General features: G+C 32.7%; 2 protein-coding genes across 2 annotated transcripts; one reads left to right on the forward strand and one right to left on the reverse strand.

Annotated features, from left to right (window-relative positions):
• Nucleotides 1-1,359: 1,359 nt before the first annotated feature.
• Itgb3bp (integrin subunit beta 3 binding protein) lies at nt 1,360-50,335 on the reverse strand. Its single transcript, XM_026408737.2, has 10 exons — nt 50,259-50,335; nt 37,695-37,737; nt 29,493-29,628; nt 27,567-27,636; nt 14,296-14,374; nt 13,773-13,866; nt 12,984-13,040; nt 5,965-6,015; nt 4,968-5,033; nt 1,360-2,228 (listed from the first exon to the last, which is right to left on the reverse strand). Exons 1-9 carry the CDS (start codon nt 50,261-50,263, stop codon nt 5,005-5,007), a joined length of 564 nt encoding a protein of 187 aa, XP_026264522.2. The 5' UTR covers nt 50,264-50,335; the 3' UTR covers nt 1,360-2,228; nt 4,968-5,004.
• A 323-nt stretch (nt 50,336-50,658) lies between these two features.
• On the forward strand, nt 50,659-94,710 carry Efcab7 (EF-hand calcium binding domain 7). The gene is made up of 15 exons (XM_026408733.2): nt 50,659-50,745; nt 51,189-51,377; nt 52,841-53,031; nt 57,032-57,243; nt 57,840-57,926; nt 59,033-59,228; nt 59,670-59,788; nt 70,211-70,352; nt 74,458-74,567; nt 76,865-77,022; nt 78,234-78,367; nt 85,666-85,814; nt 90,687-90,896; nt 92,843-92,950; nt 94,563-94,710. Exons 3-15 carry the CDS (start codon nt 52,845-52,847, stop codon nt 94,632-94,634), a joined length of 1,884 nt encoding a protein of 627 aa, XP_026264518.2. The 5' UTR covers nt 50,659-50,745; nt 51,189-51,377; nt 52,841-52,844; the 3' UTR covers nt 94,635-94,710.
• Nucleotides 94,711-109,474: the final 14,764 nt, after the last annotated feature.

A 109,474-nucleotide genomic window follows, 5' to 3' on the forward strand; every position in this document is an offset into this window, starting at 1 on the left:
ATGAGCACTTCTCTGTTATTTCCAAGTACATTTTAGACGGAAGAAGCATTTCTAAGTACAGTTTCCCCCATTGCCAATAGACCTAGGTTTGCTTCTGAAAGCAAGGAAGAGAATAGGGAGGAATAGGGAGAAATGTTATGTATCACATATGAAGCAAACAGAAGTCATTTTTCCCTTGAGGCTTTAGGGAGGGGGAAAAAATCCCAATGTAGCATTCTGTCCAAATGATAAAACACAAATAAGTGAGTGAAACATTTACAAAAGTCAAGGCAGCCAAAGTAGCCTCTCTGTTCAATAGATAAGACTAAGAGATGGATAGGTTGTAACTAAATAACGGTTAGAGTAACACAATGGTTTCAAGTCTCAATTGGTCTCTCTTCTGTTATTTTCATTGGAAGATCAGGGCCAAGTATATCCCCCTTTCCCCTCCCCCCATATAAACATTAGTTTTGTGTGTGGATTTTTCTGCTTTGTCCTTCATGCAGCCTCTAAGGGTGATAAAGCGAGAGTCATCTGATCTACAATGAAGAGAACTGGGAAATGATTCTTAGCAGCCCAGCTGTTCTGAAAGGCAAAAGCTTAGTATATCAAGAGGTCAAACATACAGTAACTGGTTTAAGAGCATTAAGCACATACCTACATAACTTGGATTATATATGAAACCAATCTACTTCTTAACCCTTTGTTTCCTAACTAATGTAGGTTACTTTACAAAATGTTTTGACTTATATCCTGAGGTTTTGTTTATTTTAAAGTATTCTTAATATTTAGCAGACGATTATCTTAAGACATTTAAATAGTACCAAGAAAATCACTAATGAAGACAATTAGGTTTAATAGTTAACTGGATTACTATTTAGCGCCTATATTTATATTAATAGTTTAAAAAAAAAAGACATGAATCTGAATTTAAGCGGAAAATGGGTTATTTTCCACCTTGTTAAATGGTTTTAAAAATACTATGGTATTTTTATTTTCATGACATCAAATGATACACAAATTCTGAGAATAACATTTGCCCCCTCTAGAAATGGTCAAGAAAAGTATAGACTTTTTAAAAAAATGTATGTTATCAAGCTATGATATATTCAGGGATGGGAAGTGTAGCTCAGTAGTAGAGTGTTTGCCCAGCATATGTCAGGCCCAGGGAGCCATCTCTAATAACACACACATGCATACACAAAGACATATTTTGTGATTTTTCTAAGTGCTTGCAGGATATAAAAGATGATTATGTCATCATTATGAATTAATTTCCAAATCAACGTATTTCTCATGCATCAATTAAATGATTTTAATATCCATTTGCCATGTAATTTAGTACCTAGTTTAGATACTGATTCATTTTGTGAGCAACAATACAAATAAATGGTAATAAAAACAATACAGAATAAAGAATTTAAATAATTTGGAAAGGATTACATACTGTCTCATAATAAAGGTCTTTTTAATTTATTGGAGGCTGTTTAATTGAGCTAAAAACCAACTTCATATTTAAGTGTATGTACTAAAAAATACATTATAATATTTTACAAAATGTATGGAATTTAAAACTTTGAAAATACAAGCATAGAAAAAACAAGCGTATTATAATAATAAAAACTCATCCCTGAGGTAGTGGTTACACAATAAGCTTCTAAATGAGAGAGAGAGATTTTTTATTACTTATTTCTTTATTTGTATGTGATGCTGAGGATGGAACCCAGGCCGCACGCATGCCAGGCGAGCGTGCTATCACTTGAGCCACATCTCCAGTCCCTAAATAAGTTTTTAAACATCTAAAAAAACCTATAAATTAATAAGTACCTGAGGCTTTAAGTGGGAAAAGTGGTCCCCAGTTCAACTCGCCATTAGATTTAATCTGAGTTCCAGGAAAATATATAGCTCTAGCAGATGTATAGCCATTTTCAAACATACTTTAGTAACTATCCACAAATGCTAACAGTACACAAAAACATCCATGATACACAATGTAAATCAAGATCCTCCTCTACATGCTGGCTTACATTAAAGGGTCAAGAAAAAATGTAATATTTACATTAAGATTATCTATTGGTGTGTGTAGAAAGTTTAAATTAGCTGCAAGAAATTTTATCTAGACTTGCACCTGCCTAGTGCTATGAGCTGGTATTTACTGGGCAGATTAATTACAAATATTTCTTCTGTTCCTTTAAATATGATCAGGCAGATGCAGTTGTACTCATAGTGAGAACATTTCTTCTAAATGCCTGCAAGATATAAAAGGTGATTATTACATCTTCAAGAGTTTCTAAATGAACATAATCTCATGCATCACTTAAGAAATAATTTAAACACTCATATATTATGTAATTCAATACTTCGTTTAGATACTGGTAACTTCTCCTATGTTTATTTTTGAGACATCTAAGCAAGATTCATCTTCATAAATACTTTTGTGACTACTATGACACAGGCCTTTTCAGTTTATGTGAAGATACTTACATGAGATACTTTCAGGAGAATTTTAAAACTCCACATGACCTACTGAAAACACCAAATTTACATGCCTTTGACTATAAGCCTTAAGGGACTATCAGCAGGTGTTTCCCCCAACAGCTGCCAAAGCAGGGGAAAGTGTTTACTGTAATACATTCCTATTCAGAGTGTGTCCCTCTGGGGACTCCTAGTGGTGGTAGAGGTTCTTGTCTTATTTGGCCTTGGGAGAAGAAAGCGCCATTGGCAAATGATGGCATATACTCCCATTAGGCATGTGGCTCTTTTTTTTCTTTGCTTACGTTAGCATCTATGAAGAAGTACTACACAGTGGGCCCTTACATTTCCCTATTCGCTAAAGTCCACATATATTCTATTCCCTGTCTTATGGGATGCCAACTTGACAACTTATTTTTGCCAAATCTTTGTTTCATAGTCTGGTCTGCATTTCAGTAGAAGATTTTAAGCACTCTAGGGTTCACTTAAAATCTTTATAGAATACTGATACAATTGTTAGAGCTAATGATAATACTATATGGCAAAGGGAGGCCATCATTTATTAGTTACTATGCTAGAGGTATTAAGCTAATTATTTTGTACACTTTCACAAGGCAAATATTAGTCCCATTTTATAATCAACACTTAGAGGAACGAACTGCATCATTCAGGTCACAGAGCTAAGTATGTAGTAGAATTGGTGTTGGACACCTAATCAAATCTTGGTTTTCTTTAAAAACAACAACAAAAACAGAGCCAGACCCTGCAAAGATGTTTCATCAATGGATCATGGCTGCTGGAAGAACTGTTAAGATTTTAAGGATAAATCTAGGATCCAGCAAAATGAAATACTTTGATCAATGTGACATATGTCATAGCACATTAAGGAGTGGTAGCATTCATCCTTCAGAGCAACTACGTTAACATTATTCTTTCTAAAATGTTTCTGATCATTACTTTCATCATAATCTTTACTGGCTCACCTCTGTCAAAATAAATAAAACCCAAACATATTAGCTTGGTGACCGTACCGGTCAATGATGGGTCTGAATCTACCTTTACATCATCATGCTTCTCTGCCCTTTTTGTTCACGTTGTTATCACTACATTCTCTCAGTCCAATGGGCTTTTGTACTTCCTATTATCACGTGGTAAGGACACCATCTCATTCTATCACACCTACTAACAATCATGCATTTAAGGCAGGTCTATGTTCTTCATGGCCTTAGAGGCATGTGGACTTGTGGCCTATTTCAAGATTGAGCTTTCCTCTCAGTTTCTTCGAGCACACAGAATTTAAGGTTTTTAGATTAAGTATGGGAGAGGAGATTCCATTTCTGCTTTAAGGCATAATCCACTTCAGCTACCTCAAGCTTCTGCCAGAGGTCTTTCCATGTTGGAGGTTTATCAATTCCTCCACTAATTAGGTTGATACTTTCATCCTTATGGGACTCACAATCTTTATCTGTACTTGCTATTGGCCAGACCTCTTAGAAAGAAGAGTCTAGACTTAAAATTCTCTCTCTGTGACTTCCCAACGGCTACCAGATTATATAACCTCTGAACATAGTTTACGCTCTTAAACCTATGGAATGATGCATAACTGCTAGAAAGGTAGAAGAACATTTTTGAAGGGTAAGTGATGAAATCAGTACGGTAGCTAAGATTATAGGGTTATAGCTCAGTAGGGGAGGTCATAAATAGATTTGGAAATCTTTATTTTCACTAAGATGAATGACTTGAGATCATGAACAAAGTTCCCGAAGTAAGAAGGAAACAGTCAAAAGAAGAAACCAAGGAAATGCCTTGAAGATAAAATCTTTGTATTTAACTGTCATTTTTCTCTTTGACTTCTCAAAGGGGAGTTGCCTGGTAGTTCAAACTTATTTCTTTCTAATTTCTTTAAAGTATTACTCAAGCTGGGCACAGTGGTGCACATCTATAATCCCAGTGGCTTGGGAGGCTGAGGCAGGAGGATTGCGAATTCAAAGCCAGCCTCAGCAACGGGGAGGTGTTTAGCAACTCAGTGAGACCCTGTCTCTAAGTAAAATACAAAATAGGGCTGGGGATGTGGCTCAGTGGTTGAGTGCCCCTGAGTTCAATCCCTGCTTACTCAAATCAAAGATTTTTAAACAAGTAATAAAAATAAAAAACCTACCTCTAAAATATGATGACCTCTATTAGCATCCCTGAACACAAAGTTATAAACAGTACTCCAGTTTCCCATAGTTTATTAATGAGACTATCATATAAATGAGTATGTTCATTTGCTAAATATTTGGCTGTGAATATGTGTTAATGAATACCATCTAACATAATAGTTCTCTGTTGGAATTTTCATGGGTCAGAAATATTAATTAATAAAAATATTTAACATTATGATGAATAAATTATATGTGTGTTTGAGTGTATTATTCTTAACAGAATACAAAATCCTTGACTAGTAGTGAAACCTGACATTTGTAGATTATTACTAAGTAGTGGTTAAGTGGAACCAGATAACTCAGTTTACTGACCTGGCTTTCTGTCTTTGGTGCTTCTGGGAGAAAATACTTAACTTCTTTGTGCTTCAGTTTCCTCACCTATAAATAAAGATAATAACTGTATCTACCTCGAAAGTTATTGTGAAGATTAAAAAGATATGTATACAGTGCTTATAATAGTGCTTGGCACAAAAAAATATACTCAATAAATGTTAGCCATTATTATAAACAATTATTTATTGTATTAACAACATTTTGATAAATAAAAGTGACATAATTTTCTATGTAAGATGGCTTGCAATTATTTTAAAAACAACTTGTTTGTTAGGCTAAAATTAATCGCTTGAGATATTTCCAAAGAAATGAATTTTCTTAGGGAAAAAAATAAGAAAGAATTATATTCTAAGAAATAGCAGGCAACATCTGGTTAGCTTCTAAAAATCTTTTAATATTGATGCCAGTGGGATAATACCAATTCCTAATGAGAACCTTGAGTTAACAGGTACACTAAATGCTAATGTCATATCATGACTTATATTGCTTCTAGCTTATTACTTACAATAAGATATGATAAACTATCATATGTATTGCTGAATCAATAGGAATTGTATGAAGAAAAGATACAATTAGTATAAAATTATTTACTTAATTGGAAATTATTAGCACATTTCCAAATTTAATAGGCTGGCTATATATTCTTCAGTCAGATGTGTCCTATGAAAACTACAATCTATTTGTCAATATCTATTTAGATATTTATACCAAAGGTGCTCAATTAAGGATCCTCTTATAGTTAAAAATGTGCCCTCTTTTATATTGTGCTTTTTCAATCAGCATTTAACTCACAGATCTTGTCAGACTGCTCTTCTGTTGTTTATAAGAATAAATTTCAACTAAAGCTCCAAAGCTCATGTATCTTTTCATATAGAAAGACAGTATCATATCTGATAATGCAAATAAAATGTTTCCACTTGAACAACACAGGAAAAATCCAACAAAGTTAAGCTGAATTAGAAAAGTAAAGTAGTACCTCTTTTTAAAATGGCTTTAAGGAATTCGTAGCTGTTAAGATGACATAATTCTATATGAAAGAAGAAAGATTTTTTCAGAAAACAGTTCAAAGTAACTTGTAACTCTATATTATGCAGAATAAATATTGAATCAAAATTAAAATTAAAAATAACCTAAAGTTTTATTTTACATGATAAATAGCTGTGGGGCTATAAATTTTCATGTCAATACCTGATTAGCCTGATTTTATTTTGGAATATACATTTAAAATTTATTATAATATATGCTTACCACCACTGTTAGTATACTCTTTATGCTTTATTATGATTACTTGTATGTGGAGGATTCTATACTCCTGAGGGCAGGACAGTGTCTGTCTTGTTTGTCAGTGTATCCCTAAAGCTAGAACATTACCTAGTTCATAATAGGTATTCAATCAGCATTAAATTAATGAGGCATGCAAACAGTAATTTTCAAGTATTTGAAAATAATTAGATAATTCTTTAAAAAATTCTAAGAATGGCCATTCATACTCATTACACTGCGATCTGATCTTCTCTCCAGATTCCATACTGAGGTCTGGGGCTACAATAGAGATTAAGACTTTGCTAAAGAGGAGCCCAGGGAGAGCCCTGTAACTAGAGAATTACAATGCATTCCAACAAGATACATTTAGAAATATTCACACAAATATTGTGGGAGCCTAGAAGATGAAGCAATTTGGCTTTAACTAGGAGAGCTGGGGAGAGAGAGCTTCACAGAGAATGGGACATCTGAGGCTGACCTTAAAGGATAAGCCTGAGTTTGCTAGACAAGAAAAAGCAATGAAGGAGAGGAAGAAGCAGCAGGGAGGCCTGGAATACTGAAATAGACTGCAGCAGGCTGAAGCATATGGTATGAAGTATGAATAAAAACGACCATTCTCCTCCTTCCTGAGGTCTGAGCTGCAGGGAAAAAAATCACCTAATATTTACTTTTTATACAAGTCCTGCTTTTAGCTATACAATTAGTTATATAATACTATAAATATCTAGTTTATTATATATGTATTTAAAATATATAAACCACTTAGATAATTTATCTAACTCTTAAAGGGAGTACTTTTTAAACTAGAGTTAAAATTGGAAAAAAATGTTCACCTGTCAGATGACAGAAAACCAATTTCTATAAATGTGCCCGAATAATTTTTCTGCACCTCAAGAACAGTTAGTCTTCAGTCTATTCATTACTGTCTTTTTATAGTATTTTTATTTAATAAAACCTATTAAGACTACCATACAAATCTCTTTACTTATGCTTTTATCTTTTAACTGATCAATTTTTATATTGCTGACATCCCTTCTTCACCATTTGCTCATTTAAAAATTCATAGTATGTGAGATCTGTCTCCAGAGAAAATGTCTATAAAATTTGTTACAGCTGGCAAATGTGTATGAGTCAGTGATAGCACATGACTAAATGCTTCACAGAAAATAAAATTTGTTTCTGTAGTAAGCAGAACTGTTTAAATGTTATTTATTTTTATGTTTCAAAGAAAATATATTGTGAAGTGCTGCATTGATTTAATACGCAACAATGTCTGTGTACACGCTGTAGAAGGAAAATTTATGAAACCTTTGCACAACTCCTTTAATTGAATTTTCCAAATCTCTCACCACACACAAATAATCAATATCTTCTGCAGAGAAAACCAGTCAGAATTATTACAGTCTTTCTTTTCAATTTTGTTGTCATCAGCACATACACAGCACCTGGATATTTGTAGTGTCTGCTAGCAAGTTATTTACACCTCTTAAACACATAATTGCTATTAAGTGAGTCCAAATCTATAGTTTAAACATTTTTTACTGATTATATTCAAAAGAAAAATTATCATACTTCTAGTAAAAGTATAAGGAATTAAGTCATGGGAGAAATTATTAAAAAGACTTTGTGAAGTAATAAACCAGTTTGCTTTTCCTGAAATCCTAGACAAATCTCAAGTAAGCATTTTCAGCAGCTGTACTGTACCCCCCCAAATAATGATGAATAGTGTAAAACAAGAGCATTAACATTACTGATAGGAAATGTATGACCCACATACAGCATATATGACAGCTGAATCCTTATACAGAGCTAAGGTCTATAGTGTACATTAATGTATATTTGTGCTACCAAAATTAATACCTCCATTGTTTTTATCTCCAGATAAATCCAGAATCTTAAAGCATAAGGGGAAATTTTTGTTGTTTCTCCTAAAATTCATCATGTCTAAACTTCAAACCTCAGTGCTTTAAAAATGGAAGTATCTGTTTGAAAAAAGATATTGTTTAATGTCAAGATATAATAGAAAAAAAACAAAAGGGTAGAAGTCTTCTGGGAGTAAAATGATTTGGCTGATATGATGAATACTTTTTCAAGACTGAGTGGGAAAAGGACAACATATTTTTATGTTTAAAAAATACTTCAGTGGGTGGTAAGAATGAAAAGACAATATCAAACTATTTTATAGTCTTAGAACTAGAATTTAAAATTTATCCTGTAGATTAAGAATCTGATAAACTTAAATCCTATAACCAAGATTGAATTTTACAATGCAAGAACACAGTAAATTAACTAAAGAAGACAGGAACATTAGATTTATGCTGTTTTTTTTTTTTTAAAAAAACAAAACACCAGAGTTAAAAATTCTGAAATATTTTCTATTACAAACAGCTGAAACAATCAACTTTTTTAAACAATGCAAAGTTCAGATGATTATGTTTCATTTAAAATATGCATACTACAACCTACACAATTATTCTCAAAACAGATAAAATGTGTTTTGGACTGAAGCTAAGTGTTTGGATTTCATATCTTGGCAACTGCTCTACAATTTGCTTACATTCTTTTCAAAAACATTTTGTTTATTGGAAGTACTGGACACAGACAAACAATGATGGCATTTTCTACTATCTTCAGAAAAAAACTAGAATACTAAATACTACAGAATGCCATCTATTGACTTAAGAAATATCTCTATCAAGTTGTTTTAAGTAGAGGTTGATTATTTAAAGCAAATAAATTTCATGCCTTACCATGTGATGATAATGTGACATTCTATCTGTATCAACCCACTGAATGGTCATATGTTTTAAATCTTCAGCATAACAAATTTACAATAATTATGAAAATTCACATCCAAATGTAAAAGAAAAAGGACCTTTCATTTCATTATTTTCCTAATAGTCATAAAGCCAATATTATTAGGAAAAGTGAAGTCAGGCTTACTTCTAAGTAACTAAAAAAAAAAGAAGCTTTTCTTTGTTTAAGAAACTTGTCTTCAGCAGAGATCCTTTCTTATTCATATACTTTAGGAAGGCATTCCCTCATTTATAGGATCCAGTTCTTCTGAAAACCACAAAAATTTCAGTGTACAGTTTCAAGTTATGGTGTGTGTTTTAAATTTCTCTTGAATAAGTTATATAAAGCCTTAGGAACATGTCTATTTATTTAAAACACTAGAGTATTGTAATTATACTCTTCTTCCTGTAATAATGAAAAAACAAGTAGAAGTAAAAGACCCATTTGAAGAGGGAATGATAACAAAATTGTTGTAATTCTCCTGGTATTGTATGTTTTAATTATTCTAGGAGAATTTTATAAGAATCTGAAGGACTGCCCCACCAAAAAAAAAAAAAAAAAGAGAGAAAAAGAAGAATCTGAGTGACCTGCTTTTGATAGTAGAACATTAATTGGCTTATTCTCATTTTCATGATTATCTAAATGAAGCAAATCCAGTACTTACTAGAAGGGCTGATTTTTATTTTATATAATTTATAATGTTATGAAGATTCTCGATCATTTTAAAATTTGAAGAATTCTTGGTAATTACATAGTAAAATAAACAAAGTAGACATTTTTATAAAAGCTGAAAGACAAATCTCAAAATAAGGAACATATAAAGCAAGCACGTTTAAGACGTAAAAAAAAAACTTTAAATTTTAAGTTCTCTTAAAATGAATTTATGAACAGGAAGGGGTGAAAGTTGTTAGCTTAGTAAAAAAATTATGTATATGTGTGCCTATGCTTGTGTTTATGTATATATATCATCTTTAACAACAGCAGCAACAACAAAACCCCCCAAACTAAAAATATACATGATAGAAACCAGAAAAAGAGGTGGGAAAAGCACTCAGTAAACCTATATGGCTCAAATTCAAATTACAAAGAAAATAAACTTATCTGTTTTTCAGGCAGCAATAGTTTTTCAACATTAGTCAAAAAGGTAGTGAAGTTTTAAATACCTCAGGAAATAACAGAGCTAATGTAGCTCTTGCTAAGAAATACAAATGGAAGGTGATAAATAATATATATATATACATATAAATAAATACCTATTAATATGTATTATGTAATTTAAAAAATTCAGTTTTTATTGAAGCTCCAAGTAATCAACACTTATTAGAAATTCAAAAACATCGATTAATAATATAATTTCCTTTATGAATGAATAAAACTCATCCCTTTGGGGAAAACCTAATAATGGACAAGTGAGTCTTAATGTCTAAATAACAGAAAACAGTTAAAGCTGATCTTCCATAAATACACCAAGAACTGAGGTATAATGAATAAAAAGATTGCAAAAGTACCTATCCCCTGGAAGGAAAAATGTTTGAATGACAGATGAATAAATTTTGAAAAAATTTCTTTACATTCACTTTTTTTCTAGTATTTTCCCTTCCTTATTTCTCAAAACTGTTGGTAATGCCAACTATATGGAGTCTAATTCTAGTGAGTTCTAGGGAATTACAGATTTTAAAAACCATACTATTGGGATAGAATTTACAGAGAAAGGTTTCTTTCAGTTGGGAAATAACTATAAATTTTACATTATGATTCTCTAAAACTTGTCAAGTTAGGAAAGACTGAAACAGTTATACATTCTAATCGAGAAGAGAGATTCCAAGCATATTCTTAGAAAGCTACCCTAAATATTCTTAAATTTTGGGGATCACAGTATAAATTAGATGCCTTTAATGAAAGGGCTCACAAAGCCTGCTTCACTCACTTTCCACAAGAGCTTTGGAGGGTCTGTCATGGCCTTTGGATCTGACTGGAATCCTGGGCACATTCTAATGCATATTGGTTTGGTTGAACCAGTTTTAGTTATGAAGTTTATATCTAGAAGCTGAGATGACTGGGTGATTTCATTTGTTTCAGGAAGAAACATGAAATAATGAAAAGACCATAGTTTCTGAGGTCATACTGATCCTTAGTTGGAATTCCTGCTCTGTAACATAAGTAGCAGTGTCTTTGGGCAAGTTACTTAATATTTTTGGTGTTTGTTTCTTGTCTATAATGATAAAATGAAAAAAGCTATCTTGCAGTGTTGCTATAAAGAAATACTGATCCTAGTGTTGGAAACTGGTACTCAATCAATGGTAGTAACTGATAATTAAAAATGGCAGACTACAACATGGTGAATCAAGGCCTAACTCCACTTGCAGAGATTACGGAATAGCATCCATGTCAGTAATATTAAAATGATCACTCTTTTTAAAGAGTTGGTCTAAAGGTTTTAATATTTTATAGTCCATGATTATTTCCTTCCTGAGGTACAGATATATATTTCTTATGGGAACTTAAAAACTTGTAATTGAAAGAGAAATGCAAAATAACACTATACTGAGATTTCATCTCACTTCAGTCAGAATGGCAATTATCAAGAATTTAAGTAACAATGTTGGCAAGGATGTGGGAAAAAGGTCCACTCATTCATTGCTGATGGGACTGCAAATCGGTGCAACCACCCTGGAAAGCGGGATTGAGATTCCTCAGAAAACCTGAAATGGAACCACCATTTGACCCAGTTGTCCCACTCCTTGGCATATATCCAAAAGACTTAAAATCAGCATACTATAGTGATGCAGCCACATCAATGTTTATAGCAGCCCAATTCATAATAGCTAAGCTATGGAACCAATCTACGTGCCCTTCAACAGATGAATGGATACAAAAAATGTGGTACTTACACACAATGGAATATTACTCAGCCATAAAGAAGAATGAAATTATGGCATTTGTAGGTAAATGGACAGAACCTGAGACTATCATGCTAAGTAAATAAGCCAATCCTAAACACCAAAGGCTGAATGTTCTCTGATATGTGGATGCTAACTGACAATAAACAGGGGTGGAGTGGGGGTGGGTTTAGAAGTGGGGGTGCTTCACCAGATTACCAAATTAGACAATGGGGAATGAAGGAAAGATGAGGGGACAGGAATAGCAAAGACAGCTGAATGGGTCAGACGTGATTTTCCTATATTCTTATATGAATATATGACCAGTGTCGTATATTGTACATCATGTACAACCACAAAAATGAGAAGTATTCCAGGTACGTATGATGTCAAAATACATTCTACTGTCATGTATAGCTAAAAAGAACAAACAAACAAATAAACAAACAAAAACAAACTTCTAATTGAGTTTCCCATACTGTGAAATGCTCAGAGACATAATAGTTCAAATGTCACAATGTCATTAATGATTTAAAAGTGTCCAGGACACTGCTTAAAAAGTAACTTTTAATGCTTATATGTCTTTCTAATTCACCATTAAAAACACTGGTATGTTAACTCATTAAGTCCTAAGTTGTCAATTCTACAAACATAATAGATATTTAAATATTATTTGAAAGTTACCATAAGTGGTATATTTGTTGCTCATTTAAAGTTTTTATAGGTGCTTCACATCTGGGACGATGGGATGAAATGGGCTAATTAATGCATTGTTGTCCCAATTGTCTGGGTTCTGAAAAAGAAATTTTAATAAAAGGACAAAATTTAAAACTGTTATTTCAGAATATTTAAAAATTGAATCATCAGGGAAGATGATCTTATTGGACTTGTCTTCTGCTAAATGAAATATAAGGCTTTTCAGATGAGATTCGTAGTCTTAAGAATACACTAAAAGGGACTCACAATGATTGGTTTTATTTGATGAAATGAGATGAAAGCATCTCTTTATGCAATAAAATAAAACCATCTCTTTATGCAATAAAACACAGCCCTTTACCTTTGTGAGGAAGTACTGAATTCTTTTCACATAGCTTTTGTTTTCTTATTTTGGTCACTAAAAGAAAAAAAAATCATGTTAAGAATTAAAATGGATGCCTATAATCACAGCGGCTAAGGAGGCTGAGGCAGAAGGTTTGCAAGTTCAATGCCAGCCTCAGCAATGGTGAGGAGCTAAGCAATTCAGTGAGACCCTCTCTAAACAAAATACAAAATAGGGCTGGGGATGTGGCTTAGTGTTCAAGTGCCTTGAGTTCAATTCCCAGTAACTGGCACCCCCCACCCCTGCAAAAGAATTAAAATGGAATGTGAAGAATTTCTCATTACTTGGAAGAAAAGATTTCATGAGAAAAAAGAATTCAAAACAATACCTATCTAATAGGTATCAAGTACAAAATGCAATACCTTATTAAATATCTCCTTTTAAAAATGAGCTCCACATAAAAGAAGTCTACTTGCAATTTCCAAGGTAACAATCTTTTCCTTCACATTAAAGAGTAGTCCCCAAAATAAAAGAAAAATGGAGTCTTATATATAAAAGAAATAGTATTTCTTTCACATGGCCATAGTGGTGCATATATAAAGAAGTCTATCAAATTTAAATTTGAGAAAAATTAAGAGATTTATCTTATTATTACTGAAAACTCATAAATTTTTCTTACCTTTAGTGTCAACATATTTCATGTACAACCAGAGATATGAAAAACTGCTGTGTACGTGTAATAAGAATTGTAATGCATTCCGCTGTCATTTATTTTTTAAAAAAAATAAAAAAATTTTTTTTTCTTACCTAGTTCTTTGGTTTTCTCCACTTCTCTTTTTAAGAAACATGATGAACGGGAGATACTAATGAGATTTTCAAGCTCTCTATTGCCCTCTAAAGCCTAAAAGCAAGTTATTTTAAATAAGTTAAAAAAAATTCTCTATAAGTGAATTTTCTATGGTAAGTGACATGGAAAATATAATATAGTTTCCTTCATTAGAAAAATTTAAACTCTGTGTGAGGAAATTTAACATTTTATAGTTGTTCAACTATTGTAAGCCTTATAATATATGAACAAAACTACATTAATTAAGATTAAACCATCTGTAAATTTACTATTAAATGTGAGAAAGCAAGTAATTACTAAAATATTATAGTTAAGTCATTTTAAATAAGCAGAGAAGTTCCCTTGAAAAGCAAATTAAACATATCCTTTGCAAATTCTTTACTGGATGGGATTCTGTAGTCTGGGGATTCTTTCCTATTATCTTCTTCAAATGGGGTAGTAGAAGTGTGAAAAATTCTATGCAAAAAAAAAAAAAGGGCAAACCTTTATATTATTTAAATTTTTCATTATTTCCATGATTTCTTCTGATGATGTCTCAACTTTAGATAGCAACACCATGAATCTATTGAGTGAAAAAAATTATTTAGCAAGAATAAGTATTTAAATGCAGTACATTATTTTCAGAGCTTTAATTCTATTTAAAGAAACTTAAGATTCAGTTTTCTAATTTGTTCTTTATAGCTTTCAAAGTGGTAAAAGAAGTAAATGTTCCTCTTTCATTCTTCATTCTTTTACAAACACAATATACATTATCAACTATCCCTTTGGAGTTTCACTCTCCTCATTGAACCATGGAAGAGAAGACAGGCTTGTTCCTTTTCCCATAATAACTTGTGAACACTAACACATTGGGTTCACTTATTTACCTTGATCTGAGTTTATGAAGCAGTGTTATCCAGTGACTTATAACAAATTAGGTTTTATAGCTTATATCTTTCAGTGTGAAAAATATATGAAGGCAATTTTTAAATTTGAAAATAAAGGAAAAAAGAAAAAAATCCTCCTATAATCCTACCTTCTGAACATATTTCTAGTTTGTATTTTGGAAAAATTCTTCTAGATTAAAAATTTTTTTTGTAAATTTAAATTGTGCTTTCCTTCTTTTTCTGGGTACCATTCCCTTATCATGGGGGTTGAACTCAGGGGCACTCAACCACTAAGCCACATCCCCAGCCCTATTTTGTATTTTATTTAGAGACAGGGTCTCACTGAGTTGCTTAGCATCTCGCTTTTGCTGAGGTTTGCTTTGAACTTGCAATTCTCCTGCCTCAACCTCCTGAGCCGCTGGAATTATGGCATGCCTGGCATAAATTGTGCTTTGATAGAACATCACACATATTTTTTCTTCCACATAGTCCAAATGTCTGTAATTTTAAAGGCTATATAATAGTCTATCTAGTAAACACACTAAAGATGATTCAACCATTCCCTTATCATGGCAATTTTAGAATCTTTTCCAATTTTAAAATCCCAGAGCTGTATATGATAGTCTATATCAACATAGTATAATAGAAATACAATGCAAGCCATATATGTAATTTAGAATTTTAGTAGCCACATTAAAAGGAATTAAAATAGGTGAATTTAATTTTAGTATTTTCTGTAATTCCTACTTCAACATGTGTTCAATATAAAAAATAGACATTTTGTATTTTTTGTCTATTTTATATTCATAGTACATCTCATTTGAGACTTGCCATATTTAAAGAACTCATTAGCCATTTGGCTAGTGACTCCTGTTTCACAGAGCACAAATCGTACTACTGCTTTTATGAGAAACCGAGCACTTTATTTAAATACTTATCAAGATTACATAAGTGTTTTCCATTAAAATTTTTGTTATTCAAGACAAACAGTATAGGTTAAAATTGTCATACACATTGGGTACGTTCATAATCTATATATTCAAGTAAGGAATAGAGATAAGACAATATTGCAGAAGCAGAAGATTATGAGAGGGTAGTAGAATTATGTGTGATTTTTTTACCTTTAAAAAATATGTGGAAAAAATCTATGGATTTCAATTAAAAATAATTAGTCTGAGGATCCAATTGCTAAATACTGGAAGCTTAGTTTGAGAGAAGGATCACAATGGGATTCCTGCCTTTTCTAAGGAGCAAGTGGAATTATATGACTCCCACTCAGACTGGATACCTCCAGGTACTCCTATAGGATGTCAAAACCTACTACGTGCCCTGGAGTGCAAAGCAGAAGTAAGTAAGCTACTTTGCTACAGGAAGGAATCCTTGTATCTCATATTCCTTTCCTGGGAAAACTGGAGCGGCAAAACTCTTCCACACAGTCCTTCCACATAGACCATATCTTAACAGGTGGTACTCCTTGTTGACCTTTAGGGAACTGTGTAGGAAGAGTTGGATCCTGTTGGACTTGTGCAATGTAGCATCCCCAAAAGGATCTCCTAACACTATACCAAATTAAGACAATCACTGAGGAGCCAGGCTAAGCAAACTGTTTTGACAACCTTGAACTGCATGGACTGAGTTTCAATGATCTAGAGGAGTACTTTTCAAGACATACTTGACATGTCTAAACTGCTTTTTCAGGGACAAGTTTCTCCACTGCAGGATCAAGTGGCCTAGTAGATCTCTTTATTTTAATTTCCTTTCCTCTCCTCTTATTCCCTTTGCTTCTTCCTAGAGGAAGTCAACTCTTTCTACATCAATGGCAACCAAATTCCTGGAATGGTTTTATAACTGTCATTCATCTGTTAAATCTGAGAAATGCAGTATGTATGTTCTTTTCCCCGTCTTCTAAGTAGAAAAGCCTTCATAAACTTTGGAGATAAACTGCTTGCTGAGCAAATTTGGGGGGGAAGTAAGGTTGACTACTTCTTCACCCTAGACAAAATGGTGTTCTTATAATCATAGTTATTACCACTTGTGATAACCAGATAGTCACTGCTTACTGATAATTTTTTTTTTATATTTTCAAAGCATGATTCAATTCTAATTCACTGTACTGTGACAGCATTACTGTTTGCTTAAGAGTCACTCTTCAGTATCATCTCAATGATCTTCAAACATTTATTTATTTTTGAAAACTAACAATCTTTTACTTTTTTCCAACTGCCTACAGAACCTATTTATTGTAGTATAACATTTCAAAGTTACTGTTGCTCTCCCTTTCAAGTTGGAGAATAATAGTATCATCAGGGGGTGTCATTCTTGCAGAACACTATTCCATTCTTAAATAGGTTTGCCTCTGGCTGAACTGGATCAAATTATTCATCTTAAAATGATACTTTAAACTGTTCAGATATTGATAGGATTGCATCGTCCAGATAGTTAGTGACTGCTGCCAGCTTTATGACACCTTATATTTTAATAAACAATTATAACATGACTTGAGAAAACAGAACTACTGGTCCTCCTTGAATTAACCTCTTCTTTGTTCATCAATAAAGATCCCAAAGTATTCATTTTTAGCATTTCATAATTCAAGAGTCTGGATTGGTCCTTATGATACTTTAAAAAGAAATTATGGTCACATATGGTGGCACATGCATGTAATCCCAATATTACATGCCTATAATCCTCCTGGGGAGGCTGAGGCAAGAGAATTGCATGTTCAAAGCCAGCCTCAGCAACTTAGCGAGGCCGTAATTCAATGAGACCCTGTTGCTAAATAAGATATAAAAAGGGGCCAGGGATGTGGCTCAGTGTAAAAGTGCTCCTAGGGTTCAATCCCTGGCTAAGAAAAGAAAAAGAAAAAAGAAAAAAAAAGAAAGAAAAGAAACTTATGATCCAATTGGTTTGGTACACTAAAAAGTTGTCTTAAAACTTGACATATTTGTCAGACTGCCTTAGCTCAGGGTAGATTCTTATGGTATGTCAACTGTGAATATCTTCTTTTCTCCTGAGAAAGCCATATGTCAAAAATTAAAATCCAGAATTCTGTCATTTTCTTCAGAGAAAGTTCTTATTATTAAGTGCACTGAAATTAGATTCTTCAGCCAAATAAAAGCCAGAGAGGCACTGGATGTAACCATTATTTATGCTTTTAGTTCTTTATTAAATTTCTGAAGAAATTCTCAAGTCATGTGTAACTTGACTTTTTCTTTCTTTTTTGGTGATACTGTGTATGGAACTCAGGCCTTCATTCATACTAGGCAAGCACTCTACTTTTGAGCCCTATCCCTTTTAAAATTTCTGGAAGACAGGATCTCACTAAGTTGCCCAGGGGTAGCCTTTAACTTCCGATCCTTCCTCCTCAGCTTCCCAAGAAGTTGGGTTACAAGCATAAGCCACAATGCCAGCCTATAACTTGATTTTTAAAACTACCATTCTATTTCAGTTCTGTTTTCCCTATCTTGACCATTTTCAATTATTTTACATTCTAAGCTTTAAATTGTTTCATCATTGTGTTAGCTTTGTATCACCATGACCAAACACCTGACAAGAACAACTTAAAGGAGGAAAAGTTTGTTTTGGCTCACAGCTTCAAAATATTCTGTTTCTGGTCAGCCAGCTCAACTAGTCTCGGCTTGAGGAGAGGCAGAACATCATGGTGGAAAGGTGTGGTAGAAGAAAGCAATTCAGCTCAGGGCAGTCAGGGAAAGCAGAGAGAGGAAGGGGTGGCAGACAAACCCTTTCAGGGCATGACCCCAGTGACCTACTTCCTCCAACTAGGTCCCACCCCCCCAGTAGTCCACTGAGCTATCAATGGATTAATCAGTGTGAAAGCTCTCATGATCCATCCAATCATTGCTCTCCTCTGAACCTTGAGGTATTGGAGACTATATTGGTAAAAACCACATGAGCTTTTAGGGACATTCCAGGTCCAAAATAAAACAGTTAATCTCCTTTTTAAAATTCCTAAGATGTATTTGGAGCTAACATTTTTTTTTTTTTTTTAGTGCTTTCTGAGTTCAAGGCACTCACTTAAAAAAACTCTGTAACCATTAAGCAGTAACTCCCTTTGCCCATCCCAACCAGCCTCTCTTAATTTATAGTATACTTCCTGTCTCTGAATTTGTCTAGTCTAAATATTACATATAATTGGAAACTTACAAAATTTGTCCTTATGTCTCTGCACATTTGCAAAATTCACCCATGTTGTAGCATGTTTCAGGAGTTCAATCCTTTTAATGATGAACAATATTTCATTGCATGTACATATCATATTTTGTCTATCCATTCATCCAGTGATAAACATTTGGATTGTTTTTACCTATTGGGTACTGTGAAAAATGCCTAAATGAACAAATATCTGTCTGAATCATAGTTTTCTGTTTTGGTGGATGAGGCATATACCAAAGAATTAAAACTGATTTTGGTACTGGGGATTGAATCCAGGGATGCTTAACCACTGAGCTACATCTGCAGCCTTTTTATTTTTACTTTTTAAATTTTGAGACAGAGTCTCAGTAAGTTGCTTACGGCATAAGTTGTTGGGGCTGGCATTGACCTTGTGCTCCTCCTGCCTCAGCTTCCTGAACCACTGGGATAATAGGCATGTGCCACCACATCCAACCTATTTAATTTTTTGAGGATCTGTGAGACTATTTTCTAATTTCTCCACACCCTTGCCACATTTATTATTTTCCATTGTTTGTTTGTGTCAACAGCCATCAGAGTATGTATAAAGTGGCATCTCACTGTGATTTCAATTTGCATTCTTTTAATGATTAATGATGTATAACATCTTTTCATGTGCTTATTGGTCATTTTATATAAAGAAAATGTGGTATATATACACAATGGAATATTACTCAGCCTTAAAGAAGAATGAAATTATGGCATTTATAGAAAAATGGATGGAGATAGAGGATAAGATGCTAAGTAAAATAAACCAATCCCCCAAACCCAAATGTTTTCTCTGATTTGTGGATGCTGATCCATAAAAACTGAGGAAATCTGAGTAAGATTAGTGTATCATATCAACGCCAATTTCCTGGTTGTGATAATGTATTAAGAGTTTTGTAAAATGTATGACAGGAAACTGGGAAAAGGAAACACATGATCTCTGTTTTACTTCTCACAATGGCTTGTGAATCCATAATTATCTATTATGGATCAGCATCCACATATATCTATCCATATTATCTATAATTTTCAGTGTACAAGTTTTTTAACCTAGATATTTTTTCCTTTCAGATGATACTGTAAATGGAAGTGCTTCCTAATTTCCTTTTCAAATTGTTCATTACAGTGTATAGAAATTTTTCTGTGTTGTTCTTTTATCTTGAAATTTTGCTGATATAGTTTGTTAGCTAGTAAGTATCTTCTTGTGCATTCTTCATGCTTTCCTACATATTGGATCATGTCATTTGCAAAGAGAAATAATTTTAATTATTCCTTCCCAATTTATATGCCCTTCCTTCCTCCTTTCTTTACTTCCCCCCTTTATTCCTCATCTCCTACCTGTCTAAATGCTCTGGCTAGAATTTCCAGTATAATATTGAATACCAGTGTCCAAAGTGGGTGTCCTTGTTTTGTTTCTGATCCTTTTTTATTAAACTTATTTTTTTAGGTGTAGTTGGACACAATACCTTTATTTTATTTATTTTTATGTGGTGCTGAGGATCGAACCCAGGGCCTCGCATGTGCTAGATGAGCGCTCTACCACTGAGCTACAACCCCAGCCCTTGTTTCTGATCTTAGGCCTTTAAGTCCTCCATGTCAAAAATTTTAAACAGTTGAAAACAAGTCTTTTTTAAACATTGGTTGCCTCTTAGCCTTTGCTTACCTAAGAATTCAGGCATAACTATGTTTTTATCCTAAGTTTTGATAACATTCTCAACTAACTTATTCCTTAAGACCCTCATTTATGCAGAAAGTGATCTACAAGTCAATATTCCTGTTGAATGATTAAATACTTAAAATTCAGTGAAGAGAAACTCAGAATACCGACCAGTGATTACTTGTCACAATTAAGCTGACTACATAAAAAATAGGTATAACAGCTGGGCGCGGCAGAAACACTTGTAATCCCAGAGGCTTGGGAGGCTGAGGCAGGAGGATTGAAAGTTCAAAGCTAGCCTCAGTAAAAAGCGAGGCACAACAAATGTCTTCTTTGATATAAGGAGAGCAACTAAGAACAGAATAGAGAGGAAGAACATGAGAAGATCACCACTAAACAGGGATGAGAGGGGGGAGGGAAAGAGAGAGAGAAGGGAAATTGCATGGTAAAGGAAGGAGACCCTCATTGTTACACAAAATTACATATAAGAGGAAGTGAGGGGAAAGGGGGAAAAAACAAGAGAGAGAAATGAATTACAGTAGATGGGGTAGGGAGAGAAGACGGGAAGGGAGGGGATGGGAGGGGAGGGAAGGGGAGGGGAGGGGGGATAGTAGAGGTTAGGAAAGGCAGCAGAATACAACATACACTAGTATGGCAGTAGGTAAAAAATTGGATGTGTAACCGATGTGAATCTGCATTATGTATATAGGGTAAAAATGGGAGTTCATAATCCGCTTGAATCAAATGTATGAAATATGATATGTCAAGAACTTTGTAATGTTTTGAACAACTAATAAAAAAAAAAGCGAGGCACTAAGCAACTCAGTGAGACCCTGTCTCCTAAATAAAATACAAAATAGGGCTGGGGATGTGGCTCAGTGGGCGAGTTTCCAAGTTCAATCCCTAGGACCCTCCCCCAAAGAAGCAACACTAACCAAAAATCAGTACTGGCATAACTCCTTACTATTTTAATGGTTTTATTTGGATTAGCACAAATAAAAAAAATACACCTAAAAAAGATATTCTTCTGCTTACAAGTGAATAAAACAGAGATTAAAAGTAAGTCCTGAAAAACAGGAGGGATTCTTGTGGTACTAGAACTGTTCTGTATCTTGATTGTGATGGTGGATACAATAACCGACATGTTATAAAACTGTACAGAACTAAATACACACACAAATGAGTTTATGTAAAACTGAGGCAATCTGAGTAAGACTAGTGTATCATGTCAATGCCAATTTCCTGATTGTGATATGTACTAGAGTTTTATAAGATGTTATGTCAGGAAACTGGGAAAAGGAAACATATTATCTCTGTTTTACTTCTCACAATGGCTTGTGAATCTATAATTATCTGAAAATAAAGTTTAATGAAAATAAACCTTACAGAAGGATAGTCATCATTATTATGTTTTCACAGCAGTGCCAGCAACAGCAGCAAATTGGCAAGGAAAAGACAAACCAATGGCAGTAAATTATATATTTTCCTTGCAAAACATAAAGACTATAGAAGTTCACATAAAATATTAATGTGTAGGTGTTTGTTTACAAATGGGCTGTATTGACATGCCACTAACTGCTTGTTTCTAAAAAAAAAATAATAAAAAATCTAGAACACACAACTGTGTTTTCCTTTTGGGAGACTTCTTACATTTAAAATTCTCCAAGTTAATACAGAGCCACATCCCCAGCCTTGCAAGCAATTTTTGAATGAAGTGATTTGACTATATATCGCTAATTTAAAATCAAAAAAGCCCACAAACAGGGGCTGGGGTTGTGGATCAGCAGTAGAGCACTCACCTTGTATGTGCGAGGCCGTGGGTTTGATCCTTAGCACCACACAAAGATAAATAAATAAAATAAAGGTATTGTGTCCAAGTACAACTAAAAAATAAAATTTTAAAAAGCCCACAAATAAATGTCGAATGCTTAGAAAGTTTGGTTTTGGCAGTGCCACAAATATAGGAGTTCTGTAACTATTTTGTGTGTTGTAGGGTTAAGCAAATGTGCAAATATTTTGCTGTTCTTAGAAGACACATTTGTTTGAGAATAGATAGAAATATGAAAAGGGGAAAAGTAACAACAACAACAAAAAACCTGCATCACTATGAACCCATGAATCTAAGGCCAATTAGCGAAAGGCCAACTAATAAATGTAGGAATGATGGAGTTTGAAAATCACCACTGTGCAACCACTGTGCAATAACTGGAATTCTTCAAATAATTTTAATTTTATTGTAAGACAATACTCTTATACAGAAGTACTATGAATAATTATTAGCCTTCAAAAATAAATTTACTTAGAAACTTATTTTGATGTCATTTTTCTTTACTTTCATCAGAACCATTTACTTAGTTCTCCCATCAGAAAATAGATGATTCTATTCTGATTGACTAAGAATGTATTTTAGAAGCACCCTAACTGGGCTGGGGTATGGCTCAGTGGTAGAGTGCTCACCTAGCATGCACGAGGCACTGGGTTTGATCCTCAGCACCACATAAATGTAAATTAAAGATACTGTGTCCACCTAAAACTTAAGAATAAATATTTTAAAAAAGCACCCTAACTTTCTAAATTATAGTTCAAAAATCTGGTTTTATTGAAGAACTAGCTAGATATATCTAAAAGTCTTGCTGGCCATCATAACACCACATGTTATTCTAATAATTTATTTATGTGTATACTTTCCATTCTAGAAAATAAGCTCCTCAAGGAACAAAACAGATTTTATTAATCTGTGTAGCCCTAGCACCTGGCACAATATTTGGCATCAATATACAATATATATTTGTTGAATAAAAGTATAAAGCATCATTTAATTTGTTTTCTCAAAATTTGATCATTACTAATCTGGAGATCATAAACTGATACCTAATCTTTCCTGTACTGTACGTATCAAAGACCTAGGAAAAAACCAAGCATCAGAAGTAACCAAGCCTAAGAGACATTTATACATGTTTTGTTGATAGTATCAAGTAATAGTTTAAATAATCCACTTTTCCCCACACTTTTAATTCCATGGGCTACTCAAAATTCTGTGAAAAGGGGTGGGGAGACGGGATTTGAACAGTCATTAAATATGTTTGGGAAAATGCTGAAAATCACAAGTTGAATAGGACTCAAGAATTTAAGTAACCCAATGATCTTCAACAGGGGATTATGTGGCTCTCTAGGGAACATCTGGCAATGTCTAGAGACACTTTAATTATGACAAATACTGATGAGAGGGATGCTCGTGCACATCCCATAATGCATAGGACAGCCTCTACCACAAAGAATTACCCAACCCAAATGTCAATAGTGTTTAGGTTGAGAAACCCTGAAGTAATCTAATGTATTAAACTTCTTTTGGCAGTAAAAGACTCAATATAGACCTATTTAACTTTAAGGCAAAAAAAGGGATTTATGGGAGGAATACTAGTGTATCTCCCAAATAATAAAATTCACCAAGGCTTCAGGATAACTAGAAGAAATGAAAAGACAAATGGAACTCTCTCACTTCTCTTGTCTCCGGTTATGGCTTCTTTCTGACACACTCCTGCAAACCTGTTTCTTCTATGTGGTGAAGAACATGGCTCCCACTAACAGCTTTGCTTGAAGATCATTATCTGAGAAACAGTCACACTCTTCCTTTTTACAACTCTATAAATCCTGCAGAATAACTAATTGACTGGGTTTTGTGAGTGGGTATAGGCCAGATGCCCATCCCTGGATAAAATCAACAGTTCAGGGAGTGAAGTCATGTTGAAATTTTGTAGTCTGGCAATAAAGGGCCACATTACTAGAATGGGATGAAGAGTAATTTTAAAATTACCAGTGAGTTTCTTTTTATGAAAAGAAGTTTAAAATAGTGCAATTTATCAATTTTCCCATGAAAAGCTGTCTTACATTTTCCTCTAAAATTTTTACTCTTTGTACCTTTCATATTCATACCTACAATGCATCCAGAATTGATTTTTATGTGTAGTATGAGGTGAGAGTCCAGATCCAATTTCCCCCACATTATTAGTCAATTGACTAATGGTATCTTTTATGGGAGATATCAGATATTTAGGCAAAAAACAAACAAACAAACAAAAACCTCTTGTAGAGAAAGGAACATATATAGAGTAACCCATCTAAATAACATTATTATTTAAAACATCTTACTTCCTTAATTTTCATCTAATGTTATGGAACATCCTTAAAGGACCTCTTTTTATCTGAACAGACTGACTTTGAGAGGAAGATATGGTATCGAATGTTGTACCAAAGAAGTTCTCATAATAAAATGGCATTCCTATTATACATGGGTTTCTCCTGAGATTGATTTAGCACTGGTTAATCTTTTATGCCTCAGTTTCTAAATATGTACACTGAGGACCAAATACCATATCAATAATGATTCAAAGGCACTGAAGCCTCATGAACATCTAGAAATAGGTACCTTGCTTCTTTTTTTTCCATTTTTCTTGCTTACATGATATTTTGCAGAGGAAAAAAATATGAATAGGAATACTACAAAAACAAAACACAAAATGTTATGATCATTTAAAACTATCTCATAAATTTAGTTTAATTTCAGATTTTTTTTAAAAATTCAGGTCTTGGCTGAGCATGGTGGTACATGCCTGTAATCCCAGAGGCTTGGGAGGCTAAGGTAGGAGGATCACAAATTCAAAGCCTAAGGTGCAAAGCAATAAGGTCGGACCCTATCTCTAAATAAAATACAAAAAAAAAGGTTGGGGATATGTGAGTGCTCCTGAGTTCAATCCCCAATACCTCCCCTTCAAATCAAGCCTTTAGAGAGGTTTTTAAAAATAATAATAATAAAAAATTCAGAACAGTAGGAAAAGAACCCATTGCTAAAATTAACTCCTTGACAAGGTCTCAATAATATTATTTAAAAAATGAAAAAAATTAAAATGTATTTTATATATTTAAGAAAATCTGATTATATTTAAATTCACTAATTCTAATACCAAATCACAGAATTATCAATATACATAAGTAATGGGGATTTTTGAAACAAATACTGAAATAAAAAAATAAAATAAATAGAAATTGCTAAGTGATCCATAACCAAGGTTCTTCCCTTGGTATCTGAAAGCACACTTCCATTAAAACTATTAAAAAAAATTCAAGTTCTAGGCAAATTGATGAGTTCAGAAGAAGAAAGAAATGGAAGCAAACTATAAAAAGCTGGAACAGTTTAAGTAGAGCGATTCAGGAAGGAATTCAGCAGGCAGGTTTAGCTTGCTTACATGGTATAATCACTTTTGTCCAGAGACACTTCCTCTTTCACTGCATTCTTTTACTTCTAAGTTCTTTATATTTTATATAATTGTATCAGAAATCCATTTGGTTTGCCAGGCAACAGTTTTCAAATACAATATTATCCCTTGTTCATAACTGCTACTTGCTTTCACTGTATATCCTTTTGTACAACTTTTTGTTATGTACATATGTTGCCTACTTTTCAAAAAAAATAAATAATTTAAATAAAAAACAAAGCTTTCCTCTTAATAGCTAGTGGAGATCAGTTTCACTGAGGAAATGAGAACTTTTGAGTTAGGGAAGACGAGTGGTAATTTATAACAAAAATATTTGTGGGGTATGGAAGATGGGAAGATGAAAATAGTTGGAGCCGGTGAGAACATGGCTAGGAAAACAATTTCTAAAAGCAAAAGAGGTATAAAGAGGTATCATGATAGATGTAGTAGATTCCAAACAATGAAACTTCTCTGAAGAGACTCTTTCCTTCATCCATATAATAGTTTAATTGGCATTCAGTATTCATGTCTTTTAATCTAGACTTCTACTGATTAATACTATAGTTCAATTACATTATAAAGTAAATAGACTTGTGATCTTACCTGGGGTTATAACTACAAATTATAATACTCTTCATGGAAAATGCATCTGAGTCCCACACAAATGACTGAGAAAACATTTTTAAACATAATGAATTTATAAGTTGAGGAAGGCTTATTAACTTACATTATAAGACCAGGAGCTCCTAGTTAGAAAAACTTTATTTTCCCCATCTTCACCCTACTGTCTCCATCATAAGGAATGGCATTGAAATGGTAAATGAGTTGAACATATGAACTACTTTGACATTTTAATCTCCTGTTCTGCTTACTTCAATCTTTCCAGGAAAATATAAATATAATTTCCAGGGTACACAGGCAACAGTCTTCTGCAGCCTTCATTCAAAGGTACCACTGGCAGGCCAATATTAAAATAGTTGGTTGCTGGCATGTAAAGGTTCTGAATTCCTCTAGATCCTCACTCTACCAGCTTCACTGTATTCCTAGCTCCATCTTGAACCAGCTATGTGTTTAGCATTCTGTTCCCAAACAATTTATTACTTCTCTGTACACGTAAATTTGAAATGGGCGTTTTCCTTAGTTTTACCCTAAACTGGTGTATTATACATCAGTTGGCAGAATGGGGCTTGATAAGTATTAAAATTAAGGCATTATATATCACTATTCTATGAGCACCTCAAAACATATCACAAGTTTTTTTTTTTTTAAGGAAGAATACTTCATGAACATTGCATAATTTGGTAGATTTCATTCCTCATGCCCTCTCGTCCTTCACTCTTGATCTCACTCCTTTACTCTATTGGTTTCCCTTCTATTTTTGTGAGATTCCCTTTTTTTTAATTCCTCTCCCATTTGGAGAAATGAAATTTACCAAATTATGCAATGTCCATGTACAAATATACCACAATGAATCTCATATATAATTATAATGCACAAATCAATATATTAGTAATAGAAGGGAGATCAGTAGTGCACAGCAAGTAGATCAGGGGCAGGGAGGAGAGAAGGAAAAGACAAAGTACTGGGAAATGAGAGTGATCAAATTAAATTCTGTGTGTATATGAATTTGGCATAATAAATCCCACTATTATATATGATTATAATATAACCAATAAAAATTACCAAGACATTTATTACTATAAAAAAGAAAGAATCCTTCAGCTCAGGTATAAACTATTAATTTCTATAAATAAATGATTGCTCTTAAATTGTATGAAACCTCAAAAACAACAAACTTACGTATCATTGTCTTTTACTGTAGATTCCTTTCTTTCAGTTAAACTGAGGTGATTCAATTTTTTTCTCTTTCCTATATATATGAAATAAAGAAAAGAACAAAGTTGAGAGAGAAACTATCAATTTTTAAATAGAGTTTAGATTGCCAAATTTTAAGTAGAAAATAAAATTGTGGACAAATAAAAGGGAGATGAGAGCAGAAAGTGTCTTATTTTGGTTTTTCCATTTCCTATTCTCATAATTTTTTGTACATGATAACATTGTATTGGAAAAATAATCTTTTGAATAGAATTTCCATTGAGGTTTGATATATTAATAAGAAAACTATGTATATCCAATTTGATAATATAATTAGGTTAAAACAATACACTTTACTAAATAATGGATAAGTATTAATTAATACTAATAATTATTAGTATTATTAGTAGCTTAATACTAATAATTATTAGTATTAATTAATATTAATATTTCATGAAGTATTTTAATCAAAGATACCTTTTTTTTTTAAGGTACTAGGGACTGAACCCAGAGGGTCTTAACGACTGAGCCACATCCCCAGACCTTTTGAGTTTTGCCAGATACCTACCATTTTTTTAAATATTTATTTTTTAGTTTTAGGTGGCACAATATCTTTATTTTATTTTTATGTGGTTCTGAGAATCGAACCCAGTGCCTCATGCCACATCCCCAGCCCCCCAGATACCTACCATTTTGTTAGTCTTTTCAAAGAACCAACAGTTGATTCTGTTGTTTTTCTTTATTATTGCTTTGTTTTTTATTTCAGTTTTTCCATTCATATTTTCACTATATCTTCTACTATTTTGGATTCATTCTGTTTTTCAACCTTTGCTAGCTGAAGCTTAGTTCATTAATTTTCAGCCTCCCTTTTTAAATATATGTATTTATAGGTTAAACTAAATTTTCTCCTAGGAAATGTGTTAGTATAATTTAGGAATAAGTTTTTCCAGTAGGAGCTGACATGTTTTCATTATCATTCAATTCTGAATATTTTATACTATTTTGATTTTTCTGATTAGCAAATTATTTAGAAACTTTTTGGTATCCAAACACATAAACTAAAACTTTTAAAGGCATGTCTTTTCATTATTGATTCCTAATATAGGAAATTTTGGTTTGAGAATGTAATCTTTTTGACAGCAATTATTTAAAAAAAATTTTTATATTTATTTTTAGTTGTAGTTGGACAAACTGACACCTGTATTTCACTTATTTATTTTTATATGGTGCTGAGGATTGAACCCAGGGTCTTGCACGTGCCAGGCGCTCTAACGGTGAGCCACAACCCCAGCCCCAACAGCAATTTTTATAACAGTGAGACTTCCTCTGTGACTCCAAATTGGTTACACTTTTGTGAAAGTTCTATGTGTGCTTTTAAATATACTCGATATTATAACTGAGAAGTGTTCTCATTAGAATCAAACTTGCTAATTGTGTTTCGTTTATATCTTTCTTAACGTTTTTGCTTCATCAGTTTCTGAAAGACATAGTTTAAAATCTCCTACTATGATAAAATAACATTTAGAAGTATCACTCTTAAACTATAGTACAGCAGTACCTGAGTTATGTGCCCTTTAATTTATGCACATGATGGATAGCTTGTTAAGGGGTGTACCTGTAACTATTATAATTGATAGTAGCTGAAGGCAGTTAGGCCATAATTTCTATTTAATGGACAGAATAGTAAAGGAACAAAGTCTGCAGTAACATTTAAAAAAAAAAAGTGCCTGGAAAGTTTACATTTATGCCCAAAGTAACACCTATATTCTATCTAGCGTTTTCTATGTTAAATTCTTTGAGAAAAGAGAAAAAATCAGTTTTAGCAAGATCCATATATTATTAAATAAAAATCCTGATTTAACCAGTAACTAGAAAAATCTTATCATAAATGGAAAAGAATGTTCAACTAACCATTTGATGGCCCATTTCCGGGCTCTTGTTCTTTAGAGCTTGTGGGAGAAGAAAATGGACTCATTTGACAAGTTCCAGTTGTTGGAGAATAAGCTGTAATACTTCTCTTCTTTGTGATTTTTGAAGGATCAAATGACTGGAAATAAATAATTTTGTAACAGAAATAATTACATTTAGTTATAGTTCTTTTAAAAACTCAGCAAATCAAATCAATACTGGTTTCCTTCCTCTGTCTTTTCAGAATTCAAATATACTCAGTTATCATTTTCAAAATGAATGCTGTCCTTTCAAATTAGGTAGGTATTTCAGGTTTCTATAATAATTAGGGCATCTAAATTTGATATTTAGAAAATTTAATATTAAAGGGTTACTACTTTCTGAGATGATATTTTCTAAGGTTTAGAAATGACCGACTCATATAACCACATTCTCACTTTTAATTTCACTTGAACCTGAAATATAATAATGGGCCAGGCCAAGAAAACTCTTGGAGATGCTTATTACTAGACCTACAAGGAAATCCTAGGAAAGATCAGTACAGTCCTACATCTTTACACAGTTCTCTGACACAGTGTCTTGCCTTAATGATAAAGAAGATAATGTCTAAATAACTACATCCAACATTTTAAGACTTTTGAGAATTTGGCCTAAATTTTAAGATTCCTCTCTGAAGCTTCCTCCTTTGTATTTAGGAGTCTAAATCCAGGTAAAGTATTTTGATAACATTTTAATTTGTCTACTCCATCAGAATTTACTCCTAAAAATAAACATTTCTTCATCATTGAACACTAGGGAACTTAAAAACATATAAGGAATGAATGACTTAAAAGGAACTGTCCAGTAAACTCTGCCATACCACTCTACTTAAAATATACTCATTTGTTCATTGATTCATCCATCCAATATTCACTAGTACCTTTGCTTTCAGTTTAAATAGGTTAAACACATTCAAGTCTCAGATCATTCTATGATCTCAGCTTTGAATGTTCTCTTTCTTATCTTCTCCAAGACCCAGTCTTTCTTTAAGTCTCTACTCACAATCCACTTTCTCCAAACTCCATTATCATAGTACTAACTGCTCTCCTGAATGCCTCTAAAAACTTGCTTTCTATATTGCTAACTAATGAATATGAAGAAATATAATAACTGTTCTGGCCTCAATAAGCGTTTACCAAAGGCTAAATAGAGATAAGGCCTTAGTATGTATGCTTAGAGAAACTCAAAGAGCAAAAATCCAAGTGGGCTGTAGCATTCTGTTACAGAAAGCTTCTTTTGAGGGGGAAGGCTGAGGCTTAGATAAGTAAATATAAAAGACACGAAACATCTGAAATCAGAGGTGAAACAGCATAGGATGAAACTGGGGGATAAAGAAAAGGTTTGAAGGCTCAGAGGATGGCAACATTGTAGAACTAAACTTAGGAGCTGACTTAAAACAGATATGTATTCTTTATGGCCAAATAACCTCTATTTTTAGGACACATGGCAAAAATGGTGGCTGTGTCACCTTTTCCATTAATCTTCATATTATTGGTTTCAGAATCTACAGTATCAAAAAATTTTATAGTTGAAATTTTAAATGATAAATATCTCTGTGTTTTGGGGAATAAAAAGGCATTTCTTTCTTTAGTTTACATATCCACAATAGGCACAAATGTAACCAATATCCTTCTTAAAATATCAAACTATAATATGAAGTTATAATTCTATGGCAATCTTTTTCATGGGGTGAAAGGTTTTAAGTCTCTTTATCAGGTGGTTACCTCTCCATCTTTGAGTTTTCACCTGTTTATATGTATTCAGTCATAAACTATGACATTTATCCAAACCGTACTTTATTTTTCCAAGAATTTATTGCCCAGAACAATTTCACTGTGTATGTACAAGAAATGAAAGTCACTCCTCTAATGTACATTTATATCCATCTGTTTTCCTATTTTCACCATAAAATTATTTTATTCAATTGCCAAATGTCTAAACATTACAACTGTAGATAATACATTTCCTCTTGAAAATGGTTTTCTAGCTTTCAGAAAATAACTGCACGTACACATGTATGTATCTGCATCACTTTAGAAATAGTGAGTCTTCACTTTTTTCTATATTCCATGTTGGTTTTATTTTTTGGTCATTTGTGTTGGTTAAAAGGAACATGTCTGTCTACGATTACGATACATAGAGGAAAAATTGAAAAATCTATCTTTCCCTACTCTCCTACTAAATATTCTTCAGCAAATGATGTATTTTATGTTTGGTCCCTACTGGTATACACAAAGGTATAACAAAGTTTTTTTCCCCTCAAGGTTTTACCAAAATCTTCTAACTTTATATCTCTGAAGATGTTTAAAGTGATCCTAGAGTTCATCTAAGAATTTCATTTTGCCATCCTCCAAACTTCAAAGGACTTGGCTTACTTCTTAGTCTCCCATGACAGGGAGAATTAGAAGCCTAGGGTTGAGGAAGACTGAGCTGCTAACTGAGAAGCCAGCAGTCTTTCCACTAAGCAAGGATGAGTGCTACCAGACCCTTTGGAAAAACAGAAAGAAATGGAGAGAGGACCAGTTTTCTCCTAAAAAAGGGAAACCAATTCAAGATGTAAACAAAATTCAAGGAGACAGATGTCACAACCAATTCTATAATAATTTACAACTGCTTCTAATATTTACTGACTCAGTATTTTTAAAGTGAGGCAAATACATATATAAACAACTAAAAAACAACAATAACAATATGCCATGTTCTAAGATTCAGCCTATAATCAGCCCAAATAGCCTGGTACATTTTATAAAGAGGTCAAACTTATACATTAGTAAAACTAAAATTTGGGCATCGATTTTCCTGCCTTAAAAAAATTAATGTTCTCTTTATAATTTCAAATATGACATTCTACTTCAATATCCTTTACGAATTGTAGCTTGCTTCATCACCTTGTTTAAAGCATATTCTACCAAAAAGGTGCCTGCATTTTATTGATTTTTTACCTATTATAAACAGTCTAGAAAGTACTAACTAAGGGTTCTTTCACAGATGAAAAATGGGATATAAATGATCTGCTATTATTATAAATTACCAGTCTATGCTGTCACTGAAATATTTAAAATACAAGTACTGTAGGTATATGGATAACCAGAAACAAAAGGGCAGCGAAAGGGAGATAATTCTCAGTAACCTTAAACTGAACTTCTATATGAATGCACCACAGTAAATCTCAACATTATGTATATGCACAAGACTGGGATCCTAATTAGAATAAGATATATTCCATGTTGGTATAAATATATCAAAATAGATTCTACTGTCACGTATAACTAAAAAGAACAAAAAATTATTTAAAAAAATAACCTTATACTGGCTAATTAGGTTACTGGGAATGTCCCAACTAAGATATAATTATTATGCACTAATACTACTAATTATGTAATATTTGTTAGGCACTTTCATATTCTGGGTCTTGGGTTCCTGGAAAAGTAATAGATATCAACTAACTAATCAGCTGCCAAATTAATGGTTCTATAAGACATTAGGGTTTTGTTGCTGTTTTTGTGATGGCTACAGAGAACAGAGGCATTTTGCACTTATCTCAGAGATTTTACTATGATAGCAAGTAAAAAACATGTTAAATCTGTGGTAATGGAAATGCTCTATTTCTTGATTCAGTATTTGATACACAAGTTTACACATTTGTAAAACTCACTGAATTATACACTATTTGTGAACTTAATGACATGTAAATTTCATCTTAGAATTTTCTCCTTTAACAGGAGAAAAAAGAGGAAAAACAAAACTGTGGCTAAAAAGTTTATACACTGGATTTTCTACTTCTGCTCATTATTTTTCCATAATGTTAAGATATTAAGTATTAATTTTAATATTAAAGATATTATTATTGTACTCTGCACTTTATTCTCAAGCTCTCCCCACTCTGCCCAGTACTAGGGTTAGAACCCAGGGGTGCTTAACCATTGAGCTACACCCCCTGCCCATTTTAAATTTTAAAAATTTTGAGTCAGGGTCTTGCTAAGTTGCCCAGGCTGGCCTTGAATTTGAGATCCTCCTGCCTCAGTCTCCTGAGTCGCTGGGATCATAGTCTTGTACCACTATGCTTGACCTCAAGAAGTTTATGAAAGTTTATCATGGCTATTGCCGATTGTGTTTTTACACATTATTTTATTTTTCAGAATATGAAGTAAATTCCACCCGGATATTTTTTTTGTTTACTGAAGTATGATTTATATACAATAAAATGTACAGATCTTCTTTAGCTTGATGAGTTCTGACAACTGTATACACTGATGCAACCACCACCTAAGATATATAACATTTTCATCATCCCAGAAGGGTTCCTTTGTATCCTCTTCCAAATCTCACTCATCAGCCTAGAGGTAATCACTTTTTAATTCCAATAACCACACATAGTTTTGCTTATTTTTGAACTTCATATAAATGAAGTATATAACTTCTGTGTTTGGCTTCTATTGCTTAACATGTTTTTGAGGTCATCTATTTTGTTGTACACGTTGGTAATGTGCTCTTTTTATTGTTAAGCAACATTTTTATTTTTTAAATATACTAGATTTGCTTTTCCATTTTTCTGTTTATGAATATATTCAGTTTGGAACTATTACAAATTAAGTTATAAGAATATTCTTGTACACATCTTTTGGTGATTTTATTTCTTTGATAGTAAGAAGTGAAATTTTGAGTTTATATTATGGTTTGGGTCTAATTTCACATATATAAAAAGAGTTAAAAAACAGTTCAAAATGTTTGTTTCATTTAAAACCCCCATCAATATATGAGCGTTTCAATTGTGCTACATTCTCACCAACCTTTAGTGGTTTTTGTTTCTTTTACTTATGTTACTGTGTTAACTAAAAAAGATTTTTTAAAAATTGTTTTGATACAGTTCATTAGCTATTCTAATCTGTGGGAATAGTAGTATCACTTTGTAACTTTAATTCATTTTTACTTTATTATTATTATTATTATTATTATTATTATTACTATTTGGTACTAAGGATTGAACCCAGGTGTGCTTACCCACTTAGCTACATCCCCAACCCTTTTTGTTTTTCATTTTGAGACAGGATCTCAACTAAGTTGCTCAGGGTCTGGCTTTGAATTTGTGATCCTCCTGCCTCAGCTGCCTAAGTCACTGGGATTACAGCTATGTGCCATCATGCCTGGCTTTAATTCATATTTTTGATGATTAATGTCATTGAACATTTTTTGCACTTTCATTTATTCATTTTAATTGATATATTCTGAACACAAGTCTTTTGCAATATATATACACATACACATACATAACAGATATTTTCTCCTCCATCCATGGCTCATCATTTTCTTAGTGTTGTCTTTTGGTTAGCAGAAAGTTCTAATTTTGATGAAGTCTATTTTATCAACTTTTATAGTTAGAATTTTTGGGGTCTTAAGAAGTTTTTGCCTACTCTAAGGTCACCAATATAGTTTCTTATGTTTTCTTCCAGAAGCTTTATGCTTTTGGCTTTATATCTATAATTGTTTTTGGGTGAATTTTTGTTTATGAAGTGAGACATTAAGTATAAATGAATTTTGTATAAAATGAGAATTTTTGTATATGAATTGAGGTTAATTTTTTCCATATAGATACCACTTATTAAAGACAGTCTTTCCACCCCCCTCAGTGAATTGACCCAATATTTAAAAATGTTTAATAAATTTAGACAACTGTTAAAAATAATATAAACCAAAACAGTACCAGAAATAAGAATTTCTAAAATAAAAATGACTCATGAAGTACTTAAACATTTATACTAAAGGGAAAACAGCTGTGGTATATGGAAAGAATACTAGATATGAAGTCAGAAAGCTTGGGCTCATTTAATGGTCTTGCTGCCTACTAGGTATGCTATCATGGACATGCCACTCTTCTGAACTTTAATTTCCCCACTTAATGAATATATTCCCTCACTTAACTAGCAAAGAGTAGAAAAAGTAGGATGGGACAGGGAGTGGGCAGCTGGCACAGTCAGGTGTCTTAGGCCAGGATCTCTAACATCACCCTCTTTGTCTTTTGGTGGGGAAAGAAATAAGGCATGGGAATTTCAACCATGCTATTTCAAATATGAAAGAAGGTTTCTGTGGAAAATCTCTAAACCTGCATAATTTATGTGAGGCTCCACTCCCAAAACCTTTGGCTTTATAAAGTGTCTTGAGTAGGGAAGTGTTTTCTTTTTAAAGAAGGCATTAATAATGTTTTCTATGCCAGAATGAAAAAAACAAGCATGACACCAAACTAATGGCTCTAATTTTCAAGTCACTACATTCTGTGGGAGGGGATCTCTCAGGTAGATTAGAGAGGGCTTTTCCATGTGTCTTCTTATAAACCATTCTTGGGATAGGGAGCTGGGAACTGACCCAAGCAATGGGTGTGATGACAGGCAAAAAGGCATAGCTGGAACAGCTGCAGACCTGCAACTTCTAAGTTCACTCCATTTCCATTCCAGGCTACTATGATTCTTTTTGCTCCTTTGAATAATTTTGTCTTGGTTCCGCTTTCTTCAGGCGGCCACATGTACTAGATGTATACAAATCATGCATCTTGGGCACTTTAATTTTTTTTTTCTTAATGTAAATATTTGTCTCATATTTTTGCCCATTGTAATCTAAGGTACTAATTTCTGTACTATGTTCTCAGGTACAGGAACAATCCCAGGGCAGCAGCTCCAAGTCTGCTTGAGCATTTAAGAGCATTTCAGATTTTGAATTCTCAGATTAGTGATGTTCAACGTGAATTAACCTTGTAGAAATAAAAGCAGTTATGAAAAGATACTATGAATGATTCTATTAATAAAGAATCTAGATCAAATGGACAAATTCTCAGAAATACACAACATGCTCAGATTGAATCATTGAAGAACTAGAAAAATGTGAATAGGTCAATAGCAAGTGAAGAATCTGAGTTAACATTCAAAGTTAATTTTTTAAAAGTACAGAACTGGATCAAATATAACAATGTAATTTTTCTAATGTAGGACATTAGTTGTGGCACTCATTACCTTGACACATTCTCATCTGAAGAAAAAATGGGTAGAAAGCCTGCCATGACAACAGTTGTGCTTCATGAAGAGAATGGATTCTGTAATGGTCATTCTTTTCTATTTAAATAATCGTTACCATCTCCCAAAGAACAGCTTTGGGGCAGGAAAGAAATGTATTTCATTTCAAGCTGGACTACTCATCTACCAAAATACCATTCTGACCAAAGAAACAGATGCAGAATTACAGTCACAGCTGCATTCTGCACAGAACAAGTTGGATAATGGTACTCTAAATTGCTAATTATACTGTTAATGATTTTTTTTAGTGTCATTGCAGTATTCTGCCACCTTTGTACAAAAATTTTTAAAAAGCATCTAGGAAGTTTTTAAAATGCTGAATTTTGTTTTGTTAAATACCAGTGAGTCTTTCAAAAGGAAATTCCACATAAAACCCATTTCTTGAAATGGCATTCTTGTATGAGATTGAACAGGTCCATTTATTGACTAGCTATTTGTCTTAATTTACTTTCTCACCAGTTTACTTGCATTGATGATTACTGAGGTCCTAAGTATTTCAGTATTAGTGTTTATATCTAGATCCATAGTTGATATGAAAAGATAATAAACTAGCATATGTCATAACATGCTGGCATTGGGAATGTGCTCTGAGTAGACTTACAAAAAGTAATAACAATAGTACAATTTTATTTTTATTGTGATAACTATGGTGAAATTTGTTACAATGTTAGTACTTTGTTGTTTAAGCCATATCATAATAGCTGAGGGAGATAATTACATTTGTGATGTGAGAATACTGCTAATGTTTTGATTTCACTTTAGATTATAGTATATAGATTAAAGTATTGTCATTCTTCCATATTGTTTCTTAACAACTTAAATGGCAGATTATTTTTTTCTAGAAACTAATTTCTAGTAATTTATTTTATTACGGTTTCTAAATAATTTACTTCTTAAGTAAATACCCCAACCTTGCCAGAAACTTAGATTTATTAAAAAAAATCATAAAAATTTATAAAAACCATTTTATATGTAGAAAATGATATACCAATCACAACTGTGTCACATGGTTTCTTGATAATTTTTATATTTAGCAAGGTAAATAAGTGGATACAAATTAAAAACATAGTCTTAGGCAATCACAAATTCTTAATCAAATACTTACGTTTTCTTCTAGCTGATCATCCAATTTCAGTGATCTTTTAACACTGCAAAGGAAATATTTAAAGAAGTCTTAGATTTGACATATATAAAGAAGGCACATATTTAAAGGTAAGATATATAAGCAAAGATTATAGTTACTTTTACTAATTTTTATATTGCTTATTAAAGCATAATACCATATAAAGACAGCAATTATTTATGACTGTTTTTAATAGCATATTCAATATGGGATCATAATTAAATATTTAAAAGAACCATGTTTTTATATACATAATTTGACATACCTGCACTACCAATTTAAAATCATAATATTAAAAGTCTTAGAAAAATTAGTATATTTATCTGCTTTGAAAGACAAATTTGAAAAATAAATAATTTACATAAGAGCAAAATAATTTACATACCATCAATAGAGATGTTCAAAGTATATGATTTGTACTATGAAACAGAAATAGCCCATCATGTGTTAAAGGTATGAGCAAGGTGAAAAAAGTTTTGCACATTATTCTAGCATTAAACATGATTCAGTGCAACCAGACTATGACTTAACTGAGGAACAGATGCTCTATGTCTTTATAAGTCCCCAATCCATAAGAAACTATTTTTTGTTTCCTTCACTAAACTGATTCAGGAACATGCCAGGCTCTCTGTGTGCAAAATCTGTCCCGTTAAACTGGAAGCCCAGCTGTTGGTGACAATGCTTAGAAAGGAAAGCTGAATATTTATAATACTTTATTTCGTACAGCTGTCTTCTAAAGAGCAATCATCAACATTTTATTGAATGCAGACTAAATGCTCAAAGGAGAAAAAGGTCAATATAAATTAAACTAGCTTTCCCAGTGACAAATGCAGCATTAAAAGTACTTTCTTGATCCCTGAGAAACAGAAATTAAATTATTTGAACTATTATGCAAAAGATTGTGTTGAATTACAGAACCCCCCAAATTTGTATAGATTCTAGAAGACAACTATTCAAAAATAACTGGTGATTCATAAACAACATATAGGAATAAAAAAATGAAAGAGATGGGTCAATCTAGGAAAATTATTGAGCAGTAAATAATAAATACAAAAATAAATATCTAAAGAAGGTTTACTTAATTTTGCTATTATATTTACATCATTCAATCACAACATTATTTCTTGAGACTAAATTATTTTAAATAATTGTATCTTTTAGAAGTCAATTTAAATTTGGCTTAGGGGCTGGGGATATAGCTCAGTGGTAAGAAACTTGTCTAGAATGTGTAAGATCCTGGGTTCAATTCCTAGCACTGAAAAAACAAACAAACAAACAAACAAAAACAATTTAACAAGTATTCTCAATGAAGTGAGAACACAGGTATTAGTAAATAAAAATGGCAAATCATTTAAAAAAGTATTTAGCTTTGGAATATATATATATATATATATATATATATATATATATATATATATATATACCTATACCTATTTAGTACATGAGGTGTTCTGTTTTTCATAATATTTCAAAAGTATAATCAAAAACTAAAGTTACACAATGCAGAATTTTCTTATTATTTGGTTTTAAATGATGCTAAGATGCAGCATCTAAAAGATGTCCTTTTAGAAAAGAACACCCTGATACTAATTTTCAAAATATTATTTTATAATCAGTGGTTGATTTTTAAAGAAAGCAACACAGTGCTTGAACTTAAAAAGATTTCCAGATTAGGTCTTAGTGTTTTTAGAAAGCCCATGGAAAAATTATATAAAAGCAATAAGAAAGTGAGCTGAGTTAAAATAGGCTGTCATCTCCCTCTTTGTTTGGTGAGAAATCTAAAAACATGATTCATTCATTGAGGGTAATGTACAATTCAGATAACTGGGGCATTTAATAACCCAAAGTTGGTAATATTTATAAGTACCCTAAAAAGATTTAATAGGCAAAACTAGAAGAAATTTAAGAAATTGCTTAGTTTGTCTACAGGAAAAAGAATTTGTGAAACCTGTCTTCTGTCACAATCTCAGTCCTGTACATAGTAAATCTTTGTTGAATTGAGGGGAGGGAATTGAAAAACAGGTAAAGAAGGACAAATCTACCAGACGAATTTATGACCTTATTCTTACCATTCTATTAGAAATGAACCCTACTGAGATAACAATCATTAAAATAAGCACCTTTTATACACAGGCACTCCTCTACCCATGAACAATTATAATATAAGGATGAGATGATGCTACATGAATTAGGATGATGTTAATAAAAATATACGAGACAGAAAAAATATAAAGGAAGAATAAGCAAAAATTTGATTAAATATGAGAGAAATATTTTTCTAAAATATGTATTTCTTTCCTACCATTATTACTTAACAATTACAAGTGATATATTTCTGGTAGTCCTGTAAAGTTATATCTGGTTCCTGTGACTACTATCTTGGTTTAAAAAAATGGACACAAAAACATGGGGAAAGGACTTGAATTATACCTTTCTCCAAAGAAGATATACATACACACTACACACACACACACACACACACACACACACACACACTAGTGGCCAAAAATCAACATGAAAAAATGCTCAACACATCCTTAATCCTTAGGGAAATATAACCCATGTTCACAAGGAGATGCCACTTCATGTCCATTAGCATGGCTATTATAAAAAAGAAAATATCAAAAGCTGTAAGGATATGGAGAAATCAGAACCTTTGTACACTGCTGACTGGAATGTTAAATGGTGCAGCAGCTATAGAAAACAATTGGCACTTCCTCAAAAAATTAAAATTAGAATTACCATATGATCCAGTAATTCCATATTCCAAAAGAATTAAAAGCCAGAACATGAGTAAATATTCATATAACAATATTCACAGAAGCATTGTTCACAGTAGCCAAAAGGCAGAAGCAATCCAATGTCCTGTGACAGATAAATGGATAAATAAAATGTATCATTCATACACACACACACACACACACACACAAAAGAATATATTATTAAGCCTTAAAAGTGAAAGGAAATTTGGCACATGCTACAACACAGATAAACTTTGAAGACACAACTCTAACTAAAATAAGCCAGTCATAAAAGAAAATATACTGCTTGATTTTACTCATATAAGAATAGTCAAATTCATAGATACAGAAAACAGAATGGAAGTTGCTAGGAGCCAGAGGAAGAGAGAAATAGGAAATTACTGTTAATGGGTGTAGTTTCAATTTTGCAAGATGAAAAAAGTTTTGAAGATGGCTGGTGGTGATGACTGCACAAAAATATAAATATACCTCCCTCTTAGGGGTAATCATACGTCATCTGTAGGTAACTTCTCACTCCAAGCTACCCAAATTTCCCTGTGCCCATAATTTAAATATTATATTCCATCTTGAATGAAAAAAGTTTTGAAGATGGCTGGTGGTGATGACTGCACAAAAATATAAATATACCTCCCTCTTAGGGGTAATCATACGTCATCTGTAGGTAACTTCTCACTCCAAGCTACCCAAATTTCCCTGTGCCCATAATTTAAATATTATATTCCATCTTTAGGCACACTAGGTTTAGACTGACTAAACCTACCAGAATTATTGTTGTTGGAATTCTCAAAAGAAACAAAAACATTTTGCATGCAATTTTATATCAAGAGGAGAGACAGTAACTCTCTTTGTAGAGCTACCATAAATTATTCGCTAAGAAGATCCTCCCCTTTTAAATTTAGCTTACTACATGGTAGTACCCTTAGTAAGATTCTCTGATTGATCAGAACAAATTGAGTAGAAAAGCTTTATGTTACTAACATCAATTTCAATATTAAAGAAATTATTCTAGGGGAAAAAAGCTATCATTTGATTCCTAACCAAGAACCAGAAATGAACTCTTAGAAGCTCACAAAATTATATGATTTGAGGTTCTTTTTTTTTAAATAGGAGTTTTAAAACATTAGATTAAACATGATTTTTGAGTGGCAAAGCTGAGAGTGGGAATAGGAAAGGCAGCAGAATACAACAGACACTAGTATGGCATTATGTAAAACAGTGGATGTGTAACCAATGTGATTCTGCAATCTGTATACGGGATAAAAATGGGAGTTCATAACCCACTTGAATCAAAGAGTGAAATATGATATGTCAAGAACTATGTAATGTTTTGAACAACCAACAATAAAAATTTAAAAAAAGGAATAGGGGGTGAAGAATAAACTTAGCAAAGCAGATAAGACTCAGGGAGCTTTGATGCTATGCCAAATTCTTCTGTAAGGTTGGGCAAATCACATAATCTCACTAAGCTTCATAAAGTTGATAATAATACTGGCCTGTAAAGTAGTAAGAAATTTCTGAGTGGAAGATAAAAATATCACTTAGTATTTCAGTGCTTCCATTTACTCCTCACTGTAATGGACACAATAATGTTGCCAGCTACTAACTTCACAAGAGTGTTTAGAGGATTATTGAGTATGATCATGAGATGCTTAGAAATCCTTTGATGAAAGGCAATGGCTAAATTCACATCCCATGTGACTTCTTAAGTATAAATTGAGATATATGAAATGATTTATTTTCCATTCCAAGTACAGGTAAAAACGGGAGAAGAATCTTCTATAACCTTTCTGTTTCATTCAAGTTTATGCTCCTTTATGTTCAATATTTCTAATGGTCACATAAAAAATCTCTACCATGGCATAAGTGAGGGCAACACCAACCTATTACATGCAAAAGTATGGTCACCATGTGAAGTATCTAAATAAATGATTAATCCTGTTATTTTTCATGACAAAAGTGTCCTGGGCAACATATGTTTATGATGTCAAAAGATTAATGAAAAAAAAATTTTACAGAAGTCAAATTTAGGAATATTAACACCAGAGGATGAAAGATGAGATTTTTTTTTTTTTGGTTGAATAAAATGAGAAATACAGTTAAGACTATTTTACTCCTGAATGGATATTCCTTAATATGCAATAAAATATTCATTAATATTCCTTCTGCAAAAAGTTTACATATACTATAGATAATTTGTACATGTAGATTATATGTACCTAAAAGTGAAGAAAGGATATAAGTTTGCCCTTTAGAGGAGTTTCCATTGAAAGGGCTCAACTAGGTCTAACAGAATTAAAACATGATAGATGGGTGATATTTTACGTACTTTTCTGTATGAATTTTTATTCTACAACATAAAAATAATCATAAAAAACTACTGCTAATGTCTACCCTATTTCTGAGACTTCAACACAATCATCTTTCAAGAAGTTTTATCCGGTGCTGTCTAGTTTGCAGTACTGATCTTTCTACTGTAGTCAATAGCAGCTGTTCATGACTCTTTTACTAAACTTATGTTAAAATAATCTATGTGTTTTTCCTTGCTAGACTAAATTATTTACATTATTAATAGCTACTCAGTTAAATGATGGGTTATGAGTTCTAAATATGCTTATTGAACTATCTCTTCCACTAAAATTAATACTAGGTAGTACAGTATTTGTTCATGTTTGGAACCCCAAAGTGCAACAGAACAAAGGTATCATATAAATTAATCATTTAAATAACTGCATTTATTTTTATCTAAAACAGTCTCAAAGAAACAAATATTTAGCTTTTGCAAATTTTTATGTGCTTAACATAAATAATTCTAATCCATAATTTCCTCAAATATTCCCTCTCCTCCATTATGCTTTTCTAAGTCTAAAATTACTAAAGAGAAAATTATTTTTAGACTTTATCTTTGATATATCTAGCCTCCTTTTTCATATTATTGTTCTTTATGCATTTTGGGCAATTTCTTTAGATTTATCTTCCAGTTCTCTAATTCCTTCTTCAGTTGTGTCTAACCTACTATTTAATTCATCCATTAATTTTTTTGAAACTTCAATAAATTTGGGGTAAATTTTTACTTTTTATATAATCTTATACTTTCAAAAAGTTGCAATAAAAATTCTTCTTATCCTTTATACAGATTCACTATTGTTTACATTTTGTTCCATTTAACATTATTTCAACACACATACATATAAATGTTATATACGCAGACTTTTTTCTGAACCATTTAGAATAAGTTAGAGGCATAGTACACCCTTACCCATAATCATTCCCATGTGTTTTTTTAAACATGAAAACATTATTTTACATAAATACAAAATTTTAAAATGTATCATACCATTATTATCAACAGTCTATATTCAAATTTTACTATTTGTCCTAATAATATTCTGTATAATCAATTTCTTTCCATGTCTAAGATCCAATCCTGGATCACTCTTTATATTTAACTATCCCATCTCTTTGGTTTCCATTAATCTAGGAAAATTCTTCAACCTTTCTTTGATTCCTTGACCTTGACTTTTTTTTTTTTTTCAAGAGTACAAGTCATTTTAATTGTAGTATAATATTCTCCATTTGGGTTTATGTGATATTTCCCCATGATCAGATTATGCATTTCTTTGACTAAATCCCCTATGGATTCCTTCTGAAAGTGTAATAACTTGAGGAGTTTATATTTATTAACTAACATTCTACTCCAGGGAAGAGATTTCTCTTCTCCCTTTATTCACTTATATCACTATATAGTGTCATGCATTTTTTTTTTGCCAATGGATATTAAGCCATTCCTATCATTACTTATTTTTATGTTTAACTGTCCCACATTTGCAAGAGAATCATCTATGCTTCATGGTAGCTCCTATTTATCTCATGTACTCATAACTCCTTGAGCACCTTCTTATTTTCTAGCATATATACAAAAAACTTTCTGACTTGGACTCAGCTTTTTCTCCAATGAAAGATGGTTCTATTTAATGAACAAGTGGTATTTAGAAATCAAAATCTGGCATTAATTGATACTTATGCCACTGTTTTTGATGACAAGTTAGCTTTCAGTTGAATAGTTTCCCTTATATGTATGTACGTGTAAAAAAAATTAAGTGTATGCTTATACATATAGGTTTATGCACACTAACTTTAAACCTTAATTAGAAATTACTGAACTTCTTTGGATATGCAATTTTATGATTTTTAGCAAATTGAGAAATTAGGATATACAATTTTTTAAAATATATTTTCTGCTCCATTCCCATTCTTCTGATTCTGTGACTCAAATTACACATTAAACCACTTGATATTGCTACATAAATTGTGGAAAATCTGTGTTTCGCCTTTATTCCTTTAATTAGATTATTTCTTACTCTTCTACCTTCAAGTTCACTGACCTTTTCTTCTACCACAAAGTTCATAGAATGAATATTTTCATTACAGTTACATTATATTCTCAGATATAAAATTTCCATTTGCTTCTTTTTTTTAAATTTGCTTCCATTTATCTTTGAGATTCCCCAGGTATGCTTTCATGTGACCAGTTTTTTCTTTAAATCCTTGAACATATTTATCTAAGTCCTTTAAAGTCTCCCATCTACTAATTATAAAATCTGCATTGTCTTAGGGTCAATTTTTAATTTTTTTTTCTCCCAACAGCAGCTGTTGTTGTTTGCATGGCTATTAGTATGTTAATGTATACGGTATACTGTAGATGCTATGATGCAGAAATCCTAAACTCTGTTATCTTACCCTGGAAAGTACTGAGTCTGGGCATTTAACTTGACTAAATTCAAACACTAAACTCTTGTTTTTTTCTATAATGGGAAGCAGCTGAAATCTCTGCTCAGTTCTTTCAGGATTCCAGCTGTTGCTTCCTCCCAGGGTTCACGGAGTTTCCCTAATCCATGCATGGCCCAGAAATCCACCAAGGATTTAGGTAATTTACAACCACATTTGGAGCTATTCTCTTTACAGGATTTTCCCTTTATTTTCCTGCAAGTCTAGTAATCTCAAACTTATCCTGACTCTTCAAACCAGCAAAACAAGAGATTTCTGCTGAGTTCTACCTGTACTACACAACGTGGACTGACTTCTGTCTAACCACTATCAACACAAGCCCAGTCCATTGTAGTTTCCTTCTTTCAAGGGTCAGTCCAGTTTCTCCGATTTCTCCCAGGTGATGGTTGCTCCAGGTTCTACCACGCGGCCTGCGCAGTGGTTTCATTAATGAGGTTCTAGGCATAAAGTTAGTTAGACGAGATCGAAATAAAAACACAAGACTCAATTACCTTAATTCTATTGCTAGGTCCGAGACGGCTCCCCTCTCTGGTTCGCTCCTCTAGCCGCCCAGCAGGGCAGCAAGGATTACTCAGGGCTAGCAGGAGAGAGAGAGCGAGCACGCCGGGGAGTAGCCTTTTATTAGGGAACCAGAGATTCAGGGGAGAATTCCATCCAATGAAGGTTGAGGGGGGGCTGCACTCCAAGGTCAGGGTCAGCGATTGGGTCCCCGGGGTCAGTGGTCAGGCACACCCCCACACGGATGGGCTCTCTCATCAGGAGAGGGACGGGAAAAACTTCGACATATGCCAAAGTGCCTCAGACCCTCAACGGGAGGCACCCGATCACGTGTGAGAATGGCTCCCAACACCAGGTGTTTTTAATATTTTGTCCAGAGTTTAAAATTGTTATCTATGGAAGATTTAATTCAACACAAACTACTCTGACACATAACACATAACCCTATGCACTGAGTTTTCATTTCTACAACTGGATGCATACGTGTGTGTGTGTGTGTGTGTGTGTGTGTGTGTGTTTTAAACTACTTACTCATCCTAGTTTAAAAATCTGTGTTTTTTAAAAAAATATTTTGTTATTAACTGACAATTTTTGTGATTCCACTTTTGGTTTCCTTAAACATTATAATAATTATCTCACACTGTACCTGTAATAATTAATTTTGTAAGGCCCTTGGAATTTAAAGCTGTTGGTTATTTTGTGTTCTAACTTTCTCCTATGGTTGTGAGCTTCTATGTTTGATTATTTGTGATTCTGCGATTTTAACCTGTGAAAAATCTAGGAGCCTAAAATGAAGATGCTGTCTTCCACAGATGTATATTTTAACTTCATCACTAGCCAAAGGATCCATACCAAGCAGGTATCATTTAGCTCCTGTCATAGCTTAATTGCTAAATCTCAAGTTTATATTCCTTACCTTGCCTTTAGCCCTAAGTTTATCAAATCAACATGAAAAAAAATACATATATACCTATATATGTATACACACATGTACACATACTTTCCATGCAGGATAATCCCATCTTTCATCTATACTTACTCCTTACAGTTTAGTTTCAGCTATTTTTAGTTTATCCCTTGGGATTTAATTCCCTACAAGTTCACCAACGCAATAAAAAATCTGATTTGTGCAGAATCTAGTTCTTTTGGAACAACAAGGACTTTAAAAAATTCTAGTCTATATATTAGAGGATCACACCATTATACTAATACCATTATACAAAGGTTGTGTTATTCTGTTCTCTATTAGACTTTTACAAGCAGGAAAAAATTATTTCTAAATTTCATATTTTTCATATTGGAGCAAGTACTAACAATATTACCAACTTCCTTAAAACTATAGAAAACTTTTTAAGTAAAAGAAACCATATAACTCTGAATTTTGAAAATCAACCCACAAAATAAAAATAATTGCACTTGGCATTAGCACCAGTATGACTACAAACAAACCCAAATAGGTGCAATTCAATAAAAGAGCTCAGCAGATCCAGAATGTGCCTGTATTAATTTTCTTTTATCATGAAAAAATAGTATTTTAAACTTCTTTTGGAAAATTTTCAGACTTGTATAAATATATCAGCAGAATGGACCCTACTCTGAGAAACAGATTTCTAAAAGTAATCTTTTTTCATAGTTTGAAACAGAAAAAAGTTAACTGATCAAATGTCCTTGGCTGAATTAGCATGATGATGTACACTAATTACAAAGACTTAGCAATGATATTAGGAAGCTTTAAAAAGGAAAAGATGAAGAAGAAAAAAGGCACTTGAATGGGACAGTTATAACAAAAGCCATTATATTTGACTTTAATATTATGCAAATCTAAACATGGAATGTATTATATTTATACAGGATAAAATCTTTTCAAAACAGCAATGTTATCATTCAATTAATACATATTTACTGAGCAACTATTTTATTGATGACAACATTTAGTAACAATTTAAGGAACACAAGGCTAATTTACAGAACCAAGATTTCAATTTTGGCTTTTCTTACTTCAAAGTTCACAATTTTCTACTTAAACTCTTAAAAAAAAGTGAAGGTTTCATCTAGATAGAAAAATTATAATGCCCCTCATTTTACACAGAAAGAAAATTTTGAAGGAAAGAAAGAAACTAAAGAAACTAGGAGCAACAATTATTTAATTCATCTGTTTCCTCTGTTTTAAGGCAGTATTCAAAGGACCAAACAGAAGGTAGAGAAAACTATACTTATTGAAAACTTAGGTAATCTCTGAATCCTTTCAAAAGCATTTTAAGTAGTATGTGGTACATACTAAATAAATGTAAGATTTGAAAACTATGAAACATAAGAAAATGAATACCCCAAAACTCACCACATAATTTATGAATTAGATAATTACTACCAATTTGGTTGGGGACACACACACACCTCTTCTCTATCTCATCTGCTTCCCACAAAATACTACCATTAAACTGAATTTTGTATTTGTCATTCCCTGATTTTCCCCAAAATTATCTTTTACCACATACAAATATAACCCCAAAGTTTCTCCTTAAACTTTTCAAGATAATATGTAGTCTTTCAAAATTGGTTCTTTCACTTGTTATATTTTTAAGACTCATCCACCCATTCTACTGTCATTGGACATTTGCTCTTTCCTGTTTATTTTAGATTAATTTAGGCCATATATATTTTCACAAATACTCATCACTGTGTAATTTTTCCCTGTCAAGTTGTAAAGAAATTAGAATATGGATCACTCTTTCCCGTAAGTTATATTATACATTTAGCCTTGCAAGTGCATACCAAAAACTCATCATCTCAACACCATTTAAAAATTATTCCACCTTCATATGTAATTTGCCATTTGACTATCTGAACCACTCCCATGTAAGACCTCAGAATTTACTGCATTTAAAAGTAAAAGTTTACTAACAATGATAGCGATCCTCAACTAAAATGCTATTATGCTTCATGCATTATTAAACTGTGAATTTGACCTTAACTTTCTCTGTTAAAACATATTAACTCAGCAAACTTGCTATATATGTGAGACGTCAACCTTAAGATTGTATATTTAGTCACAAATAGTCACAATTGTGTATTTGTAGCTTGGTATATGAGAACAGTGATCTTTCTAATGCTATAACATTTTGGGGAATGAAAAACTTACTCCATACACCATCTTGAAGATGATTTCTCACATATATAGCAAACACTCAAACTCTCCTAAAATAACATGTACCATGTTAAGAAGACATTAAGAAAGTTCCACTTTTAATAGTTTTTTTTGGTTCTCCATTTCTACAACAGAACAGGAACACAATTCAGGAAATATCACCAGTTTGTTTTCAATTCCTACTCAGGGATTTTCTGTTACATTACCTTTGTAGCTTTGTATATATGATAACTGAATGATCTATCTAATGCTACAACAGGGAGAAAAGTTTTTGTAGTTAATTTTGGGGAATGAAAAACCTACTCCATGATCCATAACCTTTAAGGACATAAGTAAAACACATTTGTTGATACCTATGGGACAGCCTTTAGATGTTGAGTTTCCTTATTCATAAAGTAAGCATAATAGTTGCCCCTAATGGATAGGGGTTTTTTTTTTTTGATCTAATGAGAAACTGTAAATAAATTGCTAAATACAGTACCAAGATAATAATTAAAGATTCCATAAATACAGATTATTGTTATTTCTGCACATCTTTTCATTTTCCCATCAATTTTCTATTTGATAGTAATATTTTCCCTGCTGTTTTACTTTGCATTTCATTCAACTCTGAAAATAATACAGGAATATGCTCCTCCAGGGGGGCAGTACCAAAGTCAGCCTGGGGGACAAGGAGCATCCAGAGGATGTACTGTTTTGTACTCCTCCCACTCCCCAAATTTGATTCTTTTTTTAAAAAAGTTATTTAGTGATTTAAAAAAAAGTTTTGCAGGGCAGTTAACTGCGTTTTAATTCATCTAAATATAGGATGCATGTAGGAGAGGAAGAACAAATGAATATTATCATTTGTTCTAAAGCCATTTTCAAAAATCAATTATGGGGTTGGATGAGAATTTGGAGATTACCCAATACAAATTTATTTTCATAAGTAAGAAAACTGAGTCTATAATTGACTTCGGGGATAATGAGAGTCTTGAGTGGAAACCAGGTTCCAAGATCCAGTTCCTGAAAACTTTCGAGAGTTTGTATTAATTCACTGTCCTAATCTAGGCAGCATAAGGCTTAACAGTCGTGTTTTAATCTACACCGTCCCATCTTCAATCAGTTAACCTATTTAAACTTCACATTAGGCATTATCTACATAGAGTCCACAACCTATACAATCTGTCAAAAGGCTTGGAGAAACAGAAGTAAACAAAGACTACATGATGAGTGCTGCTGGAGAAGAGGTAAATTAAGGGTACTGTCAACACAAGTTCATAGTCTTAAAACAGTAAAATGAAAAAAAAGGGCTATCGGGCCACATAATATCTACTCATAAAACAAATCAGCAATATCTGGGCAGGAGATACCTACGGCATTTCGAATCTCAGGGAGGCACCACCGCCGCTGGACAAAACGAACTAACCAGCTGCAGGAAACGCTGCAGCTGAAAAGCGCGGGCAAGCGGGCACTCTTGGTGTCACACCTAATGCGGTCCGCCGGAAACACCCTCCGCGCAATGAGGAATCCGAGTAGGTGCGAGGAAAGGGGTGCATAAGGTGTCTAGGCCCCAAACCCACATCCAGTCCCGCCGCGCGTAACACGGGACCCTCTCACTACTCGGGCCAGAGAAATACTCGAACAGAGGAGCAGCAAAACCATGCCTGTTCTTTCTGGAGCAATTCATCCTACATTTATAGCCGGACCGTTTAGGGAGGTGCTCCGCGTCTTATTTCCGGTGGCAGAGAGGCGCAGTTGCCATGGTAATTAGAGAAAGGCGAGGTCGGTCGGACTGCTGCGAGAGGGTCGCGGACCGGTGGAGAAAACGGGCTGTTCTTCCTCGTTTATGAGCTGGAATTAGGTAGCAAACAGCTCGCTGTCTCTGTCTCTTCCCTCCCTCTGTCCCTCTCCCTGCGGCTTTCTCTTCTCCCGCGTCTTGTGCGTCTCTGTCCTCCTAGCAGTTGGTCTACGCATGTCCCTAAAATGTACATACACATGCAGTTTTATGCCTGGAGAAATCTGAAAACAGAGATTGCTCGAGATTAGCCTAGACCGTGCTTCACTGCGGAGGGACGGTGGCTGCATGGCTCTGTTTCCACTTGGCCCTTGAGAAGCCCGAGGCGCTTGTTAACAGTTTATTTTTCCTGCTATTGTGTGCCTGGTTATTTATGGAGCCGTTTGCTGCAGTGTACTCTCTAGGCCCCTGCCTGGGTCTCGGGCTGGAGTTTTAAGTAAAGGAGGTTTCCAAGCCTGAGGGGTGCAATTATATATTTATTTAAGCTTCAGTTTAGTCTCTCTTCACAGAAAAGGGGAGAATAGAATTCTGGAACATTTCCGCCGTGGGATTTCCAAGTGAGAGACTCATCATATTTGGAAAGAGTATTTTGAAGAAGATCCTAAATTTTATTTTATTTTTCATTTAAAAATTGCTTGCTGCAAAGAGAACATTCATTATTCCTTGTTGGAACAGTTTTCTTTTACATTTGTGTGAAGGTGCGTGCTCGCATATGTGTTTAAAACTCTGATGCTTAATTATAGTGATACCAATTTGCAGTAACCAGACTGTGACGCCACATCCCTATGGGGTCCTTCTAAATCTGGTGTAATATGAAAGTGTCAGGCAGGCGGTCTGTGTATTATAAATAGGGTACTTCATCCATGATAAGCGATTATTATCTTTCTTTCCCAAGTGTAAAAGACCTATATAATTCAAGAAGGTGCCAGTGATTTAGGCCCCCTGAGTAAGAATCCAATGAGTCCTGAAGGGGACCCTACCTGTGTCATTTTATTGTTGAACTTGAAATTTCAATTTATTACGTTGAAATGTATTTTTAGAAGTCAAAGCTGGATGAAGTAATGTTGGAAGCTGTTAGACCACCAGTACAATTTAGTACCTCATAGTAGCCATTGTTAATAAGCCTTCATTCACATTAACAAAGAGTAAATTGTTTCTGAAATTTACTGCCTTTCGCTACTTACAGGCGAAGTGACATCTCTGTCTCTCCATTTCTTCACCTGTAAAATGGACAAAAGTAGGGGTAAAGTAAGATGTGTGACAGTTCATTAAGTCTTATGAGCAGAGGTGCTGTATAAACCCAAAATATTATTAGTAGTAAAGGAACACGGTAAAGCTCTGTGGTAACGCTATAAATGGGACTGTAAAAATTCAGTTATTTTTTTGAAATTCAGTTCTTTGAAATAAGGAGCTGCATTATTGAGATGTTAATGAAATGATTTGGTTGATCCTGCCATGGAGGATGGGTGCCAAGTGCTTTCTGTAAAAAAATCTCATTATTATGGAGTTTCACATTTTTGTTATGGTTATTTACATATTAGGGATTGAATTCAGAGTCACTTGACCACTGATCTACATTCCCAGCCCTTAAACAGGTTCTCACCAAGTTATTTAGGGCCCAACTAAGTTGCTAAGGCCCGCCTGGAACTTGTGCTCCTCCTGCCTTAGCCTCCCCACCTGCTTGGATTACAGTTGTATACCACCATGCCTGGCTGTAGTTTCATGTTATCTACAGTTTATTTAGCATTTACTAAGTGTCAGACAATGTTCTACATGCTTTATGTATGTTAACTAATATAATTTTCTCAATGAACCTATTAAGAGTCTCATCTGATGGATTGAGAGAATAGATGTATGCTTTTACTTTATCCTGATTCATCTTTTGTTGTTATTTTATGCCTTTGTTCTTTGGGCTGTTATTACATATTGGAGGGACAATTTGTGTGAGTGGGTGTTTATATGTGTGTTTAATTAGAAATCAACTGCCAAGGGTTTATTTTAAATTAACATTATAATTAGTCTACATACATACTATAACATCTTTTTCTTCTACATATAAAAACTTTAATATTGTGATCCTCCCACACACTAGAAAGGTGTAATGACATTTGCATTTTAGGTGATTAATATTGACTAAAACAATTTTGAAATTATTTTCTAGTAGAATGGCCGTCAGTCCAGGAAGTGATGCGGTTTTTACTAGTCAGAAATCCACGCTTTCAGAGAATCCTCGAACAAAGAAATTTCCACTAACTGAAGAAGAGATATTTTATATGAATTGTAGAGCTGCCTACTTAACTATCTTCAAAAGCAGCTTAGAAAACATTATTTCTAAAGATCAACTTTGCCTAGGTAAAATTTTTTAACTTAAAAATGTTTTGCCTTATTTGTTGAATGTTGCTAGGTCAGAAAGACTGGAATTAGATTTACATTGTTAAACCATCTCAGTTTCATAATGAAGCTTGAGCAATAGAACTACAGTAAGGTATTATGGCATTTTGTTTAAGTTACATATACTAAGAACTTTAAAATAAAATTATGCAACCTAGATTGGTATCTTGAAAAATTCCACCAACTACTACTTGCTTTCAAATGTTTTTTATTCTCATTTTGCTGCTTTGGAATTTATCACAGTAGAATTAAAACACTTTTGGCTTCTAAATCATTAGTGTAAATTTTGACCTATCCTGAGAAAAATATAAAAGGTATATAAAAGTGGGGCCAAATGACTTTAAAAGAGAACTATTTGGAGATAATTGAAATTTGAAAAGAGAATAATAATTTAATGTTTATTTTTTTTGTTGTTTTTGTCTCTTAGTGCTTCTCTTCATTGTTATATTTTAAAATTCCTTTGGTTACTAATGTCCCCCCAAATTGATGAATTTGATCCTGTTCAGGGTATCAAATGACATAAAGGTCCCTGGTCTCAACAGAACAGTAAACAATACTAGATACCCTGATTACTCATGTCTGTTTCTTCAATACTGATAACTTTATGAGTAGAGAAAATGAGTTATTTTTTTCCATCTTTAGAAGTATTTACCTTAAACCAAAACTCTGACATATTTCTTGAATTTGTATATAATAAGATCTCTATTTAAGGAAATCCATTTTGGGGACAATGAGAATTGAAGAGATTAAAATTTGTTTGATGTTTAAATAAAAGACATTATTTGTAAAATAGTTTAAATGCAAATACCCAGGATTAGCATGAATTTTAAAGTTATGAATTAATTTTACTTTGATTTACATAATTTTTAAATTGGTAAAATATTCCATTTTGAATTTTAAATATTAGTGTTTAATTAATATATGTTAATGCCATAAGAAGAGATCCAATTAATTTAAGTCCAATATGCCACTATTTCTTAAGTAATTGAGGTTTTTTTCCTTCTTTCAAAAAGAGGTTGAGATAATAAATCTGCTAAGTTTACAAGTTTAACATGATTTCCACAGCTATGGTATTTTGTTTGTGAATTAATGACTGTGTATTAAGGTACTGTCAGTCTTATGAAATTATCTGGGAAGATAATGCAGTTTTTGTCTCCTCAGTGGAATTGTCTTTTGGGTTTATGGTGGAATATTCTTTGTAACATTGTAATAATTGATTTCGTATAACCTAGTTATTAAAAAGGAGTAATGTGAACCAATGATGTCTCTTTCTTACTACTTTTAGTAATATCCTTCTGCCACCTAGCACATAATATGTGCTGATATTTCCATTTCAAAGTAAGATAGAGCAGTACCATTACCAGAGCTTTAGAAACTTTTTTGCCACTTTATAAATAATACAGGTATTATAGACTCATGTCAAAGCTTATTAAGCCCTGGCAAATGATCAGTATTTTGTCAACCTTTAAACATCTACAATTACATAATGTTTTCACTGTCATCAAAGTTAACAGTTAATTCCAACTAATTCTAAACCTCAAGATTAAAATTAGTAACAACTAGAATGTATCAGTTTCTTAGATGTGGGGATGTCTACTTAGTACATATTTTGGCATAATTAATATCATTTTGGGAAAATTGTTCTTTTGTAATTAACAGCACATTTTAAAAAACAATATATGTGGGTATATATGTATATATATATATAAATAACACATATATGTATATATGTATATTATATTGTTGTTACTGAAGATAGCAGCAGGTGTACTAAGCTGCCCCTTGTGGGAAAGAGTTACACATTAATTTTCCCAAAGCTGGACAGAAAATATTTTTTATCATGTTGATTTTGACCTGCAAATCACAACTTCATTTAGATCCTACTTGTATTTCCAATTTTTAAAGGGTAGGAGTTGGCTAGGGATGGAATCCTAAAACATAAATGTCCTTTTGCTGATTCTGTTAATAGATGAGTTATGGAATTGTCTGTTCATATAGGGGGCAAAATATTTATCTTTTGGTCCTAGCACAGCATGGTAATCAGGGATTTTGTCTATATCCAAAATAAACCTGTGGAAATAAAAAATATACATAGGTTTCAATGCTACAAATTACACAAAGGCATTATAGGTGAATGAAAAATGGCAGTTATTACCATTATAACTTCTGTTAGCTTTGAAGGTCACCTTTAGATTATCTTCTTGATTCTCCTTTTTTGCCAAAATTTAAATTATCTAGGTACAATGAACTGGGATAATCTAGAGAATAGGAAGATTTCTCCTTGTCTTCTAAAATATTATTGACCATAAGTTATGACTGCAAATAAGATTTTTTTTTTTTACTTTAGATGTAGACTTCCTATTTACATTATAAAACTTCTTTGGAACTAAACAGTTTGTATCTGAAAAAATTTCACTGTATGTATGCTTGTCTACAATAAATATTCACTATAACTGACTGAACAAATGTCTTGTTTTATTAACCTGACTTAATTTCTATTTCCTTAGGGTATTTCTTTAAATTGTTTAATATTTACTAGTCCATATTACATTAAATTACAAAACGTTCAGATTATCCTTTTGTTTTTTTTTTTTAAAGAGAGAGAGAGGGGAGAGAGAGAGAGAGAGAGAGAGAGAGAGAGAGAGAATATTTTTTTTTAATATTTATTTTTTAGTTCTCGGCGGACACAACATCTTTGTTGGTATGTGGTGCTGAGGATCGAACCCAGGCCGCACGCATGCCAGGCGAGCACGCTACCGCTTGAGCCACATCACCAGCCCTATCCTTTTTTTAATATTTATTTTTTAGTTGTAGTTGGACACAATACCTTTTATTTATTTATTTTTATGTGGAGCTAAGGATTTAACCCAGGGTCTTGCATGTGCTAGGCAAGCGCTGTACCACTGAGCCACAACCCCAGCCCCAGATTAACCTTTTATTAGTATGATTTATGTGGGACAAATCTGTGAATTCTCATTTTAGGTGGAAATACCCAATATAAGGTTTTATAATAGAAGTTGGTAGTATTATTCTTAAAATTCTGCTAATTTCTTCTGTGGTGTTCAGGAAACATAATTTATTAATTTTAGACAGTTATAACTTAATATGCAGAAGTTTATTTGCAAATTATGTAATTACTTCTATCCGACTAAAGAGATACCTATAATTATTTAAAACCATTATATTTTAGTGTAATATGACATGAAAATAACACAACTTTTTCCACATTATTTTTCTTTCATAAGACCATGATTTAAAATGAAATGTAGTTTAACTGGAATTGACATTCTTGATTTTTAGCAGAGCTGTAACTGCACCTGTATACTATTTTGTGCATACAGTTGACATGGAACATTTTCTGGAAAGCCTGTCTAGCAATGGTGAACATTTTAGATATCATGCCTTATTGACATTAATATCTTAAAATGAATGATTGAAGATGAATTTTCATAATTTTATATAATTTTAAAGAAGGAAGAACTTCAAAAACAGAACTGCAAAAATAATTTAAGCAGTTAGATGTAAATGATGATGGCTCTTCTTTACTTAAAGTATTTGTTAAGGCAGAAAAAGTAATAATTCAAGCTTTTTGTCATTATCCTTATGTTCTCAAAACAGTTAAGTGGGTGGTGTTTTTAATCATTTTTTTTCTCTAAAAGTTCTTAAATTAATCAGGTGTTATTGGTTATTCAAAACTTGTATGTTGAGAACCAAATTATCAGAACAGTGAAAATTCATTTAATTTTGGTGGCATTAATAAATCAAGACTCTTTTTAGCTGGTGGAATATATGTGTTTGTTTTCAAAAGTCAGACATACAATAACAACTAGATTGTCAACACCAAAGATAATATATTGGTATATATGAACTTTGTTTAATATATAATGACTGGAAGAAAAATTACACCTTAAATACCAATTCCAAGTGTCACAATAACAAATAATACTTTTTTACTGGACAGCTCTTCAGTATGCAGGAAGAAATCCATCTCAAAAGACCATTAATAAGTATTGGACTCCTCAAACTGCCAAACTGAATTTTGATGATTTTTGTATAATTTTAAAGAAGGAAAAACCTACTTCAAAAGCAGAACTGCTAAAATCATTTAAGCAATTAGATGTAAATGATGATGGCTGTATTTTACATACTGACCTTTATAAATTTTTAACAAAGGTAAGATCTGTGAAACTGTTTTGTAATGTTCATATTTGCAAAACAACTGGAAATCTAGCTTTGGCTATCAAAGTTCCAGTTAAAAATAATTATTTCATTTTCAGGTGAAATGAATCACCTGTTTATTTATATAATTAGAGGTCCTTTGGATAAAAAGTTCTTTGTAAATAAGTATAAAATTGAGCCTATGTTGCAGTCTTCTTATTCTCCTGCCCAATGGTCTTAAAAAATCAGAGATAGGTTCATATGGGATAAGTAAAACAAAGTATAAATGGGATAAGAAATCTGTTCTGTGTTTTGGTACATTGTCAGAAGAGACCGTTACTCTATATTCAATAATAGTTACAACTGATACAATGATATGTAATTGTTAAAATTTAGTAAATTAAAATTTAGCATATTTTCATGAAATATAATAAAAATTGCTGTTTTATTATATATTACAATCTTATCATTGCTTGACATGATACTCATTCTGATTTATAATGAGGCCATATATTCACACTTATAGAAGAGATTAAAATGTATTTCCACAATCTCCATGAATAATAAAGTGGTAATCGTGTTGTTTTAAAATAAATCTTGTTTTATTTCAGAGAGGTGAGAAGATGACTCGAGAGGAAGTAAATGCCATAATAAATTTGGCTGATGTAAATGCTGATGGAAAATTTGACTATATTAAGGTACAAAAGCTCATATTGATGTAAATTTGCATTCTGAGTAGGGAAATTATTTTTATTTTTTCCCCAGGCTTTATTAAGGTATAGTTGACAAAATTATATATATTCATAGAATACAGGTAATGTTTTGATACAAGTATACATTCTTAAATGATTAAATCAAGGTAATTAACATCAAAAACTTTTTTTCTGTTTTTTGGGGGGTAGTTTTTTTTTTTGACAATCTACCACTTGCCACCTTTAGCCCCCACAAAAGTATTTTTTAAAGGGATACATCTTTTTAATATTGGCAATGACTCAGTTATATGTTGTGTTCATTGTACTCAAAGTCATTCTCTTCAGTTGTACAATTGTGATATGATGATTACATTAAAAATAGTACAGATTATGCATTCCTAATCCAAAAATCCAAAATTCAAATGGTCTAAAATCTGAAGCTTTTTTGAGTGTCAAAATGATGCCACAAGTAGAAAATTCCACACCTGACCTCATGTGCAGGGTAGCAGTCAAAATTTAAGCACAGTAAAAATGCCGTATACAACTACTATCAGGGTGTGTATATAAGGTGTATATGAAACAAGTGAATTTCATATTTAGATTTGAGTTTCATCTCCAAGATTTCTCACCATATATGTGCAAATATTCCAAACTCTGAAAACATCCAAAACAGTTTTGGTTCCAACATTTTCAGATAAGGGCTGCTCAACTTGTATAACCAAGTTAAAATGTATGTGTGTGCACATACAGGCACATAAACAAACATAGAGATTCTCCTCAGAAATGTACCTTTTCTGCAATGACGAATCATAAAAATTATTTAGAACAAATGCAAGTCTATATATCTTGTAAAAAAAAATAAATCATTTCTCCTTGTGTAACATTTTATTTCCACTCAGAGTATGACCTCCTCATTGAATCATGACTGCATTTCACTAGGTCACTTGAGGCTGGTCAATCTGATTCAAGAAAATAAAATGAGTTCCCAAGTTCAATAAGAAATATATTCCATCTATCAGTCTATTCCTTGCCTACTAATGTGCATTTGCCTTCTTCTCCCAGATGTATGATTGAATGTTTTACCCACTGGACTACTTTTTTATTTCCTTTAGTTTTGTAAATTATATATGACAACCAATGAACAATGTCTCAAGACTACACTAGAAAAACTGGAGGTTGATAGTAAACTGAGGCGTCAACAGTTTGGAAGTCATGTTGAAAGGCCCCCTGAAAGGGACCCATCACCAGTAACAAAACAGTCACCTAGAATCATAAGAAAAAATGACCAGGAAACATTCTCAAATAAAGGTTTGTACTTTTACAAAAAGAATTTCTTGATCAGCAATGAAGGGTCATAACTCAAATAAAAATTTCCTTTTATCTCAGCTTATCAGTGATAAAACAAATGAGAATCCAACTTTTGTTAGCTACCATTTCTAGACTCTTAGCTGTAAAAGTCTACTGAAGTAAAATTTTATTATAGAACTTGACTTGGCTATGCTCATTATATTTTTTTAAACTAAAATTTCAGACTAAAAGGTGACATATTGAAGTGAGGAATCTTATTAGTAGCCCATAAATTAGGAGCCATTAAAGTCTGATAAATATAAAATTTTTGACTTTATTTCAATAGGAAGAACAAAGAGAGTAAAATTATACAATAGACGTTATATACTACACTGTGTTTATAAACAAACTCCTACTTACAACTTTTCATAATATTAGACCAAATAATATTACTTGTTACAGGTGACACAAGGAGTCCTTTGCTGTCAACAAGTAGAAAATTCAAAACATCTGTTTCCTTCACAATCACCATGAGTGCTAATAGTAATCGAAACTCAAAGTTAACAGAGCCAAATGTAAAGGTATAGTATCTGAAATTAACATGAACTTTTAATGACAACAGTTGACATTAAATTTATTAGTAACTATCAGTGTGTATAGAGACCCAGTAGTTTGTGAAATAATTCTTTGAAGTTTTTCCTGTAGAATGCAGCATTTCTACCTGTAAGCTACTTGTAATGTTTTAAAGTATAAATAAGGAATATTACTTAAAGGGTTTTAGTTTGAAAATGATGACTCTTGATTTTTTTAACTTGATGAGTAGAATATGTAATTATATACTTTGGCAAGCAAATTTTTGTTGTTTAACAAATACTGTCCATAAGTATTTCTTATAAATAAATCATTCATTCAATGTCAATTCCTATGAGAGAAAGACAAGAAAGTCACTTTGCTAAGTCAATATTTGTTGAGTGTTAATATTGATCTTCTTCCTTTGTTTTCCCTTTCTAGACTCAACCTTTACTAGTTTTCTTTCAACAGAAAATAATAGCTACAGAAATATAAAACATTAACTGGAAACTGCTAGGATACATTAAAAATGTGCACCTAGAGACCTCTGTAAAAGGGGGAAAAATGGTTATGGCCACATACTATAACTGCTGTTAGAAAACTGAACTGATTGTTCTCAAGAGCTACATTTTTGTTTCAAATAACAACTCTGTATTTGTTATTGAACTCTGAAGTCCCTTATATCTTTAAATTGCTAGACAGTGACATTTGTTCTATATTAAAATTTTAAAACATTATCTCCAAGGAATTTGTTCAGACTGTTTAGGAATCTATACACCCTAAGCAATTTGGTGTGCATGTCCAACATGTTCACACAATATTTAGTGTCCCAACAATATTATTTTCCACCAATGGAACCTTTCTGTGTTTTGCAAATTTAAGTGCTAATTAAATTAACTTAGTTAAGTAACTATGACTTATCTCTTTCAAAATATTTTGTAAATAAGTGTAATTTTATCCAGCACAAAGATTAGCATTTGCTATATTAAATAATAATAGACTTTTTCTCAGTGCCATAATTTTTATTTAGTGCACCCAAACAAATAATCACTAAATAAGTAATGCTTGCCAGCTATTTTGTTTAGTGTAAAATGTGGACCTTGAACTTAAAAAATAGAAATTTTAAATTTGATTGTTAATAGTATATATCAAGATAATATAGCATAGTATTTCACTTATTCATTCATTAATTTAACAAATATTTTTGATTGACTACTCTGTGCCATGCATTATTTTAGGTATTGATGAAGACTTTTGTAAAGAGACAGACCTAAACTTGAATCCTAGCTTTTTTCCTTAATAACTTGGCAAACTTGGATAAGTCTATCCTCAGCCCTTCTGAGTCCAGTTTCCTTATCTATATATTGGGAATATCAATATTTAGTGTGTTTTGGAAAGATTTAAGTCATCTAACAGATGTAAAGCATTTAGCTAAGTACCAGGTACAGAAAGTATTCACTTTAATAAAAAATAGCTTTGTTAATATTACGGAACTAAGGAATGGCTATAAGTCTTGATGGGATGACATGATGGAAGTATAATTTAAGAAAAGTTTTTCTAGTATTGTACACGGAGACCTCAAATTAGAGAGACTCTCTAGAGTTATCCAGATATAAAGTTATGATAGCATGGCCTAGCAAGGAAGGGGCAGATCTAATAGGTAATGTTGAAATTAGTCTGTAGGCCATAGCTTTTGTATAATAAGAGTCCACTTAAGTTTTGCATCTAAGGCACCAAAAATAGGGAATGATGCTTATGATAATTGGGAATTAAGTGAGAGGTACTAAGAGGATTTAATGATTAAAAGAAGTTAGCATACTGTCAACTTTTTAATTCTGTGACTTTCTTATAAATTTAATGTCATTTGGAGAATTTTGTTAGTCCTGTGTTTCTTACCTCTTTATATCCTGTTTCTGATCTCAGTATTTCCCTGTTATGTACTATCTGGCATTTCTTTTTTCTCTCTTTCTTTTTCTTTTCTTTTTTGGCACCAGGGATTGAACCCAGGACACTTACCACTGAGCGACACACTCAGCCATTTTTATTTTTTATTTTGAAACAGGATCTTGCCAGGTTACTCAGGGCCTTAATAAGTAGCTGAGGTTGGCTTTGAAGTTTCGATCCCCCTACCTCAGCTGCCCAAGCCACTGGGATTACAGGTGCATGCTACCATGCCTGATACTAACTGGCATTTCTTACACGAGCTTTAAAAATCTTTTTTTTTTTTTGTTATTCAGCAGCATTCTGTTCTTTGTAATCATTTTACTCTGAAGTATTTTGTTTAATTTTATACATTTATGAGTTTATCTGACAAGTACTTGGTTATAAAAATACAGAACAAATTTCTAAAAGGATGATTAATTTTCTTCAAATACCTTAAATCTACTTTAAACAAGTTTGGGTACTTTAATTTCATCTTGAACAGAAAAGTATGGAATTGGGATATAGAATGGGATAGACTTCAGAAATTGAAAATTGTTGTAGTAATTGTTGTAATGGTGTAATGGGGTAAGCATAAACCTGATTTTTTTTTTTTTTTTTTTTTTTTGAGTCAGGAGTCTTGCTATTTTGCCCAGGCTGGTCTTGAACTGCTGGGCTTAAACAATACTCCTGCCTTAGCCTCCTGTGTAGCTGGGACTACAGGTATGCACCATGCTCAGTAGCCACATTTTAAAACATAAATTCATACAATTAATGAAGGACTTGATTTATTGGAGGAAAATAAGAACTTTACCATGATACACGTGTATTACTTTCTATTGGCCATATTTAGGTACTGAATTACTATTCTTTTTTTTTTAATCCTAAATTCTGTCCATTTTCTTAGGTTCTATAATGTCTAAGGAATGTCAGGAATTTTCTGTTGAGAGAGGAATAGCTTCAACTTCCTTGCTAAGGCAGTCATGACTAAAATTAGAGTAGACCCTAAACTATGAGTTGTAAACTCCTGAGATGCAGTGCTTCCTATATCTAGACTTTTAACTAGAATATGCCTAAATACATGTGTTACACATTTGTGTATTGTACAGTTATATGCACATACAGCACATATATTATACAGCCTATATGTTATAAATGTCTATATATATTATATAGAATATATAAATGTCTATATATTATATTATATAGAATATATACTAACATGTATCATGTTATGTGTGTTTACCATATTCATGTGTTGTATACACATATATTTTATAACAAGTCTCTTTACGTAACAATACAGATATAATCATTTCAAACTAAAAATAGGTCAGTCTATTAATTTTTTTCATAAAATTTATGAAATTGTGCCATATAGTTTTGTTACAGTGGTTTCTTTTTCAAAATGTTTATCAGTTTAACCTGTGAATTGGGAGAATTCATATCAATTTTTCTCTTTATAAATTTATTTAACCTTTTAAGTATTCTTAAATACTAACAAAAAATTTACTCTTTTTACCTACTTGTTTTAACATTACTAAAAGCATAGGATATCTTTATAAAAACAACAGTGATGAAGGTAAGTTTCTTCTCTGACAAAATCAGGGGCAGATCTACTGCTTACTAATTCTTCTCACCTAAAATTTTGATAACAATGCATTAGTCATATCAGAACAATGAAGTTCACTACAGTAATTTAAAAAAATGTAATTTTACTGGTATATTTGTTTTGATAGCTGTTTTCCACTTTAAAATGTGTAATTTGTGCTTTTCAGCATTCCCTTATATGTTATGAATGAAAAATAAAGTTGTTTACATTTATATAAATTTACTTGAATTGGTAGAATATAGCACCACCTCATGCCCTATATAAGAATTACAAGCTATTGTTTTATTTCTGCTTTATTTTGTCAAAAAGTATACATGAAATTTCATACTCTATTATTCTAAAATTTTTAAAAAACTTATAGTGTCCTTACATTTTTCCCATAATACTCAAACTTGTCAACTTAATATATAATCCTTTCAAATTCATTTATTTGAATGAGCCACCAATTAATTAGTACTTTTTTGTTTTAATTTGTAAAATTTTTGTCAGAGAAAAAGTATTGAGTGATTGAAAGTCTATCTATTTTCAAGGAAATTTTAAGTTGAAAGAGCATTGTATAGGGCTGGGGTTGTGGCTCAGTGGTAGAGCACGCTTGCCCAGCACGTATGAGGAGTTGTGTTTGATCCTCAACACCATATAAAAATAAATAAAATAAAAGTATTGTGTCCACCTACAACTAAAAAAAAATAAAAAAAGAAAGAGCATTGTATATTTATTAACTCTGAAATATCTTAAGAAATCAAATGTTTCCTTTTGAACAGTGGAGCTATAAATTCTCCAAGTAATGTTATTTACTACCCAGAACAGTCTAATTTTTATACTGAAGTTGAGTTGGTATCAATCATGTGGCATTTGTCTTATTCCTATAATAGCTGCTGTTCTACCATTTTCCATCTTATTAACCTATAGATAATATTGTAATATATAGTTAGGCAGTCTTTCCATAGTAATTTATAAATTCCCTTCTACTATTGCATTATTTTATGAAATTGGAACTTAGGAAGATTTCTAATATTTAACTTCTTCCCAGCTAGATTTTTATAAAGTCATCTTCTGTCAGTCTGTACTGCCCCTAAAGTACCATCAGCTATGGAAAAATCCTTCTATCTGAGTTTCCTCAGTGGTACAAATTATATTTACTACTCACTATAGACAAATATACCAATACATGCATTAATTTCATTTAAACAATTAGGAGCTACTATACCATAATTACAGTACAAGTATAGGAAATGTTGCAGCTACAAAATTATGGGATTTTTTTTCTTATTAAGAAAACTAAATAAGTTTATCTTGATACTTAAATGCATGGGTAATTTGAATAATAAGCTTCATTACACTTTCTTATAATAACATCATAAACAAGAAGTTTCTATTAAAAACTGTCTTTAGAAAAGCATGGCAGATATTTAAATGTGAAGTAAAACTTAGAATATAACTGGTAGACTACAGAGAAAATAAGACCTACTTTACACCTTTGGTTTTGCTATCAGTGAGAACTGTGGCATTTACCTACCATTTTATTTTTCAGACTTTTTTTTTAATCAGTCAAAAAGGAAGTATGCAACTGGCTTGCTTTTGAGATTCTCTCTAACTTTAATACAGGTTGAGCATCCCTATTCTGAAAATCCCAAATGCTGCAAAATCTGAAACTTTTTGGGTGTCAACATGATAAGCACAAGTAGAATATTCCACATCTGATCTCATGTGAGGGGTACAGTTAAAATGCAGACACCCTAAAAATTTTATATAAAATTATATTCAGGCTATGTATATAAAATATATGTGTTTTGGATGTGGTCATGCACACCTGTCATCCTAGCAATTTAGGAGTCTGAGTCAGGAAGATTTCAAGCTTAAGGCCAGCCTTTGGCAATGTGGTGAGACTGTCTCAAAAAAAGGGGGGTGGTGACTGAGGATGTAGAACAATGGCAAAGTTCCCCTGGGGTCAATCCCCAATACAAAAATAAATAAATAAATAAATAAATAAATAACATATTAAACAAAATGAATTTCATGTTTAGACTTGGATCCCATTCCTTATGTATATACAGATAGTCCAGAATCTGAAAAAATCTGAAATCTAAAACACTTTTAGTGTCAAAGTTTTAGATAAGGGATACTCATCAACATGTATTTGTAATCATAAATTATTATCCCTTACCATTCCAGATAGATAAATATAAAATATATATTTATAAAATGAAATTACATCTGATAATGGTATAAACAAAATTGATTGAAAGGAAAACATTTAATACCAGAATCAGTTCAAACTGTCTCAAAGAATAATTTGTCTAAAATACCCATATAAGGATATCTTTTCTTTCTTGCCTTTAAGCAGTCATCATTTTCCAAAGTTGTACTGATTATGTTAATAGAAAGAATAAATCTGACATAACTTTCCTATGTACATACATGAATATACCACAATGAATCTCAACATCGTGTACATCCACAAGACTGGAATCCTAATTAGAATAAAATATATTCCATGTTTGTACAGATATGTCAAAATAGTCTATTGTCGGGTATAACTAGAAAGAACAAATTAAAAACAGAGATTGACAGGGAAGCTAAATAATAATCTGTGCATATTCTTACTTATTAGTAATCAAACTTTTAGCTCAAGCTCAAGTGTGAACCTCACTGTGTTAAAGATAATAAAAAGTTTTGTATTTGGTACCCTGATAGTATATTCTTTTAGAAACATGATTGAATGGTAAAAGCATTGATCCAAAGTCTTGCACTCTAGAACTGCTATTTCAGTAAACTCCTTCTTAAACTTTGAGCTTGTATAACCTTTGTTTACCTCAATTTCTGTTTATTAAAATGACTAATTAGCTCAGTGGCAGAATGCTTGACTAGCATATGTGAAACCCTGGGGTTAATGCCCAGTATAGAAAAAAAAAAGACTCTTAATTCATATCTAATCCACATTACCTCATAGGAATATATTTGAAATATCATATATAATGACATTTGTATCATTGGCACTATACTTAAGATTAATTCAAATAATTTGTTATATCTTAATTTCTCAGAGTTAAAAATACATGTTTTATGCCCCAAAGTTGTGATAGTGCATGTGATTAATGACTAATGAAACTTGGCCTATTAAAACAACTCACCAGTTAGTTTTAGTAATGTTCACCAGTTAGTTTTAGTAATGTTCATAGTTCAACATAATGATCAAATCTTAAGATCTTAAGTTTAAGAAGAAATCTTTAAAAAGATAAAAATACATGTGAAAAACTTAACATTGTTGATAATTAAGCAAAAATAAAATAAAAGGAAATAGAGAAAATATATAGAAAGAGTGGTTGATATCTAAAATAGTCAAAAGAATTTATTAAAATAAGTAAGAAAATGCCCAGTCTGCAGTATATCTCTGAGAATAGGAGATGAATAAACAGTTCTCATGAAAGGAAACAAATACAATAAACCTAGGGGAACTGTTCAGTATTACAAGAAGTAAGCAGAGAAATTAAAATTAATATAAAAGTATTACAGTATCATTTTTTGTTAGAAAATACTTGTAGCATTTAAAATATATAGAATGAATGTTTTATGTATCCATACCTTGATAAAGAAGTCATCTCTCATCATCCCCCAATTTTTTTTCATAACACAGTATGGATCAAGTAATGGTAAAAATTATTATAGTATATGTCACTGGTGGTCTTGTAAAATTAGCATCATTGTTTTACAGAGCAATGTGGGAATACATGTCAAAACACTTAAATTATAGATGCTTTTTTTCCTAAAAGTTCTCAGGGAAATAATTCATCAGAAGAGAAACATACTATTTTAGCATTATCTATGTTAATGAGAAATTGGAAATAACATAATCACCCAACAATTTAGAAATAGTTAAGCAAATAATGATATGTCCACTCAATTTTTAATCATAGACCCAGCTAATCGAAAAGGTACAGTTCTGTACCATTAAGCACATTCACACTGTTGTGCAACCATTAGTACTTTCCATGTCCAAGGCTTTGTTATTTGAAACTTGGCCTATTAAAACATAACTCACCATTTCTTTTTCTCTCAGCCCCTTGAAACCACCATTCTACTTTCTGATTTTGACTACTCTAGGTACTTCCTATAAGTGGAATCCTATAATATTTGTCCCTTTGTGTCTTGCTTAGTTCACTTAGCTTAATGTCTCTTTCATCCATGTGTTATAGCATGTGTCAGAATTTCATTCCATTTTGGGGTTAAAAATATGTAAATGTATGAATATGCCATACTTTGTCTATGTATTCATCCATTAATAATGGACATTAGAATAATTTCACCCCTTGCCTATTGTGACCAGGGTTGCTATGAAAATTGATGTACAAATATCTGTTTTGAGTCCCTGCTTCCAATTCTTTCAGATGTATACCCAGAAATGGAATTACTAGAGCATATGGAATTCTACGTTTAATTTTTTTTTGAGGAATTAACATACCATTTTCCACAGTGGCTTTACCATTTGATATTCTTATGAGCAATGCACAAGGGTTCTAGTTTCTCCACATGCCCACCAATACTTCTTATTTTCTTTCTTTTCTATTCTTTTTATCTTTCTCCTTGTATTACAACCATTCAAATGAGTGATAAAGTATTATCACATTATGGTTCTGATTGGACTTTTCCTAATGGTTAGTGATGGTTGGTTGCATATCCTTTCAAGTGCTTATTAGTTGTCTGTATATCTTTAAAGATATACAGTTCATTCAGTTCCTTTGCCCATTTTTAAAGATCTGGTTCCTTTGGGTTTTTTTCTTTATACATTTACAATTTTTAATTGACATAATAATTGTACATTTTTGTGGAGTAGAGTGTGATACTTCAATACATATATTCAAGGTAAAATCAGGGTAATTAATATTTTTTTGTTGTTGATTTTTAGTTCTTTATGTGTTCTAGATACAATTTCCTTTTATGATTTCAAATAATTTTCCCCATTACATGAGTTACCTCTTTACTCTTTTAATAATGTCCATTGAAGCACACGTTTTTAGTTTTGATGAAGTCCAGTTTACCTAATTTTTCTTTTGTTGCCTGTGCTTTTGGTGTCACACAAGTAATCATTGCCAAAGAGAATGTCAGCTTTCCCTCTGTTTTCTTAAAGTTTTGTAGTTTTAGTACTTATCTTTAGGTTTTCCATCCATTTTGAGCTAATTTCTCTATTTGGTATAAGGGCTCAAATTCACTCTTTTTCATGTGGATATTCAGTTTCCCAGCCCCATTCATCGAAAAGACTGACCTTCCCCTTATTTTATGGTCTTGGCACCCTTGTTGAAAATTATTTGATCACATATTTGAGTGGTTATTTCTAGACTGCCCATTCTATTCTATTGGTTTATACGTCTGTCTTTATGCCAGCACCACACTATTTTGATTACTGTGGTTTTGTAGTAAGTTTTGAAAAGTGTGACTCTTCCAACTTTTTTTTTTTCAGTAGCAGAATATTTTGAATATAAGGTTAGAAACTAAAAACAAAAACATAAAATGATATTTGTTAGAATGTAAAAACATATGTCTCTGTAAAGGTCACTATTAGAAAGGACTATATAGAAATCAGAGTAGGATGTAAAATTATAGGGATTTTTTTCTATTTTATATTTCTTATTTTAAATGTATTAAAATATTAAAATAATTATTACATGGAAAATGATGCATAAGCATATGTTAATATAATGTAGTCTTTTAAAAATGAGCAAGAAATTAATTTCAATGTAAATTATTTTTGGCCTTGCTTTTTCAGTGCCATCGTAAATCTTTCTATAATGGATTAAAAATGATTGTGATGTTATTGTTATAGAGCTAATGCCTGCCCTTTGTATAGTTATCAATTTTATTAAAGCCTTGAGCCTAATATCTATATGTCTTTACAAATATCATTTAAAATCTTTCTTTATAAAATCACTTCAAAGCCTCATTAGCACTCTATTTTTGGCATTATGAATAGAACAGAAATATGTCTTAGATTAGTTAGGCAAGCCTACTAATGATGAAGTGAAAAGCATTTTGCATACATGGTACAGTTTCTCAGTTTCAATAAAGAATTCTTGCTCTCCAGAAAGAATATACCTCAGTTGGTAGAGTTCTTGCCTCATATGACAAGGCCCTGGGTTCAGTCCCCAGCACTACACAAAAAAATAATAACAACAGCAAAATTCTTTACTTTCTGTTCAATGTGCCATTTTCAAATTTTACTTAATTCTAGTTATAAGATTCTTTATAGACACATTATTTCAGACTAGGAGAAGGAATTTATCTAGACTACAAAGTAGTGGAAGCAATATAGAAAGGTCTTTCTTCAAAATGATATTTTATATTTATTAGCATAATTCTGTAGCTATGAAACTTTTATTCAGTGTTCTTCTAGTCACCTTGATTTGAAGTATTTACTTTGGTTGTTGTAAACTTTATCTTTAAATACAATATCACTTTTTCTTTCAATACATTTGTTTTAGTATTTCTTACTTCTTCATTCTTACTGTGATCCTAGCGGTACTCTTAAATTATTACACATATATATATTTATTGCTTTGCTTCAATACTTCTTCCACTTTGGTGAACTTTGTTTTTCTTATTTATTCTCTATTATATAATTTTCAAATGATGTTGATTCTTCATTGCATAGTTCACTGATTGCTCACTCAGTTTATAGCAATGTCACCCCTCCATTAATCAGACCATATATATTTGTTGAGCACCTACAATATGCCAGTTATGACTAATTTCTGTCATGCCTATTACTTTCCTAAGTTGCGCATTCTTGGAGGGCAATGACATTTTTAAAAATGACATTTTAAAAAATATCTTCCTTGGATTTCTTCTTATTAACTATGCTAGAAACACTTAATAAATGTTGTTTGAATATTATTGTTTTTCATTTCAGGACTGGCAATACATACAATCAAAAGGCTGCTTCTTCTTAGAAGAGGATGGCGAAATCATTAGTCATCAATACAGGATGCAAATAGCTCAAAAGTCCATGATTTATCTAACAATTAAGCCATTAAACCTGAGTCAAGTCGAAGGCAAGTTTAAATTTTCTATTTATTTTTTAAAATATCAACTTGTACCCTCTCTTAAAACATTTATATGAGTACTTAGTAGTCTTTGTTAGTGAAGAAAATAAACTGCCTAGGTAAGAAACAAATAATTATGTTGCAAGAAAGATAGTGTTACTTTATACATTGACTGTATTACCAGTTGCTTTGTGTTTCTGTTTGTGTTTAAAGCATGTTTTATTAAATAAAATGTTACCTGTTTCTTCATGATACAGAATTAATGTTTATATGCTAATTAATCTTAGTCTTTTCCATTTATTATTTTAAAATTAATATGTCTAACAGAAGTTCTGTAGGAGCATAATTTGGGATATGAAACTGCAAGTAATTTTGGGGGAGAGGTACTGGGGATTGAACTCAGGGGCACTTGACCACAGAGCTATATCTCCAGACCTATTTTGTATTTTATGTAGAGACAGGTTCTTACTGAGTTGCTTAGCACCTCACGTTTGCTGAGGCTACCTTTGAACCAACAATCCTGCCTCGGCCTTCCAAGCCACTGGTATTATAGGCATGTGCCACTGTGCCTGACTTGCAAGAAATTTTTAATACCTTTGAAGTCCATGTCTGTGACTGAGACAATCTTTATTAATAATCTTTACATTCTTTTTAGTTAAAAATTAGTAATTTCATGCCATCTAAAAAGTTTATTAAAACTGGGCTGGGGTTCTGGGATTGTGGCTAAGCGGTAGAGTGCTCGCCTAGCATGTGGGAGGCCCTGGGTTCGATCCTCAGCACCACACACAAAAATAAATAAATAAAATAAAGATATTGTGTCCAACTACAACTGAAAAATAATTAAAAAAAAAACTGGGCTGGGGATATGGCTCAGTTGGTAGAGTGCTAACGTATGCACAAAGCCCTGGGTTCAATCCCCAGCACCACACACAAAAAAACTGTTGATATAGAATTTTCAATCATTGAAAGATGTCTCTAGGGATGCTTTGCCCAAATATCCTTTTATATTGATTGTTCCAAGTCAATCTTTTATGTTTTCATATAAACATTTTATTGCTAGAGGGAGTTTCCCCCACCTCCTAAAGCAGTGATTTTGAAAGTATTCCCTGTATGTTTTGTCATTTACTTAAAATACAATATAGTTGATACTTTAAAATAATAATTTTAGTAGTAATTTTTCAGAGGTGAATCAAGATAGTCATGCAAATTTAGCCTTAAGTCTCTGTATTCTTATGAATTATTCCTTTATTCATTTATTTATTAAGTATTTATTGAGAGACTTATATGCCAAGTATCAATTTAGGTGTATCAGAGTACAAAAAAAGATAAAAATAACCCTTCTCATTAACTTATGTTTTAGTGAGGGTAGCAATACATAAATGTAATAAATAGGAAAAAGCATGAAATGTTAGAAAGTAATAAGTGCTATGGGAAAAAACTTAGAGGGGAAAAGGGTGTGAATGTTTATGGTAAGTGGGTTGCTGTTAAAATGGAGTCAGTCTATGCTTTGTTAAGAAAGTGATGTATGATCTCAGTGACTTAGGAGGCTGAGACAGGGAGGTTGCAATTTTGAGGCCAGGCTCAACAAATCAGTGAGGCCCTAAGCAATATGGTAAGGCCCTATCTCAAAAAATAAAAAAGACTGGGGTGTAACTGAGTGGTAAAGCACTCCGGGGTTCAATCCCTAATACCAATAGATAGATAACAGACATATGAACAAAGACTTTGAAACAGGTTTATCAATTATCAACTGATTCATAACAAAGTTTCCCAAACTCAGTGACTTAAAAACAATTGAATATTTGTTTACTCTATATGTGTAGTAGATAGTTTTTATAGTCTGAACCAGGCAGGCTTGGCTTTTCTCTGTAGGGCAATCTCATGTATCTGTGGTCAACTACAGGTTAGTTTATGGCTGGCCTTTGCTGATCTTGGCTGGGTTCTTTCCTGAATATAGTGTCTCAGCTGGGACAGCTTGACCCTGCTTCAGATGACTTCTCATCCTCCAGTAAGATAGCCTGTCCTTGTTTTCATGGTTTAACAAGAATCTACAAAAGAAAAACAGAAAGCACAATAGGATCTTCTGAGGTCTAGGCTTAGAACTGGTACAGTACACAGGCGAGTCCAGATTAATATTGTAGGGAAATAGACTTGATCTTTGATGGAGGAGCCACAAAATCACATTGCAAAAGGCTGTTAATACTTGAGGGACAGCCATTTTGCTGTCTTCCACAGAAGGCAAACAAATAAGTTTTATGGGTGTAGGGGTGGTGAAAAGGATGGGTGGAGGAGGAGGCAGAGCATTCCAGGTAGAGAAAGTACTGCATGCAGAGTCTTGAGGTGAGAGTATGCTGGTGTTGGAAGAATGGAGGCTAGAGTGTCTGGAATGTAGTTGGTAAGAAGAAAGTAATAGGAAATCAAGATGAGGAGGAACAAGGACATAAACTGGAAGGTATTTTTTTCCCCTAGTGAGGACTTGGGCTTTTACTTAGAGAAATGAAGTTTTCCTTATGACTAGAATCAAAATTTTCTCTTTATCATTGATTTTTCAAGCAGTTTGAATATATAAGTGTTTTTTTGTTTTGTTGTTGATATAATTGTTTTGATTGGTGGATTTAATTGTTTGGCATTTATTCTGCGGAGGGTTCTCTGACCTTTTTGGATTTGTGACTTCTAGTCTTTCATTTTGTTTAGGAAATCTTCCTTTATTTCTTCAAATATTTTTTTGCCCTCTTTGTTCTTCCACTGGTTGATGCCTGACATCTCTTCCTTTGCTACACCACCACAGATAAGCCAGTACTTATATCCAGGTCTCTCTTTTGAAAAGACTGTCTTTCAGGCTGCTTAGTTGCCCTATGACCTCAAGTCTGATGAGTTCAAGAAAAGTTATAATTTTTTAAATATTTATTTAGTTGTAGATGAACATACAGTATCTTTATTTATTTTTATGTGGTGCTGAGGATTGAACCCACTGTCTTACACATACGAGGTAAGCACTTTACCACTGAGCTACAGCCTCAGCCCCAAGAAAAGTTATAATATTGTAGTTTACTCATTTTTTCTTACTGTTCGAGCAATACTCTTAGTTTTCTACTGCACTAGAAGATCATGAGTAGAAGGCAGGATATATTCTGACCTATAGTTCAGCAAGAGCAGTCAGGTTGATCTTTTGTTTGTTTGTATTTTTTTTATAGTTGTAGATGGACAGAATGCCTTTATTTTGTTTGTTTATTTTTATGTGGTGCTGAGGATTGAACCCAGTTCCCCACACGCGAAGGCAAGCACTCTGCCACTGAGCTACAGCCCCAGCCCCAGGTTGATCTTTTGAAAATATTTATGACTTAAGAGTAATCAAGAGATACCAAAGAGTCTACCTGGGATGTTATTGCAGAATTCTAGAAAAAGATGGCAATGTTTTGAACTAGGGTGTATGCAGGAGGGGGGATAGAGATTCTGGGCATATTTTGAAAGTAGAACTAGTGATATCCTGAGAACTGGTTTTGTATGTGAGAAAAGACAGGAGTTTAAAGATGATTCCAAGATTTTTGGATTGAGCAATCAGAAGAATGAGTTACCATTCCTTCTGATACAGAGATGAGGATAGATGGTAGTTATTTTTAAGGGATTCAAAAGGTCAAGAGTCCATTTTTACAAACAGAAATTTGGTGAAAATGTCAAATAGGCATTTTGTTATATGGGACTGACATTTAAATGAAAGGTTCTAGCTGGAGATTTTAATTTTGGGGTTGTGAACACATAGAAGGTTTCTTTTACCTGGGACCTAGCACAGGTAAGCCAGTGCTAATCCCATCTCTTCCAGAAAAGGTCTGCATTTCTTTGATTTCAGGTATCCTGGTTACTCTGCAGCTTGAGCTTTGGGGAGTTCAAGAAAAGTTAGGATTTTTAGAAAGTGAGTATATAGAGAATGTCTTCATAGGTCACTATATGTAGTATATGGATTATTGCAAATGTTAAGATGTTTGCATATAAAATGGAATGTGTATTTCTTTTTAAAAACTCCAAGGGGGAAATAACCTAACAGTTTCTTTTTTAAATAGGAAAAGAGCAAAAAGTGATTATTTATTTTAATGTGTTTGGGTATTTTTGTTTGTAGGAAAACTATCCTCTTGGTCATCAGTTGATACTGCCTTATATATTCTTAAGGAAAATGAAAGTCAATCAAATCTACAGCTCCTGTGTTTTACTGAACAACGAAATAGAGAAGTATACATATTTATTTTCTAATTTTAATTTTAAAATATAGTATTAACTCAAGTTTAGGGAAAATTATCATTTTTCTGTATTTATTTTTTTTAATTTATATTCTATCAATTAAGTTATACAGCACTTAAATAAGTAGATATATATATATATATATATATATATATATATATATATGTTTTATTAATTGTGAAGGACATTTTCTTGTTTGCTGAGATTTTTAAGTATTGAGGATTAATTGGCAGGTTTGACTTCATTACTTGTAAGTTGTTTGAAATCATATTTTATTTTCCTCTTTTCTAAATGCCCTATGCCTCACATGTGAACATTTTTTTTGTTATGCTTAATAAAAAAGATTGATACCAGTAGATGCCCCCCTCCCAAATACAAGCAATTCCAAAATTTGGAAAAGTTGCTCTGAATGTTTGTCTTACTTATACTAGTACTGCAAAAGAGAAAAAGATTACTATCCTCAGGCTTGACTCATAGAGTCTATATTATAGACTCAAAATTTGACTGATGTAAAGAAATGCTTTTAAATGTTTTTATATGATACCCTTGGAGTTGTTCTTATATTTTCTAATTATATATTTACTCAAAGGCCAAATATGTGAAGTAGATACATAAATGTGACTGTTTATTTTATGAGGTCTACAAAATACATCTGCTACACAACCAACAGAAATAATACTATTCAAGGGCTTACTGCAATATCATATTTAATCTTTATATAGGCCCAACAACAGACAAACATTCCCCTGATGGAATGTTATATAAAAGTCTTTATTGTAGGCTTCCTAACAGACAAGAATAGTTATAGGCAAGAAAAAAATAAAATGGCAGAAGTTAATGTTTTGACTCTTCTTCAGAACTGACTACAATGTTAAGTTCAAGATAAAGCATCACCTAAAACAATGGCTTTTCCCATTTTGTTATGGATGAAATTGCTTTCTCATGAGATTGTATGTGTTTAAAAAAAAATTAGTGGTAGCAAGGCCATAATAAAGTTTTTTGAAAGAGTTTCTATTTACCACTTTAGTATACAGACTTCTGTGTATTGGTAATATGTCATTTACAAATGACTTTTTAATCTGTATTTTTAGTTTCAAATTATTTAAGAAGAGTTTGGTGCCCATGAAAAACTTTCTATTTGCCATTCATATATTAGTAAGCGGCAAAATCTTTTTTTTTTTTAAAGTCTTGTTTGTAAGTCCACACCTGGACAATCTAAAAGATTATGGTTTCCAAAAGATGGATTGGTAAATTTTTAGTCTTCAAAATGACCTTCAGTTATATTGATTGTATCTTGTATCAAAGTAGGACATGGTGACCTTAGGATTATGGTTCCCCTTACAAGTCGGGGCAGAAATAATACTGTATTTTGAGTGTGAAACTCCAGGATGAACTAAACTCTGCCTGGGTTTTGAAATGAATTTTTGGACACAATACCTGACAGAATTCCTCTGGGCTAGTCCATATTAAAGGGCAAATAATTGTGTTTAGCTCTTATACATAATTAGAAAATACATAGGTTTAATATATTTGACAGATGAACCTTGTTTATATGAAATGTTTAGGTTCCAGAAAGATCTTAGAAGGTATAGAGAGGAATACTATTTGCTTTGTTTTATAGGAAACTAAAATGTTTTTCTATACAAATGTCTTGATACTACATTATAAATATCTAATATTTGATAGAAAATATAGTTTTATATAAGGCAGGATTATCTGGGATTCTGCATCTTCTTTTAATAGTACATGTTACATAAGTAGTAAAATACCACTCTACGTAATTGGGCTTTTACAAAAATGTTTAATTCATACAAATAATGGACTATTTAAATTTAAAAAATTTTTATTTTGTGTCTTTGGAATCTGGTTTACATATTATATATTTATATTTCAATCCTAGCAGGAAACCATAATCTGGAAATTTTACTTTTCTCAAAGGAGCTCAGTGTTTGCATTAAAAAATTATCCTAAGATTAGTCTTTTTTCTCTTTGAAGACATTTTCATTATAAACATATGTGAAGATTACTGGGGAAGATTTAGAAGATATACAACTTCTATCTATTATAGTTTTAGGCAATTTTTAAAATATATAAAGAACTAAATCCAACAGTCTTGTACTTGGATTACTATTAAGAAAATAATTTGAAGCCTGTGAAAGATTTATAGAACTATAATAGAATAGGTGAACATTGATTTTAAAAATAATTTATAATGCTTCCCTTTCAGAAGAAAATTAAAAGTCATCAAGACTCATGTTGTTTTGTTTTGTTAATTCTTTTGAGAAAAGGTGTTTGGATGGACTGGTGAACTAGGACCTGGAATTTACTGGTTAATTCCTTCTACAACTGGCTGTAGGCTAAAGAAAGAAAGAAAACCAATAACAGAAGAAGCCCAACTTGTGTATAGAGATGAAACAGGAGAATTATTTCTTACAGAGGAATTTAGGTAAGTTTTTGTTTTTTAAGTTTAAACTGGAGCAGCTGGGCTCAATGGCACATGCCTGTAATCCAGGTTGAGGTAGAAAGATTGAAGTTCAAGGTCAGCTTCTCAGTTTAACAAGATATTGTCTCAAAAATAATAAAAAGGGCTGGGAATGTAACTCAAAGGTAGAGCACCACTGGGTTCAATTCCCAGTACAGTTAAAAAAAAGATTTGAACTCTCTAGACCAGTAGCCTGTCTTTCTACCTTTCCTTTGTTTAGCTCCCACCCCATCCTCCTATTTTAATTCAGTAACTCAATTCTTGTGAAAATGTAAATGAACCTGGAAATTATTATGCTAAAGAAATAAAGCAGGTTCACAAAGACAGATACCTCATGATATTACTTACATATAGAATCTAAAACAGTCAAACTCATATAAGCAAAGAATAGAATGATAGTTACCAGAGTCTAGGTGTAGTGGAATGATTGGGAGATGTTGGTTGAAGGATACAAAATTTCATTTAGGCAGGAGGAATAATAATAAAAGAATATCTGTTGCATAACTGGTGACTATAGTTTACAACAATGTACTGTAAACATGAAAATTGTTTAAATAGTAGGTTATAAATATTCTCACCACAAAGAATATTTGAAATAACTGCTATATTATTTAGTCTGATTTAATCATTCTACAATATGTGTGTATGATGTTATGAACCATGAATATATATTTTTAAAAGAACTTATTCTAGTACACAACTGAAAGTGTCCATCCATTCAAAAATCTGAGATTATCATTAATTTCTGGGTTCCAAACTTTTGACAAGTCAACATTAGTTACACATCTACTAATATCACTCCCACTAGACACTGCCTTTAGAAATAGATCCTGATAGTTGGATTCTTGATTTTGATAGCTGTCAAATATGGAATCCAAAACTTAGGTAATTCTCCTTTACCCTGATTATCCATGTTAAGATTTGCCCATAGCCTGAGAGGAACGGGAGGAAAAAAAGGAAATTACTAGTATTTATTAAGTTTCTACTCTGTATTAAGATACTATGATTGCTTTAGAAGTTTGTTTATATCATTTATTACTAGACTGAGCCCAGAATGCACTTGGATACAGAATAGTTCACAAAAGTTACTTCCTTTGAATATTTTCCTCATAGCAACCTTCCTTAGTCTAGTTGTCTTAAAGACAAGAATTCATTTTCTATTTTTATAATTTTAGGTCAACTTTATTAGACATATTTGAAGTAATTGATTTAGATGGAAATGGTCTTCTTAGTCTTGAAGAATATAATTTTTTTGAATTGAGAACAAGTGGTGAGAAATGTGATGAAGATGCTTGGGCTATCTGCAAAGGTAGGCACTTCTCTTTTTCTAATGATATGTAGAAAAATATATAACATTCTTTTATTCCTAAGAAGCAGCCAAATTTCTCCATGGAATATTATGACAGCATTTAGGATGGTTTAAAAATAGTAGCATTACATGTAGATTATAAAACTTAAAGGTTTTTTTTCTTAAACTGATGATGTGAAGTTAAAAGAAAATGTGAATTGCTTAACTGTAATTTCATCTTTTAACCTATTCTGAGGCTTAAAGATGAAAAAAACTGTCCTAGTTCTTGATACCACTGAGCCATTCCCTGTGCCCAGGAGAGGGCAGCAGAGAGTAAATAAACTGGAGTTAAAAAAGTTAAGAGGTCCTGAAAGTTGTTTATACATTTTAAGAATTTCTTAATGGTATTTTTTTGTATTTGAGTTGAATTAAAAATTTCCATATTGAAGCCCCAAATGCCAAGATGGGACAGAAAACATAATTTAAAATGAGACAAAGTCATTTGCCACTTAGGATGAGTCTGGGATGAAGTAGGACCTGAGTATTTAAATCAAGTTTAAAGGGGAACAACAAAGCCATATCCAACTATAGATTACAGAACAAGAAGTATGAGGAGACCAGAATGCAGCATATGCTATCCCTGGGATAGTAATATATGCTTCTCAAAATGGTTTAAGCTTGGGTGAGTCGGTGAGCCAGGTTGGAGTCTATTTATCTAAACAGCAAGTAGGGTAGAAATATTATATCATTAATATAAAAATTTTATATTGTACAACTTTTTAGGTAAAAATAGCCAAGTTAAATTAGCCAATGATAACAAATATGTATGTTGATTTATGATATTAAACTTTGACTAAGTTTGATAATATACATAATAGTGTTATCTTTAAGAAGGTATAATTATCATAACTTTAATGATATAATCTCAATTTGTTGGCAACAAAGCACATTCCATAAGAGTGAATCATAATTAGGTTTTTCTTATGGTGAAATTGTTGATAAATAAAATTCTAGTCTAATAGTTTAATTAAATTGGCAGTGTGAAAATTTATATTTTTTGAGAACTTTTCATTTATCAGGTTCTGATCTAAGCAATTCTACATATCAATTCTGTGAGGCAGTGCTATTTTATTCTTACATTACAAATAAGGAAATAGAATCAAAGAGACTGAATAGCTTGGCCAAAGTCACACAGCAAGAAAGTTTCACAGTTGGGTTTTATAGCTAAGCAGTCAGACTTCAGAACCTTAAGCTTCATGCTATCAAAAAGTTCCAAAAACGATTAACTTAAAATGACTGGAGAGGTCTGGGGATGTAGCTCAGTGATAGAGTATTTGCCTAGCATGCATATTGTCCTGGGTTCAATCCCCAGTACCAGATGGGAGAAAAAGATTTGAGGGGAATATCTCCTTCACTGACATTAATAATACTGCAAACTAATGTGAGCTTTTTATTTTCTGAAATGTTTACCTTCATCATCACATGTAATATTATTTCAATCATTTTTCCCCTTGATAATAAAAATGTTATTTAGCTATAAGATAATCTTTTTTTTGAGATGGGATTTCATTTTGTTGCTGGGGCTGCCTTAAACTTGGGACTGTAATGCCTTAGCCTCCTGAATAGCTGAGATATAGGTATGCATGCACCAACAAGCTAAACTAAGATTATCTTAATTAATTTTCTTTAGACTTAAAGGTAGCTTCACTTTTATTTTGTTCATAGTCTGTTATTTTGTTAGAGCAGTTTTAGATTTACAGAAAAATTGAGTAGGAAATATAGAGCTCTCCCATATATCTGTTCCCTATCCATCCTCACCAAGTTTCTTTTATTATTAACATCTTCAATTTCTATGGTACATCTGTTATAATTAATGAGCCAATATGGATATGTTATTATTAACTACAAGTTTACAGTTTATAAAAGGGTCCACTCTTGTATGGGTTTTTATAAATATGTCATGTATCTGCCATTACAGTAGTCTACAGAATAGTGTTACTGCCCTAAAATTTCCCTGAGCTCCATCTATTTACCTACTATCTGTCCCCCATACCTCTGGCAACCACTCACGTAATTTGCCTCTTCCAGAGTATCACATATTGGATCCACACAGTATGTACACTTTTCTGAGTGACTTCTTTCACTTTTAACAATGTGTATTTAAAATTCCTTCAGATCTTTTCATGGTTTTATAACTCATTTTTCTTTTTGCTAAATAATTTCTATTGTATAAATGCACCACAGTTTGTATCTATCCACTCATTTATAGAAGAACATCTTGATGGCTTCCAGTTTTTAGTAATTATGAATACAGCTGCAACAAAACTTGTGTGCAGTTTTTTGTACAGAAGAGGTTTTCAACTCATTTAAATTCATTTTAATTTAGTGATTGCTGAATTGTATCACGAGACCATGTTTAACTTTGAAAGAACTGCCTAACTGTCTTACAAAGTGTCTGATACCAGTTTTGCATTCCCACCAAAAATGAATTAAAATTCCTGTTGTACTACCTTCTCATTAGCATTTGTTATTGTTAGTTTTCCAGACTTGGGTCATTCACAGATAAGTTATATCTTACTATTGTTTTAATTTCCAGTTCTCTAATAACATATAATGTTGAACATTCTTTTTGTTTATTTATTTGCCATCTATGTATCTTCTTTGGTGAAATATCTGTTTAGATCTTTTTGCCCATTGTTTAATTGGGATATTTGTTTTCTTATTATTGAATTTGAAGAGTTCTTTGTGTATTTTGAATACAAGTACTTTTGTTGTGTGGCAGGTCTCTCAGAAAATACACAAAGTCCCAGTTTTGTCCAAATTAAAGAGTCTTTTTTAGCCGGCTGCTACTGCTCCCTGCAGGATTCATAACTGTCTCTGCAAGGAACAGTCCTGAGCCTGAGCATTTAGGACATTTAAAGGCAAAAACTGCAAAAACCACATCCGGCTTGACATAGCTGTAAGCAAGCAGGTGCAGAAGCTGAATTGGGCAGTTAGCAAGACAATGCAATGGGTAAAATGGTATTTCCCATGGGACTTTCCAGGTTGGCATAGCAGCAAGCAAGCTAAAGGGAAGTGGGTCAAAATGACCCTAATTGAGTACAAGTTAGAGAATGGTTGCTAAAGTCTGGACAATCAATCTCTGACAAGGTACATTGCCCAAGAAAAATGGAAAGCAAAGAGAACAATTTTACATTGTATAAGAATTGCTATTTTGTGTTGCCAAGTATGCTATGCTAGGTAACTATTAATAGGTACAGAGGCGGGGCTTTCGCACGGGAGAAGCATTTCTTACATGATATGGAGTCTCAGAGTAAAATTGAGTCTGTTTGGTCATTGCCCATGTAGCCTGGGCCCATACACTTTATCTGAATGTGTATTTGGCAAATGTTTTCTCCTGGTCAGTGCTTTGTATTTTAATTCTTTTAACAGTGTCTTTCACAAAGCAGACTTTTTTTTTAATTAGGGCATCATAATTATATATAGTAATGGGGTTCATTTTGACAAAATCATACGTGCAAAGAATTTGTTTTCTCTTTCCCCTTATTTTTTTTCCTTCCCTCTTTTCTCCCCATATTTTCTCTCCTCTACACCGTACTAAACTTCCTTTCTTCTACATACACATAAAGGTGAAATTTCCTTTGGTACCTTTATATATTGATATAACATGATTTTGTTAAATTCACTCCCTTTATCTTCCCCTTTCCCTTCCTTCCTCCCTCTTTTGTTCTCCTCCTATTCCACATTCTTCCCTGTATCTTTATGATGTCCAATCGCCCTCTCCATCCACCGTTTTTTCTTTGTTTTGCTCTAGCTTCCACATATGAGAGAAGACATTTGATCCTTGATTTTCTGAGTCTGGTTTATTTCACTTAGCATGGTTTTCTCCATTCCCATCTATTTATCAGAAAATGCTATTATTTCATTCTTTGTGACTGAGTAAAACTCCATTGTGTGTGTATATATCACATTTTCTTTATCCATTCAGCTACTGAAAGGCATCTGAGTTGATTCCATAATTTGGCCATTGTGAATTGTGCTGCTATAAATGTTGAGGTGGCTGCATGGCTTTAATGTGCTGATTTGAGATCTTTTGGATAAGTACGGAGGAGTCGGATAGCTGGGTCATAAGGTAGTTCCATTTCTAGTTTTTTAAGGAATCTCCACACTGCTTTCTAGAGCAGTTGTACTAATTTGCAGACCACCAACAATTTAAGAGTGCACCTTTACCCTCACGTCCTCGCCAACACTTATTTATTATTCATGTTTTTTTTGTTGTTGTTGTCGATAGACCTTTATTTATTTATATGTGGTGTTGAGAATCAAACCCAGTGCCTCACACATGCCAGGCAAGTGTGCTACCGCTGAGCCTGAGCCCCAACCCCAGCCCCATATTCATGTTCTTGATAATTACCTTTCTGACTAGAGTGAGATGAAATCTTAATGCAGTTTTCATTGATTTGCATTTCCATAATTGCTAGAGATACTGAACATTTTTTCATACATTTTTTGGCCATTTGTGTTTCTCCTTTTGAGGAATTTCTGTTTAGTACTTTGCCCATTTATTGATTGGGCTGTTGGCTTTTTTGGCATTGAGTTTTTTGAGTGATTTATATATTTTATTTATATAATCCCCTGTCAGAGGAGTAGCTGGCAAAATTCTCCCATTCCATAAACTCTCACTTCATGTTCTTAATTTTTTCCTTTGCAGTGCAGAAGCTTTTAAATGTAATGGAATCCCACTTATTGATTCTTGGTTTTATTTCTTGAGCTTTAGGGGTCTTATTGAAGAAGTCAGTGCCTGCACCTTTATGATAAGTGTGTTGGATCCTATGTTTTCTTATAGCAGTTGCAAGTTTTCTGGTCTAATTTCTAAGTCTTTGATCCATTTTTTATTTGACTTTTGTATAGGGTAAAAGAAAGGTATCTAAATTAATTCTTCTACATATGGATATCAAGTTCCCCCAGTATCATTTATTAAAAAGACTGTCTTTATATTTTTGGTAACTGTCAAATATCGGTGGCTGTAACAATTTGGGTTTGTCTCTGTGTCTTCTATTCCATTGGCCTTCATATCTATTTTGATGCTAATACCATGCTGTTTTTGCTATTATAGCTCTGTAGTATAATTTAAGATCAGGTATTGTGATGCTTCCTGCATTAGTTTTCTTGTTCAGAATTGCTTTGGCTTTTCTGGTTCTCTTATTTTTCCAAATGAATTTTAGGACTGTTGTTTTCTAGTTCTGTGAAGAATGTCATTGGTAATTTAATAGGGACTGCATTAAATGTGTATATTGCTTTTGGTAGTATGATCATTTTGACTATATTAATAATAGACTTCATTTTAATGAAGTCCCACTTAAGAATTTTTATTTTTTCATAGATTATGCTTTTGGTTTGTGTGCTTTTTTTGGTAGGGGGTACTGGGGATTGAACTCAAGGGCACTCGACCACTGAGCCATATCCCCAGCCCTATTTTGTATTTTATTAGAGACAGGGTCTCACTGAGTTGCTTTTTGCTGAGGCTGTCTTTGAACTTGCAATCCTCCTGCCTCAGCCTCCCGAGCCACTGGGATTACAGGCATGCACGTCCATGCCCAGCAGTTTGTATGCTTTTGATGTACCACCTAAAACCCCATCAGCAAACCCAAAATTGTCTGGATTTTCTGCTATATTATCTTCTGGAAGTTTTACAGTTTTGTGTTTTACATTTGAGTCTTTGAGCCATTACAGTTAATTTTTGTGAAACATGTAAGGCCTGTGTTTAGATTTATTTATTTTTGCATGTGGATGTTCAGTTGTTTCAGTACCACTGTTGAGAATACTTTCTTTTCTTTATTGAATTGTCTTTGCTCCTTTGTCAAATATTAGTTGTTTGAGTGTATTTTAGGTCTTCTATTCTGTTCCATTGAGTTATTTGTCAATTCTTTCTTCCACCAGTAGTACCACACTGTCTTAATTACTATAGTTTTATAGGAAGTCTTAGAGTCAGGTGTTGATACACCTTTTAAACATTGTTAAGTATTAGGAACTTTAAGTTTCAAAAGTTTACTAGTCATTATGAATCTCTATAGTATCAAGACCCACTTTTTTAAAGTAAAAATTTTTTGTATTACATATCAAATATTAACTTTTTTCATCTGTTACCACATAGTAGCTCCAACATTCCTCTTCATAGCTACCATTTTTCTCCATGATTTAATTTCATATTTTTTTCCTTACAAAGGTATAAGTTACTTTTACCTCTAAACATTTTTAACTATTAAACAGTCAACCTGTTTCAGACAGGGTATTTCTCTGTTTACAATAATGCATACAAAAGAGGCATTATATCAACAAGAAAACCCATTTCCTTTGAGGATATTACAGATGGGAGTTAGGAAATTCAGTCTTACTTATCATAGGACAGTCATCAAAATAAAATTCATAAATGGCTATTTATTATCCAAAGACACATTTGAGGATAAATATGACAGAGACAAATAAACATATTATAGACAAATTCAGGAATTAAACATATCTAGATACTTACAAGTAAATTTAGTTTTCTAAGAAATAATGTTAAAATGGGCATACTTGCATAGGAAAATTAGTTCCCCTTTATCTAATAGTCTTACAATGGCCAAGTGAAAATTCACTTAGAATTAGATGAATTAGGAATATAGTAATTTCCTTAAGTCTGGCACTATGCACATATCACTTTTTGAAACCCTAGTAGTTTGGACGATCTTATATCAAATTCCTTCAAGTTCTGCTAGGCTTAAGAGGAAAATATACATGAAACATTTTGATTTTTTTTTTTTTTTTTTTAGTGAGAGAGGAGAGAGAGAGAGAGAGAGAGAGAGAGAGAATTTTTTTTAATATTTATTTTTTAGTTCTCGGCGGACACAACATCTTTGTTGGTATGTGGTGCTGGGGATCAAACCCGGGCCGCACGCATGCCAGGCGAGCGTGCTACTGCTGAGCCACATCTCCAGCCCCAACATTTTGATTTTTAACTATCAGTAGGAACTGTAAATAGGTAATTTGGAATTTATCCAGAAAAGTTACATTTTTTTCTAATTTTATAATACATTTGCACTATTTATAATTTCAGAATTTGTTGAAAAAAATCATTTTCCATGATAGTACCAATTCTGAGTCACAGGAAGATAGAAAGTTAGCTCCTAAAGCATGTTTTCAAACATTCTACTTGTAGACTGCTTACAAATTCCTAAGATCACCTTTAAGATAAGCATTAATGAAGAATAATATAGACATATTATTAAATATATGAATTTTTGAATTATGTAAGAAAATATTTTTGGTTATTTTAACAGAGAATTTTGATACAAGGAAGAATGAACTAACAAGACAGGGATTTATGGATTTGAATCTAATGGAGGCCATTGATCAAGAAGGAGATCCTCGTGATCTTTGGGTAACTCTACACTCAATGGGCTACAATAAAGCTCTCGAGTTGACAGAGGTAAAGCATTCTTAAAAGTTTTGCTAATAGGTTTAAGTGTTCATAATATTTTACCCCTTGAACTTTTACCTGACACACAACTTTTGAATTGGTCACTGAAATCCTTGAATTTTAGTTGCATATGAATGAATCATAGGAATAGCAGTATGTTTCTGCTAGTTCCATTCTTGCCTGAATTTTAGTTACTGTAAACAGTTAAATAATTCAGAGACACAAGAGTTTTGAGCATGATATGTAGAAAAAAATTAGTAATTAAAAATATACACTCTTTAATTGGAGATGGCTATTTGAGTTGCTAAAGTCTCTTTTATATAGCAAAACTCTGCTTTAACAGAATAAAGGCTTAGAATAAGGAAAATGTGTCTATCGAAGAACTTGGAATTCTGATCTTTTTATAAATGGTACTTGGGTTAATATTTGTAAAACACCTGGAACTGTTACTGGCTCATATAAAGCACTAAGTATGTTATATTATCAGCTGTGATCATCATTATTAATAACATGATAAGTATAAAAGTTGAATAAGACAATAAACCTGAGGAGTAACAAAAACTAATCCTTCCTTCTTGAGTTCTATCTGCATTAGATTTAAAATACAGAATTTAAGAATTTCAGTTTCAGGCCATATTAGGCAACAATACATTTGTTTATACTCTTAAAATAAAAAAATAGTTCTTTTCCATATGTGAATCTAGAGGGCAAGACTAATGTTGACAAATTTAAATTTTAGGTGCATTGAAACTTTGGTTTAATTCCTAGTTTTGACATCATTCAACATCACTTATAAGCCTGTTTCCCAGGGGTTTTGTTGTTATTTTTTATTTGGAGTTTTTTGTTTTGTTTTGTTTTGTTTTGTTTTGCCATTTTTAATAATAGGAGACAAACAGTAACAGTAACTCTATATCCTACTTTAATTTTTTTTTCCTCCAGTGCTGGGGTTCAACCCAGGGCTTCTCATACACTAGGCAAGAACTTGACCGCTGAGCTACAGCCTTAACCCTTATACATTACCTTAATCTAACATTCATTTAGTCTGGCATTTTAACCATAGTATAAGATTGTAAAGGTCGGGCGAGCGTCGGAGGAAGAGACCACCAAGAGACTGTCTCATGCAACAGCAAGGGGTTTATTGGGGGACCAGCATGCTGGGGCTCAGAGCTCACTTGAATAGAGCAGAGAGAGAGAGCCCTGAGAACAGCTTAAGCAGAGCTTATATACTTTTCTTGGAGAGGGCAGGGAGGGAAGTTCATTGACGGGTCAGGGCGAGTGGGTGGTTTGCCTGCAGCCGAGTGAGGGGAGTGCATTCTGCAGTTTGGCAGTTGGGGACAGCACATTCTGGGAACAAGATTAGCAAACAGGTCTCAAGATTTCAACAGTGTTTTGTTAAGCATACAGAAAAACGGAGTGACAAGTACCTATTTTATTAACCTTTCAAGATCAGTATCTAATCTATGAACAATATTGATTCTGCTACACATGCTTTTATCTAATAGAGAAATTGAGCAATTTAAAATTTATAAAAGCATTTATTAATGTAATTTACCTTTGAAATTATAGACATGAAAGATTTATTAGATAAATTTTTTTGTTTAAATATTTTTTAATTGTCAATAGACCCTTATTTTATTTATTTATATGCGGTGCTGAGAATCAAACCCAGGGCTTCACATGTGCTAAGCAAGCACTCTACCACTGAGCCACAACCCCAGCTAAAATTTTTAATTTAAATTTTATATATCGAATAGGTAATATATTTACATTGTTTAAAATTTAAAAGGCAAGAAAAATACATACAGTGGAGAGTATAAAAAATGATATCGCCACTCAATAACTGAAATAAAAAGACAAAGCTATATTTATTGCTTACTATAAGGGATTTCTATGTAGGCACACATTTGCTCCACATAGTGGAATGCATATTTTATTTAACTTAGGTTTTGGGGGAGACGTGAAATTCAGGGGTTGTCTAGCTTTTAAATTGACAGCATCTGGGGAAATATGGTTACTTGCATGAAACTGTTGATTGGTTAGCACTTACTGGTGTGAATTTGTCCCTGACTGCCTGACTTGAAAAAGTGAGGAGCTAACACTGGTTGCTTTATTAAAGTGTGTTCACTGAAGTAAGCGTTATTTCTGATTAAACAGGTTACAACCGTTCTCATGGCTAATATTAACTGAGACAACAGAATAATCATTTTTTTTTCTGAAGTTGTGAGAACTTTTTTATTTTCAGTTTCCCCTTTTGATATATATCCTTCTAAAACTGTAGAAGAAACTATCAAAGATTCACCCAACTGCTGCTGATTAAAACTCTTTAGCAAGATTTTATATGTGGAGATCTGACTTAGTTTGTGCATTGATTGGGATTTCATCCTATTATGTGTGAATCATCTGTTGGCATAGTGACTATGCAGAATCATCTTAAGACTCTGGTCAATCATTCAAAAACTCTGAGACAAACAAATATAAATATTATAAGAAATGACTGGAGGGCACTCCTAGATTATGACCCCAGGTTTTTTAAATGTGGCCAGGGAAACAAGTACTAAAGATTCATTGAGTTTACTTTGTATAGTCTTTTGTAGTTACCTCTCTTTAAAATTTTTACTTATTCTTTTAAATTATATATGATAGTAGAATCTATTTTGAGGTATTTATATAAGCATGAAGTATATCTTATTTTAATTAGGATCCCAGTCATGTGGATGTACCCAATGTTGAGATTCACTGTGGTATATTCATATATGTACATAGGAAAGTTATGTCAGATTATCTTTCCTTTTCCTATTCTCCCTCCCTACCTTTTATTCCCCTTTGTCTAGAAGAACTTTTGTTCTTCTCTACCCCTGACCTTCTTGTGGGTTAGCATCCACATAGCAGAACATTAGAAATTTGGGGGATTGGCTTCTTTGACTTAGCATGATAGTCTCCAGATCCATCCATTTCCCGGCGAAAGTCATAAAGTCATTCTTCTTTATGTCTGAGTAATATTCCATTGTGAATATATACCACTTTTTATATATTAATTCATCTATTGATGAGCATCTAAGTTCATTCCAAAGCTTAGCTATTGTGAATTGTGCTGCTATGAACATTAATATGGCTGTGTCACCACAGTATGCTGGTTTTAACTCCTGTGGATATATATCAAGGATGGGATAAAAGGATCAAATGGTGGTTCCATTACTAGTATTTACCTCTTTAAATTACTGTAGATCTTTTTACTTGTAGTGTTAATCTAATCTCACTATTAGCATTGGTTGGTCCCTTGGGTTATATAATGTAAATGGGTCATAAGCTATCTGTGGTAATTATTGTTAACCAAAAGCAGGCAACTTGAAAACCACTAAGAGTGGTGTAACCTCTGTGGATGGGATCACTATCTTCAGGAGGTTTTTTTTCCAAAGGAGTTTGTAGTAGTCTCCCATTATCTGAGGTTTGTTAGCTATGGTCATCTGTCATCCTAAGCTTTAATCTGCATGCTATTCTGAGCAGTGTGATAAAATCTTACCAGGTCCTGTATTTTCCTGGGATGTGAATTATCCCTTTACCTAGCATATACATGTTTATACAAGGGGATAATTTAGTAGCCATCTTAGTTAAAGAGGGATTGTCCCTGTATCACAATGCTTGTGTTCAGGTAACCCTTATGCAGTAGCCTAAGGCTATGTTACAATACTTATATCATTCATTTCACTTTATCTCATCAAGTAGGTATTATATCATCTCACATCATCACAAGAAGGGTGAGTATAGGACAATAAAGTTTTTTTGAGCTAGAGAGATCACATTCACATAACTTATTATAATATATAGGTTGAACACCACTAATCTGTTTTGCTTTTTGTTTTGGGTATTGGTATTGGACTCTCTACCAATGAGCTGTATCCCCAGACTTTTTTTACTCTGAAACATAGGGTCTGGCTAAGTTATCCAGTCTGACTTCAAACTTGGAATTTCCCTGCCTCAGCCTCCTCAGTTGCTGGCATGTACCACCATACTTGGCTCTGAAACATTTTTATGGACTGACATGATACCACAAGTGGAAAATTCCATACTAGGCTGAGTGTATAGCTCAGTGGTAGAACATGTGTTTAGCATGACCCTGTGTTCAATCCCCAGCACAAAACAAAACAAAATGCCAGAAAGAAAGAAAAAGAAATGGGGCTGGTTTCCATTAATGACAGAGATTTATACATGTGGACACATTGGATTTAAAGGTTGTGTATAAGATCTTTTTTGACTTATACAAGATGTTTTGACTGACTGATTTAGTTAATGCTTGTGATTTCTCTGAGACAAGGAGGCTATTTGGCTCTTAAATTAATGTATAGGTTATGATAGTCAATGATTCCTCCATGTGTTCAACCTACATTTTTCTGTTTGCAAAAAAAGAAATATTTATGATAATCTAGAAAGACACAATCAGTAATTTTAAAGTCTCTTCTAGTTGGATCAATATATGTCTGTGAAGTCTTTTGCCCATAGTGATTTGGGAACCATACTGATTTCATTGGTAATTTTCTCAAATCACATATAACGTAAGTAATCTAATGTCTATGTGAGCTATAATTTGAACATCTGTAGGAACTGTAATAAATCTTGTCTGGAAATAGATTCTCTCAAATTTAGCTCAACTTTTTCCTTCCTTTTCTATGAACAATATCAGTTAATAGGCTACCAAAGAGAATCTCATGCTTTTTTGTCAATTCATAATACTGAAATTTTTCTCTAAGGTTTATCAGAAGGAAAGCTAGAAAGTTTAATGCATCTTCTGAAATCATATGATAAATATATTAAAAATAAATTAAGTAATTTATTTTAAATTCTAGCAGAAGGCTAAAACAAGATTTTCTTTTTCTTCCTTATCAGGCATGTCCATTTGTCATTGATGTCTATGCAGAAAAATGCAAGCCAAGAATTAAAGCTGTCCATATGGAGGGATGCAGTGGGCAACTTGAGAAGGCCATTTGTAAATCTGTCCTTAACAAGGGTGATACCAAAGTAATGGATGGCTATGAAAATATAATCATACATACTTATAATTGTGACACCTGGATAACCTCAGTTATTGAAAACAAGGTATCAATTATGAGGTGGTTCTCCATGTTTTGCTACAAATTTTGCTAATGTTATCTCTGTCTTACTTTATTTTTGACATGGTAATTAAATATCCCACTATATTAATAATGCTTATAATGGACAAATATTCTTTTTTTTTGAGGTTTTTAAATTGAATTGACCATGATAATTCTTATGATTTTTAAAGACTTTTAAAATAGGAAAATAAAATATTTGGAAATCAATGAAGATAAAACATAATCTAATACAAAGTGTTTAGTTTGTTAGGGTCTACCAGAAAATGTAAAATATGGTCTCTGCTTTCAAGGAGTTTATGGACTAGCTAGAAAGACAAAATTAGTATTTTTGAAAGAGATCAGAGAATAATTAAATGGTAAATTATATACTACTGTTTATATGTACAGTAATTTTATTCTATGTGTATCTCTTATAGCTATTTTTAGTTTGGACTATAGAAGTTAAGAAATATTGTGATGAGGGGGACTGTCATGTGGGATTTAAGCATTGGTAGATGACTAGAATTTAGATACAATAGGAGACAACCTATAGAAGCTAGGCAAACAGTGTAAGGAGAAATATGGGGAAGAATCAGTATGAATTACAAAGGAAGAAGCAAATAGCTGCTTTGTAGAAGCAGACAGCTTTGTTGGAAGTACTAGGAAGGAAAATAACATTGATATGTAGGTCTAGATATATATTATCATGAAAACAAGATAGAGGAGTTTGGACTTGAAATAAGGTAGGGTCTCCAACTAGTAAATTTCAGTCTTCAAATGGATCATAAAGTCTTAAGTTGCTAAGATCCAGCATATTTCATTTTCTGCCTTCTGTGTTTCATTAGGATTAAAACTATGGAAGGGAATCAATATCTTATCCCATTCTCTCTGTTCTGATATTATCCACCATTGCATATCTCTCTACTTCTTTACCTCAAGAAAATTTAAATAAACTTCCTTTACCAGAATATGGTTAATAATACATTTTAGAGCCTACTATGTGCCAGGTATTTACATATATTAAGGCATTTACTTCTCACAACACCCTATGAGGTAAGTACTATCCTTGTTTTACACACGGAAACTTGAATCACAGGGAGATAAAGTAACTTGCAGAAGGTTATATAGCTAAGTAATAGAAGACTTGAGAAATAAATCCAGATAGTCTAACACAATACTTTGTAGCAATCATAAGGGAATGATCAGGCTCTTTAGCAGAAGAATATTTTGAGGCTTGCATCTCTTCTGTTTATCAGTTTCATTCTGCCTTATCTTGTTTCCTCTCCAGCCTAGAGGCCATTATTATTTTTCTTAACTCAATTGTCACTTCTTCCATAAAGTCTTCCTAGAAACCTGGCCTATACTAATGTTGATTTTCTGTATTTCTGTAGTACTTAGGAATACCTGTTATATGTCTTAGCAAAATGTTTTATAATTGTTATTTTATTTGTATTCCCTAGACTATGAACTATCTCAGGAATTGGATCTTTTATATCAATGTACCTAGAACCTATAACCGTGCCTAACACAGAGCTAATATTAAATAAATATGTTTATTGAATGAGTGAATGAGGAAGTAACACAATTTAATGGATGTTTCAGGCATACTAATTTGAAGATAGTATCAGAGTGAATGAAAGGCAGAAAAACTAGAAGTAAAAGAAATATAGACTATTATTGTAATAAACCAGGGATAAGATAATGTGACCTTAATATATATAATGGCCTAGGAATGAAGATAAGTGAATATCCAAGTCACATTTAGAAGAAAATAGGATATAGTTGGTGACAGATTAGAAAGACTGAGGATACAAAATTCAGTGGAGCTAGTTTGTATGAATTTGTAATGGACCATATTATATTACAACAAAATTTCAGGATTTATTCTGAAGTTTACATATGTGTGTAATTTATTAAAGGAAAAACTAACAACTTATGAATTTTTTATAGTCAGATAATAAAGTGATTATTCACATCAACAATGAGCTGAGTAAAAACTGCATAAACAACAGAGGACTCAACGTGTTTGCAGTTGAAGTGGCACGAAAATCTACAATGGTAATGCATTACTTTCTACTCAAAGCTTTTTTCTCATTTCCTTGAAAATGATTTTTGCTATTAATGCTATAAATAAACATATAGATATGAGATGAAGTGAAAAATTATTTTGTAAGTGTAATATTCACATCAGTGTCATCCTGTATCCAAAAGACACAAGACTTTGGTTCTAATTAACTCTATTTGGTTGAATGGCTATGGGAAGTTGACATATTGTGTCTATTTCAGTCTCCTTAAAGGTAAAATTAAAATAATATCACTAGTTTTAGGTACTTCACAAGGTTATGTAAAAATAAAATGATATACATGCAAGCACTTTTGAGCATCTATAGGTGTAAAGGTCGGGCGAGCGTCGGAGGAAGAGACCACCAAGAGACTGTCTCATGCAACAGCAAGGGGTTTATTGGGGGTCCAGCATGCTGGGGCTCAGAGCTCACTTGAATAGAGCAAAGAGCCCCGAGAACAGTTTAAGCAGAGCTTATATACTTTCCTTGGAGAGGGCAGGGAGGGAAGTTCATTGACGGGTCAGGGCGAGTGGGCGGTTTGCGTGCAACTAGGTAAGGGAATACATTCTGCAGTTTGGCAGTTGGGGACAGCACATTCTGGGAACAAGATTAGCAAATAGTTCTCAAGATTATTAACCTTTCATAGGAAAATGCAAAGTAATATTAATGATAGTATTGATAGTAATAAGAATTTTAATAACCTCAAATATTTTTATCTACATTAAAATTTCCTGAGATTACCTGAGAGAGAAATTCCTCTCAGTTTTAGATAAGCCACTACATCAAGACTAAGAATGAGCTATAGTTTTGGTATTAGCAGAATTCTGGGTTTCTGATTTAGCCATGAATTCTAAGGCAAGGATAGATCAGTAGACTTCCAAGCTCTAGTGAAGAAACAAAAGAAATAATTGTTTATTCTTACCCTTTCTTCTCCATACTATCCATAGAATTCTAAAACATTCTAGAATGATTCAAGGTAAAGCATAAAGAAAGATTATCTTTTATATTTCTCCATTTAAGATTCTAGGAGCTGGGTGTGGTGGTGCATGCCTTTAATCCCAGCTGTTTGAGAGGCTGCGGCAGGAGAATTTTGAATTCATAGCCAGCCTCAGCAAAAAAAAAAAAAAGCACCAGATTCAGCCAGCCTCAGCTAAGCAACTCAATGAGACCCTGTCTCTAAATAAAACACAAAATGGGCTGGGGACATGGCTCAGTGGTCTAGTGCACCTGGGTTTAATCCCTGGTACCCTCACCCCAAAAAAAGATTTTAGGAAGAAATGCTTAGTGAGGAAAGGATTTTTATTCCATATTCCACCACCCATCTTCATCCATATTACACCCATAGACTAACAAGTACTTTGTTAGGTAGGCTTTTACACTTTATTCTGATAGATCTTAGACAAATATTATTGAATTTTATCTGCATAGGTTTTGTTTTTGTGTTGTTTTGCTGTGTTGCCCAGGCTAGTCTCAAAACTTGTGAGCTGATCATCCTGCCCAGCCTTCTGGGACTAAGGCACAGAGATATTTTTATATAAGGCATAGAAATATTGTCCTATTGAAAATTAGTACAGAAAATTAAATGTTTTCTATATTTTTTTATGCAGGTTTGTCAACATGTAATGCCTCTGAATGAACATCAAGAATGGCTATATTGTTGTGTATATTCCCTTATTTAGTAGGTAATTTCATTTGGTGTTATCAAGCTAAGACTTATTTTCGATTTAGCTTTTTATTTATTTATTAACTAAATGTCATTCGGTTTAACTGATGTACCTAATTAAAATCTATTTAATTTATATACATTTGTATATTATGTCATTATATACTTCATTATTAAAATATAAATAATGTTTTTAATGTGTGGTCTTTTTATTAATTTAGTGGGAAATCTGAGCACAGTTTGTTTATGAAGAGTAAATAAAATTTATACAATTTTTTTAAAAGTAAAGTTTAATGAATTCTGAACTTTTGTATTATCTTACTCATAATAAAGCTAAACCATAAATATAAAAATAGCTATTTAATTTTCCAGTCATAAAAAAATTAAGGCAAAATTTGGAGAAATTTGTTTCTATGTTAAGAATCCAGAACCTAATAATAGTAGTAGGAATATTTTGTTCTAGCAGTTAATTTTTTAAATAATTTACTTGTTGCTTTTAAGTAAATATGCTTTAACACAATAGGAATTATATATATTATTAATATTTAATGAAACAGTATATGACATGAAAAATGATAGTAAGCAAGTAAAAACTGTATGGCAATATGAATAACAAAGTGCTTGGCCAGGAAATGTTAACTTCTGAAATATGAATACCATATGACAGACATTACTTTTGTACCCAGTACATGTTAGTACATAGTTTAAATGTCACTTGGCTCTTTGGCCTTTGATTTAAATATCTTTAAAATGGGTTGTTATTATCTAGCAATTTGAACTCTACAGATGATATGTCTTAAAAAGTAGTGAAATGTGAAAACATTTTATTATTTATCATGTTTTATAAATCCAATTATGTGGCCATCTATTCTATTTCACCAGGATTGAGTTACAGGAAATTGTCTATTATATTAAAAACAAAGTTTTTAGCTTTGGGTTTGATCCCTAGCACCTTTTTTAAAAATTAAGTTTTTAGCATAATAAACATAATCTTTACCCTAAGTTGTAAAGGAATTTTTATAATAGGACGATAGGTGACATAAAATGGTATCATTGAAACATGGAGATTAAAGGGAAAAAAAATAATGAGCACTTAACCTTGCCTGTTACCACTATCACTACTTAGGTATATCAAGCCTTTTCTTTTTTTCCTACTACTCACTTATTGTAAAATGAGGAAAAAACAAAAATAACAAACAACAACAACAAAAAAAAACCCTGTGCTAACATAGTCCCATTTCAATTAGTCAGTAGAAAAGAAATTTTATTTCAAGCTGAACTTTGTTACAAGTTCTGCAGTGTTTGGATAATATTAATCTTTCTGAACACCGTATTTTCCAAGTTTCTGAACTGAGAAGAAACTATGAAAATATTTCTTTTCAAGGCTTCTTTCTGCCCATAGTTATATAATTTCTCCCAATTTCAGTCTTCTGCTACCTCAGGCCCTTTGTCTATACTGATTTCTTCTTACATGTAGAATAAATCTTCCCTCACTCTTTTCTTCCTTCAGGTCTCGGTGAATATGTTACTTTGTCCAAAAATCCTTTCTTTATTCCTCTAATCCACACTACTTTGATGGCCATAGCACTTTGTGCTCACTTTGTTGCAGCACTCATTATACCATATTGGCATTGTGTTTGTTTATCCATATTCTGAGTTGAAAAATGGGACAGTTATAATCTCAGAATATATCTCATAAACTATATAGATATAAAATAAATATTGGTAGAACAGTTGAATGAAATGGGTGAAAAATTAAAAGGTGATTATATGTTGTATGGATATTATCTAATTTCTCAAAACTGTTTATAAATTAAAATTAGAAGTATAAGAATAAAAATCCTTATTACTATTCAATTTCATCATCCAGACTTTGTTTTTAATTTCATTAATTAGTAGATTAAAAAACAATGGAAATAAAAATTTAATTTTTTTCACTGATTATCTAAACATGCAATTTTAGATTGGAGAATACACTAAATGATTTTCATAATTCCCTCTAACTCTAGAATTCTAGTCTAATATTTGACAATATTAAATAAATACCAGTTTAAGAATTAAATATCAAATACTTCCATAAGCAATTCTTAAAATATTATATTTAATAATTTTGTTTCTTTTCTAATAGATATTAGAATAAACCTGTGTTTTTTAAAAGCCAGTTGCCTTCTTTTAGATCTATGTTTGATGTACTTTATTTTTTTTTTTATTTTTTATTTTTTTTTTAATTTTAATATTTATTTATCGGCGGACACAACATCTTTGTTTGTATGTGGTGCTGAGGATCGAACCCCGGCCGCACGTATGCCAGGCGAGCGCGCTACCGCTTGAGCCACATCCCCAGCCCCGATGTACTTTAAATATGTAGCAAAAACTTAACACTATACTGATCATTTTCCTGGATATAACCCAGAAAAATGGAAATGTATTTCTGATTTTGGCCACTAGAGGGTGAGAATACTATTTTCTTTGTTAGAGAGAGATGGAGAGGTTGATAGTATTTCACAGCACGTGTTGAGTCCTTTACGACTTCTACATCCACTATTGGCGAATTGTATTGGACATTATGGCTATATGTAGACTCAGGCATATATACCCCTTCTTACTAGAGATGTATACAAAATATTTCTAATTTGTAAAATGGATATTAAATCATCTGCTCTTAAACAGTACTTTCATTTTTTAATGTAAATATAACAAGTATAAGGGTATATAGACATGACCCTGATAACTTTACATAGTAAAGTTATCTGTCTTTGGAACTCAACCCACTTAATTTCTAGGGGAAGAAAGACAATGTTTTGAGGAAAAACAGCAAATAGTAGAACTAATTTAAAGGAAATAGATGAGATTCTTGTGGAGAGATAATTTGGGAGCCAGGAACTAGTAGTAGTTGCTGAAAGTCTTAAGGGGTAAAAGGGGTGAAAGATTTTGGTTACTTTGAAATGTCTGTACTTGTGGTCATACTGTCTAAGGATATGAAAAAAGGTATCTCCAGTTCTTATGAATAACTTGCAAATTGGCTATATTTGTGATATCTGACCAATCAGTTTTTACTTTAAAAATAGGTATTCTACTTCTTTTTACAAATTTCTGAAAATACATCTGAATGTTAAGAAGAAGACCAACACAGGATAAAGGGGTTAGAATATGTTTCCATTTTGCAAAAATTAAAATATTTTTCAAATATAATTGATAAATACCCAGCATTTTATATATTTTTATAATTTATTTTTCTTTTACAATTGAACACAGAACAGTCATATTAAGTTGAAGTCCAGCTTCAGTTCAATCACCTGTTTGAGGCTAAAGTCAGCATAGAATGTAAATGTAATAATAACAGTTACAGAAAACAAGTATTATAAGCTTCGGGCTGGTTCAGATCTTAGTATGCAGCATTACTAAAGAGTACATTTTATTGTGCCTTTTCTACACATATATTACAAAGGTTAGCATTTTATTTAGTTTTTGAAAAAAATTCTCAGTAGATAAATAAAAATATTAGGAGTAGGCTGAGGAGTGATGCATAGAGACATCCACTTAGCAAGTATCAACTGCACATTGCATAATAAAGAAGTAGGCATGATTTCTGTCCTCAGGAAAAGAAAGAAATGAGGAATCAAGTTACATATTAGATTATTAGGGACTACTGTTAAATCTTTAGTAAACTCTGATCATTATGCGTTAAACTTGTAATGGGAATATGGAATCAGAAGAGGAAGGGAAGCCTTGCCCTGAAGTTTAAGGAGTATAAGGGTAGTTGAAAATCTTTGACGACTGAGGAATGAAGGAAATTAGTTTGAAACTCAACAGTATTGATTTTGATTTAATTTTGGTTATGCAATATTAAGTATTTTACATTTTAAAAAATATAAAAGGCGCATGTTTCAGTAACTGTTGCACAGGCAATGACTTTCTCAGTAGGACCCTTTGAGCTCAGGAAATAATGCCAAGAATTAATAAATGGGATGGCATCAAATTAAAAAGCTTCTGCACAGCAAAGGAAACTATTAATGTGACGAGAGAACCTACAGAACAGAAGATTCTTGCTAGCTACACTTCTGACAGAGGATTAATATCTAAAATATATAAAGAGCTCAAAGAACTAAACCAAAAAATCAAATGATCCAATTAGTAAATGGGCAAATGAATTAAACAGACTCTTCTCAAAAGAAGAAACAAATGGCCAACAAATACATGAAAAAGTGTTCAATATCATTGGCAATTAGGGGAATGCAAGTCAAAACTACACTGAGATTTCATCTCATACCAGTCAGAATGGCAGTCATCAATACAAATAATAATAAATGCTGGAGAGGATGTGGAGAAAAAGGAACACTCTTAATTGCTAAGACTTACAAATTAGTACAACCACTATGGAAATCAGTGCAGAGGTTCCTCAGAAGACTAGGCATGAAAACTCCATATGACCCAGCTCTACCATTCCTTGGTGTTTATCCTGAAGAATTAAAGACAACTACCCATGTTTATAGCAACACAATAGCCAAACTATGGAACCAGCCTAGGTGTCCATCAACAAATGAATGGATAAAGAAAATGTGGTATACATACACAATGGAGTTTTATTCAGCCATAAAGAAAAATGAAAAGTCATTTGCAGAAAAATGGATGGAACAAGAGACCATCACATTCAGTGAAATAAGTCAAACTTAGAAGGTCAAGGGTTATGTTTTCTCTCATATGCAGATGCTAGAAAGGAAAAAGAAAAAGAAAGGTGGGGATGGATCTTATAAAAATCCAAGGGATATCAGAGGAGGATAGGGACCAGGGACCAAAGGGAGGAGGTGGGGAGATATGGGGGAAGTGCTGGAGAGGAATATTGGCCGTATTATATTGTTATTTTGTGTACATGTATGAATATGTAACAAAAAATTCCATAATTATGTACAGCTATAATGTGCCAATAACAATAAATAAGTAAATAAATAAAATACTGAGAAGTACTACACTGAAATATTAGATTAATTTGATTAAGCAAGTTTACACATGCTGGAAAAAAATGAGTGTGGGCTGGAAGAATCAAGAGACAAGCTAGAAATTTAACTGATCTTGAAGGAATAGGAGGGGCTTAGAAAGGGGAGAGAAATGGAAATTTCAGTTATTTTCTCATATTTTAAATTTTTCCTAGCATGCCGTATTATTATATCTCTGCCTTTAATATGACAGCAATAGGTAAATTAATCATACCTATTGGGTGCCTAATGTGTGCAAAGCACTGCTTTAGATAGTTTCTATAGAGAGGTGAACAAGCCAGACATTATTCCTGCCCTTATTTTATACACAACCCATCAGAGAAGATAGATTGTAAATAAGTATTACAGGCTGTACCACTAACATACATTTTTTAAATGCCTCATCCTTCATGAAATCTTAAATCCTTTCTCGAATATGGAGAAATTGTTCCACATCAGGAGCTTCTATTTTAAAGCTAGCACTTTTTTCCCTTTGGGTTTTTTGTTTCAGATTTTTTTAAAAAATTATATAGTAAATTTGATCCTTTTGGGGGAAAGGAGAGATTGCATAGTTCTATTAATTTAACACACACATAGATTCACATTGCCACCACCACAATGGGGATATAGAACAGTTACATCACCAGAAAGCTCCCTCATGCTATTCTTTAATCATTTCACCCTTCCACCACACATGCATACCCCTAACCCTTGGCTGCTGTTCTTTATATCATTATAGTTTTTTTTGTTTGTTTGTTTTAAACTGTCACATGAATGGGATCATATAATACATACTTTTTTTAAAAAAATTATTTTTTAGTTGCAGTTGGACACAATACCTTTATTTTATTTATTTTTATGTGGTGCTGAGGATCGAACCCAGAGCCTCTCACATACTAGGTGAGCACTCTACCACTGAGCCACAACACCAGCCCAATACATACGTTTTTTGAGACTGAATTCTTTTATTCAGCTTACTACCTTTAGGAATCATCCAAATTGTATGTATCAGTAGTTACTTCTGTTCATTTCTCAGCAGTATTTTTATATGATTGTGTCACTGTTCATTCATTCATCTGTGTTGATTCCAGTTTTACCAATTAATAATAGAGCTGCCATTAAACATTTATGTGCAGGTTTTTATGTAAACAGCTTTCATTTCTCTAGTATATAACCAGAGATGGGATTTCTGGGTCCCATGGTAAATATGTTTGACTTTTTAGCAAACATCCAGTGTGGCAGGCACAGTGGTACATACCTGTAGTCCCAGTTACTTAGGAGGTTAAGGCAGGAGATTCACAAGTTCAAGGCCAACCTAATCAACTTAGTGACAACCTCTCTTAAAATAAAAAGGCTTAGGGGTACAGTAGTAGAGCACCCTTGGATTCAATCCCCAGTACCAAAAGGAAGAAGAGGTGAATGGGGAACAGCGAGAGGGAGGAGGAGGAGGAGGAGCAGCAGCAGCTTTCAGAGTGGCTGTACCATTTTGCCTTTTCACCAGCAAAGTATGAGATTTCTAGTTGTTCTGCATCCTTGTCAGCATTTGGTTTTGTTCGTATTATTTGTTTTAGCCATTAAAGTAGATGTGCAGTGGTGTCTTGTTGTTTTAGTTGTTTTTCCCTAATGGCTAATGACACTGAGGAACTTTTGACATGCTTTTTTGCCACCAGTATATGTTGTTTTGATAAGATGTCTCTCTGAGTGTTTTGCCCATTTTTAAATTGAGTTGTTTGTTTTCTTACTGTTGAGTTCTGAGTATTATTTTTTTATGAATTCTGAGTGTCTTATGTTGGAATGTTATTTGAAAATATTTTCTTCTAGCCTGTAGCCTGTCTTTTCATTTTTCTTAACTGGAAAGTGAACATTTTTAATTTTGAAAAAATACATTTTATCAGTTTTTTCTTCAATGAATTACGCATTTGCTGTCAATTCTAGGAAGTTATTGCCTACCCCCAGATTGAAAGTTTTTTCCTTTTTTTCTAAAAGTTTTATAGTTTTACTTTGTACATTTATATCCATAATTCATTTTGAATTACTTTTTATGTAACTTATGAGGTTTAGGTTGAGATTTATTTTTCTCATATAGATACCCATTATTTTAGTATGGTTTGTTGAAAAGATTATTTTTTTCCATTACATTGCTTTCATAAATTTGCTGAAAAATCAACTGGTGGTATAGACCCATGTATTTATGTTAGTCTGTTTCTGGAATCTATTCTGTTCCATTGATCTCTGTATGTTTTCCTTTACAAGGAAAGGAAAATACTATACTAATACTATACTAACACTAATACTATACTGATTGCAGTAGCTTTCTATATATCTTTCTATATATTGCAGTAGCTTTCTATATATCTTTTCATATATCTCGAGCTGCTTGGATTACAGGGGTGCACCACCACTCTTGGCACAAAGATCTTATTTTAGGTTACTAATTTGGGGTCCAAGTATCTTGTTTTGTGTGTTCAGTATATAATGGGTGGTTTGAATGGGAAGAGATGGATGAAAGGACAGTGTAAGAAGGCAATGAATGTAAACTGCTTCAGAGTTGCCTTCAAAATTAAGAAAAATATATTACAGAAACTAAAAGTCAGTAATATCAATGGAAAGAAGAATAACAGTTTTCTCATGAAGAAAAATTGGTAACACCATCTATAATTCTCATAGGCAGTATTCAGAATCCCAAGGTGGTACACAGAATACTCAGTACATGGCAGCCAATTCTATTTAGTGGGTAAACAAGAAACTGTTTTTTAGACGACTCAAGGGGGAAAAATATTTGTTGACCTTAATTATTTAGATAAGTTAAGCCAAATAATGATTTAGAAGTAAGTACCTGTATGATTTTCTTGGCTCCTTACTCATGCTACACCCAATATACTTTTCTTTGCTGCTTATTCATTGGTAGAGCCTTAGTATAGCTTCCCCTGCCCCATCTTATTCTGTCACTTGCTGGCTACCTGAAGTCACACAACAGACCTCCAGAAAGTTAAAGCATCTTTGTTAGTTTCCCCCTGTACTTGCTGTGACAAATTATCAAAAAATTGTGGCTTCAAACAACAAAAATTTATTTTCTCACATTTCTGGAAGCTCAAAGTTCAAAATCAGTATCACTGGTTAAACATCAAAGTGATAACAGGGTTGTACTCCCTTGAGAAGTACGAAGGGAGACTATCTTGCTTAATGGCTGCCAACATTACTAGGTTTGTGACACATCATTCTAATCTCTCCCTTGATAGTCATATTGCCTTCTCTTATGTAGTCAACCCCCTGTCCCTATGCTTTTTTCTTCAAAGGACTCTTGTGATTGCCTTTAGAGCCTACCTGGATCATCTGGGATAATCTCCTATCCACAAATCCTTCATTTAATTATATTTGCCATATAAGGTAACATTCACAGGTTCTGGGAATTAAGACATGGGTATCTTTTGGAAGGCAATGATTTAACCTACCACAGCATCTAACAAGAAATTGAGAATATTGATGAAATGGGATAATGAAGGCATTCATTATCTCTTGAAAAATGTCCTTTACAATCTGTATTTTTAAAAATCTTATCTTTTGCCATTTAAAATATTAATATTTGCATATCAAATATTCATATAAATTAATTCAGACTGATATCCTTTATAGAAGATTCCAAAAATGAATTCTAAGGGAAAATCCAATTTATCATATATCAGTTCTTTTCACATAAAGCCTCAAGAATAACCACTTGGCATTGAAACACGAGTTCAGAAACTATTACTATTTTGGCATAGGAACAAACTTAATTTTAGAGTCATGGCTCCAAATATTCATTGAATTTTAGTCTAATAAAACTTTTAAATACCTGAGTAACTTAGAGGTACAAATAGACATTGAAAGGTTTCATTTTGCTTCCATATGTAGGAACTAGTCATTTTTAGCAAATTTCAAATAGATCAGAATTTAAATAACTAGTTATATCAGAATGTAATAAACTAATTCTGTGTCAGGAAAAACCTAAGATTTAGGCCTAAAAAATAGAACTAAAATGACATTTTAACATTTCAGCATTAATTTGGGTTTATAAAAAAATCATCAATTGCTTATTTTCCAGCTACAAATTATTGAAAATTCTTATAGGTGATTATCTATAATTGACTTATTTTGCTAGCATTCTGTGAATTAAAAGACTTATCTTTTTAAAAAAATTTTTTAGTTGTAGATGGACATAATGCCTTTATTTATTCATTTTTATGTGCTGCTAAGGATCGAACCCAGTGCCCTATATATGCGAGGCAAGCTCTCAAAACTGAGCTACAACTGCAGCCCTAAAAGACAGTCATTTAGGCCTAGTAGAATTTATGGGTAGGAGAGGGATTTGGGTGATCTGTCTAGTCTTAAACCGGAGGTAATCCCAATATTCTTCAGATTATTCGACCATTACTTGGCATTACCAGATAATAAGCATGTCCACAAATGTAAAGGTTTTGTTTTAATTTATTTTTTAGAAGTAGTTGAACACAATGCCTTTATTTTATTTTATTTTTATGTGGTGCTGAGGATCAAACCCAGGGCCTCGCACATGCTAGACAAGCGCTCTACCACTGAGCCACAACCCTAGCCCCTATTTTGTTATTTTTAACAATAATGTGATGCATGTTTTTATTATATATCATATAAGTGTCTTCTAAGGTTTTTTCTATTTGTCAACAATGAAATGTTTTTCAATATTTCTTGTTCTGATTATCAGTTTCTATATGAGCCACGTAACTAATAAATATTAAAGGACTAATGCCACAAAAAAAAAAAAACCACTTTACCATCTAGGTTTTTCATTATAAATTCCTTATACATCTTTTCATTGTGAGTTTTATATACATACTATTAGTTTTTTTGCAATTATCAAAGATTGATAACTATGCTAAATACATTTTTTGGTTATTACAATTGAAAGGCAAATGATGATTTGTAAAGAATGAAGACAAGGGCTGGGGATGTGGCTCAAGCGGTAGCACGCTCACCTGGCATGCCTGCGGCCCGGGTTTGATCCTCAGCACCACATACAAACAAAGATGTTGTGTCTGCCAAAAACTAAAAAATAAATATTAAAATTCTCAAATTCATCCTCTCTCTCTCTCTCTCTCTCTCTCTCTCTCTCTCTCTTTCTCTCTCTTTCTCTCTCTCTCTAAAAAAAAAAAAAAGAGAGAATGAAGGCAAAGGGCTGGGGTTGTGGCTCAGTGGTAGAGGGCTCACATTGCACATGTGAGGCACTAGGTTCAATTCTCAGCACCATAAAAATAAATAAATTAGTTAAGGGTATTGTGTCCATCTACAAAAATAAAAAATAAAAAAATAAAATAATGAAGGGAGAACTTTACTTAATGAATACTATATTAGGAAGTGGGGTTTGCCCAAGCATCATACATTTATATAACTAGGAATTAACCCACCTCCCATCTGTATGTATTTGTATGTGTAGGCAGAGACATTCAGAACTGCTTGTTCTTTAACTGAGATCCAACCTAATCAAAATCTAGGTAATTTGGTTTATAGACATGGCCTTAAATGGCATATTAGGTATTTGCTCAAGTTTTAGATCTTTCTTGCTTTTGAATGTAACCTAACATTCAAAGCTTAGGTTTATGCTGAATAGCATATAGCAGAAACACATTTAGCTCTGTTTACTGCTGGTCCTTGTTTCTAATAAAATTCTTTTTGAAAAGTAGAAAAGCCCAAGTTTCACACTGTATTTTCTGGCTTTTAAATACTGAAGTTTGGAGATATATTTATTTATTTATTTGTGTGTGTGTGTGTGTTTATATATATGATAGCTGAATGCATTACAATTCTTATTACACATATAGAGCACCATTTTTCATATCTCTGGTTGTAAACAAAGTATATTCACATCAATTCGTGTCTTCATACATGTGCTTTGGAGAATAATGATCATCACATTCCACCATCATTTTGGAGATATATTTACCTACACTCTAATATTTGTACTCTAATATAGTCTTTCACGTAGAGTATCTTATCCACTCCCATGTCTTCAAATGCTATCTATATTCTAATGGATTATAAATCTATATTACTTGGCATAGTCTATTTTCTAAGCTCCAGACCTTGTACATTCTGTATCTCTTCTTGGATGCATGTAAGATACTTCAGACTTCATAGTTCCAAAACAGAAATGGTCATACATCATCCTCCAACCATATTTATAATATTCCTAATCCTAGTTTGCTAGGAACACCATTTCTTTTCATTCGCTCTACACATATCATCAAGTCTTGTTGACTTTACTTTCTTTTTTTTATTGATTTTTTTTTAAAGAGAGAGTTTTTTTAACATTTATTTTTCAGTTCTCGGCGGATACAACATCTTTGTATGTGGTGCTGAGGATCAAACCCGGGCCGCACGCATGCCAGGCAAGCATGCTACCGCTTGAGCCACATCCCCAGCCCCGACTTTACTTTCTAACAATATCTTGAGTCTGTTCACTGCAGTCCATTTCCATTGTCTTCAACCTAATGCAGTTCATCACAGTTTTCTACCTCTCTACTGGCTTTCATTTCATGCACTTTTTCCCTTTTACATGGCAGCTAGAGTGATTTCTAAAACAAATGCTAGTATTGTCACAATGTTCCTCTGCTTAAAACACTTTTGACATATTATGACAAGGATAAACCTTGAAGACATTATGCTAGCTGAAATAAGCCAGACACAAAGGACAAATAACCTATGATTCCACTTATTAGAATAGTCAAATTCATAGAGACAGAAAGTAGAATAGTGGTTTGCAGGAGGAGGAAGAGGGAGGAATAGGGAGTTGTTGTTTAATGTCTACACAGGTTCAGTTTAGGATGATTAAAAGGTTCAAGAAGGATGGTGATGCAGCTTAGTGGCAGAAAATGTGCTTAGCATGCAGGATGCCCTGGGTTCTATTTTCAGTACCACATGCACACACAGTAAGTTCTAGAGCTGGGCAGAGGTAATGGTTGCACAACGATGTGAATGTACATAATGCCACTGAAGTTTCAATTAAAATAGCTAAAAATAATAAATTTTACATTAGGAACATTTTGCCACAACTTAAAAAAATCTTTTGGTTGCTTATTACTGTTATGATAAAGATCCAAACACTGGACACTATGTCATAGGCAGATAAGATCACACCTGCCATTCTACCCTTCAGTTTCTTTCTTTTCTTTTTTGTACTGGGGATTGAACCCAGAGGCACTTTACCACTGAGCTACACCCCCAGCCCTTTTTATTTATTATGTTGAGATAGGGTCTCACTAACTTTCTTAGGGCTTTGCTAAGTTGTTGAGGCTGGTGGTCTTGAACTTGTGATCCTCTGACTCAGCCTCCCAAGAGGCTGGGAATACAGGTGTGCATTGCTGTGCTTGGCCCACCCTTCAGTTTCTATGCTGGTCACACTGGCTACTTTGCAAGTCTCTAATGACAAATATTCCCCCTTGTTTCCCTCTCCTGGAATGGAATGCTCTTCCTCTCTTTTCACTTGGTCAACCACTACTCATCCTTCAAGCCCTCAGTTCATGTGTCACTTCTTCCAAGACATTGTCTCTGACTCCCTCCAATGATAGATCATCTTGTTTACAGTTCAACAGCACCCATGCTCCTTTGTAGCATGATCACAATTATGATTTATTATTCAGTATCTGTTTCCTTCAATGTATTGCAAGCTCTGTGACACCAGGGTCTAGCTGGCACTTAGTAGAAGTTTAAAGTGTATTTGTAGAGTGAACAAATCTATATGTAAATGAATGAATAACCATCTGAATGGTAAATAACCCACTAATGAAATAACATAAGGATTATCATTTAAAAATTCTTCAAAGGAAAAAAAAGTATGTTTTTCTTTTTAAATTTTTTTTTGTTGGTTCATTATAATTATACCTAATTGTGGGATTAATTATGCCATATTCATCATCTATGCACATAATTTGTTCCATCTCCTTCCTCACTACTTTTCCTTCTCCTCCCCTCTTCCTTCACACCCATCCATTTGCTGTACTCTACTGATCTCCCTTCTTTTGTTGTTATTGTTAATTAGTGCATTATATTATATAATATTATATACACATATATAATATATACATATATACACACATGCAGGATTCATTGTAGTTTATTCATACTTGGATATAGAAAAATAGTGTATTTTAATGATTACAAAAGTATTACAAATCCTTTGTAGAAAACCTTGAAAATTCATATAAAGCATAAAGAAGAAAATTAAAATTACCCTATCTTCTGCCCCAGAGGTAATCACTATTACCTATCTCAGTATATTTTCTCCCATTCCTTTGTGTGTGTGTATTTTTTCTTAAAGAAATCAAATTCTCAAGTGGAATAATATGAATACAGTCTTATTTCTTTTATTTAGGTTATACTATTTACTTATTGCCTATAGTATAATTCTGAGTTTAAACTATTTCTGATAAATCTTTGCATCTTGAATTTTTTATTAGGATTAATAAAAGTAGATATACTATGTGAACATGAAGAAAAGAGTTAGAAAACAGATGAAAGGAGTACATATTTCACCATAATCTAATTATACATGAAAGACAACTTACTTTTTCTGTAACAACTTAATGTTTTCCAATTCCATTTCGCTTGGGTAGCAGAGACTCAAGATTTCTAAGAGCAGATACAAATCTCAGACCACAAAGTTAGGGATTCACTAAATAAAATTTTAATTTTTTTTCATCATATATATATATACACCTTATATATATTCATCTTTTATATATATATTCATCTTTATATGTATATTCGTTGTTGATAGACCTTTATTTTATTTATTTATATGCGGTGCTGAGAATTGAACCCAATGCTTCACATACAAGTGCACTACCACGGAGCCCCAGCCTTAGCCCCAAGAATTCATCTTGATATCTACTTTATTCTACTGAGGTAACTTACCTTGAGCCATGACTAAGTACAGTTAGCTTCTATAGTACCCAAGCATTAGGGAAGACACCTGGCCTTTGATACTAATTGACTTTGCAGGCACACATTCTATTTTGTTCTTGGTCATTGGTCCACACTGCCCAGAATTCTTATTTCTGTTAGTATGTAACCATTAGGGTCAATGGCTTCTTTTCCAACTTCAGTGTCATCCATGGGGGAATGGGAATCATTTTGTTGCTTTTTTCAATACTATAACTAACAAATCTCTGCAAATTCAGAAACTGTTCTGAGTGTGGATGAATATGATATGTCACTTCCATGAATATTCCATTACATGGCAAATATAGAGGCAGTTCTAATCCCACAAGCTCCTTAAAAAACAATTTTCACAGACCAATGGCAGAAGTAGTCAGAGATTTCAATCATGAGAAGTACTGAACCTGGCAGAGTGGACTTCGGCTGATAATTAGCAAAGAAATGGATCTCTCAGTCCAACAACTGCAAGAAAATTGGTCCTACAAACAAGCTATCAAAAATTAAATCAGGTCAGGCACAATGGCACATGTCTGAAATTCCAGCAGCTTAGGAGGCTGTAGCAGGAATCGTGAGTTCAAAGCCAGCCTCACACACACAAGGGCTGGGGATGTGGCTAAGTGGTTATGCACTCCTGGGTTCCATCCCTGGCACCAAAAAACAAAAACAAAAAAAAAAAATTGAGTCAGGTCAAATTTTAAGAATACAATCAGACCACATTTTAAAAAATGTTCAAGTTTACTGGGTGTACAAAGAGCAGTTCAAAAGGAGGAAGTATTTTGATTCTCTTTATACTTGGCTTTTTTTACATTAGCATTCCTTTTTTAAGGCAAGCAGAACAGTTTAAACTGATTTGTCTATAGCTGATTGGTTAAATTTTATTGAATCATGATGACAAAGACATTTTGTTTTGTTTATGACTAGAGCCTCCAGATAAAAG

This window comes from Urocitellus parryii, chromosome 11 (assembly GCF_045843805.1).
Source record: "Urocitellus parryii isolate mUroPar1 chromosome 11, mUroPar1.hap1, whole genome shotgun sequence".
Classification (NCBI taxonomy): Eukaryota; Metazoa; Chordata; class Mammalia; order Rodentia; family Sciuridae; genus Urocitellus; species Urocitellus parryii.

What these genes read in the sequence shown, in the direction of transcription:
- Efcab7 (XM_026408733.2), top strand. Translation starts at nt 52,845, where the DNA reads ATGGCCGTCAGTCCAGGAAGTGATGCGGTTTTTACTAGTCAGAAATCC. An exon ending in TAACAGAGCCAAATGTAAAG is followed by an intron (nt 59,789 to 70,210) that starts GTATAGTATCTG and finishes TTTTCATTTCAG; the next exon opens with GACTGGCAATACATACAATC. An exon ending in CCTCAGTTATTGAAAACAAG is followed by an intron (nt 90,897 to 92,842) that starts GTATCAATTATG and finishes AATTTTTTATAG; the next exon opens with TCAGATAATAAAGTGATTAT.
- Itgb3bp (XM_026408737.2), bottom strand. An exon ending in ATGATCAGCTAGAAGAAAAC is followed by an intron (nt 29,629 to 37,694) that starts GTAAGTATTTGA and finishes ATTTATTTCCAG; the next exon opens with TCATTTGATCCTTCAAAAAT. An exon ending in TTCAGTACTTCCTCACAAAG is followed by an intron (nt 6,016 to 12,983) that starts GTAAAGGGCTGT and finishes TCTTTCATATAG; the next exon opens with AATTATGTCATCTTAACAGC.